Source organism: Pteronotus mesoamericanus, unplaced genomic scaffold (genome assembly GCF_021234165.1).
Source record: "Pteronotus mesoamericanus isolate MK-2021 breed Mesoamerican mustached bat unplaced genomic scaffold, CSHL_Meso_final contig_221, whole genome shotgun sequence".
Classification (NCBI taxonomy): domain Eukaryota; kingdom Metazoa; phylum Chordata; class Mammalia; order Chiroptera; family Mormoopidae; genus Pteronotus; species Pteronotus mesoamericanus.
Window position 1 is genome coordinate 15,440,923 of NW_026555092.1, and position 106,030 is coordinate 15,546,952.

The 106,030-nt window shown below is 44.2% G+C and overlaps 4 protein-coding genes and 1 pseudogene across 6 annotated transcripts in view; 4 read left to right on the forward strand and 1 right to left on the reverse strand.

Moving 5' to 3' along the window:
• Positions 1-1,104: 1,104 nt before the first annotated feature.
• Positions 1,105-16,545, reverse strand: COL9A2 (collagen type IX alpha 2 chain). Its single transcript, XM_054571580.1, has 32 exons — positions 16,468-16,545; positions 15,214-15,288; positions 13,637-13,672; positions 13,492-13,554; positions 12,429-12,482; positions 12,271-12,306; positions 12,152-12,175; positions 11,817-11,870; positions 11,466-11,519; positions 11,299-11,346; positions 11,007-11,063; positions 10,871-10,924; positions 10,532-10,585; positions 10,107-10,160; positions 9,954-10,007; positions 9,793-9,846; positions 8,662-8,715; positions 8,168-8,221; positions 7,885-7,938; positions 6,847-6,891; positions 6,385-6,438; positions 5,475-5,528; positions 5,151-5,204; positions 4,996-5,067; positions 4,705-4,740; positions 4,507-4,551; positions 4,386-4,418; positions 4,066-4,212; positions 3,709-3,763; positions 3,185-3,373; positions 2,285-2,362; positions 1,105-1,853 (listed from the first exon to the last, which is right to left on the reverse strand). Exons 1-32 carry the CDS (start codon positions 16,537-16,539, stop codon positions 1,654-1,656), a joined length of 2,067 nt encoding a protein of 688 aa, XP_054427555.1. The 5' UTR covers positions 16,540-16,545; the 3' UTR covers positions 1,105-1,653.
• A 12,633-nt stretch (positions 16,546-29,178) lies between these two features.
• Positions 29,179-30,162, forward strand: LOC129069472 (40S ribosomal protein S3a-like; annotated as a pseudogene).
• Positions 30,163-35,910: 5,748 nt separating this feature from the next.
• On the forward strand, positions 35,911-77,211 carry SMAP2 (small ArfGAP2). The gene is made up of 10 exons (XM_054572044.1): positions 35,911-36,424; positions 63,736-63,869; positions 65,330-65,415; positions 66,394-66,472; positions 69,286-69,372; positions 70,392-70,473; positions 71,475-71,584; positions 72,379-72,544; positions 72,982-73,298; positions 75,787-77,211. The coding sequence occupies exons 1-10, from the start codon at positions 36,322-36,324 to the stop codon at positions 75,910-75,912; spliced, it is 1,290 nt and encodes a 429-aa protein (XP_054428019.1). The 5' UTR covers positions 35,911-36,321; the 3' UTR covers positions 75,913-77,211.
• Positions 77,212-82,886: 5,675 nt separating this feature from the next.
• ZFP69B (ZFP69 zinc finger protein B) lies at positions 82,887-92,738 on the forward strand. Its single transcript, XM_054571581.1, is given in 8 exon segments — positions 82,887-83,024; positions 85,590-85,675; positions 87,173-87,299; positions 87,558-87,659; positions 91,559-92,055; positions 92,057-92,309; positions 92,312-92,413; positions 92,416-92,738. Coding segments are annotated over 8 exon segments (1,593 nt in total). The 5' UTR covers positions 82,887-82,897; the 3' UTR covers positions 92,715-92,738.
• Positions 92,739-100,103: 7,365 nt separating this feature from the next.
• Positions 100,104-106,030, forward strand: part of ZFP69 (ZFP69 zinc finger protein) — a 13,101-nt gene continuing 7,174 nt past the window's right edge. For all 3 annotated transcript variants that reach the window (XM_054572045.1, XM_054572046.1, XM_054572048.1), the window contains exons 1-3: positions 100,104-100,674; positions 101,816-102,296; positions 103,706-103,791. In XM_054572045.1, coding sequence (XP_054428020.1) covers positions 102,170-102,296; positions 103,706-103,791 — 213 coding nt within the window. In that variant the 5' untranslated portion in view covers positions 100,104-100,674; positions 101,816-102,169. The remainder of the gene's footprint in view (positions 100,675-101,815; positions 102,297-103,705; positions 103,792-106,030) is intronic.

The following is a 106,030-nucleotide window of genomic DNA, read 5'->3' on the forward strand; positions in this document are numbered from 1 at the left end:
GAGGGGACTCACAGCCAAGTTTAAGGTGAGATGTAGGAGGACCCAGGCCTCAGACCTCATTCTGGGGCTGGCAGAATATTTCATTTGAGGGAACAAATGCCCAAATCCATTTTGGGCATTTCATTTGACGGAACAAAGGGACTGGTCACTTCCTGAAAGCTCCCATCTTTGCACGGGTCAAAGGCACCCGCCACACCCTTCCCTGCTGCAGTTGCTTGGAGCAGCCTGGCTGGCCTACGAAGCTATGAGGCTGGGAGCCCCCCAGGGCACAGAGCAGATCAGAGCCCTGGCAGGACACCAGGCATGCTCTACTGCAGGGGTTAAACTTCTTCACCTCTTGGCACACAAACTAATTACTAAAATTCCGCAGCACACCAAAAAATATCTTTTGCCAATCTGACAAAAAAAATAGGTATAATTTTGACTTACAAAAATAATAACAGTAATAGTAATTATGTACCCTTGTGCTCCAAAATGACTTTAAAAAAAATTCCAGTGCCTATACTTGGCGTATAAAGGTTTCTGGCACCAAGAGTTAACCAGTCAGACACAGCCTTACTATACAGTGTGACCAATAGGATGCAAGTCTATTTATTCATGGTTCAAGGTAGGGCATTCACACCGGACAGCTATTGTGTTGGCTATTGTCATTTTTTTATTTGAACATCTAAGAAAAAAAGAGTCAGTGCTTCTGAATTGTCAGGTATTGCATGTTTCAAAAATCCTTGCAGGAAATCCTTTCCAACCTGGTTGAAAACCTCTGCTCTACTGAGATAAATAAGGCTTGGCTGAGTCCTTGCCACTGCTATACAAAGGCTGGGAAAGGATTTGCCCAAAGTTTCACAGCAGTTCACCATCCTGACCACCCCAGGTTCTTCCCACAACTGTTCCTCAGACATGACATGCCATCCTAATGCTCACAACTCAGGACGTGCCCAGATGAAGGTACCGCCCCCTCCGCGCCCCCCTCCCCTTTTCAGAGAGGAGCCTGTGGCCACCCTGCTGGGGCAATGGAGCACCCCCAATGCATAAGAAATGAAGCCCAACAACCCTCATCCTGGTTTGTACCCAAGTTGGGGGCTTTTATTTACAGAAAGGCCTGTGCGGAGCTGGGGGAGGGCGGTGGGAGAAAGTGATGCCAGAAAGAGAAGGGCCATGGGCGTTTAAATACTCAGATGGGAGCGGGGCACAGGGTAAGTAGTGGGGCTGGCTTAAGGATGGCCACTGTCAGGCGGTCGCCCGTCAGCAGTCACCCAGTAAGCCCGGGGGTTGAAATGGGTTCAGGAACCAGCAGAGACCTCAGTCCATCGGCCCCAAGGACGAGATGGCCAGCGGAGGATGGCACACATTAAGGAGGTAACTTGTTTTGGTAACATATCTGAGTGGTGCCCCAGGAAGGGAAGCCACCCCATCCTCTGTGGAGCTTGGACTCCAGCGACATTTTTCCTTTCTGTTGGCCTCACCTTTTCACTCGGATGCCCTCCCTTCCCTTCCCTCATGTGTTAAGAATTGTCCTTTCCTCAGGATCCTTGGGCCCCAGACAGAGGTCCTGGGAAGGCCAGTTTCCTGGGCTGAGGGATGGGGTGCAGGCCCACCCAGAGGGCGCCTAGCCCTTCCCCCAAGGATGCCTGCTGGGCTGTTCTGGCCTGACGCTCACGGCCCCTTGATGGCTCCGGGCTCTGTGAGGCGTGCAGAGGCATAGGCTGAGGCTGCCAGGCAGGCTGCAGGCTCGCAGAAGCCGGGCAGCCCCACAGGGCCTGGCAGGCCCGGTCGGCCTGCCTCCCCCGGGAGCCCTGCCAACCCTCGGTCTCCATCTTTGCCGTTGATGGCTTGGCCAGGCCGGCCAGGGAGTCCTGGAAAGGGAGAAGGTCAAGACATCAGGCCTTGCTCTTGGCTCTAGAATTCCTAAGTCTCACTTTTCAGGTGGGACAAATGAAGCCAAGTACACCACAGGAAGAAGGGACTCTGCCCCAGTCACACAAGTTGAAAAAGAGTCACGTGTCATGGTCCATTACTCCCAGCTCCCAATCAGTGAGCCTTGGGAGCAAATGCCCTTCCTTTCCCTCCATGAAGCAGATTTCAGTGTGACCAGGAAGTCCTCAGCTGTCCAGGTCCCAGCCAGACCCCACCCAGAGGCTCCAGAAGCTCCAAAGGGATACAAAAGCTGGGTGTGTGGCACTGCCTTGGCTGAGCATGAGGCCTCCATGGAAGAGACCCAGTTGTCTGTGGGCACTGATCCCAGAGAGGAGGGACAGAACTGATGCTGGGCAGGCCAAGGTCTTACCTGGGATCCCTGGGGGCCCCGGCATCCCTGGGTGCCCACGTCCCATGTCTCCCCGGTCACCCTTCTCTCCACGTTTTCCTACAGAGAAAGAAGGGAGCCTAAGTTTCTCAGAATTGGAAAATGTTTTTTCTACTTTGGTTGCTATTTAATTTCTGTTCCACACCCAGCAATTACTCCTGTTTTGTACTAGTTCATAATCGGGGAAAGCTGGAGATGACTGCAGAACTGGTTAAATATAGGAAGGTCCAGAAAAGGACAGAAGACTACAGGGTGGGGCAAAAGTCCATTTACAGTTGTTCCTATGGAAAATAGCACAGTAATTAATAATACAAGACTAAACTATGTTTAACGTACTCACAGCTGTAAATGTACTTTTGCCCCACTCTGTCTACAGCCAATAAAGTTCAAGGATAGCTGGCATTTACTAAGTGCCAAGCAATGAACTAAAAGTTCTAGGTAAATTACCTCTGAATGGAATCCTCAGGACAACACTATGAGGTTGTTGCTATTTATATGCTCATTTTACAGATGACAAATCTAAAGCCAAGGAGGTTAACAGGCAACTTGTCCAAGGGCCTCAACCAGCAAGTCGCGGGGGCTGAACACGCACCCTTCCTGCAGTTCCTGAGCTGCCTGCTTTACCATTTTGTCAATCTGCCTCCCCACTTCTGGAGACGTGGAAGGATGTTAATGGGGTACCACTAAGTAAATTGAAAACAAAAACAACTCTCCCCAAGAAACCAAAGTTATAAAATAGTACTTTTGTTTCCATCAATCTGCTACCGAGAAAGAAAGAGAAAACATGAGGCTAAGCAGCCAGCCTGCCAGACGGAGATGCCTGCCCTGCTCCAGTCCAAATCCCATCGCCTGGCCCCCACCCCACCGCGGAACAGCACTCACCCTTGTGCCCTGTGTTGCCGATCTGACCCACGGCTCCCACGATGCCAGGAACGCCCCGAGGGCCAGGGTGCCCATGGGGTCCCTGTTTGCCTGGGTACCCAGGAGGCCCCGGGGGGCCAGGAGGCCCCACCATGCCGGCTGCACCCAGTGCTTCCCTCTTGGCACTCACAGCCACCTCTGCCAGTTGCTCTGGGGGGGGGAGGGGAGTGAGGGTAAGAGGTCTGTGACCTAGGTGCCAGCCCAGAAAACCTGGGGAAGGCAGAGCATCCTGACAGCCACTAGCCCCTGGCCCCTGGGGGCGCAGACAGAAAAGCCCGGTGTTTAACCTCTCCCTTCCTCCCCGGGTCCTCAGCAGCAAAGGTCTAGGGATGGCAGGAATAAATCTAAGGTCCCCAGTCCCTTGGAGGCAGAGCTGTTATGGGCAACCAGGACTCCAAACACTGGGGCAAAGCCAATTGTAGACTCTGAAGGGGCTGCTGTCCTGACGGGGAGCATGAGGAGGGGTTGCTGGCTCCCCCCCTCACCTTGCAGCATCTTCAGCACCACGTCCACGATATGCTGGTCACTGGCATCTCGGCCCTGAAAGCGGACAAGGCCTTTCAGGAGGAAGCCACTTGGCTGCTAGGCTGCTGCTCCCGCGCCGAGACCCCTCCCTGCTCAAAGTTGCCACCCCCCCCCCACCTCCCACCGCCCACCCCCGGCAGTAATTTCGGCGTCTGACTGAAATCCCTGCTGCCGCACCCCCGCCCACCTTCTCCGATTTGGGGCTCAGAACCAGCCCCAGGGGTGCCGGCTTCCTGCAGGGGCTCCCCAGCCTGGGACGGAAGCAGCGCTCCAAGATTCCCTCCCCTTCAGGCTGCCCGGCTCGGGGGCCGACTCACCGCCACGCCCTGTCTCCCGGGCCGTCCGGGCACGCCGCGGTCTCCCGCCAGTCCCCGCGGGCCGGGGAGCCCGGGGTAGCCCTGCACCCCGGGGGCGCCCGCATCCCCGCTGGGGCCGCGGTAGCCAGGTTCTCCGCGGACTCCTTGCTGCAGGGCGGGCGGGAGCAGACTCGGGGTAAGAGGGCGGGGAGGGGCCTGGAGAGCGCGAGCGACGGTCCCGCCCACTGCCCCCAGCAGCACAGAGGAATGAGGGAGAGGGAGGGGACGATGGGAGAGGAGAACAGGGGTGGGAAGGAAGGCGAGCAGGGGTTAGGACTCACCTGTCCCTTGGGCCCCGGCTCCCCGGACTCGCCCTGCAGGCACAAGGAAGCGCTGTCACAGGGGGTGGGGGCCCGGGGTCACGCGCTGCTCCCACAGCCCCCAACCCCGCAGCAGGCTCACCTTCTCGCCTTTCTCTCCTGGGAGGCCGGCCACGCCCGGGTCACCCTGCCAGGGAAGAACCAAGAGTCAGAGCCGCGTTGGAGCCGAGTGGGACACCCCCCACCCACCGCACACTCCCCGCACACCCGCGCACCCCACCTCCCGCCCCCCGGGAGGCCGCCGCCGCCAAGCCGGGGAAGGGGAGGCGCTGGTGCTCACCACTCCGCCGCGGGGCCCGGTCTTCCCTGGGAAGCCCTGGAGAAAGCGGGGAGTCAAGGGCGTGGCGAGCTCGCCTGCGGGGGCGGGGGGGCGGGGTCCACCGGGTCCCGCCCCTGCCCTGGCCCGGACACCCCCCCCTCTGCAGCTCCACCTCGCCCCTCAGGACTCCCTGGGGCCCACGGGGGGGCAATTTTTTGGAAACTCTTTAAGAATTTGAGCTCCATCCTCCACCCCTTCACCCCCAGTGTCTTAGCGCTTCCTTCCCAGGTATTTTCCAGCGCCATTTGGTACCTTGTCTCCCTTGATGCCTGGCAAGCCTTGCGGTCCTGGAATTCCTGGGGGCCCCTGTTCCCCTTTGGGGCCCTAAGAAAAGAAACCAGAGAAGAAAGTCAACTGAGGTGCCCAGACACGCTCCCCACTGACAAGCAGAGTCGACCCCCACTCACCTGCCGTCCTTGAGGGCCTGGCTGCCCTACCGGCCCCCTCTCACCCTGGTCACCCTGAAATAGAAAGAAAGGGTGACACCCAGGCTACCAGCACCCGTGGCCTCCCCCTGCACTGTCAGGGTGCCCTCCATTTCTGCTGTCACCCGCGTGGGATTCCTTTGCTCCACTTCACAGACAAACAAACAGGCCCTGGCTGGGGGGGCCGCACACAAGGGTGGGCAGGACTGGGCAGGTGCCAGGGCCGTTGAGAGGACCCAGACCCCGGGTGAGCAGAGCCGGAAGCTGCAAAGGCCCCCAGGGAGGAGCCGTGTGCCACACACTTACCTTCTGCCCCATGATGCCTCGGGGACCAATTTCTCCTCGAGGCCCTGGCTCTCCCTGGGGGCAGAGTAATTGGGGGTAAGCAGAAGGCCAGGTGGGCCCCTCCCTTCCATACCTGGGTAACACCCACCCATCCTTGAGTTACAGCTAATTTGCTTTATCAGGGAAGCCTTCCCTTCCGTTCTTTTTTCTTTCATTCTTTTTTAAAGATTTTATTTATTTATTTTTAGAGAAAGGGGAAGGGAGGGAGAAAGAGAGGGAGAGAAACATCAATATGGGAGAGATAAATCGATTGGTTGCCTCTTGCACACCCCTAGCTGGGGACCTGGCCTGCAACCTAGGCATGTGCCCTGACTGGGATCAAACCGCAGACCTTTTGGTTGGCACTCAATCCACTGAGCCACACCAGCCAGTTTCCCCACCCTCCCCTCCTTTTCTTCAGGTCTTTGTACTTTTCCTTCATAGGACACAACACAATTACAATTGGTCATCAAGTGGTCATTTATTTAATGTCTGTCTCTTCTGCTAAACTGTAAACTCTGTGTGAGTAGGAGACTGTGTATCTCAGCATTTAGCACACTTGCAAGTATTTGGTAAATGTTTATGGAATGAATGAATGAGTGAACGAATGAACGAATGATTCTGTCTGCTGGATTCTTAGACCAAGTCAACTTGGTCATATGGAGAGGTCATAACCCAGAACAGAACCTGTCTCAACCCTTACTGCATGGTACAGGAAAGAGAGGGAGTTTCCCTGGGTTAGTGGGTCAGTGGCAGAGCCCTGACTGGCACCCAGGGCACCCCATAGTCTCACCCAGACCTCATAAGCTGAGTGCGGGGTCCCCAGGTCTGGGGTGGGGCGAGGTGGGGGAGGCAAAGCAAGAGCCCTTGTGTCAAAGGAGACAGCACTTACCTCCTTCCCCGGGGGACCAGAGAATCCAGGGAGGCCCTGCTGGCCTGGCTCACCCTGCAGGGAAACACAAGTCTAGGGTCCTTCTGGGTGGCCCAGTCGGGCCCTTGGTCTTGGGGAAGCCCAATGAACCCTAAACAGACTCTGGAACCAAATGAGTTGTGGAAGGGAGAGGGCGATCTTGGTCACGTCCTCTGGACTCCACTGATTTTCCTGTTTGTTTCTCCTCTGGATTCGGAGCCGTGCCATCCTGTGTCCACTGAGCTGGGGTGAGGTGCAGGGGTTGGAGGGGTTGGAGGCATGGCAGGAGGGAAGAGCTTAGCCCCAAGGACCTTGTCAGGCTGAGTCGCTGAGCCTGGGGTGAGACCTGAGCCTTGCAGTCTTTAGGACATGCCCCTCGTCCCTTGCCCCCAGGCTCCCTTGCTCAGATGAAGCCACTTTGCCGCCAGCTTGGAGTCACCTCACCTTGTCTCCAGGGCCTCCTTTAGTCCCGGGCTGACCTGGCACACCCTGTAGAAAGAAATTGACATTAGTTTTTGCCCTGGCATGGGGGAGTGCCATGCACCTGTGATTTGCCTCCCATCCTTGATTCAGGTCCCCAACCCCCTTATGGGAAGGCCCAGTCACGGTCATCATGAACTTGACTATACCCAGCCCCCAAGCCATGGTGGGAGGTGGGGGGAACAGAGGCGTTTGTGGTCCACAGGAGAAGAGGAGCACACTGCGTGCTCATAGGCACACTTGGGTGCACACATAAACCCAGTCACACATGGGCACGTTAGCGGGCCTTGGCCTCAGCACCCTGGCGGGGAGCCAGGGTGAGGGGGCTCCTAACAACTGGGCTCACAGGAGGTGTGTCCCCCCATTGATTGAGGTGGGCCTCGATGGCGAGAAGATGCAAAAAGATGGGGAAGAACATGCCAGGCAGAGGGGCGGGCAAAGGCCTGAAGGTGCGGGGGTAGAAAAGCCAAGGCAGCGTTGAGAGGGGAGCGGACATAGTGGCCGAAGAGGCAGGACGGGCAGACTGGGCCGATTCCAGCGGTCCTCGGCCGCTAAGATGAGCTGCGAGGGCAAGGACTGTAGCTGTCTCTTCGTGACTGTTTCCCTGCCACTCGGTCCCTTGGGTACTCAGTAACTACGTCTTGACAGACTGGGTGGAGTGACCTTTCTGGAGGCAGTGAGGGCCATGGAAGGGGCCGGAGCAGGGAAATGGTCAGATTCCACTTAGCCATCATGGAGGACTGGAACGGCCAAATGGAAGGCTGGAGCCATTGTCCAGACGATGAGGCCTTAGCCAGGCCAGAGGCCATGGAGCTGTGAAGAGGTCTACGCTGGGTGGGGACAAGGACTATAGCAAGAGCCCTGTGTGTGTAGATTTAGACCTCATCAGCCATGCATGCCACCATGGGAACGTAGGCGGGCAACAGAGCGCTTGGCCCTTCTGAGGGGGAGAAGCAGCAGTTTGCAGTGGGGGTGGCCCTGGTGGCCCCACCTCATACTCACCGCTAGGCCCTGGTGGCCCGGGTTTCCTGGCCGCCCCGCCTGTCCTGCACTACCCTGGGAGGGACAGAGAACCAGACACACAAATGAGAGTTCCACCCAGAGGGTCCATGGCTTCCACCAGAATGCAGGCAGGGAAACTGAGGTCCGGGGCCAAAAAGGGTTGATTGCACACCTGAGGGCCCCAGGCCCCTAGCCCTCCAAGGTCAGAGTGACAGGACTCAGGGCCTGAGCTGGGAGGGGCCCTGACCCTTGCCCCAGGCCCACCAGGAGCCCCCACTCCTACCTTCATGCCAGGTGTGCCTGGGGTCCCGTCCTTGCCGTCGATGCCTGGGGGACCCTGCTCGGGAGGAGAGTTGAAGGTAGACTCACAATGGGGAAGTGCCTGGGATCAGGTCACCCACCCACGTCCCTCTGTGACAGCTGCCGTGTGCAGGCAGGAAGTCGGCCTGGTCTTGTGAAGCCCCACCAGTCAACTGAGGGAAGGGAATGGAAGGGAATGGGACTTCGGGGGATAGACCACAGTCCTTCCCTTGTGTGGGTGACAAGTGTCCCAGATTGCTGCAAGTTTCCCACGATCTCTCCTACATCACCACCCTATTTACAGGTTAAAAACAAAAAACAAAAAACCCCGAGGCAGAGAAAGAGGACATTTCCCAAGGCAACAGGGCCAGCTCGCCTGCAACAGAGCTCAGGCAAGAGTCCCTGGGGGCTTGTTCTTCTGGGGGTGTAGACAGAATTGACTGGACCCTGCCCTCTGGGTGGGCCTGGGCCACTTACAGTTGCTCCCTTTGGGCCCGTTATTCCCTGGGGTCCTCGAACACCTTGGCTCCCCTGCAAAGTAGGTAGAGATGACGTCACCTTCAGGATGCTGAGCCCCTGTCTGGCTGTTCACGGAGGGGAACAGCTGAGAAGAGCGACCTCTGGGTCCCCGTGTCCCTGTGGCACAGGCCATGCTGTGCAGGAGGAAAAGGGCCTGGGAGAGCCTTTGTGGCCCTGGGCCCAGCGGGAGGGAGTGGAGGTCAGCGCCAGAGCAAGGAGCCCGACCGGCCGGACTTGGAGGGAAGGGGCCGGTGCTCCCTGGGACCTTCCCAGAACCTGAGCCCCGCTGCGCACCACAGCGGGCGGGCCCTACTGGGGCTTTATTTGAACAAGAACCCTGAGGAGGTGTTTTTGAGATAATTGGGAAAAATCGAACACTGGTTATTTGATGATAATTCTTTGGTGTGGTAATGGTATTGTTATTATGTAAGATAAAGTCCTTACTTTTAAGAGATATATCCAGAAGTCTTTAGGGGTGAAATGACATGTTGTTAAGGATTTGCTTGAAAATATCATGGCAAAGCAATAACACGCTGAAGGAAGGGAAGATGGTGTGGGTGTGGAAGAGGGTTCATTTGGGGAGATAAGTTACGTGGGGGTTCATTATATCATTTTCTACTTCTGTGTAGGTTTAAAAACTTGCATAGTTAAAAACTTAAAAAATAATAGTTAGCCTTACTTTTGTTTAATTTTTCTGTAAACTTTAACTGCTCAAAAGAAATAAAGTCTATTAATTAAAAAAAAAAAAGTTAAGAGAACTGGGGTTGGGACCAAATCCCATTAGTCCCATGGCTGATTTGCTGGAATGTAATCGTCTGGCCCCAGGGACCGTGAGACTGGATCTCCTGGCTTCTCCCAAAGTCTGAATTTGATCAGCAACAGGCCAGCCTTCTAGGAGCCCGGCTGGCAGAGCTGACTGGGCTCTGGGCACAGATGCTCTTTTCTAAAACAGACCCCCCACCACGTGCAGACGCCCAGAGCAACACACGTGAGCACACATGTGTGCGCACACGCCAGCCTTGGTGGAGCTGAGTCCCACCCGGTACTCCCCAGGGGCCCTGCCTGGACCAGTGGAGCCTGAGGACTCACCAAGTCGCCCTTCTCCCCAGCTCGGCCTGGTGGCCCCCGTGGACCTTCCTCGCCCTGGCAAGGACAAATGGGAATCCAAGTGAATGGGTCCAGGGGGAGCCGCACCCCGTCCTCAGCCCTGGGACCTCCAGCCAGGGGCAGGTGAGCGGGGGCAGACTTACCGGGGACCCAACGGCGCCAACAGTGCCCACCATGCCTTTGTACCCACGAGGACCCTGGGGAGAGGAAGCAGGCGCAGGTCAGTCCTGGCTGGATCCCAGAGGCCGGGGGGCTGTCAGGGCAGCTCTTGCAGGACACCCCCCAGGCTCACTCACCGTCTCTCCCTTGGGTCCCGCCATGCCTGGGTAGCCCCTGACACCCTGGGGCCCCTGTCAGGACAGAAGAAGGACAGCGATGGCAACTTCAAGGCCCACTTCATGACTCCTTCTCTGCCCCCACCCCCAGTGTTCACAATGCCCCTCTGAGTACCTGTCTTATAGAGGGGACTGAGGCTCAGCGATAGGGAGTTACTCAAAGGGACAGCGGCAGAACCTGGGCCTCAGCCGAGTCTGCTGACTGGCAGTCTTGGTTTCTGCGCCCTAATTTCTGACAGTCAGCTTTAGCCTCCTCCTCCCCCCACCCAGAGACATGCCAGTTGGGCACAGGCGTCTCTTTCCCACATTAGAGGCTGGAGCAGGGGATCGAGCCCACTAAGATGTCCTAGGATGAGGAGAGGAGCCCCCAGGGGAGTGCTCCTTACCGGCGGTCCAGGGATGCCTTGCTCTCCAGAGGCACCCACATCTCCTTTGGGACCCTAAGGGGCAGGATTCAGTGATCAGACAGGCAGGCAGATGGAGAGACAAGTATTTAGGCAGACAAAGACACCATCCGCTCCCAATCCCATGTGACAGATGGGGAAATGGTGGCCCCACAAGGAGAAGGGACTTGCCCAGGGATACACTGACTTAGAACAGGGGTCTCCTGCTGCCCAGCTCAGAGGTCTGTCCCCAGAGACCACAGGGGGAGGGAGAAGGAAGGAGGAGGCCCCGTAGGGTCCTCTCCACGTGCCTCTCCCATGACCCTTTGCCCTCACACTTACTGGCTTCCCAAGGCGGCCGGGATCTCCCAGAGGCCCGCGTTTCCCAGGATGCCCCTAAAGGAAAAGAAGGGGCTCATTGGGGGGTCCCCACCAGACCACCTGCTCTGCCCTCCCAAGACTAGGACCAGGAGCTCACCTTCACTCCCTGCAGCCCCTGGGGGCCTTTCACACCTGCTGGACAGTTGGTTGGACACTGGAAAGAAAATCCCGCAGGGCTCTGTGGTCACGGACTGCCTCAGGCCAGCTGGGCAGTGCTTCCCATCTTGCCGGCTCCCAAACCCCTCTCCTGCCCCGCCTGGCTGAGCCTCTCTGCGCAGCCCTGCCCCATCTTCCACCGACCAGACTGCAGACCCAACCTACCTCCATCTCACCCATCTCCACCTGACCCACCCCTTCCTGCAAGAGCCCCGCCCCAGGTCCCCCCTCACCAGGAAATCCGCGCTGCCTTCCAGGCCCTGGATGGTTCCGGGGCGGCCCTGAAAGGAGAGGTATGGATGTGAAACCTGGCCCGAGTTCTCCCCATCCCAGGCTCGCTTCAAGCACTTTCTCCTTCCTGCACTGCACACTGCCTTGTGGGAGGTCTGAGGATACTTACTGGTTTCCCAGGGGGGCCAGGAGGCCCTGATGGTCCCTCAGGTCCAGGATCCCCCTGGAAGCAAGAGAGGCCTCAGTCATATCCCTGTCCAGTGTCTCCTCCGGGCACCTCCTGAAATCTGGGCTCTAGTGGGAGCTCAAGGCCTGAGGGGCAAGGGATGGCCCCAGCCCTTGGTCTCCCTGAAAGACCTCCTACCACAGGGTGGGCTCGGCGGGGGGGCTTCTGCCCCAGACCTGGAAGAGCTCCCTGGTGGCCAGAAGCAGGCCCGGGAACTCCTGGAGAGACTCCTAGTTTGCGGGCTCGGAGGCCGGGGGCAGGAGGCAGAGTCAGCGGAGGGGTGGCTGGGCTCACCTTGGGGCCTGTGATTCCGATCTCACCGGGGAGGCCGACAGGTCCAGGTAGTCCCTAGGGGGTTAGCCGCCACAGGCGCAAAGGTAAGGACAGCTGCCTGAGCGCCCGTCCCCACTTTTACTTTGCAACCTACCCCAGGGAGACTGGCCGATTAGGGCTTTGAGGACCAGAAAATCCCACAGCCAGTGGATAGGCCCGGAGTTCTCTGGCAGATCTGCCTATTCTGGACAGTGTCAGTGCCTGCTGGCCCCTCCCCATTATGGCCGTGCCCTGGAGGCCCTTCCGTATCATTCCCTGAGAGTCTCAGGGACCCTGCCCCACCCCTGAGGACTTACGGGAGGTCCAGCGAAGCCAGGGCCCTGCAACGGAAGGAAAGGAGATCGGGTTGATGTATCCTTCTTTAAGTACCCCCTATCCACACAGGGTCATCGAAGCCTTTGCAGCTTATACTCACCGGCAGGCCAGGGGGACCTGGGAGCCCGGGCTGGCCCTGCAAGAGCAATGGGAGAGCTCAGAGGCTGGCGTCTCCTGGATCCCTGCTGCTCCCTACTGCAGACCCTCCCAAACTCTGGCTCTAGATTGCCCGTGCTGTGTCCCCAGCAGGCCGCTTACCTTAACTCCGGGGATCCCAACCGGGCCAGGCTCCCCCTTGGCTCCAGTTAGACCCTGGGGAAGGAAGAAGGTATATAACCGAGAGGCAAGCTTGTTCCCCAACCCACGGGGCAGGGCCGGTACAGAAGGCCCTCCTGGGTGGGCCCAGACTGCCTTTTACCCCACTCTTTGAGGGCCTAGGAGCCTCAACACCTTGGTTCCCTTTCCCCAGTTCCCACAGTAACCCCGGGAGGCAGGCAGGCAGAGAGACTATCTTCTTTTGAAAAATGAGAAACCAAGACCGAAAGTCTTGGTTAGCCCAGGCTCACGCCTCCCAGTTTAGGAGTCTAGAAGACTTAGACGTCGGTCTGGAAAGTCATTTCCTTGATGTCTGCCCATGGCAACTCTTTTTGAGCCCTAGTTTATTCACCTGCTAAATGGATCAATACTCATGCTTACTTACCTCTCTGGGTGGATGTGTGAGGACTAATGTGGAAGGCACTGTGCTCTGCAGTCTTTGCAGGGTGTGGATGAGTGGAAGGGCCCTGGTGACTGGGCGCAGCCCTGGTGGGCGCCTCTTGAGCCAGCAGGGCAGGGGCAACTCATGGGGGCCTCTTCCTCCTCCCATCTTTCGGTGACTGACCCACGTGTATCCCCCAACCAGACGACAATCCCAATGGCCCTGGCTGTGTCCAGGAGCCTGTGACCTCAGGGCCCCTGGGAACTCTAGGAGCAGCCAAATCATGTTCCTTTCCTGACTTGCACCCAGGCTCTGAGGGGGTGGGATGGGGAGGGGAAGGGATGAGGGGAGCATGGGGTGTACAGGACATTTCTGTCCAGAGTATTCCAGCTGATACTTGGAGGCCAGAAATGTGAGACTAAATCCTGGCTGCTGCAGGCAAACGGAAGGCCTCTCTGGACCCCGTTTGCCCATGATTCATGCTCCTGGAAGTGGCGTTTCAGTGAGGAGGTCGTAAGGCACATGAAGGGGGAGGGGGCGCCCCCCTGTAGGGCCTCAAGGCTTCATCCTGCTGCTCCACTCTAAACAAAAGATCAGGAAAGATGCCAGAAGCAGGCTACTCACATCAATCCCGGGCTTCCCGTCTGGCCCATCTGGCCCTGGTTTGCCAGGCTCCCCCTTAGGGCCCTTGAAAACAGGTGGAGCAAATATTAGGGGGAGGAGGGCAAGAACTGGAAGAGTCAAAGGCCAAAGAGGACAAAGCGCTCACCGGAGGTCCAACTTTCCCAGGGGGCCCCTTGTCACCCTGCAAGACACAAGTTGGTGAGACAACACGCACTGGCTCATGCTGCCCCAAGTGGGGACACGCAGGCCCTGGCTGACAGTCCCAAATGCTTTTCTCCTCACTCTCTTCTTTTCTGTCCTCTGTTCCCTCAGCTATGCACTTTTAGATAAATAGTTTCATTTCCCTCAACAAAAAAAAAAAAAAAAAAAAAGAAAAGAAAAAGAAAAAGAAAGGAAAGGAAAGGAAAAAGAAAGGAAAGGAAAAGAAAACAAAAAAGAAAACAAAAAAGAAAAAGCATAGGCTGATTTAGATGAAGCCCAGCCAGCCAAGAGAGGGTGGTATCAGCATGGTTTTTGACATGCCAGTGCTGGTAAGGTGCTGGTTATGAGGCTTGCTAATGGGGTTGTGGGCTCCAAATTACCTTGGAGAACTGGTGCCTCTTGGATTTGGGCAAGTGTGAGAAGAAACTGTTGTTTTCTTTTTGTAAAAAGATTTTATTTATTTATGTTTAGAGAGCAGAGAAGGGAGGGAGAAAGAGAGAGAGAGAGAAACATTGATGTGCAAGAGAAACATCAGTCTGTTGCCTCTTGTACGCCCCCAACTGGAGATCTGGCCTGCAACCCAAGCATGTGCCTTGACTGGAAGCTGAATGATGACCCTTTGGGTTCGCAGGCCGGCACTCGATCCACTGCGCCACAGCAGCCGGGGCAGACGAAACTTTTAGAAAAACATGAAGGGGAGGAGAACGAAGTAGGCAGTGGCTCTCCACTGGATTGGGGTCAGGAAAACAAGAGACTGGGCGGGTAAGGGGCCCTATTAAGGGGGCATTTTCAAACTCCCTAACGCAGGGAGGACCTCCTTTCACCAGTGACAAAGGCCCCTTGGTGGAGGACAGGCAGGGCCTGGAGTCAGATTCAGCCCCAGAGAGGCCTCCAGGCATCACAGAGGCTGTGGCAGCCAGGCAGCTGGCAGTAACCCAGCGCCCTGTGTTTGGGGTGGGGGCACCAGGCTGAATAGAAGTCTGTCCAGATGGGTAAACACAGAGCTGATCTCCTGGGGGAGCTCCTGAATGAGGTATTTAACTCTCACCATGCTAGAGAGATCAGGGAATAAGCCCAGCTGGTTCTAAATCGGGGAAAGAAATGTAAAAGGAAGAGACAGGAGTCTGGCCCCAGCTGGTCAGCGGTCTGGCCAAGGCTCCCAAACTACCCTGAAGCAGCATCCAGATGTACCAGCGGGTAGGGCGAGGGGTTAAGGCGTCTCCCACCTTAAACAGAAGGGAAAGGAGGGGAAGGGGATAAGGAATCACTGTAAGCTGCGGTGGGCGGACAGCACAACCGCTCCTTGTCTTTGGGCAGCTATAATTGGCTCTGCATCTCCCGGCTGGTTTGGGAGTTTTGCAGAACAAGTGGGTCCTTGTGGTGCGGGCCGGCGCCGCCTACTGGCAACAGGGGGCACTGCATCTCCAGGAACCCACCCACCGTATCCCCGCCCCCAACGCTCACAAAGTTCCCCTTTGTCCGCAACCTCCCTCCCACTTCGGCCCCAGAGTAGAGACTCACGTCGATGCCGTCGGATCCAGGCACTCCCGGCGGCCCCGGGGGGCCCGGGGGGCCCCGCTCTCCTGGCGGACCTCTCTGAAAACACACAGAGAGTGTGCAGCCTTCAGACAGTGCAGGGAGCTGGGCATGCCAGGGGCGGCCAACTTCCTTTTGCTGAGAACCTACCGTATACCAGGTACTGTGTACCATTGCATATAGGATCTTACTGAACGCTCAGGGCTGTGAGGCGGATACGATTACGAGCGCAGTTTGCAGTTATGGAAACAGGCTAACAGAGATTAAGAATGAACCCAGAGAGTAAGTGGTGGAGCCAGGACACCACTGTACCACGTTGCCCTTGCGATGTCGTGAGGAGGAATAGATGGAGATGCTGTGGCTCAAATAAGTCACAGAAAGTACAGTGAAGGGTTGCTCGTATTGTTATTTTTAGATGATCAGCAGGCATGGATGGTGAGTATGTACCCTCTTCACTCGTCCTGGTGAGGGTAAAAGCCAAAGGGAAAGTGAAGGCGGGTGGGGGGACGCAGGGAGGGGAAGCCTGTTCTCTCCTTCCACTCAAAGCACCCCTATATCGCACCGCTCCTCCGTCTCTCTGGGGTGACCTTCTTATTGAGGGGGCAGCCAGTAGCGACCCAGGCAGGGACTCCACGCGTGCCAGCTGCCCGCGCCCTCCTTAGCTAGGCTGGAGCCCCTCAGGAGAGCGGCAATCCGCACCGGGCACTAGACGGCGCCCGGGCCTTGCACCTCTGCGCCCGAGTCCTGTTAGCCCCCCAGGCCCGGTGCCCTTGGAAGTGACACGCGGGCGAGCGAGCCCCGCGGAGAGGCAGTCGCCGGGCTAAAGCGGCGTCTGGCTGCAGCCGGAGCCCCCTGGGAGGCGGCGGGGGCGGAGGCTTCCGAGCGCAGTGAATGGGCACCATTGTCTCCCACGCCACCTGGGTTCTCAGGGCTGCCAGGAGCCAGCGCCAGCTCCTGCTTCACGCTGCTGTCCCTGGCAGGGTTGAGCATCTCGGGACAGGGTCCCTCTGGCTCCCCGGCTCATCCACCTCCTTTCACGGTGCGGGGATGCACCCTGCATGCACACCTACCGAGGGGACCTGCGTCGCGAGACTGTTCGAAGCGGCCCCTCGGGTTAGGGAGTGTCATAGAGAGTGGGGGGCAGGCAGAGCCTTTTACCAGACTCCTGCCTGGGCCCTGGACCCTGGACCCCAGGCTCCGCACCCCAGACCCCGGCGCGGGAGTGGCCCTGAAACTTACGATCTGCGCTAGGGCGAGCCCGAGCACCTGGAGCAGGACAAGGACGCTGCGGGGGGCGGCCGCGGCGGCCATGGCAGCGGCGGGTTGGAGGAGGAAGGGGGCTCAGGTCCACGCGCACCGACGGCTGAGGCTCCGTGCGCAGCGCTGGCTGTTCTCCGACGCAGTGGGCCCGGCCCCCTGGATATGCGGCGGGGCGGGGCTGGGGGCCCGCGGGGTCTGTCACCTGAGAGGACCCAGGGAGGGAAGCTGTTGTCCTCCGCCCAGCTCCGCCCCGCTCCTTCCAGCCACCAGCGCCCACCCTCCGTCCTCGCCCTGGACTTCCCGGAGGCCCCTGTCCTGTGTTCAGAGGAGCAGCTCAGTACAGGCGGAGGACACGGTCCTGATTCTGTGTGTGGAGGCAGAGGGCCGTCAAGGTCCGCCTCCAGCCTTACCTCCGGGGCCCAGCACCTTCTCCTTGCCCCGCAGCCCGCGCCCCATCCCTGACCCCACGTCCTCAGCCACTTCTGCCTGCGAGCCTGGGTCAGTCCTCTCTCCAGGTGAGCGGACTTCAGAACCTCTTAGCAGGCTCTGCCCAACCCCCTCCCACCCGGTTCCTCTCCACACACAAACAAGCAGGCCTCTTTCGTATTGAAACATCAGGAAGCCCTTCCTGGATTATCCGGTGAATACCCCACCCACCTTCTCCCTCTTGTTCTCTGCTAACTTTATCAGAGTTTTCTGCCAACCCCCTCCAAACTCCCTCCTCTCCTTCGCCTCCCTGCTTCTGCCTCAGCTGGGAGATCAGTCTCCCGGAGGTCCCCAGTGAGGCTCAACCCTTCTTCAGTCGTCCAGGCTGGCTGTTGGCCCCCGGGCCAGCTCTTGGCCATTCTGACGGGGCAGTCCTCCCTGTCTGGCTTCCACCGCGTAGCCCCTCTTCTGCTGCTTGCTGCCTTTTCTTCTCTGCAGCTCCCTTAAGCATGGAGTCTCCAGGATTGAGCCTTCCCACGTACCAGGAGTGATCTCCTTCCTCCACGTTTATGGAGACAACCACCACCCTATACGCCAGAGTTTCGAAAACCCACATGTCCAGCATAGCCTCTCCCCAGAAACCCTGACATTCCCTTTCATGCACTTGAGCAATATTGGTAAAGTGCTTAGGAATCTGACTGTTACTAACTGTAAGTATAACCATAGGCACTTATAACTATTTCAAGTCTCAGTTTCCTCAACTCTAAAAGAAAACAATAAGAGGCCCTATCTTACAGGGTTTTTTGTGACGATTGAATAAGACAATGCGTGTGAAATGTGTAATCTAGCACCAGCACACAGTAGGGGCTTGGCACATCTTAGCTTTCATTGTGATTTATTGAGGATCCCCTGTCTACCAGGCCTGCACTCAATGTGCAGATCAGCCAAAATAGTGGAGGAGACTATGCTCTGGAACCTAGAAAAGTCCCAACTCCAGGGGGCATGTTGGCAAATGTCCCTGGACTTTGAAGGAGGTTCCTGCAGCTGAGTTTGGAAAAAATGGGCTTGAGAGAATTTCATTGGTCTGCCTTACAAAGTTCAGAACTTGGAGTTAGTAGGAAGTAAGATGAAGGGAGGAGGAGGGGAAGGCGAGAGAGGGATGATGGGCATTGTCTGGGGAGGGCGGGGTAATGTGTGTACAGGGTTTCTAAGACCTAGTTTATCCAAAGTTGTTGGTTGTAGGTTGTTCATTTCTTCATCGTTTTGTGGACTAAACACACAAAGACCTTCTGTTTCCTTTTTGTGCGTGGAAACTATGGAAAGGGGATGAGTTTCACATCTGGACAGCACACATTAGCATATTAGCTGTCCACTGCAGCATAGCAAGTCACCTAAAAACTTAATGGCTTAAGACAACAATTTCTTGGATGAGGAGTTCAGGAATGGCTCTGCTGGCTGGCTCGGACTCGGGGGTCTGTTAGGAGGGTCCAGGCCGGTGGTGGCTCGGGTTGGCGCCATCTAGAAGCCTTCTTCACTCACATGTCTGGGGCCTGTACTGGGAAGCTTCTGGAAGCTGAGGCTGGAACAGCTGGGACTCTCCTTTATCTCCTTGTGGGTTTTCCACGGAGTCTCATCAGCATAGTAGCTGAACTCCTCACACGGCAGATCAGAAAGAGGAGAACACCAGCCAGAATCAGAATTGCCTCTTAGGACCTAGCCTCACAAGTCACACAACATCAGTGTCATCACTTTCTTTTGGTCCAGGAAATTACGAAAGTCCACCTAGGCTCAAGAGGCGAGAACAGAGATCTCACCTCTTGATGGACAAGCATCAGTGTTATAATTCAAGAAGAGCTTGGAGGATGGGACACATATAGGTGCAACTATCTTTGGAAAATACAACCTACCCCACTTGGGCTTATAACCTGAATCAGTTCAGTGGAAGCTGAAGCTCAAAACCGGAGCTAAAAGAAATCTTAGGGAAGGCATTGGACCCTCAAGAAGTGGACTAGAGCTTCCAGCCAATTGCATATAGCTCTTTCTTCTTCTTCTTCTTTTTGCATACAGCTCTTAAGGAGCAGGGAGACCTGAATAGAGTCATCTATCCACACTTCTGTATAGGAAGACTCAATGTTGCAAAGATGTGAAATTAATATATAAACTCCATGCAATCCCAATAAAAATCAATGCAGTTTTCATAAAACTTGACACAGTCATTCTAAAGAAATTCTAGGAGAAAGACAGCATGAAAATAACCAAGAAACCTTGAAAAAAAAATGAGTAAGGTCTTTCCCTACTAGAGATCAAGACATACTACAAAGTGAGTTATTCAAATAGTTTTTTACCAGCCCAGGAATGGGGTGGGAGGCGGGGGTGGGGAGAGGAAGAAGAAGGAGGAGGAGAAGAAGACACACACATTTATCACATACATTTAATGTATGATAAAAGTCTATATATTTAGTTTATGACAAAGGTTAAGTTTAGGGTAAATAAGGAAAGGGTAGACCAGTTAATGAATGTTGACCACCTGTATATATACTCAGGAAAGATTTGAGTTATATTTCTGCATCAACATATAAAAAATATATTCCTGGACAAATGTATTAAGGACCTAAATGTAAAAATAACGAACTATGGAAATCTAAAGGAAAAAATATATTCCTGGACAAATGTATTAAGGACCTAAATGTAAAAATAATGAACTATGGAAATCAATGGAAATTTAAAGGAAAGGAAATTTTGTGACAAGGAAAATTTTCTGAGCAATATCCCAAATCATGAAAAGATGTTTAAATTTGACTTCATAACACTTTAGAAAATGTCTTTATAACAAGAATGCATAGATAAAACTAAAAGACAGAAAGGACACATTCACAATACACATTACCAGACAAAGAATTAATAAGGATAACGTACAAAGCTTTAACAAAGCAATAAGACAAGCTCTATCAAACATTTTAAGGAATATCTAACTTGAATTTTCTACAAAGTTTTTTTAAAAAATAGAAATATAAAAAACACTTTCAAACTCATTTTATGGGACCAATATAACCTTGATATCCAAACCAGTGATGTGCACCAAGGGAAAGAAATATTAGAGGCTAATCTGTCTTGTGAACATGGAAAAATATTAGCAGATTGTCTTGGCTGGTGTGGCTAAGTTGGTTGGAGCATTTCCTGTAAACCAAAAGACCTGAAAAGTCCCATATTTGATTGCTCATCAGGGCACATACCTAGGTTGCAGGTTTGGCCCCCAGTTAGGGCTCCTATGAGAGGCAATCGATTGATTGATGTTTTTCTCTCACATCAATGTTTCTCTCCCTCTCTGTCTCCCTTCCTTCCCTTCTTTAAAGTCAATAAGCATGTTCTCAAGAGGATTAAAAAAAAATAATAGCAGATTGAATATAGCAATCTTTTAAAAGCTATACATCATGACCAAGTTGGTTTTTATACCAGAAAAGTAGGAAGTTTTAAAATTAGAAATTCTGTTACTGTAATTTACCACATTATTAAAAAAAATTTGTTACCTCCAAAATACAAAAAACAAAAACTCAAATGTGTGCTCTTGTCTTTCCATCTACCACAGCAATTTCCTCTGCAAGAACAAGCCTGAAAATATGGGCCCAAGGAGCCAGGTCCTGGACCAGAGGAGAAGACTGAGGCGACACCCTGCCTGCCCATCTGTCCTGAGGGACGCGCAGAGCTGGGAAGCACCGGCCTTCGGACCAGAATAAAAAGGAGGGGGGAGGGAAATTCCCTTCTATATCCTTTTCATCCACATTAACCCAAGGTTTATATTTTTCTTTCAATAAAATGTTAAATCTTAATCATAGAGATATTTCATGTTTAAGGAGAGACTGAGCCTGACTGGTTTCATCGTTGTCTTCCCAAAGGGCAGGTGTCCACAGGTTTTTGAGCAAACGAGCCACATATCATGGAATCGGCCCCCAACATGCATTGGCTCTGTGGGCTGACACGGCCCTCGGCGCCCCCTACCAGGCCCTCCCGCTCAGGGGCAGGTTCTCAGGGGTTAGCTCAGAACAACGGATCCAGTGCTCTCACACCTATGCGTCAGGCTTGTGGTGCGAGGATTTAATGAAAGAGCATAATCATAGAAAGGGTAGCTATGGGCTACTAATTTATTAATAATTTTATTTCTGTATTTATAGTATTCCTATATTTATAATAATGCTGAGCTCTCGCAATATGACAGATACTGTACTCGTGTGTTACGTGCATCTTGTCAAGTCCTCAGAACCACTCAGTGATGCAAGTCCTGTGATTATCTCCATTTTATATACGAGAAGACGGTGAAGGCTTAGAGGAATGACATGATTTCCCCAAGGATACTCAGCTGTATTTCCACTGTTTCTGACTCACGGCATGTACCAGTAATGTGCACTCCTTTCCTTTTCCACTAAGACCACAGCATAAGGTTGTGCAGTTTGGGCTCTGCACAGAAATGGGCGGCAGAGGAGTGGGGCTGAAGTCCAGCCACCGCTACCAGCCTGCCGCAGCTGTTGTTTTGCTGGTCCTATCCCTTTCACCGCAGAGTTCTTAAAATCTCGTTTGATTTAAGGGCTGGGCCACTCGAGCGTACAATCCTCAGACCTCTATTCTCTAACCTTCCAATCTCCTGATCCTTCCTACCCAACTCTGATAGAAAGGAGGCGTGGGTTTAGAGGGTAAGTAGAAAAGGCAGACCACTTGTTTCCTCGTTTCCCACGGAGTACTCCGTTCCTCGGACAGTCCACCTCCTGGTCAGCGCACAACAGCTTCTCTGGGGCTCTGGCGCCACCTAGTGGCCCTTTTCCTGAGACACATCACGCTGACAGGTTGAAGAAAAGCCCTTTTCTCAGGGAGCGAGAGACGAAATGGGGAGAGAATACAAAAAGGTCTGTGGGAACGAAACGAGAAAGAGATCATGGCTCCCGGAGAATCAGAGCTTAGAATTTGTATTCAGATATACTTGGATCCTGATTATACCACATACTAATTGTTTGACCCTGGGCAAGTCACTTGACCTCCTTGAGCATGCCTCTTGATGTCCAGGAAATGCTCAGCAAGCTTAGAATATTTTAGATAGAAGAAATACTGTAAGCAAAGACAGGGCACAGGGAAAATATTCAGAGTACAGGGTAGGTGACATACTCCCTCTTCCTTGTCGAGAAGCGGGTCAGTCCCATGGAGCAAGGTGGGCTGGGAGAGCACAAATCTCTTAACTACAGCACAATGAGAGGAGCTGGAACCATTTCTTGGAATCAGATACCCGTTCTAGGCTGAGCCCGGGTCCAAAGGAAGTTCGCCTACCTGGGCTCTGTCCTCTCACGCTTGGCCAGGAAAGCCAGCCACTCTGCTTCCTTGTCAAGCTAGAGGCTGAGCTCATCCAAACTCCTCTGAACTGCCCAAACCTGATCTTGGTCCCATCGGGTCCCCTATTTGTTCTGTCTGATTCTTTCTCACTTCTGATGTAACATCAATAAACTATGCTGTGCTGGCTTCCACGAGCTATATTCTCCTGGTCCCCCCCACCCCCCCGCATCTCTAGCTGTTCCTTCTCATGCTCCTTTATGGGTTTCTTTTCTCTGAACACGTTTACACCTCCAAAGGGTCCTGTCTTGTCCTTATCTTTTCACTACCCATGTTCTTCCTGGGTCACCTAACCCACTCTGCTGACTTTGACTATCATCTAGAAGTTTTCCCTGAGCCCAGACCTGCTTGTCCAACTGCCTCTGGGATGTTCCATGGCACGACACGCTTGGTATGTCCAAAATGAAATTATCTGCTTGTCCCCAAACCTGTTCTTCTTCCTGTGTTGATTACATAGCCAATGGGTCCACCCTCTGCCCTATTGCTTAAGCCAAAAATATGAGTGTCAGCCTTGACTCCTCCCTCTTTCCTCCCCCAGAAGTATTATCACCATGTTCCAGTCACTATGCCTCATATATGTTTATCTGACCCGCCCACCTCTCTCTATCCCCGGCTGTGACTCCATTCCTCTGTCCCTTGGATTATTACAACTGCCTCTGATTTTGACTCTGCCTCAGTTTTACCCCTTGTTTGCATCTTGTGTTCCTTTCTGGAGGCCCTAGAGGAGAGCCCATTTCCTAGCTTTTTCAGCCCTCTAGAGGCTTCCCACATTTCTCGGTTCATGACCCCCTTCCTCCATCTTCAAAACCAGAAAAGCTACACCTCTGACCATTCTTCCGCAGCCAAATCTCCCTCTGCTTCTCTCTTCTGTTTCCCTCTTCCACGTTTAAGGACCCTTGTGATTGCATTGGGCCTACTTGCATAATCGGGGATGATATCTCTATCTCAAAATCCTTAACGTAATTATACCTGCAAAATTCCTTTGGCCATGTAATGTAACATATTCACAGGTTCCAGGGATTCAGATGTGGACACCTTTTGGCTGGGGGTATTATTCTACCCACCACACTCCTCCAAGTTTTAGCCAGTGTGGTCTCTCCAAACAAAGTTAGTCATGTTAGTCCATGCTAAGTGAAATAAGTCACAGAAAGACAAATATCACCTGATGTCACTTATATGTGGAATCTTAAAAAAATCAAGTTCATAGAAACAGAGAATACATTGGTAGTTGCCAGAGGTGGGGGCACACGGGTGAGCAAAATAGGTAAAGGGGTCCACAAATACTTTTTTTCAAAGTTTTTTTTATAAACTTCTAGTTATTAAAAAAGTCATGTGGATGTTTGTATTTGACTATAGTTAATTATGCTGTGCTGCATATTTGGAAGTTGCTGAGAGAATGAATCTTAAAAGGTCTCATCACAAGAAAAAATTTTTTTGTAACTATGTATGGTGATGGGTGTTTTCTAGGCTTCCGGGGATGGTTTTGTAATATATGCAAATATTAAGTCTTTATGTTGTACACCTAACACTAATATAATGTTATGTGTCAGTTATACCTCAATGAAAAACAAACAAAAACCCTATTAAATGGCTCCCCATGAACTTCAGGGTGCAGACCAAATTCCTGCCATGGTTGATATAATGCACCTTTGGTGATCCAGTTGTTCTCACCTGTTGAACTCTCTTACCTTTCCCTGCCCACCTGCCTCCGGTGCCTCGCAATGCAGCCGGACCACGCTGCTCGCAGCCTCAGTTTCCATCCCGCCGTCAAGGTCGTTGTCCGTCAGGGTCACCGGTACGTGTTCTTTGTGTCTAGTTTAGGTATCACCCTTGTCTGGAAGCCTTCCCGAGGGTCTATGTCCCCCTCTAGTGCTTTTCCCAAGTCAGGGTGTATCACATGTCACTGGAGTGACCTGTGGACTTTTCAGTCTCCTCTGCTGCTTTGTGAACTCCACTGTGTCTGCAGTGCCCAGCAAAGGACCCCTATGAAATAGGCTGTGCATGAGTGTTTGCTTTGAGAAGTAACAGGCACGATTCCTTCCAGCTCACACATTCTGTTCTGTGAACTTTTTTTTTTAAATCCTCATGGAAGATATGTTTATTGATTTGAGAGAGAGGAAGAAGGGAGAGAGAAAGAGCAAAACATTGATGTGAAAGAAACATCGATCGCTCCCCAACCTGGGGTGAACGTGCAGCCTAGGCATGTGCCCTGACCAGGAATCAAACCCACAACCTTTTGGTGTATGGGATGACTCTCCAACCAACTGAGTCACCCAGCCAGGGCTGTTCTGTGCAGGATCTGCAGGAGGATTTTGGCAGAGGTGTCCCAGGCGAAGGTCATGGCAGTGGGAGTGACGCGGGGCCGGGAGTTGCAATGGCAGAAGAGAGAGCACTGAGGGGCCAGACGGTTCCCTCGCAAATGAGTGTGGTGATTTCAGCTGATCCCCAGGTTAGAAGGCAGCACTTGGAGCCACAACTGTCACATCCCAGGTTAGTCCCACTGATGGAAGGGAGACGTCTCAAGAACATCGAAAGGTTAATATATTTGCTTTTATTTTTTATTGTTGCTTGTAAAACACAAAATAGAAATAGCATTCAAACTCCCACCTCTTTAAAATCTCCTCTCTTTCTCTCTCTCTCTCTCTCACACACACACTCACATACACACAATTTGCTTTTCTTCAACATGCTAACACATCATGGATTTCTTTCCTACCCAGTACTTAAAGATTTCCCTCTTTCTTTTTAATACCTGTATCTATTGTGCATAACAAAAAGTGTTAAAACCACATCTGACCAATGAAGGACATTGGCATTACTTCCATTTGTTTTTGCAGCTACTGATGTGTGTTCTTGGATTTGAACCTTAGCAACAATCCCTCCCCATCAAATTTAAGTTTGTTTTGTTCCGCTTAGCCCCTCACTCTGCCACTATCTTGCCTTCTAGATAAGTTCTGTTGTTTTCCAGGCTTTGTGATTCAGGCTCGAGAACAGGCAGACAGGTCAGCCGGGAGAGGCCGGAGGCCAAGAGGAAGGGAACGGAAGGTTTAGAGCCTCGCATTGGGAGGTCAGGCCAGGGAGGGAGAGGCCAGGAGGGCAGGGGAGACGTGCTGCTGCGGCTCAGGAAAAAGCTTATCGCTCTCTGAGAGATAGGAGGTTGGAATTCCATTCCCCTGGTGCTGATGTCCTTGAATGGGACTGCTTGAGAGACTGGGCCTTTCGGAACCTCAGGGTATGTTAGGGTTACACAAACAATCCGTGGTGAAGTTCACTGACTACGCACCCCGTGGGGGGTTTCTGCTTTTATCTGTGCAGATCCGTCCCCAGGAAAGGACTCGCGTGGTCCAGGAGTATGTGCATTTACATACCACCCCAAAAATGCCTCGAAACACTTTCTAGAAATCTTGTAACCAACTTATACTCCCTCTACAGTTTATGAGCTTGGCTGTTTCTCTGCACCCTCACCAACACCATATCTTATCTGTCTTTTATGTGTTTGCCACTGTGGTGGGCAAAACATGCACAGCCGAGGAATTTGTTGTTCTTTCACTCTGAGGGAGGTTGTGCAAGACATTTTGATCCAGTTGATGTTTTTACTCTGTGTTTATGAATATACATGTTTTCATCAGAATCACACCAAGGGTTTTACAGACCAATGCCTTAAACACCCCTAGAATTCCGTCCAGGGAGTTGCCCAAAGCTATACCGCAAGCGGCAGAACCAGGTTCGGAAGTCAGCTCTGCTGAATCCCAGTCCCACGTTATTTCCACTCTCGGTGATTACCCACCGTGGCAGGAAGCAGAGGGGTGAGGACACAAAGCCCCAGGTCACACACATGCTCTTATTTCATCGACTTCTTTTAGGTTCTGAGTTTCCTGTCAAAACCCTCAGAAAGAACACGGCATGTCTACTCCACCCCATTATTCATTTGTTCTGCAGAAGCTTGGTTTTGGGCGCTCAGCACAGAGACTGCGACAGTGAAAGCGATGTTTAGGCTGCAACCTGTGGATGAGCAGAAACACGCTGGCTGTTCCCTTGAGTGTTTTGGGCAGACCATTAATGTGGCACCCACGTAAGCCAGTGTTCTTTAAATATTTATGTGAAATTTATTTTGCAGAGAGGATGAATACTATATAAGAGAAGGCTGGAGAGGCAGGCCTGTTGGGAAAGCAGTCTCCCTCTCTTCCGTTATCCTAAGTGATTCAGTTCTGGACCCAAACTTGCAACACAAAAGCTCTGCTATTAGCTGGACTCACTCATCCTCTTTGGAAGTTAGTGTGTCACCACCATCAGCAGGTACCAGGGCAAACCCTGGGAAGTCTCGAACCTTCCATGCCTACTCAACAGTTACACACAGTATTCTTGAGAGGGAGATATATCTATTCCTCTCTCTCTCTCTGTCTGTATTATGTTTTATTTACACTTTATATATTATGCTGCCAGTGTTTCCTCTTATGACTTGGGGTCTGACCTATGTGGGTGCCAGCCAAATGAAGAGGAGGGGTGAAGTGGGGGTGAGGGGTATGGAGTAAGGGGTGCTCTTCCGGAAAGAAGGAACAGCAAATGGAGGCCCAGAGTTGGGGAGCATCTTGACTCTTAGAAGAACTAAAATTGCCTCTTGTTGGAGGGGAAAGGCGGTGAAAGTCTGGTGTCAGAGTTTGATTTTCTCTCTTCTACATTACATTAGAAAAATAGTCTTCAGACCTGGTATTTCTATAACATGTCAAATCATTTTTTAACTGTATCTATAGTGTCCACCAGAATATGCATCGAGGAGCTAGATGATGAGATCAATGCAATTGGTTTCCCTACCCTTACCCTCCACTCAACATAAATACATAACTCATCTCTATGTTTGTGAAGGTATAAATAATTCTGTGAAGAAAATTACTATACATATTTTTTAAAAAAATTATTGGATTGTTTGTTGTATAGTGCTAGAATGTGAGCTCATGTTCTGATTTTTATTTTTTAAATTTATTTTTTAATTTTTTGCTTTAATCTTTATTGTGTTTCCATTATCCCTCCTCCTAAGGTCTGATTTTTGAAGAGGTATTTAATATACTGCTGGTATCATCATTTTAAAATCTTCTCATAACCAACAGAATAGGTAAAACAGATTTTATTATCTTATTAATTTGTTTCGTGTTTAGTGATCATTTTGTCATTCTTTCATTAAAGTGTGCAGTCATATCTTTTACCCTATTTTTATATTGGGATGTGTAATTTATTAAATTTCCCCCAATTGCATTTCTGTGAATTTTTCTGAGGTTACTATTTTTGCCTTTTGTTGTGTTGCTATGTTGTTTAATATATGAGGTTCTGTGACTTGAGTGATAAAGTCGGGGTCTAAAACAAGCCTACTGTGTGTAGTTAATAATAAAGATAGGTACCACTTGTTAAACACCTACAATATACCAGGTGTCTGTTATATATTATTTCTAAATTTCATAACCAGCCTTTTAACTGAACATTATGGATGAGGACTCTGAGGCACATAGAATTCAAGTGTCTTGTGCGAGGTCATGCAGAGTAAGTGGAGAGCTCTTTGTTATTTCTAATCCTTATGACAACCTGTTTCGTGCTATGTTTCTCTGCAACCCAAGCACCAGTTTTCCATAGGTCACTTACAGAACATGGGGTCTCATAGGCAGTTGTTGAAAATCGCAGCTAGAAGGCAAAAGAAGTGCATCCCCCACCAGTGGGGAGGAACAGGTGCGTGGCCATGGGACCCCAATCTCTAGAAGCCTTGGACGGAGCAGCTGCCCAGCTGAGTGCTCTGAATCCACTGAACGGACTACCTGATGAAGCCAACAGCTGCACATCTCTAGTACCAGAGAGCAGGCCAGGCGAGCCAGCAGAGAAGTCATTGATTTTTCCAACCGTTACCTACACCAGGGGTCAGTAGGGTGCACAAACAGAACTAGCTGTGCCCCAGGGTACGCCGGCCTAGGAACCGGACCAGACCCATTGCACTATGTTGGAGTTCAGCAAGGGGCGCAGGAGGCATGAACAAACTGGAGGTCCCTGGCCTATGAGACTGTAAGAGAATGACCAGAAGAGGTCCAGTTATCAGCGAGGACTTTAAGAACAGAGGAAAGTGGGGTCAATAAAATCAATAGGTGGGAATGGGGGAAGAACAGATGTGAGTGGGCTGGCAAGTGTGGGTAGCACATATGTTTTCTGTTAAGAGACAAAACCAAGAGGCAGACTGTATTATTGGTACAAAACTGAATTTGTGTGGCAACTTAAAAACTGGGCCACTTCTGCAGGCGTTCATTGTGTTATATATTTGGGTAAGTAGGTCCCTGCTCTGGATCAAGGGAAGTCCCCACCATAATTGGGGGTGCTAACAAAGTTCCCTGGAGGTCTACTGAGTCTGCCTGGGTGAATATTTCAAGTGTGTGGTACCTAAGGGCCTAAGAGCCTCCAGGGCTTCTTAAACCCAGGAATCAATTGGAAAGAACCTAAATAGCATCATTGATCAATGGATTTAGTCATGTAAAAAACATTTCTGTATCTTCTTCTAAAATAAATATTTTAAAAATTGTGTTTTTTATTGTGATTTTTGTAAAGTAATTTCTCTTTGAGTTAAGGGGGAAAAAGTGATAATATTTTGCTCTATTATGCTTGCAATCTCATTACAAATGATTGAAACCAAACCCCCGGAGTTGAGGCTTCTGAAGACTCAAGATTGAAAGCAGATCCAAATAATTCTTTTTTTTTTTTTGTAACCAGGTATCACAGGGACAAGTCAAGACAAGAAGTTCCCTTGTGCCCTGTTGACTCTCAGCAGCACCAAGAACAGTAGCAGTGGGCAAGAACAAGTGCCTCATGAAGGGCCAAGGGTGGCTCAAAGGGAGCCAAGAAGAAAGTGGTTGATCTATTTTCTAAGAAAAATTGATACAATATGAAAGCACCAGTTATGTTCAATATAAGAAATACTGGAAAAACACTAGCCACAAGATCTCAAGGAACCAAAATCGCATCTGATGGTCTCAAGGGTCATGTTTTGAAATGAGCCTCGCTCATTTGCAGAATGATGAAATCTCATTTAGAAAATTCAAGCTAATTACTGTGGGTGTTCAGGACACGAACTACCTAATTTCCATGGCATGGATCTTACCCATGACAAAATGTGCTCTGTGGTCAAAAAATGGCAAACCATGCCCCGGGCTGGTCTGGCTCAGTGGATTGAGCGTAGGCCTGTGAACTGAAGGGTTGCTGGTTCAATTCCCGGTCAGGGCACATGCCTGAGTTGTGGGCCAGGTCCCCAGTTTGGGGCATAAGAGAAGCAACTCATCAATGTTCTCTCCCTCTTTTCCTCCCTCCCTCCCTCCTAAAATAAATAAATAAATAAATAAATAAATAAATAAATAAATAAAATCTTAAAAAAAGAAAAAAGGCAGACAGTGCTTGAAGCTCATATTGATGTCAAGACACTGATGGTTATTTGCTTCATCTTTTCTGTGTTGGTTTTACTGAAAAAAAAAAAAAACAAAAAACAAAAAGAAACCAAAGCAAAAATCAGAATTGGAAAACCTCTTATGCTCAGCATCCACAGGTCCACACAATCCAGAAGGTGACAGAAATCATGACCCGAGAGGTGCAGAGACAAATGGCTTGAAAAACGTGGTCAATAAATTGATTCCAAATAACACTGGAAAAGACATAGAAAAGGCCTGCCAATCTATTTATTCTCTCCATCATGTCTTTGTTTGAAAAGTCAAAATGCTGAAGAAGCCCATGTTTGAATTGGGAAAACTCATGGAATTTCACGGTGAAGGAGGCAGTTCTGGAAAAGCTATTGGGAATGAGGCAGGTGCTAAAGTTGAACAAGCTGGGGGATATGAACCCCTGGTCCAAGAATCTGCTTAAAATTTAGACTTTTAATGGTGATACTCTCCTGTTCCATTTCCCAGTGTCTTCCTGGAGGAGTGCCATTCTGGAGTGCCCCAGCTTTGATGGAAACATGGAGGTCTCTCGTCACAGAGGCACCGTCCCGTCCTTTGTCACCATTTGGGAGTAGTGACAGAGAACAGGACTGAGGTTTTTGGTGAGAGGAGGGACCCTGTGGCTTGGCAAGTGTTTCTCACACACAGCAGAAGCATCCATTTCTGTCTTGGGACTGGCTGGAGACTGTCCACTTCAGGGATGGCACAGGAAAGGGCTCCAGGCAGGAAAATGACACCTCGTTCCAGTCTGAGCTCTCTCCTTTTCTAGTTAACCTGGACCTAGAATCTTGTTGAATTTATTGTAGTGATGAATAAAAAATCTAATGACTAATTCTTTGACTCCTCCAAGAAGTGATTCTTAGACTTGTTTGGGTTACACTCACCTTTGCAAATCCAAGGCCCACTCCTCAGGAAAGTACACAGACCCATGCACCCTCGAATTTTGTCATGTAATTTCAGAGGGTTGACAACGTGCTAAAGTCCACCTGCAGACCCAGGTTAATGATGGGGCAGTGAGGAGTCCAACCTTCTCGGCACAGCACACAAAGCTCTTTGTGATCTGGCTCTTTGCTCCTTCTCCAGCTTCTTCTAATGTTCCTTGCCCATAACAATTTTCAGTTCTCCTTTCTCACTTCTGCATTTCATGCATATTAATCTCTCTGCCTGGAATTTTCTCCTCCTTGATTGCCTGGAAACTGACTAACTTTATTAAGGCAGACTTAAGCACTTCTTTTGTTCTGCAAAGTGTACCCAAAGAGGGCATTTTGTTTGATAGGCTATTTGGTCAATGGTATGAAAGCAGCCACAATGTCAAATCCCCATGTCAAAATGTAAAAATGGTGTTTCTTTGAGCAAGTTTGAAATTTCTTGTCTTTTCTTCCTTGTTCCTGGCCCTGCCCATTTTGGATAGAAAAGGATTCTTTCAGCTTATGAATTATGATCAGAACTACTTCCATGAGAAGCAGATAATATCAATATGAATGAGATTTCTGTTTGTTTGTTTTTTTTAATCTTTTGAGAATGAAATTTCTATCTTGTAGATCTTCCCATCAGAAGAATTTGGAAGTTTTCAGGTTACTTTTGCAAATGAATGTCAAGACCTTCTGCTAGTTTTACAGGACGTAGTCAAGAATAGTTCATCTGTGGCCCTGACCACCAGGGCCCAGGCGGCAGACATTGCCTTCGGGCTGCCCACAGCCACTCCCAGACCCCTTCCCTATTGCTGCCTCTTCGCCTAAGGCAGGGCCCAGATGTGTGCTTTCCCTGGACACCTTTGTAGTTAGGGGTTGAGCCACGCAGCCTGGTTCTGGCCAATGAGTCTTAAGGGAAAGTCAGCTGGGAGCTTCTGGGAAAACTTTTGCTTTATTGTTAAAAGGAATAATCAGATTGGGGGCACTCTTTTTCCCCTCTTCCTGCCTTCAAAAATGGTGTGACGTTTGGAGCTGTGGTGACCATTTTGTGACCATGAAGTGATAGCATGAACAGCGGTTCTCAAACTTGGGTGTGTATCAGAATCACCCAGAGGGCTTCTCAAGACACAGACTGCGGCGGCCTCTCCCCAGAGCTTCTGATTCCTAGGTTGGGAGCAGGCCTGAGAGTCTGTGTTGCCACCGAGTTTCCAGGTGATGCTGATGCTGCTGGGTTGAGGACCATTTTTCTTTTGAAGTATATTTTATTGATTATGCTATTACAGTTGTGCCATTTTTCTCCCCTTTCTCCCTCTCTGCTCTGCTCCCTCCCTCCCACCAGCAATACCCGCCTTAGTTCATGTCCATGGGTCATACATGTAAGTTCTTTGGTTTCTACATTTCCTATACTGTTCTTAACCTTTCCCATCTATATTGTACCTACCAATTATGCATCTTATTCCCTGTACCTTTCCCCCCATTCTCCTTCTCCCCCTCCCCGCTGCTCTCCCTCCATGTGATCTCCATCTCTGTGATTCTGCTCCTGTTCTAGTTGTTTGCTTAGTTTGTTTTTGTTTTTTAGGTTCAGTTGTTGATAGTTGTCAGTTTATTGTCATTTTACTATTCATAGTTTTGATCTTCTTTTTTCTTAGTTAAGTCCCTTTAATATTTCATATAATAAGGGCGTGGTGATGATGAACTCCTTTAACTTTACATTACATGGGAAGCACTTTATCTGCCCTTCCATTCTAAATGACAGCTTTCCTGGATAGAGTCATCTTGGATGTAGGTCCTTGCCTTTCATGACTTTGAATACTTCTTTCCAGTCCCTTCTTGCCTGTAAGGTTTCTTTTGAGAAATCAGTTGATAGTCTTATAGGAACTCCTTTGTAGGTAACTGTCTCCTTTTCTCTTGCTGCTTTTAAGGTTCTCTCCTTATCTTTGGTGTTGGGTAATTTAACTATCCTGTGCCTTGGTGTGGTCCTTCTTGGGGAGGCCACCCTTTGAGAACCACTGAACATGCAGATAAAAATTCAATAGGCTGATGATGGCAAGCAGAACGATAGTCTCAGTGCTGATGGCCTTGCCAGGTAGCTGAATCAGTGTAAATAACTGTTCTGCCTCTGGATTTCTTGTTCTGTGAGAAAAATAAAGCCATGTTTGTTTAAGCTACAATTAGTTGGGTTTCTTAAGACCCTCATACAATGGCATTCCAAACTTACAAGGAGTTGGACTTTGTAGGGAGGGCAGGAGAAGAGAAAAATCTAGAGGGATGTCCATCCAAGGCTAAATTAGTATGCAGTTAAAACTATCTCGACAGGAAATGTTTTGAAACATGTCTTAGAGTCCCATGGGTGTTTATATTTACTATATAAATATAAATATATTTACTATATAAATATAGAGTGTGGGTTTTTAAAATATTTTATTTATTTACTTTTAGAGAGAGGAGAAGGAAGGGAGAAAGGCAGGAAGAGAAACATCAATGTGATGCCCCCAACAAGGGACCTGGCCACAACCCAGTCATGTGCCCTGACTGGGAATCAAACTGGAGACCTTTCGGTTCACAGGCCAGGGCTCAGTCCACTGAGCCACACCAGCCAGGATGACTGTGGGTTTTTTAAATATTAGGTTAATTTAAAAATTTTTTAAAAATCAAAGTAAAACATATACATAATTTTAAAAGTCTATCATACAAGGCCTCTGATGACAAATACCTACATTCTTCCCATACCAACTCACTCTGGTACCTACTCCTCTGAGACAATTGTTTTCAACTCTTCTACTTGTTTTTCCTGAAATTTACAGATTTCAGCTTTGCTTATTCACTTCCTCCCATAGAAGATGAGAATTCAGATGTCTTTTTCTATATCCTCTCCCTCTCTACGCCAGATCCTGAAATCTGTCAGCACTTCATCTTGGCCTTCTCAGTCTCCAGAACTGTGAGAAATGCATTTCTGCTGTTTTTAAGCTGCCCGGCCTATGGTATTCCAAACTGAGTAAGACAGTCATCATCTTGAACATCGATGGTTGACATAACTGAGGGGAAAACAATCAGAGAAGTCTCAAGGCAGAAAATAAATGCTTTAGGCATGAAGTGACACTTATCTTTTCTGCTCAAAGTCACTAGCCACACTCAACTAAGAGGCCCAGGAAATAAAGCCCTACCATGTTCCCAGAAGGCAGAAAGCCAGGAATATTTAGTGAAGAGCTTTAATTGTCTATTAGTTGCTATGTGCCAAGAGCTGTTCTAAATATATTACAGGCATCATCTCAGCTAAGCTTCACAACAATCCTATGAAATAGGTACAATTAATATCATCACAATCCCCATGTTATAGATGAAATAACTGGTGCACAGAGAGGTTAATTAACCTGATCAAAGTCACACAGTGGTGAAGGTGAGGATTTAAACACAGTCATTCTGGTCCCATAGTCTGTGTGCTTAAATCACTAGACTTTATTAGATGGGAAAATTTGAGAAGCACTATCACAGATAATGGAGAGGACTTAAAACTAAAGGATTTAAAGCAGGAGAGTGTGATTCAATAAGATTTGTCATTTAGAAAACTCTCTAAAGAGTGGGGTGAAAGATCAGCTTAACTAGGGTTAGACTAAGGCAGGAAGGCTATTCGCATAGTGAAAAGAAGAAATAGAGGATTTGAACTAAGGCACAGTTACTACAATACATTGGGCAAACTTGGGCTTCTGTTTCATCATTTCTTGAAAAATGGTTATGCTCATACCTATCTTGAGGGGTTTTTCTGAGAATTATAAAGGATAACATAAACAAAACTCGGACAGTAATAAGGCTGGAATTGCTGGAATCTCAGAGACCTAGGTTAAAAATCCCAGCTCTACTGTTCACAAGATGGATTTTATTATTCTAAGTCTCAGTTTGCTCATTTATAAAATAGGTGTTAAAGTAAGAAAACTTAAGTAAGTTATAGTAAGAAAATTTATTGCAAACTGATGGCAGGTTGAGACAATTAACCTAAGGGGAAGGCTGAACCCCTTCTAGACCAAGAGCTGAGATTTTGTTTAGGAAAAATACCTTAAAGGACTTGTGTGCTTATTAAAGTCAAGCCTCTTAGGCAAAACTAAAAGGGAAGAGGTTTCAAAAAAGAACTAAATTGTCTTGATTAATAAAGTAATAAAAAATTTTAATTTTCCTCTGATGAGATTAAAGTTTTGAAGGAAGCCTTGCCTTGGGAGAAAGTAAAGAGAAGGAGGAGAGGGTTTCCCCAGAGGTAATATAACTGACAATCTGCTTTTACCGGCTTCCCTGATCCATTTGTCCCACGACAGCCAGTGATCTTTTAAAATTGTGGATTGGATCATGTTGTTTTCTCTTCCCCAGTAAATGCCTGATAGTTAAATTAGAAGTTGCTCAGTAACAATTTGCTGAGTGAGTGAATGAATACATTTGCCACATGGCAGGTGGATCCCTAGAGAAAAGAACAGTCATTGAGAAATTCTCTGTAGCAAGGGTGGCTTTGGACAATTGTGTTTAATAATCGTTTTTAAGTAGTTGCCTAATCCGTGGTATGCTGTAATCACCTCTTCTCTCTACATTACTCCCTCCAAATAACCTTCAGTAAAAGTCTGCTGCACAAAGCTGGACCAGTTCGGGAGGATTTAAGGAATAAAAGAAAGAAAGTGTCTAAGCACCAGGCAAAAACACGCAAACCAAAGATGGTAGTAAATCACAGGAGGAAAGCTAATGAAGAGGGAGACCCAGAATTCAGTAGAAGCAGGCATTTCAACTGAGAAGTAACCAGAAATCTCTCAGAATTTGGGGAGGATACGACGTCTCTCTTATCACGGGTTAGAAGCTTGATCCTTTTTATTTGGCTGTTGAAAAAAAGAATAAGACAGAGGTCTCTGGGATATCCATAACCTCCAGATTACATAAGGATGAATATTTAACTCATAGAGATGATTTGAGGATTATATTACGATAATTCATGTGAAGAGATTAGCACAGTGCCTGGCACATACTAAGAGCTCAGTAAATGTTTATTGCTGTTTTTCTTTACTTTCTCCCACTCCCTCCGCTTCCTTTCTACCAGGCTCCATTCATTCTTTTCCAAGGGCATGCAGGGGGCGTGCTCACTCCTCCCTCCGCCCCACCCCAAGCTCCGCCCCTCACTTCTGCTCGGATTGGTTCCTGAGAGGCGGAGCCCAGGGAAGAGCCCAGTACGAAGTGGTGGGGGCGGGGCGCATGCGCGGGCTGGGCTGGGTGGAGGTGGAGAGGAAGAGCTGCCGGAAGTAGACGGCAGGGGTGGTGGTAGAGCAGGCAGCAGCTGCTAGGGAAACCGAGGCCCAGGACGCACCGCCCGCAGACAGGCAGGGAGGCCGGGTGGACGTCTCTGTGCGCGGCATCCAGCAGGCCCGAGACCACCCTTTGCATGGGCTGACGGTCCCCGGTCCGTCAGCTTTCTCCGGACTCGAGCCTTTACCTAAACCCGCCAGGGGGCGCCGCACTGAGGGGCTGCAGAGTAGGGGGCTGGAGCGGCTGACCGGAGAAGGGGCGCGGGGTCGAAGGAGAGGGCTCTGCCCCGCTCAGGAGGTGCCCCTGGGCGGGGGAGCGGGAGTCCTCACCTACAGATCTAGGCAAAGGTTTCTGGGGGCAAGGAGGGCGCGTCGCCCTCTGCCCCCGCCGGCGCCCTGGCCATGACGGGCAAGTCGGTGAAGGACGTGGATCGGTATCAGGCGGTCCTGGCCAACCTGCTGCTTGAAGAGGATAACAAGTTTTGTGCGGACTGCCAGTCTAAAGGTAGCGCATCCTACCCACCCCCACCCCCGGCGGGCGGGAGGTCCTCCAGTCTCCTTGCCTCGCCTGGGAGGTGGTCTGTGTGGGCACGATATTTCTGGAGCTTAGGCCGCCCAAATCATCCTTAATGGTAATCTTGTGCTACTCTTGCTGCTGAGCTTGCTAGGTGTCCTGCTGCAGCGCCGGGATTGGTGTGGAGAGAGGTTGCGAGGGCGAGTGTGTGTGTGTTGGAGGGGTGATGGTGGGGGTGGAAGTGGCGTGGTGTGTGCAGGTGAGTGTGTCTGTATTTCAGGGCTCTGAATGTGTTCCGAGCTGTCATTCCAGAGGCAGCCTAGAGCTCCCAACCTTCCGCTTGCAAAGCTGGGGGTGAACTGCAGTGAGTGTGTGGATGTGTCAGAGGGAGACCAAGAGAGGGGAAGAGAAAAAGGGAGGGAAGGAGAGAAAGGAGGAAAGTGAGGTGATGATGGGGAGGAAAAGTGCTTAAATGATTGTTAAAGGTGGTGATTTTTGCTGCTTGCCATTTGGTTAGCAGCTCCTTCTGTCATTTTACAGACTTGCTGAGATCTGACAGAGTGGCTAGGTGGCTTTCTTCCTGGGTATGTGCAGTGGGAAACTGCCTTATGCAGTGACACAGTGCGGATTTCTAGACAGCCTAGCCCTGGCTTGTGGAGCACGTTAGAGGCCTAATGTGTATGTGCTGGCAGAAACTAGCAGATTATGGCCATAGTGCAGAGCATGATTCGTTTAACCACTGGAGAAAAGGAGGCAAAGAATGCATTGAATTTGTTGCTTCCATGATGATTCCCTTCTAAAGGTGAACAATGATTATTATAAATTGGCAGAGTCATTTATTCTGTGTTTTCTGTTCCCTTAAAGATTCATGGTTTGAGCCAACGAAAATCAGTGTGTTAGGGAAGCGTGGTTATTAGTGAAACGTTTGCACTTGAAATTTATAGATATAAATGTCTGTAAACATTTTGTTACCTTATTTCCTATCTGAATTATTTGGAATATACTTGGAGGAACTGGGAGTTTTTTTCCTTTGGTTGGGGAGAAAGAGGTAGTTATATTTTTGGAGCTTTTGTTAATTTACGTCTGTTCATAATGCAGTGGATTTTCCATATAGCATATTGGGCATATAGTATGCAAGAGAGATTCAGATATATTTGTATTTGTCAATATTGAGAAAGCAAGTGTATGCATAATTGATGCTCTCACTAATTACCTTTTATTTTAGAAAAATAAAGTTATGTGAGGAGAACAGGGGGATGATATACATCGACGCTACTAGAGACCTAGTAGTACATTTTAGTGCCCGCTACCAAATGGCATGTGTCATTAGGAAAGCAGATTCCCAGACTTCTTTCCTGAATTTTTGCATTAGCAAGGACTCATTTTCAAAAGTACTTTAGAATCAACTTATGTTGAGTAGGTTAATGTCTTAAAGTTGACTCTTGCTGGATCTTGTCCTAGATCTATAGAAAAATCCTGTTTAAAATTTAGGAGTGTACCTTTTGGCCTCACTCAAACTCCCTTATGTCCTCAGTTGACAGGTCTTGAGTCACAGTGAAGCAACCCACCGGAGGGAGTGTGCTGCATTTGGGGAGTCAGCTGCCATTCTGGTGATTAGTACCACCCCCACGTCCCCATTTGTCATACCACTCTTATACTTACTCATATTCCAATAAAATACAGCATATGGAAGAGAGAGTTTGACTCATCACTTCTTCCTCCAAATTTTCCATTGTTCTTTAGCAATAGCATTATTGGGGATCAGGTAATGAAACATTAGTTAATTCTTAATGAGAGCTAGTAACTGCTGGCTTGTAAACCTTATTAACTGCTGTTGATGGTAGAATCCTGGTTCCTGAAACAATTTCTTTTTACAAATTAGCTTTACACTTTAGCTTCGTGGCTTCAGGGACCTGGCCATTGTATTAAAATTGAGATGACAATATGTCAGCCATCTTTCAATTGAGTGAAATAAGACATTTGTTGAGGCCTTAGTTTACCAAGTTTATGCATTATCTGACCCCTGCCACTCTTTCAGCTCCTCTCACTCATTTTCCTTCTCCTTTTTCCTGATTTTGGTTGTCATAATGATCATGTGAACAACTGTCAGATCATGGAGAGAAGAGACATCAATAGATTAACTTGTCTATTAGCTGTGGTATAAATATGTATTTAATAGGAGGAGGATTTCAAGAACTGTTGGCTAAAGGGAGAGTTGGATTTGAGTTTATTTATCTTTATGTCTCATGTCCTTTCTTACTCAGAAAATTGAGAGCTAATTGTACATGACCTGGTGAGTAATTGCTAATCCATTAATATTAAATTGGATGATTTAGCCCTGAACTGCAGACCTATGAGCAGGTATTTTTGTAATGTTCCAAAAATAACTCTGGCGATGACTCTTCCTTTTTTAAAACCTTATACTTATTTAAGAATGTTACTATCTTTTTTTTAATTGATTTTATAGTGAGAGAGGAAGGGAGAGAGAGAAACATCAATTTGTTGTTTCACTTGTTTATGGCTTCACTGGTTCGATCCCAGTTGTGCCCTGACCAGGGATCTAACCTGCCACCTTGGCAGACAGGGAGGACGCTCTAACCAGCTGCACTACCCGACCAGGGCAGAATGTTGTTATCTTTAAATATGTAATTTAAACATTAGAATAGAGAACAAGAATGTGTTCTCTTTATGTAGTACAAGTGTTGTTGGTCCTGAATTTTCAAAAATTCCCTTGAGCACAAGGCTCACCAGTTTCTGGGACCTGTAAGGCACAGAAGTGGTTATTCTGTGGGAAAGGAAGCTGATTTGGCACTGCCTTAAAAAAAAACCCGTGACTCACTCTAGGCCCAAAGATAGGTTTCCTCACCATCCCAAATCTTCAAGTTATTGTGACCTTTAGGGTAAGTTTTTGGACTGATTTAAGTAGTAGTAGTGATAGAACAAACATACTGAAAATTCCAGGTATGTCCGTGGTAACTCTACCTACTTGAGGCTGGATCCCATTTTGCGATAGACCCTTCGGGGAGTCGAACTGGTCCAAGGCTCAGTCTGGAGCTCTGCAGTTTCATATTTTATCAGTGTGCTTGAAATAACTTCTTATCAACCTCTTTAGAGACAGGTTTGAACTGGATACTATCTTATTTGCCATGGAAGGATCTGCCTTTCTGATGACCTGAATACTTGTGTCCACTATTGGGACGCTCCTTCCTCAGGATCACAGTTCGTAAAGCGTTGAGAGCTGTGTAATGAGCGAAGAATTAAAATGAAAGAAAAAAAGAGAAAAAAACAAAAAAGTTTTTTTTTTTTAAAAAAAAGGGGAAAGAAAGAAAAAGGAAGAATTAAAACAGACAAAATGTGATGGTTTGAGGAGTATTTACTTCAGACTTTGAAATACCACATCAGAATTCTGGAGCCTGACAGAAACTTTGTAATACTTCTTTACTTTTCTCTTCTGCTACATCCTGTCTCTGAAATGTCTAGCCTTCAATCACCTAACCATTGCCTGTGTTTGAATTCCCATGATATAGTCCTAAATTTAAATTAAACTTTTGAAAAAGGTAGCACTTGCATGTGGTTCAAAATTTAAAGGTTTAAATGGGAATGTGTACGGTGAAAAGTTGTGTTCCTGCCCGTGCTTCCTTAGCCACCGTTTTGCCTTCCTTGGAGTAACCATTATTGGTAATTTCTTACGTGTCTTTTAAGAGATAATCTATGCACAAACAACTACATTTGAATATATTCCTATGCTGTGCTCTTGTGCAAACAGTAGGTTTAACCCACCCTTCAGGGCACCTGGCATTTTTCCTTCAATAGTATAACCCGGAGAACCTGAAGATTTGCAACATCGAGGGGCTTCATTCTTCCAAGGTATTTTCTAAGGCTCTACTTGGGTTATCTTGTTTAAGTTGAAAGATATGCTTAAGTGATTTGGAAACATCTGATCTCTTTAAAGGCATCACAGAAAGCATCTTAGGCCCGCGTAGGACATCGAGGCCCACCTTACAGGAAGCAAAGGAGCAGATGAATGAAGGGGATGTAGACTTGATATCGCAGTATCCAGTTAAATTCCTTTACTCTGCTTATTTTAACTTTGTGACCTTCAGCAGGCCAGCTAACATTCTCAGTTTAAGTTTCCTTCTTTGAAAATAAAAGTGCTTTGTAAACAAGTGTTACATAGCTGTAAGCATTATTTATTATTACCATTGCTGATCTTATTTATTTTATCTTGATTTTATTCGTTTCCCTTTGTGACTTTATAAACTTAAATACTCTAATTCCTGGAAGCCACAGCTATGATGACTCATGCAGTAATTCCCTAGTCTTTTAGCCAAAACCATTTCCTCTATGTGGGGGTTCTGGCATGTTTGCAGTTTTACTTTATGAACCCTTGAGGATGATCTCTGGATGCTTCCTGACTCTTTAAAACTCGGGTGAAAGATTAGACCAGGGAATCTGTGTTGAGATTTTCTAATAGTAGTCTTGAATTTTAACTCTGGTAAATTAATCTAGCTTTGCTTTCCATTTATTTTCTGTTGGTAACTAAATCATTGCTTGTTAAACATCATTGCTTAGAACATGAACTTTCCTATCAATTTTTAATTACTTTAGCTGTATCTGTGGCACCTTTTGAGAGGTTAAAAAAATTCCACTACATCTACACAACAGAAAGAGTTTTGCTTCTATCTCTAGTCCAACAGGCTTCTCCAGCCAAGATCAAATAACTTTCTAGCTTTTTACAGCTAACACACCTGAATTCTGACAGTGGTGGTTAGCTTGACACAGTTTTACTGAAAGTAATTTGTCCAGTTCCCTATTAGATTGTCTTTTAATATCAACTCGTTAAACCTGTTCCCTGGGAGATACTTTCCTATTCGTTCTCCTTGTACTTGAAATAACCTGTGGCAGTGGGACAGGGTACAAAATGCCGTAACTTTTAGGGGGAACTCTTTGCAAGCCTGCAATCCCACACTACATACATTCATTCAGAAGACATTTCTTCAGCACCTATTTGTGGCAGACATTGTGCCAGGATATGTAGATTAAAAGCTAGGGTCTTAGGTCTCAAGAACTTTACAGTCTAATGGGGAAGCAGAGATGTAAACACGTAAGTGATGCAATGTTGTGATTAGCATTATGGCGTTGTATACAGGGAGAAATGAAAGCACTGAGGAAGTAGACAAGTTGGCCTCAGGAAGTTGTGGCTTAAAAGAGACATGTAGGCTGTATCTTGAATGATAAGCATGACTTTGCCAGGCGAATTTAGGGGACTTCGCGTTCTGGGCAGAAGAAACAATGTGCAAAGGCTGCCAAGTGTGCCATATCATGTGTATATGTGCATTAGGGGAATCTTGAGTATATTTTGACTACATGTTGGGGAATGGCAAGGGATAAGGTAGGTAGGGGCCAATAAGGTTAAAATCCTAGCTCTCTAGTTGACTTGCTCTGTGGTACTGAGTTTATGAATATGCTTTGACTCCCATACTACTGGAAGTCTACGTGCTACTAAATGGAAGCATAAATATTGCAGAAATGTTTTCTAATTGCTGGGTAATAAGAAAGGCCTAAGTACTGTGCCCACAAGATCTCTATGGAAGTGCAGTTTCATGAATGCATTAAATTATCTTAGAAAAGTCTAGTGAAATGACAGCAATAAATGTTATGTCATTTCTGGAGTTGATGATGTTGGTCTTTGAGGCTGAACATGCTTTTATACTCAAGCAGTCTAAGAGTGCTGCATATTTGATGTGTACTCATGGTTACTCAGTGCTTAGGATGTACAAACAGGTAGTGCCGATCTTTCAGTACACTTTTCAGCAAATCTATTGCTTTCAAATAGATCAGAAAACTACTCTTTGCATTTTTCATCTGATGTCCTGGTGGTATGTAGGTGGCAGCTTTCTTGGGCACAGTTGTCTATATAACTGTTTACCACATGAGTCATTGTCCGTTTCTATTTTTTTGCCTGCAAATTCTATCTTGGAAATAATGTCATGCAATTCAAACTTTACTCATTAAGTACATTGCAGCTGGCTTAGTACAATATGTTATGTTGATGGAATTTACCTGTGCTATAGACAAAGAATAAAATGACTTATTAAACAGTCTCAGACTCAGTTCCTCTAAATGATATCCCCTGTCAAAAAGATGCCAAGCAGGAATCTGCATAAAAGACACTTAAGTTTTATATTCTAAGCATTCAATGCCTGACACGTATTATTGTGTCTGCTTACATCCTTATCACAGTTGTACTTCTGTTTGAGCACAAGTGGCCAGTCTAAGTAGATTGTAACTTTGAAGAAGATCTGTTTTGGCCTCTGGAATTGACAGTTCAGCTACCACATTGAAAAGGTAGGACCAAGTCTGCGTAGAGTAGAACATCTTAAAGTGAATTCACTTGTGCCAAATCCCTCTTTTGTTAAAAACATATTCCTATATTAGTTCATTTTTTAAAATTGTAATCTGCCAAGTTAACCTGTCCGCCGGAATGTAAACTTTCTGAGGTGAGGGCTTGATGCCTGTTTTGTTCACGGTAGCGTTCCCAGCACCTAGAACAGTGCTCAGCACGAATCAGGCTCTCAGTAACTATTTAGAGAAAGGGGAAGGGAAGGAGAAAGAGAGGGCGAGAAACATCAGTGTTTGGTTGCCTCTCATGCGCCCCCTACTGGGGGCTTGGCCTGCAACCCAGGCGTTTGCCCTGACTGGGAATCAGCTGCCCCCTGCTTCGCAGGGCAGTACTCAGTCTGCTGAGCCACACCAGCCAGGGCCATAAATCTGTGGTTTCTTATTAGGAGAAATCTTTTATAGGTTATCTGAGTGTTTAAGTTTTAGGAAAGCTGAATTTTAAAGTCAGGATCCCATCAGGGAAACAGAAACCACTGTAGGTGGTACAAGTAGAGGGAATTTAATATACAGAATAAGTTACACAGATGATATAAGAGCTGAGAAGGTAAATGGGCCGGAGAGGCCACCCAGAGATTAGCAACACCTGGGAGCTACTATACCCCCCCACCCCCCAAGGAAATTAGAAGGTGCTGGTGTCACCGAAGGCCAGAAGCCTGAGCCATCTGGTGTGAGCCAGAAGTGTGGAAAGAAGAGCTGTCTGGTGGCAGCTGGAACTCAGATCAAATAAAAGAGAGGGCATTACCCTGGCTTCCCCTGTCCTCCTGTTTCTTATCCTTATCAGCACCTACCATTGATGGAACTTACCCAGAAATCAGTTGGCAAGGGAGATGCAGTTCCCTGTGATAGAGTGGAGCAAAGGTAGGATCCAAGTGGAAACAAACAAAAGCACTTAAAAAAACCCTCCAAGATGTATTCTTTCTCCTTGTAAATAAATAGTTGAGTTATTTTGGACTAGAGGTAAGAAGGGGTTTCAGGTAGATACAACCTTGTGTGCTTCTAGAGGATTTTAACTTGATAATTACTCTCAGGAAGTAATGTAATGACTCAGTCATTGCCTATATAATCAGGATGCATGACTACAAAAGTTGGCTTCTGTTGAGTCTGATTTAACTGTTGCTTGCTGCCTGGCATGATTTATTATTTGGTTACTCAGAAAATAAGTTCCCACTCTCAATGCTGGGAAGCCTTAAGCAGGATGTACACACATTGAACTTGTCCCATCTAAGACTGAAAGACTTGAGTGAGTAACACATGCAAATTAGTCTTTCTTTGTTAGAGTAATTGCAGTGTGCTGATTTTCCTTGTGCTGCATATTTTAACTGGTCTTATTGGTTTGTCTGTTTTTTCCCTCCACATCTTCAGATGGGTTAGCACTGGGGGAGGGAGGTGAGGTAACTGGCTCTATCCATACTTTCTTCAATACAGGACCTGAAAAGTATTTTATCTGGTAAGGACAGTGTATGCCGCTCCATTTAAAGGCAAAACTTCCCAAATTATTGCTACTAGGTTTGTTTTTGTTTTGTTTTTCCTTGGTTATAAAGTATGTAATGAGTTCCGTGATAAAAGTTCAGTACTTTGTAAAAGTGCTTTTTTTGTCAACCAGGTCACCTGCCTTTGGGCCCCCGCTGCATTAATGGAATTGGTGGAACTAGGCCACCAGCAAAGGCTTCCAGTGGAGTGTGTGTTTGCTTTTAGGCTGTTTTCCACAGAGGCTGCAGATAACGGGCCCTCACTGTTTGAGTAAAAATTGTATCAGTTTCATTGTTTTTTTTCTTTTCTCCAAAAATTAACTTCCTCTTAGGAGGTATTACTATAATTCTACATGTAATTAAATGTAATTGGTATATAAAAAGCGTATCAGACTGCTTTCCAGAATCCCAGTCCTTTCCAGCCACTTCATTTCAGCTTAAGAGGTTTCCTAAGTATAATATTTCGCTACTGTATTTGACTCTTCCGTTTTCCAAATTTTCTCCTTCCCCACCCTGCTCTTCTGGATCCTGCATTTCCCCACAGGCTTTGTGGCTGCTGGTCCGTTGATGGCTGCTCTGCAGGTCCCTCCCCAGTGGAAAGCCCCAGAGATGAGTCAAATCTGCCTTCAGCTGTGGCCTCCATCAGCGTAAGGTCGCCCTGGTGGTTGTCTTCAGTTTGTCCAATGTCCTCCTTACCCGCTTCTTCCCTCATGTGTGGCTGAAACTTGCCTTGGAATCCCACCTTTGTAAATAACGTATCACTGGCAGTAATGGGATTTTATTATTGCTGGTTTTATTTTTTTTTCATTTTCAGTTAACATTAAGTAGTTTTCTGACCATTTTTGTGGAACGTAACCCTTTCCCCAACTCCTATTTGTATACTTCCTATGGGTGTTCTGGTTTGCTTTTAAATGCATATAGAATATGGTTTTGGAGGAAGTACTGGATTTCAGAAGCCCACGTGAAGAATGCTATATTGTTTTCTTTCTTTTTACTTCAAATCAAAATTTTCAAAAGGAAATTTCTTAATCCAAAGCAGTGAGGACTGGATTCTTCAGGCTTTCTGTCGTTTCTTCTTAACCAACAAAACAAATGTGCAACATTCTCATTTTATGATGTACTGAAAATAGTAAAGCAAATATAGGAGGAGAGACCTACTCTCAGCTGTAGCTGGTAAGTCTGTTCTTCTAGCATAGGACCTTGAGAGAATAGAATACTTTTTCTTTCCCTTTTTTCAAATAGCCATGAAGCCTTTTGCAGCAGTTGCTAGTGATGGAAAGACCATAAGTGCCCAAGTTTCTACATCAGAGCTTACATCCATAAATGTGGGTTTACATATTAATCCTACAACGTTGCTTCCCGAAGTGCACACGAAGTAAATGTTGTTTAACTTCTTCCTCTTTTCTTGTCTTAATGAGTCCACAGTGTGTGGATTTAGAAATAAGTTCTCCAGGGTTTCAAGCCTTGAGTTAAAAGTTGTTTTAATATTGTGTAGATAGTGGTTCTTGTTCTATGCCTTCAAAAACTAACTTCTTACAGGATTTTCTATGCAAGCTGGGAACTTCTTTTTGCTGCAGCATAAAGCTCATGGGGGAAGGGGTGTTGGTGTCCCTTTCTTGTTGATACTTTACCACTAGGGTTATAACTAACACAAGCGCTCCAGTGAGAAATAGGAAGGAAACTCCCTGTTCTTACCATGATGCTTTTGTTCAAAATAGCTGTAAACAGCAGGGCTAATGGAAACCGATTTAAGTGTGACAGCTGATTTGAGAAAGGAAGAATTAAAAGATTCAGGCTCTTTTGCTTTGTTGAAAGCATTTTTACTGAATGAGTAGCTGTTTGGAACTGGGGACTTTGTCTCTCTGAAGGTAGGCATGAGGGGTTTGGTTAGAGGAACTGTTTCAGACCAAGGAGGATTTTAAGAAAATGTCTTTCTTAGAGTGACTATAATAACATCCCCAGCTTATATGTGAGAGAAAGGAAGTGTCATTGAATGCAGCATTGGAATCAGGGAGACTCCCAACCGGCTCCTCTGAGCGTTCTGACTTGGTTCTAAGCCTAGTCTGCGAACAGAAGCCGCCTGACAGCAGTGACCCAAAACGAATCCAGGGCCCATATTGCAGACAGAGTAAAAATAGGGCTCAGTTTCATTAAACTCCGTATGTGTTTGCAGGGGTGGGGGGAAAGGAGAGAATTGTTACCATAGGAACGGACTCCCCGAGTAGTTATTCTTTGTCTTGTGGGATTTTGGAGGGTGGGGGGTGGGTAGGAGAATCCTTGTGCTTATTAGCTAAACATCATTAAATGCAATTTCTTTACAAAACACAAACTTTATTTTTTTGATTCTGAAAGTTATTCATACTTGTGATAACAATCATTGAGGAGAATGAAATATAATCATGTAGAAGATATTGTCTATACTCCATTTCACCCATTTTTACTAGAGCTTACACCATAATAATGTATATAATTATTTGCTTAATATTTATCATAAGCATTTTTCATGACATTAAAAACACCTAAATACCTTTACTGTATTCTGTTAGTGTATCATTTGAATATGTCATTACTTAACTCTTGCCCAGTTGTTGGACATTAGGGCTTTTAGTTTCTCAGTGTTATAAGTAATGGTACAATGCAAACTTTTGTGTCGCTGTTAGACTGATGGTTGTTCAGAGTCGAGTAGTCATGTGGGCTTCTAATTGTGTGAAGTGTTGTCAGGGAGTCCTCTGGGTTGAGCCCATGTAGAGATGGCCTTGCTCGGAGGGGGGCGGCCCTCATTCTGAACTGCTCTGCTGCAGTGGACGTCTGTGGAGGCAAGGAGTGGCAAGGAGTGGAGAGCTGGGGAGAGTCCTGGCCTGACTGTAAGGGACAAATTTAAAGAGGCATGATCACAGCAGGATGGGCCAAGATATATTCTTACATCTCACGTACAGTCTTCCACATTATACACTTAGTATGTGGAAATATTGTAGTGCCATTGATTAGAATCTTAGATTGTTCATACAGGTCTCCTACACTTAAATTCAGTTCCCTAGGAAAGTGAATTTGAGGCCCTACATTGAAAGAAAGGTGATAATAATGACTGCATTAAAAAAAATTATTTTTAATCCTCACTCGAGGACATTTTCATTTGCTTTTTTAGCAAGACAGAGAGGAAGGGAGAGGGAAACATCAGTGCAGGAGAAGCATCGATTGGTTACCTGCCTACGAACCCAGACCTGTGATCTGCACTGGGATGGGGTGAACCCCCAACCTAGGCATGTGTCCCCCACTGGGAATTGAGCCTTCAAGTCTTTGGGTAACGGGGACAACACTCCAGTCACTGAGCCATACCAGCTGGACGTGACTGCATTTTTTAAGGATTTTCTTTAGGCTATAAATTCCATGAAGACAGGGTCTATGAGGTCTGTCTGGAACAAGTCCAGCCATTGTTAATATACTGAAGAAATGGTTTGTGTAACATCAATGTACCTGGCAGCCAGGGAGAGTGGACTGGAATGCGCATGTGTGAGCAATGATGACTTTAGTGTATTAGTCAGTGGGAATGGTAGACGCCACTGAGTGAGCGCGTGTACTGTGTGGCTGTTGCATTCAAAATAATTGAGTTCATAGAGCTCCAAACCTGCATCAAATTTTGCGTTAAGCTTGAGCATTCCTCTATGGAAACTATTTGGATGGTTCAGAAGTCCACAGCTGTGGGCAGTTGGTGACTGGGAGCTTCATCACGACAATGTGTCTGCTCATGCATCACGTCTCCTGCAGTTTTTTTGGCAAAACATCAAATCACCCAAGTGACTCAGCCCCCCTACGGCCCAGATTTGGCGCCCTGTGACTTCTGGTTTTTCCCAAAACTAAAGGAAGAGATTTCAGACCATCAGTCAGATTCAGGAAAATACAACGGGGCAGCTTACGGTGATTGGGAGAACTGTGTGAGGTCCTAAGGTGCTTTGAAGGACGCTGGGGCATCGTTGTCCTGTGTACAATATTTCTTGTATCTTGTATCTTCTTCAATAAATGTCTCCATTTTTCATATTACATGGCTGGATACCTTCTGGACAGACCTTGTATGTCTCATTTATATCTGTAAACTGAATGCACAGTGCTTGGCCCATAGTGTCTAACATCTCCATCCTAAACATTATTATTCCATTAATGTGTGTTCAGATCATTTTTTGTTTTTTTTTTGTTTGTCTTTTGAAAGTCACCTTCATACTGTTAACTCAGGTATTTGAAAATCTGTGACATTTCTGGGAGCTGAGCAGGTGAATCTCTTGGTTGCTTTGTGGTAATTGCTTCTTTGTGCCATTCCTTTTGTGTGCTTCTGGCTTCTGTGCCATTAAAAACGAGCCAGTCACGAAGCTAGTACTCTGTCCTCTCACTAGGAGGTTGTAGTGTGACACATGGTCTTGGGGAAAATGTAGCATGGGGTATGAAACAGGAGGCCGAAATAGCGGTCCCTTAGCCTTTTTGTGGGATGGGAGTAAATATTTAGACACTGTGCTCAGGTGCCACAGACAGTAATGATAACCTTGCAGCAGCTTTAGAAGCTGTCCTTGTTCCCACTGGAACAGGTTTGTTTAATTCGAAGAACCTTGCAATGTCTCTTTTTTAGCGATGATTTTTTTTTTCCCCTAGAGACCTGCTTTGGGTTTGTCTATATAATGTTCCCTTTACAGGCTCTTTCTGTTTACAAGGCTGGCATCTTTGCCCCACCCTCTTGCACCACACTTACTGACCTGGATGTCATTATACCCAGTTTTGAAACACCTAGGTTTTGAAACACTACAGTGAATGTTTTCTTTTTGGAAGGGCAAACCTGGAGCTTTTGCTCTCTTCCCTGTAGCCAGGGCTCTGTTGCTGGCTAACATACAGCATGCCACTGGACTAACCATCTGTACTTTGATCCCAGAATTCATTTCTGTTCTGCTGTTTGTTTAGAAATGAAGGTCTCTAGCTTGTTTGGATATTCTTGTGATTCGGTTAACCTGGCACCGATTTTCTGTGTGTTTGCCATCCATTGGGACTCCTCTGATGTGTTAGGAAAGCTGCCACACGCCATTGTGGAGAGAAGTTCCCATGTTCGTGGTCTTGCACAAGCATCCATTTGCTGACTCAGAAGGTTTTGTGTAAAGCCGCTGCCTGGGTGAAAGCCATGAGCTTCCCTTTAAACAACAGAAAAACCCTTTCTGCCTGGCCACGTGTTCTTGAGCTGTAGTATGTTACACTCTTCTTCACTTCTAGCCTTCCTTTGAGGAGGAGGAACGTGGATGGGGAAGAAGCCTTTATGCGCAGTCGCAGATGTTGGGCTTCCCAGCAGCAGAGTGAATTGGGTATTGGAATAGAAAAGAACACTTAAAGAACAGCATAACAATTTAGTGACCATTATTCATCACCTAGTATGTATAACACACATTTGGGGTGTATAAAGATGGTTCTAACTCCAGTCAAGCTGATGATTTTTTCTGTGAACTTGGGTAAATGACTTGACCTCTCTGGGCCTTAGTTTCTCCAACTGTGCTTGGAATGGATAACCCTTAAGGTTCTTTACAATTTTGGAATTCTGTACTCTAAATTGTTTGTTACAGAACAAGAGAAGAGGCTTTTCCACAGAACTGGTATATTCTTATATCTCACATGCTTAGAACTCAGTGGCTTATAAATGGTTCCTCTAGAGCCAGACTTCTCAACCTCAACACTCTTGACATTTTTTTTATTCCTAATATGAAGATCTTTATTATGCTGCATAGAATAAAACATTAATGGCACTAGCCAAAGAGAAGTCCATTTTTTAAGTTTTTAAAGATTTAAAGAAATTTTTATTGAATTTATTGGGATGGTGTTGGTTAATAGCATGTAGGTTTCAGGTGTACAATTCTATATATATCATCTGTATATCAATATATCATCTGTATATCGTATTGTGTGTTCATCACCCCAAGTCAAGTCTCCTTCCATCACCATTTATCCCCTTTTACCTTCTTCTGCCTTCCCCACCTCTCTGGTAATCACCATACTGTTGTTTGTGTCTATGATTTTTTTTTCTTTTCTTAATCTTTTCACCTGGTCCCCCAAGCCCCTTCCCCTCTGACAGCTGTCAGTCTGTTCTCTGTATGGATGAATCTGTTTCTGTTTTGTTTTTCAGTTTATTTTGTTCATTAGATTCTACATGTAAGTGAAATCATATGGCACTTGTCATTCTCTGACTGGCTCATTTTCCGTAACATAATGCTCTCCAAGTCTGCCCGTGCTGTCACTAGGGTAAGATTTCCTTCTTTGTTATGGCCAAATAGTATTCCATTGTGCAAATGTACCACAGCTTTTTTATCCACTCATTTACTGGTGGGCACTTGGACTGCTTCCATATCTTGGCTATTGTAAATAATGCTGCAATGAACACAGGGGTGCATATGTTCTTTCAAATTAGTGTTTTGGGTTTCTTCGGATATATTCCTAGAAGTGGAATCGCTGGGTCCTCTTGACATTTTGGATGCCTCTTTCCTGCGGCGCTGTCCTGCCCGCTGCAGGGCGGCAGCAGCGTCCCCGGCCTCTGCTCCCTGGATGTCAGGAGTACTCCACCACCTCCTGCCCGTTGTGACAACTAAAAATGTTTCCAGACACTGACGTTGCCCCTGGGAAAATTGATTTGGTGGATATCACTGCTATAGAGGGAAGAGAGTGGCACTGTTCGTGGGCTATTTTTAATCTCCATTTTTGCATTGTTCCTCTTTTGCTTATTACCTACTTAGGGTTGGGAAATGAAGAGCGCTCTCATTGGTCAGTAGCTTCTTTTAAAGATATACATACCCCAGTGGGCAGGCTTACTTTGCATCTTCAGTATTTTTCGGAATAAAAAGCAGATACTGGTTATTGCAAAGAGGAAGTTAAGGCTTTAACTTGAAGTGATGTTAAAAATGTTAAGAACTCAGTGTCCCCAAGGAGTGAAGAAAGTGACTTCTAGAGAACCAAGTTAGATTTAGCGTTTGTTACCTGAAGTGAGACCATGATTGATGGGAAAATTAGTTTAATTATAATGTCAAGCTTTGACATCTCAGGTCTACCTGCAGACTTTGAAATGATTGGCTTTTCGCTCAGCAATCCCTCCCTGCACACTCCCTCCCCAAGCCTGCCCTTAGCTATTGAGACAGTGATTGAAGTGAATTAATTCCCTTGTGAGAGCTAATTTTTATACTTGTTACATTTGCTATAAAATGTCAGTTTTAGGTTGAATAACTTTGCATTTGCCCCAATGCCATCTTTTCTTCATCTCTTTTAAACTTACATAATTGGCTGGTTGGGTGCAGAATGGTGCTGTTTACTGGTGGGGTAGAGTGAGTCCTGTGAGCATCCTCGCCAGATGCTCTCGGAGCCCAAGGCCGTGATGAAGCTGACACTTGAGCCTGCGTCAGTCCCTATCCCTCGATCCTGGCAAGCTCCAGGTTCCATTCCAGCTGAGCCTTTGTTGGAGTAATTGGCCACATAGAGCCTTCAAGCCAAACAATTGTTTGTACTGAGATAGTCTCGCTGTTTAGCTCCTAATGAAATAATCTCCTTCCTGCTCCCAGTGAAAGCAGCTATTTTTTATTTCCTCCCGCCCCTTTTCAGAGAAGCCATGCCTTAGCCGCCACTCTTCTAGCTTATTCATAAATGCTTTAAGCAGAGTCTTTGTGCACAGGAAATTGGCTAGAGCCAAAATATCATGGGCTAGCCCGAGACAAGGAATATTAAGGGCACTCTTTCTCCCAACTTTCTGTGTAAGATATTTCAATTACCTTTGGATGATTTTCTGAGTAATTTGAATCTCGAGTTCACATAAGACAAATACACTAGTTTCGTGTTTTGTTTTTTTTTTTTAATACTAAATTAGGCAGTTGTTACCTAAAGGAGCTCACAAAAATAAAAACAAAAATAGAACCCAACAACAGAACAGCTATAGATGAGTGTCGCAGGAGAACAACAGAGTGCTATGGGAGTTAAATAGGATGGAGAAAGTAGGTGGGCAAGATTTTCACAAAATGATGTTACACAAATGGAGTAGCACCTCCCCCCAACCCCCTAAGAAAGCCATTGTGAGAGATCTTCAGTTGATCGGCAGCGTGTAAGTAGTCCAGTTTTCCTTATTGGGCAAAATGGAGAACCTCCAAAATATGAATTCAGGAAGGGGAATTCACAAGTAAAGATGAAAAGTTGCCCCGGTGGCCCCTGTGTGTCCTGCTTCTCTCTCCCACTTTGGGTGGCGCTTGGGGTCAATGGAGCGCTCATCGCGTTGCCGCTTCTGCTCTAAAGCTCTGCTTCACGTCTGGACACCAGTCACTTCCTTTGGTCTTCCCCCTTAGCCCTGTTAAGACTGTTTAGAACCTTGAGTACAGAGGGGGAGCAAAAAGGGGAATTTACCGCAAAATATATGAAATTCAAAAACAGTCACCCTTTTAAGTTTTAATTGCTGACCTTGCCTTGGCTTTTTCCCAGTCCCTGTTCCACTTCACAGTCCTGAGATCTCTGTGCCTTAGCTTTATAGGACCAGTGCAGGTGCAGATTCTTAATTACCTTGCCTGATTTCTTTTTTCTCAGCACTAGGCCCTCCTCCATGTGCGAGGTGCTGTCTAAGGATCCACCATGCAGGAATTTACTCTCTAGAGAACTTGACCTAGAGATAAAAGCCCAACTAGCCTTCCTGGGCTGCTGCTCGCTTAGGGCTCTTTCCCGCGTTCCTCAGCAGGCAGGCACCCAGGCCCCTCCCCGAGGATGCTGGCATGCGAGACATTGTCCTCCAGGTGAAACTCAAAATTCTCCAGGAAAAGTGGGGCTTCCCACTTGGAGATCCAGCAGTTTGTATCACCCTTTTATACTAGTCTCTCGTGGGAGCATTTAACAAAAACCAAATAATTAGATGAAGTCAATTTCCCTAAATCTATGAATTTAGGGCTAAACTAATAAAAATATTACTAAGTTTAGCTGGTGGTGGTGTTGCTATTTTACATTGTTTTTATTTTATTTTATTTTATTTTATTTAAAAAATATTTTATTTATTCTTAGAGGTGAAGGGAGGGGGAAAGAGAAGGAGAAAAACATTAATTGGTTGACTCTCACATGCCCCCAACTGGGAATCTGGCCTGAAACCCAGGCATGTGCCCTGACCGGGAATCACACCAGCGATCTTTCAGTTCACAGGCCAGCGCTCCATCCACTGAGCCACACCAGCCCGGGCATCTTTTTTATTTCTAAGCAGTAAATTCCCTCCTTGATTAATTCTCTGCAAAGTTTCATTATATGTTCTTGACATAGTTCAGTCAGTATTTGTGGACAGTGTCCCCCACCCCCTTTTCTAAGGTGGGAAGGGAGGGAGAAAGAGAGGGAGAGAAACATTGATGTGTGAGAGAAATATCAATCAGTTGCCTCTTGCACATGCCCTGACAGGGGACAAGGCCTGCAATCCAGGGACCTGACCTGACCAGGAATCAAACTGGAGACCTTTCCCAACCCCCTGAGTCACGTGGGCCAGGTTGACTGTCTCTTTCTGACAAAAGGAAACAACATTCTTGTGAGATGGGCCAGACAGAAAGGGACCTCTCTTGCAGAACATTCTGAGACCAAAGGTTGAGTAAGTCCTTATTTTGGTCTCATGGTTCCTTAAAATGTTGTACTTACGGAAGTTGAAAGTTACTGTTTATTGTTATTTTGGAATAGGGGACTAGGTGAATTCATTTTTGTACAAGTGAAAGTAGGCTGGTAAACATACCTGTCAGCCCTCTTTAAATGCTCCAGGATGGCACTTGGGTTTCTGTGTGTTCGTTGTAGTGAATCATGGGGTCGAGGGATGTAAGAAGTAGAACTGAGGTAATTGGCATTAAAATGGTTCTTAAAACAAATACTGCTTCTTCACTTTGACTCCTAATTTTTGTATTAGAGTTAAGGGCAGGTCAAGTCAAAGAGAATTTAAGCCCTGTTTTCAAATTAGAGTTTGTTGATTTACATTCTTCCTTTTGTTTTTTATTTTTATTTTTACTTTTTTTTAAAGATGACCTAGTTGCTTCTATGGAGTGAGAGATCTCAACATGCAGAACGTATCCTTGAACAGCAGTTTGGGACGCAGGCATCCTGCGCAGGGCGTGAGGCCCTGTGTCCATGTTAGGAATTCTTAACTGTTGATATGATAGAGAAAAGGTCCAGGTTGAAATAGTACAATGGCCATGTAATACAGGCAGAGAGCATAATTATCTCCCTTATGATTATGAGTCAAGTATGATACGCAGCTCTATGTCTTGAAAAAAAAAAAAGTGAATCATGGGTAAAAATAGAAGGGGAAAAGATAGCCCAGATTCTATTTTTTTGTCAGTTTTCTTAGCACATAAAACTGTTCCTTTATTTTTTTATAAGTTTAAATATTTTCCTTTCTCTTTATCAGCCATCAGTGTTTCCCCTTATTTAGCTTTAAGATCCTCTTGACTAATATAAAATCTTTACTTTCAGAACTAAAGATATATACTGTACAGACCTCAAAGTGACCTGCACTTCAGCCAGCTCAAACTCTTATAATCAATGTCTCATACAGATTTTCCTACTTCTTTTGTGAAGAAAGAAAAGCCTAAATTATTTCTCTCCATATAGTTATGCCAGCCACAAGCTAACTGGTCCTTTTTTTTTCTTTTTTAAGATTTTATTATTTTTAGAGAGAAGGGAGAGAAATACCAATGTGCGAGAGAAGCATCGATTGGTTGCCTTTCGCACGCCCCCAACTGGGGACCTGGCCTGCAACCGAGGCATATGCTCTGACCGGGAATCAAACCTGTGACGTCTCAGTTTGTGGGATGACGCCCAACCTGCTGAGCCACGTTAGTTAGGGCCAACCTGTCCTTAAAAGCACCAAAATACAAATGACTTAGCTGCTTAATGTAGAGATACTTATTAAGCACTCCTGTGTCTTACACCTTCATTTAAAAAAAAAAAATGATCCACTTCCTCTTTAATTTTATTTTAAACTGATGTTATACAACTAGAGTTCAGTAGAAACAACACAACAAGTTAGAAAGAATGTATAAGAAACCACAGGTTCTTTATTTTAAAATGTGACCTGTAGCATGTTTGTATTTTGTATACTTTGACAAATGTAGCATTAGGAGCCCCTTCCTCAACCCCAAATGAAATATTATCCCTGCCGCCATCCTTCAATAGCTGCTCCTTCAGTGACTACAGCTCACGTCCAGGTTGTGACTTGTTCTGCAGCAACCTAAGTATAGTATAAATCTAATGGAGGCTTTGGAAATCACTGAAGTTCTGGCCTCCCTTCTTTATTTTTATTTTTTTTATTGAATTTATTGGCATGGCATTAGTTAATGAAATTACACAAGTTTCCGGCATACAGTTCTATAATACATCACCTGAATGCTGTATTATGTGTTTTCAACCCCAATAGGTTCTACCTTATGTGTCTATCACATGCAAGCCAGTTTTTTGTTATGTCATTTAAACTAGTCACAGGCTCAATGAACTGAATCTGATTCAGTTTTTTAGGTTCATCAAGTCCTAACATCTTTTTAAATTAATTATTTTGTGTTGCATTTTCAGAATCATTCACTGAATGCCAAACAGGAAGGGACCTAAAAGTTACCTACAAATCAGCTAGTAGAACCGCAGTAGTAGAAGGACCCTAGGGCTCACTGTGCAGAGATCATTTCTCTGCCATCCCTGAGAGTGTCATTTAGCATCTGCTTGAACATCTGCACATACCAGGCTTCTACTCGTTCTGGATATACTTCATTTGTTTTCACACGACCGTAGTTGTTAGAAAATTCTTCCCCAGAGTGTGCTAAAATCGACTTCCACTCACTGGGGCTCTTTCTGCACTGGGAGCCTCACCTGAGTAAACCAGTCCCTTTTCTGTGTGATAGCTTTGCCTTTGAGGGGTTTGAAAACTTCTTCTCCCAAAACAGGAATCAATGGTTTACTTTTATCTTTCTTATCGATGAATTCATTGAACAAATATATATTTTGTGTGTCCTATTTGCAAGCATTGTGTTAAGTGTTTGGGATAAGTGGCGAAGGGGCATGGTCCTTGCTTTCTAGAGCTCACAGTCTATTTAGGACAAGAGAGACCTGTAAGCAACTGATTATAAGATATTAAGTATTAGAAGAGCAAAGCATACAGGGGACTGTTAGCCATAGAGAAGGTCAAGATTTATTCCATTGGAGGATCTCACAGAAGAGTTGACAGTGGACCACATTTTGAAGTTTGTCAAGCAGGGAATGGGGGAGAAAGCCGTTCTGGGTAGGAAGAGTGGTATAGGTGAAGAGGTATGAGTGCATGGCATGTTCAGAATGATGACTTGCTCAGCATGTGCAAAGCACAGGCTCTTAAAGGGCTTCCTGTGTCGTGTGAAGGAGTTTCAACTTCTGCACCAGTAAAGAGCCATGGGCAGTGGTGGTGTTGGTTTTTAAATTACCTGTACTGTTTGTTTTTTTTTTTTACTGTTACAAAAGCAATACAATCTCATTGCAAACAATTCAGAAAGTATATAAAAATATAGAAAATAGACATTTCATAACCCAACTACCCAGAAATAATAGCTTTTACTATCTTACATATATCCTTCCAGACATTTTTTTCTGTGCATACATATATGTTTATTCACATTCTTAAACAAAAATGGCATTGTTCTGTGCATACTGGTTTAAAACTGGCTTTTAAAATTAATATAACATGGAGATATTTCTATATTAAATAGAGAGCTACAAAATCTTTCTCTATTGTAGTGATACCATAATTCCTTCATGTAATGTGATGATGTTTCTAATTCTTATTAGAACATTCTTCATATATTTCTTTGTGCACTGAACCACTTGTTTCCCTGGTGAATTCTTACAAGTGGTGGGAGGAGGAGTCAAAGGCTATACTTACTTTTAACGAGTGTTTACACAAATTTTGCCTCACTGCAATGTGCAAGGACCTGTGCTGCGTGCTGAGAATATGGCAGTGAATGTCACAGATACGCTAACTGCTCTTGTGGCACTTACAGTTTAGTGGAAAAGACATGTTAAACAGTCAAGTAACTATATGATAAAGTGTGGTACAACATAGAAAAGGGGAAGGGTAAATGCAAGTTTATAATCTTTAAAAAGTCCTTATCTTTTGGAGATATATACCAAAGTATATACAGATGAAATGGTGTGATATTTGGGATTTGCCTCAAAATATTGCAAGGTTGGGGGTGAGGGAAAGCTGGTGGGAGTACAGCTGAAACCAGATTGGTCAGAGATTGATAATTGCTGAAGCTGGGGGTTAATTATACTCTGCCTGGGTGTGTTTGAAATTTTCCATAATAAAAGGTAAAAACAAGAAGAAAAGGTGGAGGAGAGATTATAATCTGACCTACACTGAGGGGCCAAGGAAAGAAACTTGGTAGCTGAGACCTCTGTGACACATAGGAGCTGACCAGGCTGCAGGTGGCGGACGGTGGTTGGGGAAAGAGCTTTTTCGGCAGTGGGAACAGCATGTAAAAAGGCCCAAAGCCCTAAGTAAAAAACGTGTTGGTGCTTTGAGGAACTGAAAGAACGCTGGTGTCGTCAGAGTTGAGAGGCTGGGGAAGTAGGCATGGCCAGGTCATGTAAGACCTTGGAGGCCATGTTAAGGACTTTATGCTTTAATCCAACAGTGCAACGGTGACAGGAGGAAGCCTTCTATGGGAGGGTTTTGAGCAACTTAGTGACAAGGTTACGTTTGCTGCTTTAAGAGCTCAGGCTGTTGTGTGGAGAATGGTTTTCGTTCGGGGTTGGAGGAAAAGGAAATGTAAAAGTAAAAGCGGAGAGACCTTAGGAGATCATTGCACCAGTCCAGGAGACCCGGTGACTTTGAGTTAGAGAAGCAGTGTTGCACGTGGAGAGGAGATGCTGACTTGAGAGATGTTTTGGCTTTGGTGATGGCATAGATTTATGAGGGTTGAAGGAGAGAGGAATCAAAGATGATTTATAAAATTCTGACTGATAGATACATCTGAGTGGTTGGAGGTGTACTTCATTAAGGTGGAGAAAAATAGAGGAAGAGCAGGTTTTGTGGTGAGAGAGAACTCAGTTTGTTATATGCCTAGAAAGCTTGCACGCATTTGCATTTTCACCTGTGTGTATGAGACTACGTGGAAGGTTTATGCTTGGAGGCCTGACCTGTACAGATACGTGTTTTAGGAAGGTTCCGGTGGGAGTGTGGAGACCAGTTAGTTGTTAGTCCGTGAGCTCTTTGAATTGGGAATCTCATCTTTACTGTCTTTGCCTTTGTATCTATAATAACTAGCAGACGGAGCGCTTGGCACGTAGTAGATACTCAAATAATGCTAAAAGAACAACTTGTTATGGGTGAGAGATGAGAGGTCTAGACAGAGATGGATAGATTCTGGGAAAGTTTCCAAAGTAGATTCAACAGGGCTTGGATGTAAGATGGAAGAGATTTTCTCTCCCACCCTTGACCTTTCTTCTGTTGAAGAGCTTTTCAACAGCTGCATGATGCCAGCAAGTCTACATACGGACATTGATTTTAAAATATATCATTTTTCCCCCCTCAACATTTCTTTGTTTGGCACTCCATAGGTTAGAAACCATCGACCTGTAATTATTATAGTAGTAGGTTCATGCTCTATCTGTAACCCTCTAGCTCTTGTCTCTAGTGACTTCTCATGCCCAGAATCCTTTTAAGCCTATCAGCTCTGGTCGTGGGGGAAGTGTTAGTAGCATGAGAAAATTTGCAGCAGAGCACCAGAAGTTACTGGACAGTAGAAGCTGTCCAGAATTTGAATATAAATTGGATATTACTTCTGTGCTTTCCATTTTACAAAACAAGTCATAAGCCCTAGAGAGACATCAGAATGAAAGTCCAGTGTATTTGTCAGTGTAAGCCCACATCTCCCTGGTGCTGGTACTTACTACAGTCTTAATTCTTCTACCACATCCATATATTTTCTTTATTTTCGTTGATTCCTTATTGCAGCGATTGTATGTTAATTTTTTAAAAGATTTTATTTATTTATTTTTAAGAAAGAGAGGAAGGGAGGGAGAAAGAAAGGGAGAGAAACATCAGTGTGCCTCTTGCGCACCCCCTACTGGGTACCTGGTCCACAACCCAGGCATTTGTCTTGACTAGGAATCAAACCAGTGACCCTTTGGTTCACAGGCCAGCACTCAATCCACCGAGCCATAGCAGTGAGGGCCTGTATGTTATATCATGTTTTATATTGCTTATGCCTCCTGAGCCATGATCTTGCTCTTGTGTTGTGCTTATCACTACCAATTAATATCACTTGTCTATCCTCTGCTTTCAAAAGCGTTCGAAATATTGTCTCTCAGAGTCAATATTTTCAACTTCAAAATAGTATCTTCTGTATTTTCTCTTGGTTGCCATAACAGGTGTGGATTGAACAATTGGTTTATCTTTGCAAGTGAACCAGATTTAGGTAGTCTGGCCTTGTAGCAGCAATACCAGGTGCTGTGGAATCGGAGCATGTCAGGCAGACAGCTTTGGGCCGTCCTCGGTGTGTGCGGTGGAGGCCTGTGTGGGCACAAGGGCAGCGCGGGCTATGTAGCAGAGCAGGGAAACAGCTGGGGGTTTACATAGTGCATTTTCAAGGATCATTTTGAGGGAGAGTAAGAAAGCTGCTTAAAATTTCATGTTTTCTACAAGGCTTGGGAATTAGATCCAGGTTAAATTCCTTCTTTCTTCTTTTCAGTCAGCCAACTTTTGTCCTGACATTTTGGAACTGGAACTCATTCCTGTCTAACAAGAAGCATTCTCTGGAGTTGTGCAGAGTGTTGGTATATCCATACGAATGATTTCACCCGCCCTTATCAATGAAGAGGATGAACTGGAGATGGGTTCTGGAAATCTCATTCTATACCATAAATACCATATTGTTACTCTTTTATTACTGTCCCTCTACATTCTGAGCACTGTGAGGTAGATGTCATTGTGTACATTTTATAAACGAGGAAACTGAGACTTTAGGAAGTTTAAGTATCTCTCTGAAGGCCATACAGCTAATCATTGGTGGCGCTGACACACAAACCTAAGTTTTATCTGGCTGCAAAGATTGTACTTTTAATAATGCCACAATTTTCCCACATTTTCAGCCATATAAGTAACTTTAGTTTCTTATTTTTTCTTCTCCAGTTTCAGAATCTTTTATGGAACATGCAGCCATTGACTAATAAATCTAGTGGCTTAAAACTAAAGGAGGCTGAGTGTGCAGGTAGAACTATCATTATTTCCCTGGGGAAAGGTTGTAGGGGGGATGTGGGAGGGGCAGAGGAGGCCCTCCCGACTTTCCATGGAAGTATCATTGCCCGTATTTCTGTATTGAGGTCTTGTTAGTAGCTCCAAAATATCAGGTCTTAGTCTTGCGTTCCTCAGAGGCAGAGTCTCTGGAATGGGATCTGGAGAAATTCCACAGTTGTGATGGTGGCTTAGGTGACTGGGAATCACCTTCTCCAGGGAGCCAACAGCATAACTAACATTCCACAACTAACGTTATAATTTAACTCTTTTTTTAAAATAGTTTTTTATTTAAGATTTTTATTTTTACTCTATTACAGTTGTCCCAGTTTTTCCCCCTTTGCCCATCTCTGCCCAGTCCACCGCCCCCCGCCCGCTCCCACAGGCAATCCCCACACTGCTGTCCGTGTCCGTGGACACTCATGGGTCACTCACACATGTCCTTTAACTAGTTCCTTCCCCTTCTTTCCACCTTATCCCCTACTCCCCTTGCCTCTGGTGACTGTCATTCTGTTCCGAGTTTCCATGCCTGTGGTTCTATTTTGTTCGTTGGTTTATTTTGTTCATTAGATTCCTCTTATAGGTGAGATCATATTTTGAATAGTGGAAGAGATGCTGGGAGAGCTGTGTGAGGTCCCAAGGTTCCTACTTTGAAGGGACATCATTGAAGAGGCATCATTGTGTAGAATGCTTCTTATGTCTTGTATATTCTTCAATAAATGTCTCTATTTGTCATACCACTTGGCTGGCTACTTTCTGGACAGACCACATAGATCATACAATTAGTATGATTCTTGAAGTTTATTCCAGACTCTATTTTATGGCTTTGTGTATCTTCCTCAGCGAGAGTGGCTGGGATTCTTTCCGCCTCTGGTCTCCGTCTTCCCAATACAGACTCTACTATGAGGCAGTTCGCTGTGGGCGGGTTCTCTGCTTTACTCCGGCTTGGGGCAGCAGAAAATGTGCTAGACTGAGTGATTGTCTTAGGTGTGTCATGTTCTAATTTAACTCTTAAAAATAAAAGAAAATTTCTTTCAACTACAGTTGACATTCAACATTATATTAGTTACAGGTATACAGCATAGTAGTTAAACATTTATTTAACTTATGAAGTGATCTCCCCGGTAAGTCCAGTGCCCATCTGACACTATACATAGTTATATATGTATAGACCATACATAGTAATGTATAGCTATTACAGTATTATTGACTGTATTCCCTGTGCTCCACAGCTTACTTTTAATGAGTGTTTTTGGCTCCTGATTTTGTTCACAAACAAATATATTTTAACTGTTATCTTGAGTTCTAGAATGTAGGGCAAATGGAAAATGGTAAAGAAGCATGAGATATTAACTTTTACTCCCATTTTTAACCCTATATAACTTAGATCATATCTGAGTTCCTTTATGAAAACTCTTACCTACAATAGACACACAGCCCTTATGAAATTTCTTTCATATCTGTTTGAGTTTTTCGTTTTGTGTGTATGTAACTCTCTGCCACTGGGAGAAGTGTGTGAATCGTCTGTGCATTTATTAGCTATACAACAGAACTGTGCAAATCTGCCTAGGGATTCCAAGGGACTGAAGGTCTTTTTAAAAGATAAATCTGAGCCTGCTGAGATAATAGCAGTAAGAAGGTATTGGGATAACATTTCAGGCAGAGGGCACCACCTGGTGGTTATAAAGAGGATTCGAGCCTTCTGTATTTGTAGTATTTGCCATAGTGTCTGAGGGATTTCTTTGTCAAAAAATAACATTCTTATTGATATTAACTGTGGGTTCAAATTTCTAAGAATAACCTGGCATATGATTCTAGCATTCCTTTATTAAATTGCTGTCAAAACCTGCAGGCCACCCAAATAACTGTCTGTGCCTGGCAGAACTGGAGTCTTTACCCTTAGTTACTCAAAACACAAGGTCCTGCTTATCTCTGTAAAAAAACAGTTTCTGCCTTTCACCTCTTTACTCTAACTGCTAACTTTGACATCATGCTTATTTTATGTGGTAAATTTCTGCCTAACGGAATGATGGAGAAGGAAATATTGGTCATTTTTCAGTAAGTCTTTGGCAGATGTCATATAAAAATAAGTTGCTTTTTCCTGTATAAAAATTATGAAGAAGAGTTTGATAATTTTCAGAGTGATTGTTAGGGTGAGCAACATTGGCAGGGAGTGGGAGATTATGTAACAATTTTTAATTAAAATACAAATCTAAGATTTCTTTTTTAATTCAGTAAACATCTTTATTTGATAGTCTTGAATCTAGATGATTCTGTAGTTGGGTAAGACAGGGACATCAGCCCAAGGTTCTCCTATTGAGTTAATCTGGATGCATATTTTATAGGCCTGGTAGGGAGAGGAGGATAAACAAAGTTTTAAATTTCAGGTCAAGCCTTGGGCTGGCATGGTGTTTCTGTATCTTTTTTCCTAGCAGGAAAAGTGAATCCAAGCCCTACCACCATTGAAAAGTTTCTTGAGGGAGGGCTGTTCATGTAGGATACTAATTAAGTAAAATGTGATATAACTTTGCACTGTTCTCCTAGGATTTTCCTTTTAAGCAATGATATTTTAACATCTACATTTCAGCACTCATAGTATCAGACATTGTAAAAAGCTCTACAAAAATGTCCACATAATGTATAATTCCATTTATGTGAAATAGCAAGTCTGTAGAGGCAGAAATTAGATTTATGGTTGCCAGGGCCTGGGGTGGGGTGGGGAGGAGCTGGGAGGAAATGAGGGGTGCCTGCCTATGGGTTTGAGGTTTATCTTGGGGGTGGTGGACATGTTCTGAAATTGGATAGTTGTGATGGCTGCACAACTGCGTGAATACAGGGTGGTGCAAAAGTAGTTTTACAGTTGTGGGTACACGAAACAGTTTATTCTTGTATTATTATTTATTAATTATTGTATTCCTTTCCATATGAACAGCTGTAAGCCTATCTTTGTCTCACCCTGTATACTAAAAACCACTGTATGGTACAGTTAAAAAAATTAAAACGAAACAATAACCAAAAAAGCTGATCCATGGAGGAATGAACAAGACCAATAAAGAGGTGATTGTGGTAACGGTTCTCTCACTTATGTTCTAGCAGAAATGCTTGATAATCTAAATATTACAGCATGGGCCTTGAATGTTGTTTTAATTTGTACTTTATTGTCCTATTCCTGACCTTCACAGGGCCACGATGGGCCTCCTGGAACATTGGTGTGTTCATCTGCATTCGATGTGCTGGAATCCACAGGAATCTGGGGGTGCACATATCCAGGGTAAAATCAGTTAACCTTGACCAGTGGACTCAAGAACAGATTCAGGTACTTACTGATGTCCGAGTGAGTGAGTTCAAGTATTTCCAGATGAATTTCAGACTGGCACTACGGTGAAGATAAAGGAAAGTTTAGTTGTCAAACACTTATGTCAAATTCTCATACCTTAATAGAGAAGCTTTTAGTCTTCCTGTTTAAAATCAAATTATTCTACCTTTATTTTACCTCCTTCAAAATGCAGCTAGCCTATGGTTTAGGACCCCATGGATCCAGGAAGATGTAAAGGGGGCTCTTTGGGTTGTTTTCTAAGACTTTTGCAATTTGCAGAGTTAACATTTGTAGTTTTAGGTATTCTTAAAAACAATATTTTTTAAAAAGCCCTCTAACTCCTAGACTTATTTTATTGCTAAAATGCACATGTGCCTCTTGTTTGCTGTTAGGTTGGTGGGCTGGGAGTAAAAGTCCAACTGGCTTCAGAGCTGCACCTTGATGTGGCTTCATTGTTCTCTGTTCTCTTCCTGCACTGAAACTTTTTACAGTAATTTTAAAAAAGCTCTTTTTTCTGGGGGTGGTAGAGTGGCTCCAAAGAAAACCAGTTGCTAAAGTTGACGGTAGAAATAAGAGGTTATTCTTAACTAGAACATGGCTTTAGAAATACTTTAGGCTGTTTTTATAGATTTATTAAAGGTCTGAACATTGAGTTATATCAATATTTTTCAGTTCACCTTCCTGTATTTTATGAAGGAAGTTATATACCATGGAGGTATTTGGAAATTTAAAGATTTTAAACGATCTTGGGATTTACCTCCCACAAGTGTTAAGGAGTCTATTTCAAAAGCCCAGTTAAACCCTGGCCAGTGTGGCTTAGCAGGTTAGGCATCGTCCCACAAACCAAAGGGTCGCCAGTTTGACCCCTGGTAGGGGCACATGCCTGGGTTGCAGGTTCGCCCCCAGTTGGAGCGTGTATGGAACGCAGCCAGTTGCTCTTCCTCTGTCACATTGATGGTTCTCTCCCTTTCTTTCTCCCTCCCTTCCCCTCTCTCTCAAATCAAAATAAAAGAAATTAAAAAACATGTTAAAACGCATTTATTGGTAATAAAGCTGAATAGGTTAATTAATAGTATAAATCCCAAATGCAGTTACTGCCTGCATGTTGCCTGTCCCATCAGGCACTGATTATTGCCAGCCAAGTAGACATGTTGATTGGTAGCTCTGTGCCTCGGACTTTGAAATGGCCTCTTGAATTATTACTGAATTAAATAGTCTTGTTGGATCTTTCAATAAAAGGATCTCATGGGTGGTGGGGATGAGAAAGACAACTGTGGGAGCAAACGGTTGGGAGCAAAGTAGAGAGACTCATGGATTGGAACTCAAAGTACATCAGTTTAAACCTTGGTTCTGTGACTCTCTAGGTTGGTTCTTCAATTGTAAGTGCTGTCATTGGTTGAGAAGTTTTTCAGTTCTTCCTGGGTCTGACATTCCATTTTTCCACATCTGTTTGATTTTAGTGTATGCAAGAGATGGGGAATGGAAAGGCAAACCGACTTTATGAAGCCTACCTTCCTGAGACCTTCCGACGACCTCAAATAGACCCGTATCTTTTCTGGAGCAACTTAGAAAACTGAGTGGTATTTTGGTGATTTGGGAGAGTCACATTGACTCAGGACCCATGATCTGTCTGAGCAAAGTCAGATCTCATCTATGCAGATTAGTCATAGTTAGGTTTTTTCTCTCTCCTGCAACCAAGACCTACAAAAAGCATATGTATACTTTCTGTGTCAGAACGGCACTGTCGCATGCGGCAAATTCATTCAGGAATTAAGACTGCAGAGCTTCACTGAATTCTTCTGTGAGTGACATCTCCAATAGTTTTTGGATCTCCGAAGCTATGATAAAAATACTTTAATATGTTGTGTTGAATCAGCAAAAGTACCATTCACTTTTAAGGCCTTTTTATGTGAAAGAATTAATTATTGTTGACCAATTAATAACTTTTTCCCCCTCCCCTCAACATAGGATAGCACCTAGTTCACAAAACCAAGCCCCTAAGGGCAGTGCTTCCTCGAAATGTGTTTTCTGGACCATCTTGTGAGAATTTACATTTTGGTTGGTGCAGATCGAACCTGTTAAAATGCAGATTTGGGGCCCTGCAGAAGACCCACTGATCAGAATCTGGCCGTGGGGTGCAAAAGTTTATATTTTTAAAGGGCGCTCAGTTACCTTTGTTTAAGGCTTGTTGACATAAGAGCTCTAAAATAGGCAATTGTCTGCTGCTTTACCTATATTCTAGAGCAGCCACGGGCTCCTCTGCTGTCAACATGAAAATTAATCCCATCTGTTGCTCTCAGTCCTCTGAAGGAGAATCAGAGGAAATAGGATTCCCTGCAATAACCGTGAAGGAGGCATTTCAAGGTTTTGGTTAGGGAAACTGCATCTGAAGAGGCAGGAGCCGTAGGGAGAAACCAGGCAGGAGGGAGAGAGGAGAACGATATTCCATGGGATACAAATTGATCTTTTATAGTCATCTTGTGGAAAAGACTTGTTTGATTTATCCTTAATAAGCTTTTCACAGAGCTGTTGAGGGATTTATTCGAGATAAATATGAGAAGAAGAAATACATGGACCGAAGTCTGGACATCAATGCTCTTAGGGTTGGTTATAAATCTTTCAAGTTTTGTTCATAGTAAGAAATTTGCTTATTAATCATAATAAGAATATGAAGAACAGCTACCAACATTCTCACCAACTATCATTTAGCCCTGGCTAGGGTGGTTCATGGAATGAGTGCTGGCCTGCGAACCAAAAGGTCACCAGTTCGATTCCCAGTCAAGGCACATGCCTGGGTTGTGAGCCAGGTCCCCAGTTGGTGGCTTGCAAGAGGCAACTGATTGGTGTTTCTCTCATACACTGATGTTGCTCTGCCTCCCTTCCCCTCTCTCTAAAAGTAAATAAATAAAATCTTAAAACAAAACAAAAAAACTATCATTTAAAAAATACAGGAGTAGAAAAGAGCCAGTTGTTGAATCAAGACCATGAAATATCATGGAGAAATCTTTGGCCTTGGGTGGACAAAGCAAACGATCAGTGAATTCTTTGCCTTGATTTGTATTTGGATGTGAGTGACTTCCAGTTCCAAATTATTTCTTCAGATAGACATGTTGGGCATATGGGATCAAATAGAATATATGCATATACATCTGTATGTATATGTGTGCATATATATTATATGTACATTATTTATATATGCACAAACACAAACCCTTCATACATACATACATGAATATTTTTTTCCATAAATCAAGTCAACAAAATTAAGTGTAATTAAATCACCAATTTTCTTCAGTTTGACCAGCATATATTTCCTGTGTATCAATGGACTGATTGCATTGGGGGCCTTTTTCCTGAGAAGGGTTTTGGAAGGAGACTATCAGTTGTCAAGTACACTTTCCATCCTAGGCAAGTGGTTGGAATCTGAAATATAATGTATGACAACTAGGACAAGTATAACGTACAGGAGGAAATATTACATGGTTTCGAAGAACAAAGCCCGATTACTGACAAATAAAGAACCAGTGAATATGACTATCTAGAGAGCTGGTGACAAGGTTCTACAGTAAATCTGCTTAGGTATAACTGACTATTTTCTTGAGCCACACAGAAGAATAGAAAGTGTGGGATTCTTGTATTCTAGCACAGGTCCTTTTTACCCATGACACGTCTAGTTATTTATTTTAGTGGAGGATGCAATAGTTTGTGAAATCATTAAGTTTACATGTGGCTCTAAGCCCTTCCAGATAATTTAAAGCTCCAAGTTGATCTTTTAATGTCGTGTGAAAGGGCATTAACAATGCAGGCAAATAAGTGCAAGGTACAATTTGTAATTAGGTAAAGATAATTCCTCTCGACTTGGCATGAAGGACTCTGACCTCATAGTCATCCAGAAGAGGGACCTGGCGGTTCTCGTAACTGCTCCAAGGAAGACTACCCCAGTGTAGAGCCGTGGCCTGCATGGCATATCAAAAAGGATTTGAAACCAGAACACATACACTTCTTTTTATTTGTAGCAAACTGTGGTCTGTTTGCTACCTGTGTGCATTGTACCTGAAGATGTGGCATTAGATGAGCTCAGAAAAGGGCGTCTGAGGTAACCGTGAAGATGGAGGGGGAGGGAGGCGTTGCTGTGTTAGGACAGATAGTCTCCTCCTGAGAGCGGCCTGTTTTACTCACTGGGTATCTTCATTTAGGAAGGAAATACCTCCTGTTTACCAAAAGAGTATTTAATTTTTTTTTATTTGATGTACTTAGATCACAATTTATCTCACCATTTTTCTTCTGTGGCATAGAGGTGTGATTTATGTTTTTCAGCATAAATAATTATGGGGTGAATGTCTTGGTGCATATGAACTTTTCCACTCTTTGGATTATTTTCTTAAAATATATTAGAAGATATGGTATTATCTAGGTCAACGGGTTTCAGTTTTTGTCTTTCACACTTTTGCCAACATACTTCCCAGAAGGGGTGCTGCTTTATATTGTCCTCTGAGCGTTGTATCAGAGTATGGGTTTTATTTCCTCTCTACCAACATTAGGTATTAGTAAAGTCTTTCTTTTAGGAAAAAAAAATGCATTTTAATTTGCACTTTTTGATCATTAGCAAGGTTGAACATTTTCACATGTATGCTATAATTCCTTTCAGGTGCCTATGTTCCTGAGTTTACTTTGTGGTTCTGGTTTACATTTAAATGTTATTTTGATTTTTAAAATGTGACCAATAACACCTGTGAAAGTATAATGACACTACCTCTGAAAGTAACAAAAACTGAGAGACTTTCTGATATTTTATTTTTTATGTGCTTTTTGGTTTTATACAGGCATCTCATTCAGGATACCCTGAAAGGGATACATGAACCCTTATACTCTTTTTTTTTTTTTGGTCTTATTTCTTTGATTTTTGTTTTTCTAATCACTAAGCTTGAAATTACAGTTTATTTCCTGAGTTTTTAAAAAATAGGTTAAGATTGAGAGAACTCACAATTGAATTTATAAAATCACAAAGGATATTGGCTAGTCTGTACATGAACTTATTTCACTGGTGTGTGCCAAGGTGGGGGGGCCCCGTCCAAGAATGAGCAAGTTAAACTTGACTCAAAAAAGGGCAGCAGAGGGGCGAAATGTTTAACCCGCTGTCGATAGCCTAAACCGCACACTTCAAGTGTCACAAGACAGAACAAGGAGGGCAGGTGCTCCAGATAGTTGAAAGATGCCTCGTAGAGCATTGAGGCTAAAGGGGACCAGGCCCACTCTCATGCCCCACACCAGGAAACACCCAAGCTTGTCTGACTTTTGCATCAGACTCAATAGGGAGTTTTTTTGTTTCCTTTTTGGACATGTGGAATAATAATTTATCAGACTGTTAGTCACCACTGGGCCTGTGTTCTTTGTCTTGTTTGTAACATCATCATAGAAAGAAAAAGATGACAAGTGGAAAAGAGGGAATGAGCCAGCTCCAGAGAAAAAAGTGGAACCTGTTGTCTTTGAGAAAGTGAAAATGGTAAGTGGGAAAGTGTTTGCGCTGTGTGGATGGCCTCAGGTGTGTTTATACGTGTGGGAGAGGGCTGTGGGGTTGATAGCTCCTGGGACTGAAGGGTTCTGCATTGGGATTAGGTCGCCTGCTGCCAGGTCCGCTTCTTTCCCGTTGCTTATTGTGGCCTCATCTGCTCTGTAACTGCTTCTCTTTGGGCCAGATGGCAGATTGGGAACCGCATCTGTCCCATGTAAACAAGAGGCATGTTCCATGCCAGAATGTCAAGGCCAGTGACACCTTCTGAATGAATGTTACCCCTACTTTAGTTCTCCTCTTGTAAGACCTTCTGTACCTCATTTCCTGTTGCACTTAAGAATAGTCCAGAAGCCAGGCCATACTGATCCATTTTGAACAATCATGTCCTATATTCTTGCTCTGTCATATTGACCTAGACACCGTTTCTTTCCACAGGACATACTGTGGCTGTAGTAGTAGATACTCCAATATCAGACCATGGCATCTTAGGAGAGAGGACTTTTTACTCTTTGCTTAGGGAAGGGCATTTTATCATCATTCTGAATGCACACTGTCTAAAGAACACAGTCATTAGTGATATTGGCAGGGTGAATTAGGTAATCTTTAGACTGATCTCCCTTTTAGTATTAAAGGTTTTCTAATCACTGGGAGACTTGTTAGCTCTTGGCTTTTTTACCATCAGATACCTGCTTTAGTCTTGTTTTTCCTGGGACCAAAAACTGCTGCTTCTGTCGGATCCCTGATCTGTGATTGTCTTGCTTTCAGCAGATCTGTCTCTTCAGAAAGCCAAACAAGCACAGATGATATCTTTGTTTTTCACTTTAGGTTTGAGTTATGCAGTTGTGCCTCCTGATTCTTCACCTGACACTTCCTGAGTTTTATTTCTTTGATAGCTCTCTTTGAATAACAGCAACCATACCACAGGAGTACCTGTGGCTTTACAGTGGAGAGGGGAAAAAAGTGTTCAAAACACCTGCTTATTTTCTTTTTATAACATATTTTCACCTTAGCCACAGAAAAAAGAAGATCCACAGCTACCTCGGAAAAGCTCCCCGAAATCCACAGCGCCTGTCATGGATTTGTTGGGCCTTGGTAAGAGTTAGACTTTTCCACTCCCATAATCTTACAAATTTTGATGAATTCTCTCTGATCCTGGGAAGATGGGGAGAGCTGGGAGTCTTCGGTTTGTGTCTCTGTCACTAAGAGTGTTCTCTCATGTTCTTCCTGTTGTTCTGCATCTAAGCAGTTGTGCTCAGGCAGGGGTTAGTTACTGTGACGTTTTCAGAGTGACGGCACAGTGTGGTGGTTAAGAGTATGGCCTTTTGAGCCAGAGTCCCAACTCTGCCACTTTATTATGTGCCATTAGGTAGTTTCACGTAACCTCTGAACATGACTTTCCTGTCTGTACAGGGAGGGTGATGAGTCTCCGTTTAAGGCTGTTGTTGGAAGGATGAAATGAGATAATGCCTCCAAATCTCTTAGTCCCTAGCCTGGCGCGTACTGAGCATTCAGTGAATGTTAGCACTTTTCACTAAACCAGCCCCGGTGAGCCTGGCCCCAATCCTCTCATTTTTCAGGTGCAACCTGTTTCTGAGGTGACCCCTTACCTTGGGCTCACTTTTCTCCAAGTCTTAAAAACCATACCCCTTTTAGAAGTATTGATTATTCTTTGCCTTTCACAGTACCGATGGTTGTCTTTATTTCAGCCCATTTCTGCAGATTGAGGTTATTGACTACTTAGGCTTCTAATTTCTAGATCTTTAATTTCTTTCTGAAAATCAATCCTATACAGCTTTGTCCCTGAGCCAGAAAGGAGCCAGCCAGCCCCTTACTGTGGTGCTGATGTAGCCTTCAGGCCTAGGTTTCTGCTGCCTTGGGCTCGATAGTTGGGCTACACACTTCTGCAGAGTGTGCTTGAGAATGGAGGGTGAGGCCTCTCTTGATGCTCCATCCAGGGCTAGATGATTCCAGAAGCCTAGATTTCCAGGTCCATGATGGAGCATATGGGTCTTCTCAGTCTTTGTGTCTATTACAGGAGGAAAGCACGGGCTTAATGAGCAGTGCTGCATTTTAACTTTAATCTTTCTTTCCAGATGCTCCTGTGGCCTGCTCCATTGCAAGCAGTAAGACCAGCAATACCCTAGAGAAGGATTTAGATCTTTTGGCCTCTGTTCCATCCCCCTCTTCTTCGGTTTCCAGACAGGTGAGTCTCGTGGGCTCCTCAGGATTTAGAGAGTATTCTGCAAAGAGTGATTCTGATAACTTAATCATGGAACCAAGCCATGCTTCCTTGGGGGAACTGAACTTTGGTTTTCTTGGTTCTTGATTCTTTCCTTAACACTATGTTGTCTCTGTTACGGCCTAAGGTTACTATTCATTCCATTGCCTCCTGCCCAAGAAGAGTGCGCTCTTTGAATGGGCTCCTGTCTAAGGCATGCCAGATTGTAAAAGCTGCTATTTTAGGTCCACTCCTCAGCCTGAGTTATTGCCAGAGAATTTGCAGGTGTGAAAGACTTACAACATTTGATGGCTACTATTTGTGGAATGTTTACTATGTACCAGATACAGTGCTAGGTATTTTTGTATATTTCGTTTATAACTTAAAATCTTTACCACAGCCCTGCAAAATGGGTATTTTATAGATGAGGGAACATTAGTTTAGAAAATATATTGACTAGCCTCTTGATAGACAGTAAGTAAATTCAGTTATTTCTGGCTGCGTCATTTGTAGGCTGCTTTTATTTTTTAAGTTTATTGTTAATTTTTCTGTTTTTAGCAAATCACATTGTTTTGTCGAAGAACAAAGTATTGTTCCAGCACTTAACTCTCAGGTGTTTTCAGATATTTATATGATAAAAATGTCAGGAGGCTATTAACTTCAGCTCTGAATACTTATTGCAAAAGTGAGAAGCAGCAGAGAGATGAGGGGGGTCCTCACGGAGACCCTGCTGAGGACCATCCAATTCTCCACCCCCCCCCCACCCCCTTTGCCCGAAGGTCGTAGGTTCCATGCCAACTGCAGGGAGTGCCGGCTCTGTTCCTGAAAACCTGAACCTGTTTCCAGAGCCAGGGAGCAAATCAGAAGAAACAAGCAAGAAACAGCTCTCTAAGGACTCCATCCTCTCGCTGTATGGATCCCAGACACCCCAGATGCCTGCCCAAGGTAGAATCCGTGGGGGTCATGGCAGTGGGCCAGATACAGACACGAGGACTTAGGTGCAGGAATTGTTTGATGTGATGGGGCAGTTGCTTTGGGGACTGTGACATAGTACTCCAAACAAGCCTGCACGTGAATGACACTTCTTACGAAGCCAAAAAGTATCAGCAGATTCTTCTGTGGAGTCTGGTGTCGCACCTTCGTGACGTGTGATTCAAGGTCTGGATCTAGACCTTAAAGGGGAAGTGGCGAGGTCAGAAACCCACTGGTGGTAAACCGTAGCAAGCTTTGTAGGGGTTCTGTCTACCTAGCTGTTTTGCTGTGTAAAAGAGTATTCTGAGTTGAGTAGTCCTGAGAAATTCTAGCAGGAACGAAGTAGGCAGTGACACTTTGGACTGACTATGTGCTTTCTTAACAGATCTGTATGTATGTTTTCTTGGCAGCGATGTTCATGGCTCCTGCTCAGATGGCATACCCCACAGCCTATCCCAGCTTCCCTGGGGTTGCACCTCCTAACAGCATCATGGGGAGCATGATGCCCCCACCAGTAGGCATGGTTGCTCAGCCAGGACCTTCTGGGATGGTTGCCCCCATGGCCATGCCTGCAGGCTATCTGGGTGGGATGCAGGCATCAGTGATGGGTGTGCCAAATGGAATGATGACCGCCCAGCAGGCTGGCTACATGGCAGGCATGGCAGCTGTGCCCCAGGCTATGTATGGGGTTCAGCCAGCTCAGCAGCTGCAGTGGAACCTTACTCAGGTAGGCTACCTATTTTATTTGGGACAAGAGTTTTCAGACTTCCTCAAGGCCATCTCACTTTGTGTCTCCTCCTTAATGTTTGTATCCTTACAATAGATGAGATAACATGAGAGACATTCTTATGCCTAGGTTGGCTTTTTTTCCCTTCCAAAGTCAGATTTTCTGCGGAGTTCTGGGTTCCTGTGGAATAAGGGTAACTGCCTAAATTCAGATCTCTCTATGCATTTATCAAAATAAAAACAAAAATAGCATATATAGATAAACAAGGAGCACAAATAAAACCTCCCAAAACCATGGCTACCATGTCTAGTAGATAGAATACTGCAGACTTCAAATTACATGGCATTTGGCATATAAACACCTAAACCCAGCAGAGCCAACATCACAGAGAAGGCTGTGAAAAGAGGAGGGGGACCCTGGCTGGGGAGCTCAGTTGGTTAGAGAATCATCCCAATATGCCGAAGTTGCAGGTTCGATCCCTGGTCAGGGCACATTCAAGAATCAACCAATGAATGCATAAATAAGTGGAACAACAAACTGATCTCTCTCTCTCTTTTCTCTGTCTCCCCCCTTCTTCTCTCTCTCTCTAAAACCAATAAATTTAAAAAAAAAAAAGAGGAGAGGGAGCAGGAGACCAGAGGTGACAGAAAATAAATAAAATCTTCCGTTGGGAAGAGAAAGACCTACCCTGATTGGAGACATGTTGAGAAGAGGTCTGAGACCTGATACATAAGGACTCTGGTTATTTGGAGAATCAAAAATAAGGGATCGGAATATCTAGGATTATAGATAGTAGCCTTGGAAAGCGCTGCTTCTTGGGGAGATGGGATGGCTGAGGAGGAGAATGTGCTCTCTGGAGACCTGGTGGTGAAGGGAAGCAGAAAAGAGAATCACAAAATCAAAAATAAACCATCCTCCTCTCCGCGAAATACTCAGTTCACTATGCCAACGGAAGAGGGTGCTCTTGAACTAAGAATGGCGCTAATGAATTATAACACACTGCAGGAAAAAAAATCCATAAGTCCATAGTAATATATATTTTTAAATGGGTGTGGGATAGAGGGAGGGAAAGCCTTCTTTACAAAAAAATTACCACTAAAAATTGTAGCAAAATAGGATATTCACATATTCTCAAAGAAATATGCTTCAGATTATGTATTAATAACAATGCAAAAACAATGATAGCTACTACCTTAGCCAAGTGAGCAAACATAAAATTACCAACAATAGGACAAATTAATATCATGTGCTATTTGGTATCTTGTACTAAGACTTAAGAAGCACACAATATCATCTACATAGAACTCTTGCCAAAAATGGATCCAGTCATAAGAAAACATGATATAAAATCCAAATTGAGGGATTTTCTGTTAAGTAAGTGGCTGGATTCTTAGAACAATGGCAAGGGAAAAAAAAAGAGAAATATGACAGGGGAAATGTTCTAGACTAAAAGAGACTAAAGAGATAGGAAAATGAAATGTATATTAGAATATTGTATTAACCTTAAATTTCTGGAGCATGTTCATTGTATTGTGGTTCTGGGGAAGTGTTATTTCTTATGAAATGCATCCTGACTTAAGGGGTGAAATGTCGCATGTCTGCAATTTTCAATACACATTGAAATTTTTAAAGTTTATACATATATATCAGAAAATATGGCGAAATGCTAATAATTGGTGAATTTAAGAAAGGGATTTCTTAATGGGTTTCATTGTACTATTTCTTTCAAGTTTTCTGTAAGCTTGAAATTTTCTTTAAAACTTAGTGGAAGAAAAATAGACCTCCTAAAGAAAAAACTTCTGGAGAAAATGTACTAGGCTTAGGAAATTCAAGGCCTTTTGCTTTGATAAATTGTTTCTTCTGTTCACTGCTAGAGGCTAGGCTTTCAGCGTAACCCAGAGAGAGGCCCCGTCCCCACCCAGGCCTTACTCCACTGGCTCTTGTCTCCCAACAACTTCCCTTCTCATGCACAGAAGACACATTGGGCTTTTTTTTTTTTTTTTTTTGCCTTCCTTTGTTCATCCTGAATGGTCCGTTTTCTTTCGCCCTTGAGTGTGCACAAGCACTGTCACGGACAGTAATAACTCTCTGGAGAGAAGACAGGAGCGCTGCCGTGGGGGTTTCTAGATATTCCCAGGGTCGGCTACGGCAAATGAACAATAGGCCCCTTCTATTTCGGGTGAGAGCCTGGAAAGGAGAAAGAGAATAACTCCTCATGCTGCTTTTATGTTGACTAGCTCCAGGATTCCTTCTTTCCTTCCCTGAGCATTAGTCTCTATCAACATCTCTTTTCTGAAAGTCCTTCATTTACGAGCTCTGGTGTCCTTGAAATGATCTATTATGGTTCAGGGCAGCTATGTACCATAACAGAGTTCTCCTTTGTCTCCTCCTCCCCATCCCCACAGATGGGAGGACTCCTACCCTGCCTTTTGCACTAATTGGCCGCATGCCCGCATCCCGGTCTGAAAGTCTCCTCTCTCCCTTTCAGATGACCCAGCAGATGGCTGGGATGAACTTCTGTGGAGCCAATGGCATGCTGAGCTATGGACAGTCGATGAGCAGCGGAAATGGACAGGCAGCAAGTCAGACTCTCAGCCCTCAGATGTGGAAATAAAAACGAAACACCTGTGTGGCTGCCGCTGTCCTCCGCCCTCTCTCTCCCCCTTTCTCCTCTTCCTCCAACTCTTTCAGCCCATCCCCTTTTCCTACCTCTCTCTCTCTCCGGTTTAGAAATTGCTCAGCCTGTCATTTGGGGTTTGGCATTCTGCCCAGCCCAGCCACTTCCCATACACACAGACCTCTCTGTTGCTTATGTTGTACATGTCCCCTAGCCATCCTGACTTCCTCCCCAGCCACCCCAGTCCTCTCCTGCACCAGCACCTTAGGAATTGTTGGCAGAAGGCACTTAAGACTGCGGGAGAAATGCGCACACCTTTGAGTACCTTTCCCGCAAGGTTAAACCTCCTTTCAGGTTGTCAGAGGGGTCTGTAGGTGTTGCGTTTTAGGCAAAGAGGGGAGGGTTTATAGGTACTTCCATGTGTGTTAATAAACTGTTTCTACATGTTTAAATTATTGGTTAAAGAGGGAAGCATCATGCTTCCATGATTTATGGGAATTAAGAAAGTACTGCAATCAAATTAAATACTTCTTGGGTCTTAGATCAGGTTGGCCCTAGGGAGAGACAAACCTCCATCTATGAGGATGAGCAAAATTATTACTCTCCTGAGCCCTGAATTGCTCTCTGGATCGAGGCATCAGGACTCGCTGCTTCAGTCAGCCTTTATTAGCACCAAAGACTCTATGAAGGTCCCACAAAAACACACACCGCTTTCCCTGCCTCCATCTTGCCTGCAGTAGGATCCGGCTCCACAGCTGGAGGACCAGCCCCACCAGAGGGAATGCAGAGCTTAATGTGTGTACTGCGTGCGTGCGTGCGTGCGTGCGTGTGTGTGTGTGTATTCTGCCTTCCACTCTCTCCCCGTCTGCTCTGGGTATTCTTGTTTTTGTTTTTTCAGGTTTAGGTTTACAACAGAGAGGAAATAATTTATCAACAGCCTGAAACTGTTGCCCGGTTTTCTTACAGTTAAAAAAATTGCAATCTTACTGCTGGCTCTCTCCCTCCTTTCCCCTCTCCCAACCTGCCAGTCACTCTTTCATACCTGTGTATCCCTGGCTGCTCTGTTTCCCCACCTGTTCCAGATGTATGAGGCAGAGAGCCTGGACAGCTTTCCTCTCAGTCACTCTTTACCCTACTTGAAAATTAAGACAAGAAAACTTTGCTTAGAAGATTTCATCTGTGGGAACCACAACTCCTGGTTGCCTTTCTCCTGTGTATGTGTAAATTCCTTAATAAATATTGCAGGGAAGGACTGCTTGCTGTCCTGTGTGTCACTCTTGGAGGAGGGTGAGTTCACCCACATTTTCTGCTTTTGGGGGCAGTTCCTTATATTTAAAAAAAATTCTTTATGAGGGAAACCCAGGGCCAGGGTCAGGCCCAGGCAGTAAGAAAGGGGACCTTTATCCAGCGGTGTCTAGAGTTGTGAGCTTGGGAACTGGAAATCTGCGCCTGCTAGCGTCACAGAACATCAGAACCAGAAGCACTACCTCTCCCCCCCCCCCACCCCGCCTCCCTCCGCCACCACCCGCTGTCCTCCCTCCACCGCCATCTTTCCTTCCTTCCTCCCTTTGAACACACCTTCTGAATACCCCCAGATGTGAGAGGATAAACACAGTGGCTAAGAAAGTGAACTCTGGATCGGGCTGCCAATATTCATATCCCTCCTTACTCTGTGACCTGGGCTAACTGCTGAATTCCATGTCTCAGTGTGAAATGGGGCTAATGGCAACAATTAAGGTAAAATGAAGCAATTCCTGTGGTGCACGTAGCACAGTATTGTTCGTGTAGCACTCAAACATTAGCAAGTATTACATGGAAGACCTATGTTAGGCATGGATTCATTCAACAAATGTTTAGTAAGTGTTTACAATGTGCCAAACACTGTTTTAGGCTCTGGAATAAAGCAATGAATCAAAATCCCCCAGTCTCTCAGAATTGCAGGAACAGAAGTGAACAATAGACAAGTAAATAAATTATTTCAAACAGTAATAATACAAGGTAAGGCAGGTTAAGGGAGAAAAATGGGCATGAGACCATGACATGGAGAAGTCAGGAGGAGGTTGCATTTGAACTAAGGCCTGAATAAACAGCCAGTCATGTGGGGACCTGGAAAACGCAGAACCAGGGTAGATGTGTGCATTGGAAATTGTTTGGCGAGAGGCATTGGTTTGGGAGCTACTGGGGTACTGATGGTATGTAAAGCCCTGAGACTGGATGCTGTCACCTAAGAAAGCCCAATGAGAAGAGGACTGAGCCTTGGGGCCCATCAGCTTTTAGAATTTGGAAAGAAGAGATAAGGAAAGATGAATTTGACGTGGTCCCTACTCTTAAGAAGCTTACAGTCTCATAGAGGCAGCAGACTTAAAGGAGAAGTGGTAATTAACCAGTGGGTGGGGCTGGGGTGGGCAGAAGAGTATTCCAGACAGAGAGTACCATGGGAAAAGATAGCCCTACCAGAGCACAGAACATTCAGGGGAGCACAGCAGTTTGACGTTTCTAAGGCCTGTGAATCAGGGTGTGGTGAGAAGTAAGACTGAGGTGGGGTTGGGCCAGGTCACAGGGGGACTTCCTATACCCTAGGAAGTTTAGCTTGAAGTGTTGTAGACAGTGGAGTGGCATGGTCAGATGTGAGCTTTAGGCAGCGACTGAGAACAATGTGTTTGAGGAAATGACCAGATCTAGGGGACCAGAGAAAGGATAAGAGCTGAACTAAGGCCGTGGTAGTAGGGATAGAGGAGAATGGAGTGGCTTAGAGCCCCAATTCATGAACTGCTTATGAGGTCCGTAAGATGTTCAAGGTGTTCCACAACAATGCTGAAATGAGTTTGGGGGAGACTGCATGTTCTATACCTCTTATATGTCTGGAATTTAATATAATAGTAATGGCTCTGAAAAGTCTTGTGGTAAAGACTTTTTAAAAAATTAATATACTTTATATTTTCGAGCCGTTTTAGGTTTGCAACAAAATGTACCCCTTGCTGCCCAGCCCCATCACCTCCTCTTCTGACCTTGCACCAGAGTGGTACCTTTGCTACAATTGATGAACCTACGCTGACACATCATCATCACCACAAATCCATAATTTACTTTAGGGTTCATTCTTGATGTACATTTTATGGGTTTTGACAACTGTGTAATGACATCATAGTGTCATACAGAATAGTTTCACTGTCCTAAAAATTCTGTGTGGTCTGCCTATTTATCTCTCACTCCGAATTCCTAGCAACCACAGATTTTTTTTCTTTTTCTTTTTTTCTTTTTTTACTGTCTCCATAGTGGTGCCTTTTTCAAAATGTCATATGGTTGGAATTATACCGTATGTAGCTTTTTCAGATTGGCTATTCCCCTTAATAATATGCATTTATGTTTCCTCCATGTCTTTTCATGGCTTGATAGCTCATTTCTTTTTACAATTGAATGCTATTCCATTGTCTGGGTGTACCATAGTTTATTTATTCACTTACCAAATGATATTTTTGTTGCTTCCAAGTTCTGGCAATTATAAATAAAGTTACTATAAATATTTGTGTGCAGGTGTTTGTGTGGACATAAATTTCCAATTCATTTGGGTAAGTACTAAAGAGCATGATTACTGGATTGTATGAATATGTTTAGTTTTGTAAGAAATTGCCAAACTGTCCGCAAAAGCACCTGTACTGTTTTCCATTCCCACCAGCAATGAATGAGAGTTTCCACTGCTACACATCCTTGCTAGCATTTGGTGGTGTCAGTGTTTTGGATTTTGGCCATCCTAATAGGTATGTAGTGGTATTTCATGTTGTTTTAATATCCAGTTCCCTAATATATAATGTTGAACACCTTTTCATATATTTAGATGTCATCTGTGTATCTTTTTTTGGTAAGGTGTCTACTCAGGTCTCAAGTAGCTAGCTAGTTGTCCCTATGACCCTTACTGAATAATCCCACATTACCCCACTAATTTGAAATGTCACTTTAAAAAAAATATATATATATATTTTTTTTTTTGTAGAGAGAGGGAAGGGGAAGGAGAAAGAGAGGGAGAGAAACATCAATGTGTGGTTACCTCTTGCACACCCCCTGCTGGGGACCTGGCCTGCAACCCAGACATGTGCCTTGACTGGGAATTGAACCAGCAACCCTTTGATTCGTAGGCTGGCACTCAATCCACTGAGCAACACCAGCTAGGGCTCACTTTTATAATATATTTAAGTTCTCAAGTCTGTTTCTGGGCTTTCAATTTCATTTCGCTGATTTATGAGTATATTTTGGCACTTTTTTTTTTTAATTTTTGTGCCTCTGTAATACAAGATAATATCTTATTGGTAGGCCAATTCTGACTTCATTATTGTTGGAAATTTTTATTGGCCATTCTGGAACACTTTAGAAGCATTTAACATAGTAAAAAAAAAAGCTGAAATTTTGATTGGGGAGTATTAAAGTGGAGGAAAGTAACATACTTAGGATGTTTTATTTCAATCCATGAATATAGTATATGTCACTAGTCTCTCTATTTAAATCAGTTATTTATTTATAATGTCCCACATAGTTCTCATTTATTCTTAGCTTTAATTTTCCAATATTTTATTATGAAAATGTTTAAGCATTCAGAAAAGTCAAATTTTACATTGAGCATCCATGTACCACTACCCAGACTCTACCATTAACATTTTAATATATGTAATATACATTTTACATTTATGCTATGTTTTTGCTATATTTTTGAGTAGTGGATAAGTGCATAGCCTGCCTGGATTCACCGCTTGCAAGTTGCGTAATGTAGGGCAAGTTACTTCTACAAACCCCAGTTTTTTTAATCTGCAAACTGGGAATAATAATACTACCTCAAGGGGTTGTTATGAGGACTAAATCAGTTAAAATACGTATTGCACTTAGCATGAAGCTTCACTCTGTACATACTATATGTTGGTGTATTAGTCTCCTTGGGCTGCTATAACAAAACATCATAGATGGGGTGGCTTAAACAACAGAAATTTATTTTCTCACAATTCTGAAGGCTAGAAGTCCCAGGTCAAGGTCTAGCATGGTCAGTTTTGGGGGAGGGCTCTCTTTCCGGCTTATATTGTAGATAGTGCCTTCTTCCTAAATCCTCGCCATTTCATGACCTTTTCTCAGTGCCGGCACGTTCGGAGAGAGAGTGAGCCCTCTGGTGTATCTGCAGAGAGGAACACTGAACCTATGGGATTAGGGCCCCACCTTTATGATCTCATTTCATTACTTCCTTTTTCCAAATATAGCTACACTGTGTGGGTTAGGGTTTCAATATAGGAATTTGGGGGCATAAATGAAGAGACACAAACATTCCACCCATAACAGCTAGCAAATACATAGTTTTATGCTGTTTTCTAAATTGTTATTTTTGTAACTACTGAAGTGGAAATATATATTTGGAATGATGTACTACTATTTTGTTGAGACAAAACTCAGCAATAAAACATTACAGTATTTGCAAAAAATTACATAAAAATACATGATAAAAACTAACTGTGTGTGGGTGTGTGTAGGTATGCGTGTGCACTAAATGTTAGCTATGGTTATCTCTGCTTGGTGAGATTAAAGATAATTATTTTGCCTTTGTGTATTTTCTGGAATTTCAGAAATATAAGGAAAGCAATTAACAGAGTTTATTGAATACTAGAACAAAAAACTACATGATCGTGGTATTCTCTTAATAAAACACTGGATTCCATTCCATTTTCAGTCTTTCCGCGTACCTTTTATTAAGTGACGGTGGTATGGGTATGGAGTCTTTTAATACCAACGTTGTTTTGAAGAAAAAAAAAAAAAGTGTTACAGCTGTTTCTCCCTTTTGTCAAGGGTTTCAAACCTCCCCACAGAAACATTCACAGGGCTGTTGGCGGAGGAGAGCTGGGTTTTTTCCGTAGTCTCTGGGTGAGGGCGGACAAGAGGACAGGCTCCGGCTCCTTCTGCTTCACCTTGGGCTGGGATGCGGGATGCTGCGGACCAAACGCGGTGGACCGAGAGCGAGCGTCCCGGGAGGCGCCCGCAGGACGGGAGCTGCCCCAGAGGACCCTGGGAACCACGCTGAGAGGCCGCGGCCACGCAGGCGCAGCGGCCTGGGACGGGCTGCGTGGGAGCGTCTTCGCGTGGGCCAGGCACCAGCCGCGGAAGGGCAAGGGTTTGGGGTCGGCCCGTGAACGGGTGAGCGGGCACTCTCCGGGGTCCGGGGAGGGGACGAGCAGCGAAGCGCCGGTATCCCCCGCCCGGGGTCAATCCGGGGCGAGGAGAGTCGGGCTCCTTTAAAGCCTAAGAGGGCGGGGCGGGGCGGGGCGGGGCGGGGCGGGGCCGGTCCAGCCCTAGAGGAAGGTTTGTCTTCTTCGTTTAGAGGGGAGGACAGGGGTTTAGAGGGTGTCATGATTTGCCACTGCCGACAAGTGAGGGAGCTGGGATTCCAACCCAGATCCATTTTGATTCCAAATCTCAGGCTATTTAAAACAGAATACTGCTTAAAAACAATTGAGTTTCCCCCCCCCTTTTTTTTTTTAATGCTTCTTGACAGCCTCACAGTGTTTTGGACCACGTGGGCCGTGTATATCCAGGGCCTCTGTGCATCTTTTGTAAAAACTTGTCCAGGGATTCGTGCAAGTGCTAGAATTCTGACCTTGTGACCGAGCCTCTGAGATCTTTTTGCTGACTCTAATGTTTGCTGTCCAGCATCACCAGGGGAGTACAGAGGTGACTGCTTAGGATAAATACTTGGAGCCTCCAGCTACCTACTGAGGAGACAGAAGGAGCTCAAGATAGGAGGTGTTCCTTGAAAGCCTTGATATTAAAAGGCCCAGACTCTGGATTTTGGTACCATATGTTCCCTGAGTTCCTGAGAGGGAGGACACCCATACGCAACTGTGAAGACTTCTTTTAGAGTTTCTGGCAGTGTCCGCCTCAAAAATGGACAAACCCAGTCGGGACTGTGCCTTGCGGGCTGAGGCAAGAGATTCCCCCAGAAGGGAGTGTGGAAGTCATGATGCTGCAGAAGCTTCTGATGACCCCGCCCACCGAGGCCAGCACCTGGGTGAAGCTGCACCATCCAAGCAAGGCCGAGGAGGGGGCGCCTCCCTGGGAGGATGAGACTAAAATTTGTGAAGAAGGTGAGAATAGACTGATGGGTGGGAGGAAGGAAAAGCAACATCCCCTAGTGTGAGATGTATATACAGACCTCTAGTCTCCCTCTAGTGTATCTTCCTTCTAGTGTGAGAAAGAAGATAAGACACCCAAGCGGAAGCCTCTCTTGGAATGGCAGTTGAATAAAAGGTCTCTGGAGTTCTTGATTATAGCTCCTGGCCTGGGATTTTCCTGAGTACTGGTGGTTACTTCAACCTAAAACCAAGATTACAGTGTCATGGTTGTATGTTATTTCTTTTTGTCTTCTCCATAGGCATGTGAGGCAGGGTGGATTTGCTTGATTTTCCTTATTTCACAGCAAGGAAATGTGAATCAAATGAGAGACCTGGCCAGGTCGTTGGTGGCTAGATCAGAAGTAGAAGGCAGCAGGGAGAGTATTAGGTAAGCCTGGAGCATCTCATGCTAGAGAGCAAGGAAGAGCTCAAAGACTAATGGGCAGTTAGTTCTTGGATGGATGCAAGAGCCAGGTGAAGGGGGCTCCCACTGGACAAATGTGGGACAGTTTAAGTGGCCAAATCAATTGTTAACACCTTGAACAAATAAAATCCCACAAATTCATGATGACATTTAAAACAGAAGGGGGAAAACTTCGTTTGCCAACATTGTAGTAATTAATACACTGATTATTTACTTTGAAAATAGATTCTTATGGAAATGAAGGATACATTTACCTTGCTTTTTTAGATGATTTCCAGTTGTTGAGAGAAAGCTCTATACAGTAAAAACCTGCCAATAATAAATGTAGATAGAATAATAGAATATTTTACTGTAAATGGAATAATTGAAAGGTTGATGGGGAACAGGATATTTACATGGTTTCAAAGTTTCACCCTCCCCACACACAGATTATTTGCTAAATGCCACGGAACGTAGCTGCTTTTCCAATGTCTGGTAATCGGATCTTAAGCAAGTGTCCCAATGATGAGATGACCTAGCATTTTGTGCCTTCTGGGTAATGCAATATAAAGCACATGGTACACCTATGAAGTAGTGCTGTCAAAAATGTTTAACCTGATCCTAAATTAAGCTTAAGGGCTGAACTTTTTGATTAAATAAAATACAGGGGATAGAGAAATAAAAATATAGTCAGACTTTTCTGGTCTCTAAAAAAGCTAGTGTCAAGGAGAAGGAGGAAATGCTATTCTAGAGTAATAGAGACTATAAATAACAACCACTCTGAATGTGCAAAACTTGACTGGCTTCTGGTTTGGAAAAAATCCAGAATGAAAAAGAGTGTGGAGACAGTTGAGGAAATCTGAATATGGATTGAATATTCAGATGATACTATGGACTTATTGTTAACTTGGTCAGGTGTGATAAATGTTATTGTGGTTATGCAGGGGAAGGTTTTTACTTGAAGGATTTGGGGATGAAGTATCATGGCGTCTATTACTTTGAAATGGTCCAGAAAAAATATAGGTGAAGCCAATATGGCAAATGTTAACAGTTGTTGAAGGTGAAGGTAGGTGGTGGATAAATGGGTGTTCAATATTTATGATAAAAAGTTGGGGGGGAATAAGGACAATAATTCATGTGCCTTCATTACTAGTTCATATTTTTTAAATTTTATTTTCAATTTTTAGAGAGTAAGGAGGAAGGGAGAAAGAGGTTGAGAAACATCAATTGGCTGCATTCCATACGCACCCCAGGAGACCAAACTTGCAACCCAGACATGTGCCCCAACCCGGAATTGAACCTGTGACCTTTTGGTTCATGGGACAACACCCAACCAAATGAGCCACGCCAGTGGGAGCCTAGTTCATATTTTTAATACTTCAAATTCAGTCAGTGTTTCTTGAATTCTAGCAACAGCAGGGTGTTATACTTAACACGGGAGGAGATGGGGGCTGGGGATGAACCAGATACAGTTTCTATCCACATACACACCATAGTGCTCAATGGAAGAAGATTATTACAAAAATAAGTATGATAGGTAGACTGAGATAGATACCAGAGTAGAGATAAAAACAAAGCCTTTGGGGAGTATTGGGAGAGGATGCTTTTTTCTCATGCAGAGTGTGTAAGAAAACATCACTTGAACTGGTCCCGAAGGATACCTCTAATAGGACTTGGGGGAAGGTACTGAGGTGGGTGCTTTCCAGGTGTATTCAACGACTGGTGAACCAGATGGTGTGTGGCTGTGCCCAGTGGATGAAGGATGGTGTTTAGAGGGAGATAATATTTGGAGAAGCAGCTTTGGGCTGGTTGTGGACGATCTCGCAGTCTGTGGTGCAGTGTTTGAATTTTCTCTTCTTCAGTGGGAAACCTTTGGGGACTTCTGAACAGAGGACTCTCCTTGTAGATCTGTGTTTTTGGACCAGCATTGACATTGGGAAATGTTAATCCCCAAAACAAAGCACCGCAGGTCCTCCTCATGCAGAAGGCTCCAGTCTGTGCTCGAGTCATTCGAAATGTCCCTCTTTGTGCCTGTATTGAGAGAGGAGCCATGTTCAGCAGGTCTGCAGGCAGCTTTTCTGTTTGGGGGGTTTGGGGAGATGCAAACCTTATGGCTCTTACCACCCCCCCCCCAGCTCTGCTACCTCAGGGTGCTGATGAGACCCAGGGAGAACATTCAAAGGATGAAGGGACCTCTGGGGACTGGACAGCAGAATCCCAGGTGGGCTGGGATTCCCTGTCACTTTCTTGAAATTTTTTTTCATATTTTAAGAACCCTAGACTTTGATTTTCTTTGATTCGCCTTCCTGGCTTGGATGTTCTCAGCCTGTTCGAAACCAGGCTGCATCCGCTGATTTCACAGGTAATTTCCCCACCAGTAGTAACCTTCCTCAGGAACCCTCTTGTTCTGTAGCAAACCAGTCGTCAGTTAGCAACACATTTAAAAATCGTGCTGTGGGTGGGGGTGGGGGTGGGGTGTGTGTGGGTGTGTGTGTGTGTGTGTGTGTGTGTGTGTGTGTGTGTGTGTGTAAGTATGTAATGCAGTTTTTGCCCTTAAACCTCAGGGATGACATCTAGGGGAAAGAAAAACATTGTAAAACATTTTAAGCAGCATTTAAAAATGAACAGAACTAGGTTCTGATATTCTTGGAGATGTACACACTTTACTGATGAAGGTCTTTAAGGGAGGCTTTTTGGTCCCATCCAGAAGCTGAATTGCAGCTGCAGCTGAAAAGAGGAATGAGTACTGGCAGGCCCTGGAGGGCACAAACTGAACAGGCTGAGCAGAAAAGGAAGGAAAACTTCTAAGAGCAGCTCAACAGTGTCCCTGTCTCATAAATGAGCTCATCAGAAAACCAACGGCACTGACAAAGCTTTATGCTACCAAACCCCGGAAGCATAGAGAAATACAAGAAAATATAGAGTAATGAGAGAAAACCAGTTTAAAGGGGATATTATTAGAGAACAGAAGTGTTTTAAAGTGGGGCGCTCTTAACTCCCAAAATCACATGGTGCAGGGGGTTCGACCCCATACCTTTGACCGTCCTCAGTGTCAGCCCAACAGCCCTGCATGCATTCCAGACGTGCAGCTACATGGAAAGCATTAAAATCGTCTAGATACTTAAGAAATTTGTTATTAGCTCAGTTTTCTGGCTTCTGGGTTCTCTTTGCATTTGGGAATTTCTTTTTAAAAATAAGTACCAAATGGTTATTTAATTTGTGTAGATCATACATAACAGGGTCTTGTATTTCATACTACAGAGTTCTTTACTAGGAGGAATTCCTGCCCCACCCCCAAAACATGCTATTTTAACACATTTTTATTGTTAACAGAAATACCCAGCTAAGGGTATTTTACCCATGCTGAAATGTTCTCATTTTCACAGTTCTTTTAGCCCAACAGCGGTCCCTGTCTTTCTCTTGTGGCCTTAGCCTCTTTGAACTCTCCCCTTTCTCATATATTCCTGATCTTTGCTGTCCTTAATCTAAATTACAACACAATATCCTGTGGTCTTCTTTAATATTTCATGAGTATTTTGACTTATGCCAAATTGTAACATGCAGAAGACAACTTACATGTTCTCAGCATTGTTTTGTAACCTCCAGCAGAGAGTCAAACAACTGGTGTCCAGGAAGACTTGACTAGAATCTTAGCATTAGCAGAGGTCAGAGCAACTCCCTGGACTCAGGCTGAAAAGAAACATATTTGATGTTCTAGGAACTGTTAACCTTCAAGGACATATCTGTGGACTTCACCCAGCAGGAGAAGGGGCAGCTGGGCCCTGCTCACCGGAACCTGTACCGGGAGGTGATGCTGGAGAACTATGGGAACCTGGTCTCCGTGGGTGAGGATGGTCTTCCCTTGTCACTAGAACCCGCCTGTTGGAAGTAAATCTTTATTTGTAAGTTAAGTGCTATACTTGGGCTTCAGGGCCTCTTAGAGGTTTCTAGTTTTTTCCAAATACTGAGTCAGGATTGCTGTGTTATTTTTGTCCTGGCCTTTCTACTCTACCCTTCAGAAGGCCTGACTACCACAGAACTCTCTCTAAATTCCTGGGATGGATTTTTGACCTAAGTACATAGTTTTTTTTCTTCTCCATGAGCAGGACAGCTTTCCAAACCTATTGTGATTTCCCAATTGGAGAAAGGAAAAGAACCATGGATTATTGAGAGAGAGATTTCAGGAGGTCCAAGTTCAGGTAAGAGCAAGGTGATGGGGCCTTTGTCCCGTCTGCCAGAGCTCTGCTCACAGGCTTCTCAGGCTGTGGGGAAAAGCTAAGATCATTTGGGTGGAACCCCCAAGAAACCCCGTTGTGCCCCGGCTGGTGTGACTCAGGGGACTGAGTGCTGGCCAGCAAACCAAAGGGTTGCTGGTTCGATTCCCAGTTGGGGAACATGCCTGGCTTGCAGGCCAGGTCCCCAGTAGGGGGTGTGTGAAAGGCAGCCATACATTGATGTTCCTCTCCCTCTTTTTCTCCCTCCCACCCCACTCTCTAAAAATAAATAAATAAAACCTAAAAAAATTTTTAAAAAGAAACATGATTGCCACTGTTAGCCCCCTTTCCTGCATTTGCCTATTCTCATTAGTTCCTCTGGAGTCAGAGGAAGAGATGCCTTTCTTGGCAGGGTCAGCCTTCTCCATTTCTCCTCTTTCATGATTTTCATGATACCTGACTTTCACGATTTCCTTGCTGTCTCCAGCACTCCACACCACGCCCTGATCATAGTCTGTTGGTTTTTTTTTTCTTTTCTCTCCTGCACATTCAGATATCCATGGAAATTTCCTTCACTGCCTTCTCATGTCATTTTATTGTGGATTTCTCTCTCTCTCTCTCATGATTCCATTTAAAATTGTTCCCAAGTCTTATTGTGTGATCATAGCTTCAATTCTGATTCTTTTTTTAACTTGTGTAATTTAACTTTTCATTTTAGATAATTTATTACTCCTTGAGAAATCACCATAGAATTTCTTTTTGCAAAATCCAGTGGCTTACCGTAGTCTTCTTCAACTTCTAAGAACAGTAATAATGACAGCTGTTTACCAAGCTGGCCTCTGTGAGCCCTGTGCCCACTTTAGCCTCATCTTACAAATGAGGAAAAGAAGACTCATAGGTTAAGAAATTTCTACAGGGTCACTTAGCTACTGCCTGTAGAGTCAGTATTCAAAATGTAATCATTCTGACTCCACAGTTTGTATTCTTACAGCTTTATTCTACACAGCAACATTAGGTTATATAGACCTCCCCAATTTCTTGATATCCTTTCTTCCATCAACTAGTTTAATAATTTTTGTTTCCTCTGTCTCTCTGCTTTTTCAGTGCTTCTCATCAATACCCTTTTTAATATAGATGTACCTTTCCACCTTCATTAGGATAGGCTAAACTACTACAGAAAATTGACCTCAAAATTTGGCCCAAATAGAATAGGAATTTCTTGCTTATAAACCAGTCTGGGGGAACTGTTTATTTAGTTCAATGGAGAATTCTACTCCACCTGGCAAGCCTGGAACTAAGATTTCTTCCACATGGTGGCTCTACAATCCCCTATAGCCTCCTCATCATCTAGATTTGGCCAGCAGAAGAATAGGCTCATTCGGGAGTTTTTTATGGGCCAGCCTATAGCAGTCCTAATCACTTTCACTCTCATTCATTTAATGAGGAGATCTTTGTCACTTCACTCAATCACATCAAGGAAGACTGGGAAATACAGTGTAGTGGTATGTTTAAAAAAAAAAAAGAAAGAAAGAACAGATTTCAGTAAAAAGCCAACAGTCTCTGCCACAATCCCCAAGGAGCCTCTGTTTCTCACATGGCAATTCTATTTCTTCACAAACTTCCACAATGTACTCTGCTGGTTTCAACTATCCCTTTGATATTGATATTCTCCATATTTTCATCTTGGTCTTATATTTCCTTATGAATTCTATTTGCATATATTCCTGGTATTTAGGACATCTTTGTATAGATACACTATTGTCATTTCAAACCCAGTATGTCCAAAAATAGAAGCCATCTTCACTCCAAAACAAGTTTCTCATCCTGACTTCTTTCTGTCTCCTGATATCAGCAAGAATGTATCATGCTTTTATTCTGTTTTTCTTTAGTCCCCATAGTTTCTTCTTTGATATTGCCTGTTAGCCCCACTTCTCTTCGTCTCTCTTGAGGCAATGCTAAACCAAATATATCTCATGCCAATTACTATGATTTCTAGTTGTATTTGTTGTCTTACTCTCTTTCTCTGAGTCATTTTGAATATTACTGCTAGATTTGACCACTTAAAACAAGACATTTATCTTGTTTTTATCTTAAAAAGAAAGTTAAGTGATTTGCAGTTTCCTGTAGTAAGTAATCTAAACATCTCAGCTTGCTTTTTAAGTTCACTCCAAAATTTATCCAGCTATTACTGAGTGCTTTGTATGTGTTATTATTAAAGTGGGGTTAGAAATCCTTCCCTGGCTGGTGTGGCTTAGTAGATTTGCATGCCGGCCTGTAAACTGAAGAGTCTGGCTTGATTCCAGTTAGGCCACATGCCTGGGTTGCGGGCCAGGTCCCTGGTTGGGAGTATGCAAGAGGCAACTAATGGATGTATCTCTTGCACATTGATGTTTCTCTACTTCTCTTCTTCCTCCCTTCCTCTCTCTCTCTAAAAAGTAAATAAATAAAATCCTTTAAAAAAGTAATAATAATAAAAAAGAAATCCTAGGGAATATTAATCTGCTCTGAACAAGAAATTGGTGTTTTAGGATGACAGCGTCCAGAATGGATGGATAGGAATAGAAAGAGAGTAAAAATCAGAGAAACTACTTCATCCAAAAATGTGTATCATGTATAGATAGAATATATATTCTCTATCCTTTAAGATTTTTAGTTAATATTTTGGACAAATGAAGATCATTTTCTACCTCTTACATAGGCAAAAATTATGAAGATCGATAAAAATCCAATGAGTTTGCATGGAGAGGCACCCACATTCACTGAGAGCACACATACTCATGCCCCAGTAATTCCTCTGTAGTACATTCTATGACATACTAATGGGATTGTACACAAGTGTATATCTAATGAGAAAGTAAAAAGTTGGACACACCCTACTTTTTTTCAGTAGGGAAAAGTCAAATTATGGTATGTGTATAAAGTGGAATGCAATGCAATTAAAAAAATGAAATAAATCTGAATGTACAGACATGAAAGGGGGCCCATAAGAGACAGGTGACTTTAAAAACAAGACAAAACAGATACAGAACTATATGTATACCATGATCCTTATTTTTGTGCAAATGTATAATTATGACCATATATGTATAAATGCAAACATTTGCATACATGTATTGTTGGGAAATGCTGAACAGATGTGTTCCAAAATCCTAAGAAGCTAGAGGGAATGGGGATAAGATTGAGAGAGGCTATCCATTTTTAGTGAATTCATTCCTATATATTGAATGTTTTAAATTAATGTGTAAAAAGTATGAGACAAATGCTTACAATTTTCAATAAAGAAAATTTTGTCATAGAAATATGAGCTTAAGATGATATGGCTTTAGAACACTGTCTCCTTTAATTTTATCTCTTGATAATTGCCCTTACAACAATGCTTTCTTCTTACTCCATTTCCTCTTGCAATTCACATGAATGAACTCTCCCAATTTCTTTTAAGATTTGTTTATAAAGAGGGGAAGGGAGGGAGAAAGAGAAATAGAGAAACATCAATGTGTGAGAGAAACATAGATCAGTTACCTCTCCTATGTGCCCCAGCCAGGGACTAGGCCCACAACCCAGGCATGTGCCTTGATCAGGAATTGAACTGGCAACCTTTCACTCTACAAGGACAATGCCCAAGCAGCTGAGCCACACAGTCAGGGCTCTCCCAATTTCTTAAAGTCACCTTACATACTTTTAAAAGCTTCCTTTGATCACTTCCTCATTTCCTTTCATATTAGCTTTCTAGATGTCAGGATCACCACTGAAGACAGTTCAGGCTTTCTGTTCCTGGTATATGTTATTGTTATTCCTTCCTGTTCTCAGCATAGCCATTTATTTTTTAAAATGCAGTGAATATGGGTCATTTGTATTTTTGGGTTTCTTTCAGACTTAGAGAAAGTCTTTAGAGAGTAAAACAGAAACCAAAGAACTAACCTTAAATAATGATGTTTTGTGGGAAGAATTACACCATTTCCTGAGGATGTAAAGGTCCACAAGAGGAAGTACCCTGTATTCCACATTTAGAAGAGTTTCCAAGTGTAGTAAGTTAGAGAGCCACCAGAAAAACCAAGGAATGGGCAAGGGGGAAATCCCCTTGATCCACAGGAAAACGCTCACTCAGGAGATTGACCAAGAATCTAACAGAGTTGAAAAAAGTATTAATGTGAGCTCAAAACATATTCCAGGAGGTTCTCCAAGAAAAAGATACCATAAATATGACATATCTTGGAAGAAAAGTATATACAATTTAGACTTGATTAATCATTCAAGGAGTTATACAAGAATAAAAACCTTTGAATGTAATATTTATGAAAAAATCTTCAAACAGCTCATTCACCTTACAGAACACATGAGATTTCATACCAGAGAGAAACCTTTCAGATGTAAAGACTGTGGGAAAGCCTTTTAGCCAAAGTTCATCCCTTATTCCACATCAGAGAATCCATACTGGTGAGAAACCATATGAATGTAAGGAATGTGGGAAAATCTTCAGACATCTGTCATCTCTTACTCAACATGTTCGAGTCCATAGTAGGGAGAAGCCCTATGAATGTAGGGTGTGTGAGAAAGCATTCAGCCAGAACAGTGGGCTGATCCAGCATCTGAGAACTCATGTGAGAGAGAAACCTTTTACATGTAAAGACTGTGGAAAGAATTTTTCCAGATGAGACACCTGAGGCAACATGAGATTATTCACAGTGGTAAGAAACCCTATATTTGTAATGTATGTAGTAAAACTTTCAGCCATAGTACATACCTGACTAAAACCAGAGAACTCATACTGGGGAAAGACCATATAAATGTAAGGAATGTGGGAAAGCCTTTAGCCAAAGAATACATCTTTCCATTCATCAGAGAGTACACACTGGAGTGAAACCTTATGAATGCAATCACTGTGGGAAAGCCTTTAGGCATGGTTCATCCTTTGCTAAACATCGAAGAATTCATACTGGAGAAAAACCTTACAATTGCAGTGAATGAGGGAAAGCCTTCAGCTGTAGTTCATCACTTATTAGACATTGTAAAACACATTTAAGAAATACCTTCAGCAATGATACATGAAATAAGTTCAACGTCAAAGAATCCTCACACTGGAGCAAGAGCCTCTAAATTAGTGGTTTTTTGACTTTTGGATTTCAAAAACCAATAATTTCTTACTGGTTTGATCCAATGTTACAACTATTAGTTTTTTGTCATATTAAATGAAAACACCTATTATCAGCATTGTTTCAGAAAAGAAAGGGCATTTTAATATTTTAAAATATAGGAAGGATATAATCATAAAGAATAGACCTTTACATTGAATTAAGTCAGCTTTATGAAAACCTTCCAAATTTGTCTTTATTTTTCTCCTGCTATGAGTCAATGAAAATTTCATCATGGCAGGTCAGTGATCTGTGTAGTGGCTTTTGAGAATCACTGTTTTAAATACCCTTTATTGAATCAGAACAAAATGTAATATAACCTTTTTACTGTAGCACCTTATTTGGCTAGAAGAGGTATATGTAAAAATATTGGTTGGATCACTTCTAGAAGAAATAATGTTAAAGGATACTTTCTAAAATTGATAGGTAACATACTATACATGTGATATTTATATATTTTTAATGCTTTCTTATAAACTTTTTCTCTAATGGACCAGATAGTAAATATGTGTTGTAGGCCATAAGACCTCTGTCAAAATTACTCAACTCTGCTATTTTAGTGCAAAAGCATCCAAAGACAATACATAAATCAGGTATCCCAATCTTGGCACTACTATTCTGGGCCAGATACTTTGCTATGGGCAGCTATCCTTTATGTTGTGTATGTTTAGCAGTTTCTCTGACTACAAGATGCCAGTACCAGTTGCCAATAGTCCCCCACCATAGTGACAACCAAAAAGGTCTCCAGACATTGTTAGATGTCCCTGAGGGTCAAGATTGTTCCTACCTGAGAACTCACATAACTGAATGTTCCGGTAAATTTAAAAAACAGGTGTTGGGATGCATTTAGCCCAAGGACTATAGTTTGCTGCCTTATATATAGAGTATGTAAATGGCTACTAATGGCAAGAAGCTCATATAATGTCAAATTAGTATATGTATTTGTGCCCTAACTCCTATCTCCTTATCAAATTCCTTTGGTATTTTGTTGCAAGAACTTTTTTTTTTTTTAAATCACATTTGTAATGCTGTTGTGTAAGCCTAGGAATTATTTATGGAGATATTTACACAGACTTCAATCAATAATGATTTTTTAAAATTATTTTTAGGAAAAGAGAGGAAGGGAGAGAGAGACATATCCATTTGTTGCTCTACTTATTTACAAATTCACTGGTTCACTCTTGTTTGTTCCCTGACAAGGGATCAAACTCACAACCTTGGTGTATTGGGGTGACATGCTAACCAACTGAGCTAACTGGCCAGGGTTGATGCTGCTTTTTTTGTTCATAAGTACTTAGTTAGGGATGTATCTCTAAAACATAACTGAAATGCCATTATTACACCTAAAAAGATTAGGCCATTATTCCTTAATGCATATTAATGATTTTTTGAAGATAGATATATTGAAATTGGTGGCTGCCATTTTAATTCTTTTTAACTTTCCCTTTGATAAATATACAGTATTAGATTTGAAAATGTGCATTCTGTTGATTGGGAGGGACTTTGGGATAGCCCTCAGAACAACACATCTAGGGACTCACCAAAAAGTACCAGGGAGAAGGCGATTTCAGGGGCCATATTGAGGCAAGGAAGTATGAGAGAGGAAAAGGAGGAATTGACTCATAGTACTTTACTACACTTAATAGATACTGTATCCTCCCAAACATAATTGGAATTAGGTCAAGTTCAACTACTGACTCTTAGATGGCAGAACAATTCAATTGCCTGAGCATTGTAACTGTGAACTTATAAAGTAAAGCTGCAAATCCAGAATACCACATTTAATTTTTTAAAAAACTGGCCTCTGATTCTTAAGTCCTTATGTGGGCCAAAGGAGAGAGGGGATACATACTGTTCCTTACATATGTTCTACCATATTTCTATGGTCTTAGATTTCCTAAGAATTTAAGTTTCTCTGATTGCTCCTTTTAGTGAGAGGCATGACTATCACTTTTCTCTGATGATAGTCCCTGCCTCAGTGATCGCATATAGTCTTAATGGCGTAAGATACCATTTCTATTTAGCTGCCAGATTCACGTCTCCAGCCCAGACCTACCTCATGAACTCATGACACTGACATCATGAACTCAGGAACCTTGTTCCTGACATCGGGCCTTGGCACTGGCTGTTCCTTCAGATATCCTACACTCTTACCTTCTCATCCTTGCTCAAATGTTGCCTTTTCACTGAACACTATCCAGACCATGCTACATAATTCTTTACCCCTAAACTTCAAATACTAGATATTTTATATATTTATTATGCTTATTTACTATTGTTTCCCCCTATTAGTATTTAAGCTCCATGAGTGTATGGATCTGGTCCCCGCTCTAAGTGCCTGCAACAATGCCTGGCACACAGTTGGGACTCAATATTTAATGAATTGTTTTAATTTGAATTGAATTATGTATCCATAATTACCATAGAGAAAGGTGATCCCTATACCTAGATTTTATAGGTGAGATCTTTTTGTTTCCTTTTAAAATTTTATTTATTTATTGCTTTACAAATGGGTAGAATTTTTAGGCCTCTTAAGAACTATGAATTATAACACTTTTAAGATAGAAGGGTATTTTAAGTTAATTTGCTAAAAATGCAGTTAAATATGGCTGACTAATGACAAGAGTTTATCTTTGTTTTGTAAGCATGAGTTTATAAGAAACTAGGGAAGGATAAAAGTTTATCCCAGCAGTTGGGGAGAATACAGCAGCAGACGGGAGATGTCAGCTCGTTTTTGGTAGTGAGAAAACAGAAAAGTGGCTACTGATTTAGCAGAGCCTGTAGAAAAGAACATGGACAAGACGAGGTCCCTGGAAAGGCTGAAGCCATGGAGATGCTGGGCACCATGGAAGACGAGAGGCTGAAAATCTGGATCTGTTGGAATTCTGTACTTAGCTCTGAGGTCCCTTCACTGACCCTACACAGCAGCTGCTACACATTCTCTCATGCCTTTCTCCATTCCATTGCCAGCTTCCCTCATCTCGAAGAACACTGGAACTTTGTTCACTGGAGAAGGACTAGAGTTGCTCTGGAATCAGGGACACCAGACACAGTGGAATCTAGGGGTAAGAAGCAGGGCTAAAATGCAGATTAATGTAAAGCTGCATGCTGAACTGTGGGATCCTCAGCCCCCTTTGCCAGTAAAAGCCAGGCTCCACCCCTTCCACAGTCTCCCTGCTACCCCCCATTGGAGGAGTCTTCTCTGGAGAAACTACATGGCCCAAAGAAAAGGCACTGAAATTTATGGATAGTTGAGTGACGAATCAAGGCCAACGAGCCAAATGCCCTACACATCAGTCGTTATCATCCAAAGGGTAACTTCTAACACTAGAGGTTAATTTCACCCATTTTCGTACTTTACGTGAATAGAATCACATGTTGTATATTCTTTGTCTGGTTTCATTTGCTCAACACCGTGTTTGTGAGAGTCACTAATACTGTATGTAGCTGTAGTCTATTTTCATTGCTGTGCGTACTCCATCTTGTGATACAGCAATATTTATTTATCCATTCCATTGTTGATGAGCATTTGAATAGTTTCCACTTTGAGACTAATAGAAAGAGTGTTCTATGAACATTCTAGTATATGTCTTTGGTGAACATTTTGTATGCATTCCTGGTGGATATATACCTCGGGATGGGATTGCTCAGCTTTAGTAAATACTGCCAAATACTTTTCCAAAATAGTTGTACCAATTTATACTCTCACCAGAAGTGTCTGAAATGTCTGGGGCTTACTTATTATCTGGGTTAGTTTATTAGTTTTTCTTTATACTTAGGACTTTTTATCCCATGTAATCTATGCTATTTCAAGGTCATCAAAATTTTTCTTTCTTCTCAATGTTTTTGGGTGGTGGTTTTTTTCTGTTTTTTGTTTTGTTTTGTTTTGGTTTGTTTTTTTCCCACCTCTCATATTTAGAACTGAAAACCATCTGGACTGATTTTTGTGTATGTTGTAAATACCGGGTTGATAGGATATCCAAATGACCCAGCACTAATTTATTAAAAAGACCTTCATTTCCCCCACCCTGTCATAAATGAGGTGATGGTTGATGTGTGTGCCTGCATCTGCACTCAGTCTATTCCACTGTTAGTTTACCTATTCTTGCACCAAGAGCTACCTCATTGTCTTAATACTATAACTTTATAATAGGTTTTCATATTCAGTAACATAAATATTCCAGTTTACAACGTACATTTTTTCTTGTCAAAGTTTAATGTTAATTAATACCTCTACTCTCCTCCAAGATAGTCGAGTACTTTTACTTAGCTAACACTCAAAGTGTTATATTTTAACTTAGAATACTTTAACTCCACCCCCTTCCTGACCTGCTCTTGGGCATTTTAATCTTTTTTTTAAACCTCACAAATTATAAGTTTTTTAGTCTATATTATTAATACTCATTCAGATTTAGTCACATTTTCTGCTTTCTTTTGTTCTTGCTTTCTTTTTACATCTTTGCTTTTTGTCTAGAATCATTTTCTTTCTGCCTGAAGTTCAGCCTTGAGAATTTCCTTTAATATAGTCTGCTCGTGGCAAACTCTCTCAGTTTTTGTCTGAAAATGTCTTTGTTTTGCCTTCATTCTTGAAAGATTTTTTTTTTACTCTGTGTTGAATAACTTAGTTATCAATTATTTTCTCACAGAACTTCGAAGATTTCATTACACTGTCTTCTGGCTTACATTATTGCTGATGATCAGTTGGCTGTCATAATGCCACTTGTGTTAGTTATCAGATTTTGCCCCTGTATTTGTTAGCAATTGCTGAATAAGACCTCTAACACTCAGTGTCTAAAAATAAACATTTTTTAATCTCACATTTTTCATGGGTCCATAATTCAGAAGCTGCTTAGATGGGAGGCTCTGTCTCGGGATGAGTCCATATGAGGTGCTTGCAGTCCAGTTGTTGGCTGAGGCGGGAGTCATCTGAAGGCGGCTCACTCACGTGGCTGGTAAGATGATGCTGGTTATTCAGCTGGCATCCCTCAGAGCAAGCAATCAAAGAGTGTGCAAGAAAAGGAAATAACAAAATAAGAGTGTGCAAGGCAGAATGGCTTAGCTTCTGAAGTTACATACTATCATTTCTACCACATTGTATTCTTTAGAAGTGCGTTCACCTCACATTCAAGGGGAAAGGAATTAGTCTCCACTCCTATTAGAAGGAGGAGTGGGCATATTTTAAAACGATGGCCACTTTTAAGATTTTTCTCTCTATCTTTAGGGATTTTTTTTTTTCAGTTTTTACTATAATGTGTCTAGGTTTTCCTTTATACTGTTAGGGAATTATGTGAGTTCTTACATCTGTGATCTGGTTGCTTTCATAGGTACTGTAAAATATAAAGCTGTTCTCTCTTCAAATACTATCTCTGCCCCAGCTTCTCTCTTCTTAAACTTATGCTAGATCTTCTCACTGTATCATCTATACCTTTCATCCTGTCTTCTGTATATACCATCCTTTTGTTCCTTAATACTTCACTCTAGATAATGTCTTACCTACTTTCCATTTCATTTAGTTTCTACACAGTTATGTCTAATATGTTATATCATCCACTGAATTCTTAATTTTGTTATGGTAGAATTTCTATTTAGTTCTTTTTTATATCTGCTTTATTATTTTTTATAGTTTCCAGGCACCTGGCAAAACTGAGTTTTATTTTATTTCTTTGAACAAAGAAACTATAAATTGTTTTATAGTTTGCATCTGATAATTCCGAAAGAAATTGTTTTTGCAATTTCTATTTCTGTTGTTTGTGTTTCTGCTGAAAAGCTCACCCAGAAAGTCTAGTTTTCTTGTGTATCTGTTTATCTTTAACTCTGTACTTAACATTTCTCTGAAAATTTATCTGTAGAAACAATTTAAGGTCTGTGATTATAATGCTTTCTTCCAGAGAGGATTTGTATTTGCTTTTGCCTGGGATCTGGTGGCATCAGTCAGAGACCACCTAAAACCAAGACCAAGGCCTGAGACAGACAATTTAACCCCAGCCTGGAAATTCCTCTCAAGCTATTCCATTTCCAATTCATCCTCACCCTAAGGGTGTAGCCCTTGGGGGTCCCAGTTATTGTACAAAAGGTCTTCTATTTCACTCCCTTCCCTCCCTTCTCCCCTCCCTTCCTTCCTTTCTTCTTTGAAGTGCAAAAGGAAGATCATCATTTTTCAGCTAGGTAAATGTCTCAGGGTAAAAGCATCTTCCAGTGTTCCAAGTTGGATTACCTTTCTGGATCCTGGCTTTCTAGCCTTTGGTCTGGTATTCTTTATCTTCCCATCTCTTAGACACCTTGTTACAGAATGAATTGTGTATCCCCAAAATTCATATGTTGAAACCCTAACCCCCAGTATCTCAGAATGTGACTGTATCACATACTTTGGTGATTAAACAATCATTTTAAAGAGATAATTGAGTTAAAATGAGGCATTAGGGTGTGCTCTAAACCAATCCGACTGGTATCCTTATAAGAAATTTGGACAGAGACACACCAGGGCAGGCGAGCACACAGCACAAAGACCCAGGGAGGACACAAGGTGAAGGCAGTTATTTGCAGCCAAGAAGAAAGGTCTCCAGAGAAATCAACTCTGCTGACACCTGGACCTTGGACTTTTGGCCTCCACAACTGTGAGAAAATACATTTCTGTTCTTTAAGCCGCCCAGTTAGTGGAACTGTCTGACAGCCCTAGTAAACTAACACATTTAAAAACATTATAATAGATATATTCCAGACTTTTGCCTTTTATTAGTATTGTTTTCTGAAGTGGGTTGATATAAATATCCTAGCCCACAATTACCAGAGATAGGAGTTCCAGTTATCCTCTGTACCCCACTCTACAGGCCGCTTCCCTTTTCCTAATAGCCCTTATCATCACCTGGGATATTAGCTATTCTTCTATTTATTTACCTATTTAATCTCACCGGAATTAAGATCCAAGAAAGCAGGGACTGCATTTTGATAACTGTTGTATGCTCAGATCCTGTAACAATCAATGCATGTCAAATCTTGGGTACTAAGGAGATAGTTGGTGAATGAATGAATGAATGAATCAATGACAGAGAAGGGGTTTCCCCACCTGGAGAGCTGGCAGTTCATGTGGTCTCTCCCAGCCACTGCCAGGAAATGAGGCAGGTCCTCCTGGGTGCCCGCTGCCCCTGGGTCTGGGCCGTCCCCCGGGGGTCGCGCTCCACATAATCCGGGTTCCGGGTCTTCGCTCGCGCCCCACATCCCTGGAGCCGGCGGGCTCCTGGGCAGACCTCGTGGGCGGAGCCAGCAGCTGGGCGGGCCGAGCCCACCGGAAGGCTCGCAGGCTGCCGGCAGGGGGGCCAGACGCCCGCGTGGGTGGGCCGCACCCTGGGCCCCGCTGGGACCCGCTAGGGCGATCCGTGGTGCGGGCAACTGCGGAGAAGCGTCTTGAGGCAGGGGCGCTAGGAGACGCCGGGTTGCGGCCCAAGAGGCGGCGCTCTGGTTGACCTGGCCTTTGCTGCCGCCGGGGCTTTAAAGCCGCAGCCTGCGAGGTGTATCCTTGTCTAGGTCTGCGGGAAGCTGGTTCAGGGAACCCCGCATCGCGGCTCCCAGAGCCCCGCTTCTCGGTGTACCGCTGCGGCTGCGAAAGGCCACGCTGGAGGGTTAGGGTTCATCAGGAGCGACAGTACCACCCTAGGCCGCCTGTGCTTGAGAATTGCGAGGAGACCCACTTCCAGTCTGGAGGCCGACGTGAACGTTGGGCGTGTTTTGAGCGGGGATGTGGTCTGTCTATAGAAGGCTGGGTAAAAACAAAATCTTTTACCAGTCCTCCACTAAAGAGACATCCTGTGGAGCTGAAAGCCTCAAGAGCCCGCGCTCTCACGCCCCCGTCTCTGGTCCTACCGGCGTCCGCGGCCGATCTGGTGAGTAGGAAGCTTCTTCACTGCCTGTGTCGTCCGTCTTGAAGTCCGAGCGAGGCAGGTCTGGGAGCAGTGAGAAGGGGCTTCTTCCAGATGAATCTTCTCTGTCATTAACCATTTAATAAATTTCTCCACTTTGATAACAAGACATTTACTTTTTATATATTAAGAAGCAGGATATTTCCCACATGCTGCAATCGGTTAGGATGTAGCTCCCTTTCTCTGCATCAGTCCCAGATGAAAACAAGAGATGCCCATAAAACACACACCCTTCCCCACAAACTTCATAAAATTGGGCCAGCCTCCTTTTACGGAGCTGGGACTGATTTGGGGGCCCCCAGATGCACTGGATCTGATTGCCGTGTAGAGACCTACATGCTCAGATGCCATGGGGTCAGATGAGATAGACAATGTATTTGAGGTTTTTTTCCTCCAAAATAGCCTATTACTAACAGTTCTACAGTAGTCTTCATTATACTAGAAGAACTATATTTCCTCCATTCATAGGCATACTGCGCTCCCTCAGTTTTAACATTTTTGAAACCAGGATACATCTTAACAGAGAGGTTAAAATAACTTGCCAGCTGCTAGTCATCCACGTGGATGGTCATGTGTCTGTCACTTGCTTGCCCGTGTGAAAATACAGCTATGTGATTATTCCATCAGTTGAGATACTTGAACTTTAAATTGAGATCTCGTTTTAAAAAAAAAATAACAAAAAAATAATGTTATGGTACAGCATTAAAAGGTTTATATTAATGTTTATTAAAGTTTTATGGTGTATCCTACACCGTCTCAATTAATCAACATTACAATGCTATGAAGTACAATTATTATTCCTATTTTATAGATGAAGAAACTGAAGCTCAGATAGCTGAAGTGCTATAGAGCTTTTAAGCGCAAGGGTCAGGATTCTAACCTAGGCAGTCTGATTTTAAAGCCTGCCCTCTTTCAAATCTGTATCCAGGCAGAAGATGCATGCAGCTTATAGGGAGGGAAGTCAATGCAGGGTCAGTGGACGGCTGAGTATTTTTGGCTGTTTGTGTATGTGTGTATGGAACTGGGAGAGAGAGACACATCCAAGAGCATTGATTGTACTTATTCCCACATTGATGTCAAATCTTTGTTTTTGGATCTTTTGCAGTTTTAAATATATTTTTGCAAGTCCTGGTGTTCTGGCTGTATGAGGGTGCTCTTGGAGCCCTCCTCTCCTGCTTGGTGCTCTGCTAGAAGAAGAGAGAGGCATGCACTCAAACCTGCCCAGCCGGCTGCCTCCCAAGGAGATGGTGCTTAATTTAAGAGAAGAGTCAGTTTTGCAGAGTTGTTAAAGTCACACCAGCCTCGAGGAGCCTCCAGGTTCTGGTGCTGCAGGAACATGCCAAAGTCCTGAGGGCAGGAGACTTATCAGAGGAGGACCACGCAACTGTGAAGCCTCTCAGCAGAAGTTCTGGCAGTTTCCTCGGCAGAGGTGGACAGGCGCAGTCGGGGAGTCATCATCATGCTGCAGCAGCTTTTGATCACTCTGCCCACTGAGGCCAGCACCTGGGTGAAGCTGCACCACCCACAGAGGGCCAAGGAGGGGATGCCCCTGTGGGAGGACGTGACTAAGATTTTTGAAGGAGAAGGTGAGAACAGACCGGTGGAGGTGGGGACGGAAGGAGAAAGAGGAAATCTCATCTGTGTGTGAAAAGATAGGCACACTTCATTGTTCTGGTCTCTTGGAGAGAAAATTGGGGGAAAGCAGGTCTCGGGGGTTCATGCTTGTGGCTTTTGGGAAGTGGATAGCTGTGAGAGTTCTGGAATTCTGGCAGTCTGAACCGTGCTTCTGGACACCTCCTCTCCTGCCTTTTTGCTCCTCCAGAAGAATTTAAAGGCATGCACTCAAACGTACTCAACTGGCTACCTCCCAAGGAGGTGGTACTTAATATTGTGCTCCCCGCACAGGCTCCTTGCTGAGGTGTGCTCCGTGCTGCCCCTACTGCTCCCATCTCCTGTCCTCAGATACTGCGCACAACATAAGACATTTCCCATTCGGGGCTCCTGAGTGTGTAAATGTGATTCATGGACAGCAAAGTCAAAGCCTTTAGGACCAGTGGTTTTCTTTCACAAGTTTTAGTCGTTTTAGCCCCAACCCAGTATCAGTTCTTTCATTTCATCTTCTGCTGAAAGGAAGGAATGCTTTGATTAATCGCCTTTTATCTTAAACTATATGGGTTCAGTGTGAAAATATCCAAGATTACACATTACTTAGTGATCTGGTCCAGATAGTTCGATGGATGGGGGAATTCTTGTGTTTTGTGTGATCTTTTTATTCATACCTTTAACACTTTAGATTCAGCCAATATTTACTGTATTATAGCTGTGTCAGGCAGGACTTTACCAAGCATCTTGAGAGAGAGAAAAATGAATACTGATCTCTAATGCTGATTATTAATTGATAGAGATAGACATACCCAGATCAAAATAATAGAAGGTAACCTAGGAAAATGCTATGGTAAAGTTCTTTGGAAGACAAGAGATAGGAAACACTTTTCCAATTGTACTTACCTGAGAAATTTTCACAAAGCAGGTAGCATTGAATTGGGCCTTGAAAGATGCCTAAGTTTTTTATAGAAGGTTCAGAGAATGAAGACTATTGTAGTCTGAGGTCAATGTTTGTGTCCAACAGAAAAGGAATGGATAGTGATTAGAGGAAACCAGAGCTGGACATACATGCTTCAGGTAGACTGTAGAGTGTCTTGAAGTCCATGGGAAGTGGCTGGACATTTTTTCTTGTTGGAAATCTTTGAACAAAGGAGAGGCTTGGTAGACCTGTGCATTTGGACCAACATTGACCATTGGGAAATACTAATGTCCAAAACAGAGCACTGCAGGTTTTCCTCATGCAGAAGGCTCCAGTCTGTGCTTGAGTCATTCTAAATGCCTCTCTTTGTGACTGTATTGAGAGAGGAGCCATGTTCAGCAGGTCTGCAGGCAGCTTTTCAATTTGGGGGTTTGGGGAGATGCAAACCTCATGGCTCTTTTCCTTTCCCAGCTCTGCTACCTCAGGGTGCTGATGAGACCCAGGGAGAAGGTTTAAAGGATGAAGGGACCTCTGGGGCTCGAACAGCAGAATCCCAGGTGGGTTTGAGTTTCCTCTCATTTTTTTGGCATGCTTATTGGTTTTTAAAGCTATAACTTGCCCCCCCCCCCTTTTTTTTTGAAGTAGGATGTTGTTGAGGCTAAGAAATACAACCTAGGGAGCTCAGAGCACATTGCTGTTGTGCAGAAAATGGAGCCACAGTGGTAGCAATTTACCTGCTCACAATATAAATTATACCTTCCTCAGTGTAACTCTTGTTTCTAATCAATATCTAGATCTAACATTGTGCTAATTTCTGTAAAGAAAGCAAAATGAATGATATAATTCTAGTCTCTAAAAACCAACAGATACCACTTGGGATCTAAGATAAGCCTTTTTTTTTTTCTTTTTTTGAGTATTTCATACTAAAAACAAACTTTGTAAATGAGAATAAAGTTCTGACATTCTTAGTGATGTACACATATCACTTGTGAACTTCATGAGGTGATGCTTAGAGTATTGGGAGCAGAGGTCAAACTGCAGCCAAAAAAGTGAGAAGAGAAGACATGCTCAGGCCACACAGTGCACAAGTTAGCCTGGGCAGATATAGCAGGGTGCCAGAAAAGGGTGTCCTCACCGCCTGGCGAAAGGATAGGTGACACAGAAGGAAAATTGTTGAATAAAAGGCAAAGGAGACAATTAAAGAGGAAATGTTATTTGAGAATGGCGGAGTTTTAAGTAAAATAACTTGGGTTCTGAAATTAGGTGGTACAGGATTTGAATTTATCTCTTGAATTTACTTGGTGATCTGTCACAATATTTTTTTGCTTTTTATAATCCAAGTTTCCTCAGCTAGTTGAGATACTAATACTTCCCAAGGTTGAAATGCAGTCCAGAGTTACTTATAGAAATACGGAAGAAGTAGTAATCTAATTATTTAAAGGGTTATCTCTGCACTCCACCTTTCTAGAATTCCTCACTTCTTTACATTTATCAAAAACTGATGGGATTCTTAGTCCTGGGAGAAGATTACATTTTTTTAAAATATAGGATAAAATACTTGTGAAAGTGCACAGTTCTATTTTGAAGTACGTGTACACCATCTAATCAAATCAAGATAGAGAGCATTTCCACTGTCTCAGAAAGTTTCCTCATGCCTCCCGTCAAACTCTGCTTTGCCCCTAGTAGAGAGTACATGGGATCTCCATTTATATCTTATAACTGCATGTGAATCTATCTCAAAACAGATTTTCATGTAAAATTCTCTCAAAATAATTTAATTTTAAAAAGGATGTATATTCTGTAATGTTCTATAAATAAATGTCAGTTAGGTTAAGTTGGTTAATAGTTCAAAGCTATATCCTTGATGAATTTTTGTCTAATTGTGTCAGTTACTGAGAGAAGAATGTCAAAAATCTCTAATTGTTTGACTTTGTCTATATCTACCTTTAGTTCTGTTAATTCTGCTTTATTTTGAATTGTGTTATCAGATGCATAAACATGAGATTGTTGTCTTCTTGATGAACTGACCCTTATCAGTATGAAATGTCTCTTTATGCCTAGTAATATTCCTTTTCCTGAAGTCCACTTTGTCTGATTTAATATTGCTCCTCAATTTTCTTTTAGTTATTGTTTGCATGGTATAACCTTTCCCATTTTTTTACTTTTCACCTATCTTTGTCTTTATATTTAAAGTTTGACCTCCTTAAATATAGCTGAGTCTTACGTGGTTAGTCCATTTACAGTTAACATGATTATTGATGTGGTGGGATTTGGGTATATATTCTTGTTCTTTGTTTGCTGTTTGTCCCATCTATTCTTTGTTCCTCTTCTCCTGCCTTCTTTTGGGTTGAATAGATTTTTCGTATTCCATTTTATGTCCCTAATGACTTTTAAGCTATACTTCTTTTCTTGTTTTTAGTGGTTGCTCTAGTCATTACAATGTACACTTTTTACATAGCACAGTTGCTTTGAATTAATATTAGTTTCACATATAATATGAAAGTCTTATATTTCCACTTACTCTTTTCCACTCTTTGTGTATTGTCATAATACTTTTCATTTTATATGTTATAAATCCCACAATACATTGTTCTTATTTCTGCTTTTAACAGTAAATTGTGTCATAAAAAAATTAAGGAAAAAAAAGAAAATGAGTCATTCATATGTGCCCACATATTTACCAATTCTGGGACTCTTAAGTCCTTCAGTTCTGAGTTTCTCTCTGACATCATTTCTCTTCACCCTAAAGAATGTTGTTTAGCGTATCTTGTAGTATGGGTGTCTGGATGACAAATT

Coding starts and splice junctions, on each gene's coding strand:
- SMAP2 (XM_054572044.1), top strand. CDS start 36,322: ATGACGGGCAAGTCGGTGAAGGACGTGGATCGGTATCAGGCGGTCCTG. Junction 63,870..65,329: donor GGACTCAAGAACAGATTCAG/GTACTTACTGAT, acceptor GTTTGATTTTAG/TGTATGCAAGAGATGGGGAA. Junction 71,585..72,378: donor CTTCTTCGGTTTCCAGACAG/GTGAGTCTCGTG, acceptor CTTTGCCCGAAG/GTCGTAGGTTCCATGCCAAC.
- COL9A2 (XM_054571580.1), bottom strand. CDS start 16,539: ATGGCCGCCGCGGCCGCCCCCCGCAGCGTCCTTGTCCTGCTCCAGGTG. Junction 8,222..8,661: donor CGGGCCCAAAGGGAGCAACT/GTAAGTGGCCCA, acceptor CCTCCCGAGCAG/GGTCCCCCAGGCATCGACGG. Junction 3,764..4,065: donor CCGGGAGACAGGGCGTGGCG/GTGAGTCGGCCC, acceptor GTCCGCTTTCAG/GGCCGAGATGCCAGTGACCA.